This window comes from Castanea sativa, chromosome 2 (genome assembly GCF_040712315.1).
Source record: "Castanea sativa cultivar Marrone di Chiusa Pesio chromosome 2, ASM4071231v1".
Lineage (NCBI taxonomy): Eukaryota > Viridiplantae > Streptophyta > Magnoliopsida > Fagales > Fagaceae > Castanea > Castanea sativa.
This window is the reverse complement of record NC_134014.1, coordinates 26,727,084-26,828,821: the sequence shown is the minus strand read 5'-3', so window position 1 is coordinate 26,828,821 and position 101,738 is coordinate 26,727,084. Positions and strand designations below refer to the sequence as shown.

The 101,738-nt window shown below is 37.1% G+C and overlaps 2 protein-coding genes and 1 long non-coding RNA gene across 6 annotated transcripts; all 3 read right to left on the bottom strand.

Annotated features, from left to right (window-relative positions):
* Positions 1 to 5,286: 5,286 nt before the first annotated feature.
* Positions 5,287 to 67,905, bottom strand: LOC142624461 (beta-galactosidase 9). The gene is made up of 19 exons (XM_075798030.1): positions 67,470 to 67,905; positions 66,892 to 66,987; positions 66,641 to 66,753; positions 59,392 to 59,458; positions 43,136 to 43,228; positions 41,857 to 42,000; positions 41,595 to 41,683; positions 38,082 to 38,187; positions 37,472 to 37,559; positions 37,203 to 37,324; positions 35,884 to 36,087; positions 32,888 to 33,120; positions 24,394 to 24,509; positions 23,538 to 23,635; positions 19,706 to 19,816; positions 18,735 to 18,845; positions 17,885 to 18,093; positions 7,696 to 8,041; positions 5,287 to 5,687 (listed from the first exon to the last, which is right to left on the bottom strand). The coding sequence occupies exons 1-19, from the start codon at positions 67,668 to 67,670 to the stop codon at positions 5,544 to 5,546; spliced, it is 2,691 nt and encodes an 896-aa protein (XP_075654145.1). The 5' UTR covers positions 67,671 to 67,905; the 3' UTR covers positions 5,287 to 5,543.
* Positions 12,608 to 16,420, bottom strand: LOC142624462 (uncharacterized). Its single transcript, XR_012842336.1, has 3 exons — positions 13,134 to 16,420; positions 12,832 to 13,023; positions 12,608 to 12,668 (listed from the first exon to the last, which is right to left on the bottom strand). It is a non-coding gene; the product is annotated as an uncharacterized LOC142624462 (long non-coding RNA).
* A 14,329-nt stretch (positions 67,906 to 82,234) lies between the features above and the next one.
* LOC142625639 (uncharacterized) lies at positions 82,235 to 85,914 on the bottom strand. Of its 4 annotated transcripts, none has more exons than XM_075799304.1 (3): positions 84,039 to 85,911; positions 83,858 to 83,903; positions 82,570 to 83,544 (listed from the first exon to the last, which is right to left on the bottom strand). In XM_075799304.1, the coding sequence occupies exons 1-3, from the start codon at positions 85,442 to 85,444 to the stop codon at positions 83,530 to 83,532; spliced, it is 1,467 nt and encodes a 488-aa protein (XP_075655419.1). In that variant the 5' UTR covers positions 85,445 to 85,911; the 3' UTR covers positions 82,570 to 83,529. The 4 variants fall into 4 exon arrangements, with proteins under 4 accessions (XP_075655418.1, XP_075655419.1, XP_075655420.1 ...); XM_075799305.1 differs by lacking the exon at positions 83,858 to 83,903 and adding an exon at positions 83,763 to 83,823 and having other exon boundaries at positions 84,039 to 85,909; XM_075799303.1 differs by lacking the exons at positions 82,570 to 83,544; positions 83,858 to 83,903 and adding an exon at positions 82,235 to 82,550 and having other exon boundaries at positions 84,039 to 85,914.
* Between the last annotated feature and the right edge of the window lie 15,824 nt (positions 85,915 to 101,738).

The window sequence follows — 101,738 nt, the reverse complement described above, 5'->3', positions numbered from 1 at the left end:
GGGTGGGTTGAGGTTTCAGTAACGAATAAGAAGCGATAGTTCCATGCTTTGCAGAACACAGAAAATGAGTCTTAGACTTGATTAGCAACAGTGAACTCAAGTCTAACATACTCGAGATGTTAGTTTCCTAAAAAGTTTAGAAACAATGCTTATTAACGAATATGTTTGAAAAATGGTGTTATATGGCAATTTTGGCCTTACTTTGAGGTACACTTCCACCCAAATCAATAACTCTTGAACTCTTTCAAAACACAATATTTATTTTCATAGGTCACATGTTCCCTTAAAATATTGTTTCAAAATATAATATCAAAGTAGAACACTTCTTTGGAAGTTTTTCAACTAGAATAGTGATTTTTTAAAACACATTTTTAATGTAAATTTTGGAATATGTGTAATATTTATTAAATTGCGCCTACCCCCACCAAAATCAATGACTCCTGCTAAAGTCCTTCAAAACATAGTTTTTATCTTCAATGTAAAATATGATAGTTTAAAATATGTGAGAATTTGTTAAACTGCACATATCTCCCACCCAATTCAGTATCTCTTGCTAACCATTTCAAAACACAATTTCCTCCTCTATTTTTCTCTGTGCTCTTTCAACAATTACCGTTTTACTCATTTCCTCCTGTCAAGTGAGCTTAAAAAATCAACTCTCTCAACAATTACCGTTTTACTTATTTCTTCCTATCAAGTGAGCTTAAAAATCAAAGGTAAAGTCCGTTTAACACTATTTATTGATATTTAATTGGTATCATTTATTTGTTGCTTGATTGAGTATTTATACTCCTGTCAAGTTGAAAAATTATTAGAACCTACGGGAAGTCAGCTGACTTGGTGACACTGTTAGATAGGAGACCTGTTAAAAAAAAAAAAGTGAGTCAGCTTTCTACTAAGGCACTAACCCTGCGAAATGCTAGGGACACACATTTTTGCACAACTCTGTGTCATAACTCGCCACATGGCGAGTTATGATTGGTTAGAGTGTATTAGTGGGCCATGTGAGAATACATTCTAACCAATCACAAGTCACCATGTGGTGAGTTGTGGCTAAAGTTGTGTAAAAGTATGTGTCCCTAGCATTTTTCCACTAACCACATTTGCAAAGAAACCTAACTCTACACTAGAGCACCCACATCAGTGTGTGGAAACTCTTCTAAAATGCAAAATTCTCTCATTTTACACATTTTGGGAAAAAAACACCCACATCAATGGGTGTAAAGCTGTGCAAAATTGTGGAAATTCATTCACGAGCTACAGTAACCGTGTAAATATACATGGCTACTGTAGCTCGTTCATTCATTATTTTATCAATTTCCGGTTCGCTCGTTTTTTTTTCTCTCTTCTCCGTGCTCAACAAACTCAATAAATGTCTCTCCTCATCTTTTTTTTTTTTCCTCAGATGCACACAAACACACCCACACACAAACACATCTACATAGACAAATCAACACAGAGAATCAGAGATACACTTGCTCAAAAAAAAAAAAAACAGAGATACACAAACACAGATCGGTGCTTGATCGGAACGATCAGTGCTTGACTGGATCGGAGCTCGGGAGATTTCGGATCTGATCGATGCTTGTGGATCGGAGCTAGGGAGATTGGTGCTCGTCGGTTGGGGGTGGGAGATCGATGCTCGTCGGTTGGAGGTGGGAGGCAAAGGGTCGGTGATGGAGGAGAGAGGGAGGGGCGAAGGAAAGAGGGAGGCCGAATCGGTGGAGGGCTAAGGTGGCGAGCTAGATCGCCAACGATGGCGGGCTGGGTGAGGCGGCTGTGAGGGAGAGAGTGAGGGAAGGAGAGGAATGGGTGAGACGTTTTTTTTGGGTACAGAATGGGTGAGACTTGAGAGAAAATGTAGAGGAACCGGTGAGAGGTATTAATAATAAATAATATTATTTAATTAGAATAAAGGTGTAAAATAGATAAACTGATGTGGGTGTTTTGAAAATGTAATAGTGTAAAATAGAAAAATGAGGTTTTTAATGTAAAATAGACGAAAATTTTAAACGGACTGATGTGGTTGCTCTAACCGGCTAAATCAACACTTGCTTCCTAAATTTGAAATTCAATAAAACCCATTATCTGCCTCTTTCTTTCAATCCCTCTAACTCAATTTCCACAAAACCAAACGGGTGTGATGTAATTCAAATACATTTTAATTCTAAATTTCTAATTCCAAATTCATTCTCCTGCTTCTCACCCAATTTTCAAAAACCTTTTTTTTTTTTTTTTTTAACCAGCTTAGTTTCTCTTATCTTCCGTTCACGCAATACACACCAATGACACCATTCTCATCACTCTTGCTTGCCAAACTTGCTGGAAATGTTAGTCTGTATACTATTGCTACAGTGGTTGTTGAAATACAAACACCACCATTGCAACTAATCATGACTGATCAAGGTATGTTAGAAAGACTTATTTCACTCTTTAATGTATCTTTTTCTGCTCTGTTTTGTAGATATGATGCCTTCTACCTATTTGATAAAAGTCCAAGATAAGAAAGTAGGAAAAGAATGAAATTTTTATGGACTTTTTCTCTATATCTAGTTTATAAATATGGAAGCAATGAGCCCTCTAGCTATTTGATAAAAGTCCCAAATCTGGTTCTTTCTAGGCTCTCTTGCTCTTCAGTTATGACTTGTTTAGCACTAATGGCTTGCAGCCATTGTCACTCATTGCAAGTAAGTAAATTTTTGGTATTTATTAAAATTATGTGTTTTCATCAAGCCCATCTTCGTTCAAATTTATGATCTTGTGAAGCTTAAGTTTTATTTGCTGGTGATCTTATTTGTTTTGAGATGGGGTTTTAAACTTTCAATGTGTGAGATTTGAGCAATTACTTTCGATGACAAGCACAAAACTTGTAAGCGTTTTTATGGAATGGGGTTTTCATTTTAGGTTGATTAAACTGATTCTTTTGTTGTGGTTGTTAGATTAATATTGGGTCTCAGTTTGAAGGAGGTATGAAAATCAAGATTTTGTTTTTATGTTCTTGTTGTTACTGTGAAAATAGTTCTGATACTCGGAAGTTGACATAGGACAAGGGGGAACAACAAAATCTGATTTAGAACACTAGGGGCAGATCTGGTATTACTTCTGTTTTGAGGGATTAGGGTTTGGTTTTGGTGGGGAATAGGCTAGGAAATAAGAGGGATAATAGGATTTCCAAAGGGACAAGGATTAGTAGGGTCTGGGGATGAAACAAAGGAAAACAATCAAGATTTGGGTGGTTGTTCTTGTGTTGTGAACAATGATTCGTGAACAGTAAAATTAAAGATAGAAAATAAATAAATTCTAGGAATCACACCTAGACTTCCTAAGCATCATACCTAGGGTTCCTTGACATCACACCTCAGAGAAAGTTGCATCACACAAACCATAAAAGAAAGCTTCATAGCTCTTAAATTCTAAAAACATCCACTAATAATCAACTCAATAGAAAATACTACAACTCTTTAAATAGAAGACTAATACCTAATCTTAGTTGAAGTAGGATTTCTTAAAACCCTAATAAGACTTGGACTTGGACTCTTTGGGCTTTACTACTAAACCCAAACTAAATAACTAAACTTAAAATAAAACTAAAGTAAGACCCAATAGACTATAAGCACGGCCCATTATAAAATATTAGGAAATTACATAATTGCCCTTCATACATAAAATCAAATAAAATATAGGAAATCTGTCTTCTCATTGCCTCTTACATTAGAAGTGCTTCAACTTTTTAGTTTGTTTTGTTCTTCTTGTTTTGATGTGAATGGGGATGCTATTTATCTTGCATAGTGGTTGGCATATCCTTGTAGTTATAGTTATGCAAATATTCCTATTTGGTGAAAACAAAATGGCAATTGATTGGCCAATATGCAACCAAGGAAGAACTCACCTACCTAGTATCTTCTTGTGGCCTTGAATGAAGTCCAATGTTAGCTTTACAAGCATGTGATTACTTGAAACATTCAAGTCAAATATACTTGTTAATTAATTTTTTTTTTTCAATTTATTCCTTATTATTGGTATCAATGATTATACACTTGTCAATTAATTGAAAATGTCAATTTCTAATTGTGCAGAATTCTTTCTCAAATGGATTTAGATAGTTAAATCTTCAACAGAAGTTATTCGACTAGGAAGATTTTTGATAAGTATTCAACTTGGAAGATTAATCAAGTTTGGATTGATAATCAGAGGAGTGAAAGTTGTCACACCCCGATTTGGGATGGACCAGCATGCTAATATCAAGTCGTGCCTGATATTAACACAAACCAACTGGAAGGAGTATAAATTTTTTAATTCTTCTCTTTGTCATCGAACTTGTGTCATTGTGTTAACCTACTTTTATCAATCTTAACTAAAATAACAGATTAACAAATTATACTTCATTACTTTTCTAATTCCTTCTTGAAAATTTATATAATATACAAGAATACAAAATATGAGTAACTTGTCCACCTACTGGAAGTGATCAAAGCATCTACAAGCTGTTTTTATACAAGGCATAACATCGTGTGGACATAATAACATCAGATACAGCGGAAGATTATCTATATATTTACAATCCTTCAATCTTACATACATCAAACTATTTACTACTAGCTCCATATAAAAATTACTACTTCTCCATGCTGACACTCTTGGCTACATTAAAGAACATCCTACAAAACTGAGTACTTAAATTGCTTAAATGAGGGAGGCATGACATGAACATTTAATAGTATGCATGTTTGCATGATAAACAAAATATTTTCACGTGGATATGACTTGCATATAAACAGTTCACGCTAAAAGGATTTCATGAGCTTCTGGAACATATAATACTGTATTTATGAACATATTCTAGTAAACTGTAAGGTGTATTATTTACTACTAATGGTTGCCAATCTTTAGAAACCCGTCAATCCCCTCGTGCAACTTTACTTTAAGACGATGAATCATTGTTTAATAACTCTATTTTGAGTTAATACATTTTGGTGTTTTGTATTTAAGTTCCCCATCAGATTCGTCTCTATCTCTCTTATAGCTTTGGTTTGATTTTTGTTTGAGTTAATACTTAGTTATTTTGAAAGTGAGAATTTGAACATTTATCAAAACACATTCTTGATTATGCATTTGAATGTGCCTATCAATTATTTGATTAATATTAAATGTAATTTGGTAATGAATTTTAATTATCCTGATAATCTCTTTTAAGAGAATGAGGAATTTGAATAACTTATTTTAAACTAAATTTTTAGTTGTATGAAAAAAAAGAAAAAAGAAAAACATAAGGGCACTATATCATAATTTCAAAGAATATGGACCATCTCAAAAAGGAATAATATCAAATAAATACACCCAAATAATAGAATTATGTATTGGTAAAGATAGAAAGATGAAAAGTAATGCTTCTTATTTTCTGTACGCACACAGGTCATTGGATAAGGCTTGTTCTCAACATATACAGGAGCCCCAAAACAAGAGAATCAGATTAATGGACATGCATATGGTTATGCCTTATGAGATTCTTAATAACTCATTCATTGTTGCCGCTTCTAGTTACTTCAAAGCTTCAAGGCACCAACATTGTTTGATGATGACACGCATCTTGCCTCAACAGCCAAAGTCTTAACAATGCCCCGGCATGGATCACTCCCAAATACTGTGTTTGAAATTCCAATGTAACAGCTATTTCTTCCCAAGCAAGCCTATAAATAGAAGAAACTGTTAAACGGGAGCTTTTGAATGATAACAGTAACAATAATAATAGCAGCAATAACAACCGAAAGGATCAAAAGGCGCAAGAACATTACATAGTTAACAAGTACAATAGTGCAACCCACAGCTAGGCTAGATACGTAGATCAATATGTTGGAGGACCAAGGCAGCAATTATTAAAGACATACAAAAGGTGCTCCAAAACTAATTCTAATACTTATTTTGTAATAATTCAATACTTACAGCAATAGGGGAGGAGAGAGGAGGAATTTGAACCATGGTTCTTCTAATAAAGGATGCTATACCACTAAGGTCCAAAGCTCTTGACCTATGCATTCATTTGGTACATGTATAATACTTGGGAGCTTGATACGCTTGCTAGTAGATTATAAGCTTTATTTTATTATGTTATAGGGAATTAAATAGTTATGGTAGGATTTCTTATCATTATATTTATTTTAAAGTGTAAGTTGCAGTTTTATAATTTTCCAATTTCTACACAGGCTGTACTAATGGTTCATTTGGTCTTATTTTAGTTCTATTGAGTTTATTTATTTAGTTTGGACTTAGTAGTAAAAGCATAAGGAGCCCAAAAGTATCTTCTAAAAAGACAGGGATATCCACTTTCAAATTGCAACGTGGATCACAAAAGAATCTTCTAAAATGGAAGTGACATCCACTTTCAAATGAATAATTCTAGGACCATAAAATATCTTACACACTTTGCGACAACTATCTTATGTGGTAGACTATGGCTAGCTGCCTGTCACTTTCACATGGACTTACTATTTTTTCTCCACCACTCAATAAGTCACATAGAAGAGTTGTGGCAAAGTGTGTGGAACAAGTTGTGGTCCTAAAATTTTTAATTTCAAATTGCACGTGGATCACAGATGAGAACACAAAAAAACTTGATCATGATTTTTATGAAAGACTCCATGCTTTTTAACTCATAGGTCATGTCCCTCTCAAACTGAGGAGAGATGGCAGGGGCAGCAACAACCATTAAAGGCATAAAAGACATCCCTAAGCTTCTTTTAATACCCAAGCATTAATTTGGCACATACTAAATATGCCAAGGGTCCTTACCAACAACTTGATCCAGCTAGTCAAAGGCCAGGGATTACTTATTGAGCCCACGCTTTTCATTTCTTTTACCGATCTTAAAGAATAGCAAACTTGTAGGACTATTATTGGCTGTGGTGTGTGATAGAACAACTATAGGTTTGATTTTTTCCCATCTGGGCAGCTGTTGTCACATTATTAACACATGCATTTGGGGTTTAAGTTGTTCCAAATCCAACAAAGCTGCTACTAGGTAAATCCCAGCAATCTAAATCTGTCAATTCACCCTTTGTGCTGTCCAACAGGCAGACCACCTCTTCACCTAAGCTACAGTCCATTGCAATCACTGCAATAGCCACTCATCACCAATCACAAGCCATATCAGAGCAAGGGGAACAGCCATTACTTTACCCAGCACATGGTGAAATGCCATTTAGGCAGCACAGTGATGTGGGCCATGATTAATCTTGGCAATCACAATGATTTTAGAAGATAAATGGCAATAATCTCCAAGCCCAAAGATTCTTTCACAAGGGTCAATCAATCTTTTCTTGACCAATCAATTCTAGGAACTAACAATATCAAAAAGGCTCTAAGAAAAAATTATATGAACAATGGGTTAAGATCTATTACCAGCTTTTTGGTGCGCTTGTGAGCATGTTTGTTGATCACCAAATGAATATAATAGACACATTGAATAGAACTCTTTAAGCAAGCATGTATTTTACCCTAGTCAATCACTTATTGAAAGTAAGAACAATTGTTCCCAAACTCCCATGCTTAAACATGAAACTAAAGGATTTTAGAGACTGATTTTAGTGAACTATCCCTCATAAGTGAGAACAGAGCAGGATAAATTCAAACTATAAGACATGCATTTCAACCGTAATAACCAAAGAACTACTTGTCAAGCATAAAATTAAAAAAAAATACCTCAGAGACTACAGAGAATGAACTGGGAGCATGGCAATTTCCTTTAGAAAACTTTTGGCAGCTACCTAGAGGAGTTCCATAGCTAGCAAATTTTATTGAGGCAATTACATGCTCATCATCACACCGCAAATGAAGTTCTGGTGTTGTATCATTAATTAGTATACTTGCATTAAAATCTGATTGGGACCACTTCCAGAGAGGTGGATAGTGAGACTCTGATACTTGACCACAGATGATTTGGGCAGATCGTAACTTGATTGATACATCAAATGGATTCCCTCCAGTTTCTTCAAAGATGACAAGCAAATTATCTGATGCTTGTAGCCATGACCGTGGTATATGGTACCTGGAGATTGGAAAAAAAAAAGATGTCAGGCTGTTATTTTAATCTTAGATTATAACATTTATGCAAAGTAGAGTCTTGTAGGGCTGAGGAGGGACCCACCCACCTGACCGACCCAACCCGACCTGGTGGGGTTTTGGGCAGGTCTGAGAATATTTGGGTCAGGTTTCAGGTCTGAAGATTGGATTGTTTTCGGTTTGGGGTCTGTGTTAGGTTGGGTTCGGTTTCATATAAATATACCTCTTTTGGACCCAAATTTTTTTTAGAAAAAAACCCTAAGCTCTCTCTTGGTCTCTCCGCCTCTCTCAGCTCTCCAGCCTCAAATCACCATCACAATTTGGCGGTGCTCCTCCACCTCTCTCACCGAGTTCTCTCTCTACGTGTGTAAGTCATCCTTCTCTTTGTTGGGTTTTTTTTTTTTTTTTTCTTCTTAATTTCCTTCTCTTAGTCTTTGATTTTGGGTTTTTTTTTTCAACACAAACTTATCTCATTGGTTTATATGTCTCAGAGAGGAAAGCAATTTGGTTTCAGCAAGATCTTTAACAGATTGGATTCTAAGGTATAATTGTTTTTTACTCAAATGGGGTTGTTTCTGATTCTGTCCTGGGTTTGATTTTTGATTTTATTTTTTTGATGTGAATATCCTGTTTGGGTTTTATTTTCTTGCGTTTTGTGATCTGGCTTTGGCGTGAATCTTACTCAAATGGGGTTGCTTCTGATTCTGTCCTGGGTTTGATTTTTTATATTATTTTATTTTTATGTAAATATCCTGTTTGGGTTTAATTTTCTTGCATTTTGTGATCTGGTTTTGCGTGAATCCTACTCAAATGGGGTTACTTATGTAATACTGGTTAAATGATCTACAAGGAAAATAGGAAATACCCAGATGAATTTTTTGGGTATTTGTTGATCTACGTTCGTGTTTAAGTCCTTATAGATATCATGTGTAAAGTATTTCAAATAAAAAGGTTACAAAGAAATCTGTAAAGTCTTTCACATAAAAAGGTTTTTCATTTGATAAGTCAATGAATAGGCTTAAGGGGCCAAACCAGAAAGGAGAGAATCTAGTTAAGTTCTCTAATGAAGTAAAAGCGACTAGATTTGCAAACATCGTGATTATGATTCTTTGAGTAGGTTAATTATTTATGCATATACATCAATAAATGTTATTTGTTACTCTTATTTTTGGTGAATTATGTGATTTGTTAATATATCATGATTAATGCTATCTCTTGAATGTGAGATGGCTATGAAAGAGGATGAAGTAGTTTTGTTTATTTTTAGTTGGGCTTACAGTGAATGAGTCCTTATTGTAACTAGTGGCTGTTAGGTAACTAGTAGTACTTTTTGAATTGTCAATGATGGACTAGTGGCTGTCAGGTAACTAGTAGTACTTTTTAATGTCACTTATGTAATTTTCTTTATTTGATTGGATTTTCATTAGTTCCTTGCCGGTGGTGTAGCACTTGCAATGTTGCTGAACTGAATGTTGGTTTACAAATATTGCATTAATATCCTACGTAGGAAGAAACAAATCTTCATCTTCCTTTTGGGGTATTGTTGTTCTCTTGCCAGATACTATTCTACCTATAATGAATTGGGCAGGGTTTGAGCAGATTAATTCATTTTTGTTATAGTTATTAGTAATAAGCTTTTAGTGAGTCAGTTAAATGCACAAATTTGACTGCCTTTGCTTGTGGAATGCATGTCTAACAAACTGCCCTGGTCCAAATGAAAATTTGGAATTCAGACCTTGTTTTTATGCTTCTGTAAAATTTAGAATGTGTTATAGGTCTCTTGTAACACCCACCTCACTTTAATTTAATTTAATTTCTTTTAGAGTGAATTGATGAATTATTTAATTTATTTTTAAGGTATTATTTTATATTATGATATCTACAAAGAAAATAAATAAAAGAAGATGTAAAGTGGAGAGTTATTTTGTGGATTATTCATATTTAACTTTTAGTCTCCTTATCACTTAAGGAAAATAATAAGAGATTAAAACCTATTTGGATTAGGAGTTCAAGTGTTATTAGAATCCTTAGAGTTCTAGCCTATCTAAACAGCCTTAATTTGAGTTTTAAGTCAGCCATGTGAAAGGTAGAGAGAGACAACAAGATTCCGAAAAAAGAAGAGAAGATGTCAATGTTTAGCATGTAAAGGTTTAGGAGCAGAGAATTAGGGTTTCTCTACATTGAAAAGAATAGAATAACGTGGTACTACTAGAGTGGCCAGCAAGTTCATATTGTACTGAGGTAAACATCCAACTATACATGCTTTATTGGAATCATTAAACACATCTTTGACTTAGGATTCATCATCTCATAGTCACATGAAAGTGTCAGAAATTATATTGATATATTCAAGGGAAAATAGGCTATCATGGAAGTATCTATATAAACGTACATTAGCTTATTGATTTTGAAAGAGATCCTAATATATATATGTGGAGTAGGATCACCATTCTTTATAAGTTAAGCCTATATAGACATCCATAGGTGGTGTTCAATGATATATATATATATATATATGTATGTATGTATAGCAGATTGTAGTATTAGAAATTACACTACAATTATATAAAATATAGTATAGACATGATGTATATTAGAAAGCTACATTAGATTTAATAGAAATCTTCATAGTGGCTAAGGAAAAGTTTTATAAGAGGACTTTTTGGTTATTTGAAACTTGTCCTCATTGAGTTATTTGATCCTTAATTAGGTTCTAGTTAACATTGTTCTGGACAATTGATGTGAAGCTTGATTTAGCAACTAGAGGTAAGTGGACTTCAGAATATGACGTTTCTCAAGACGTGTGTGTGTGTGTGTGTGTGTATATGTATATATTTGCAAAAGTGAAGTTTCAAAAACTTATACCATTATCACTGCTTTATACATACCCAAATTTATTTATTTCTTGTGGGTTATTTTGAAACTGTATATGTTAAGAATGACTCAAAATTATATTTTGAGAAAGTATTATTTATATGATACATGATTGGTATTGACAATATTGTAATAAAGTAAGAATGTTTTAAACGGTCAGCTAGACAGTCTGCAACCTTTAAGGGTGTGTTTGGTTGGGGTGAAAACAGGGAGGATGGAAAGTAGGGTGGAAAATGCTATTTTCCACTTTTTGGTTGGGGAAGGAAAAAATGAGAGACAGAAAATAGGAGAGAAAGTTTTCCCTCCTGAGCCCACTTTTTTTATCCTCCCAAATTGGGAGGAAAATTAGGAGGGAAAAGTGCTGAGAAATCTATTTTACACAAATACCTTCTCACCTACCCTTCACTTTATTTCATGAGTACAAATAAATCTATTTCTTACATATTATGTAACAAGGGTATAATAGTCAATTTATATAAATCACATTTTCCATCCATCCATTTTTCTCTCCAACCAAACGAAAGAGTTTTCCACCCCTCCAACCAAACACACAAGAGGAAAAACCAAATATTTTCTATCATTCCATAATTTTCCATCTTCCCACTTTTCCACTCCTCCAACCAAACGGACCCTAAGTGTTGGTCTTTGACCGATGTAGTGTTAATATGGTGTGGTGTAGTGTTATCATTTGCTCTTTGGAGCCAGTGTTGCCTCTTTGAGGTTAGTGTTATTGTTTCCCATGGGAATCACCCACCGAGTGTTTATTAGTTTACGTCTTTGTCTGACTAATGTTTAATGTTTTCCATATCAAACTATTGTTTTATTGTTATTGACTTTTATAAGTGAAAAAGTTGTTTATTACTATAATATATTGTTTCTACCTATTTAGTGTATTTTCGCTAACTAAAGCGATTACTATTTTATTTACTAATTATAGTGTTATAGTTAAATGTTTTCTTTCTGAAAGTTTTATATTATATTACTGTTAAAACTATTTGTAAATGTTTTGCAAAGATTATATTTTGTCAATGATGCTATTGTTTTGTTTTGAAAGACATCCTCATGTTATGTTGTTTCTTAATGAGCTTCGAGCTCACCCCCCATTTCACTACCCTTTCAGATTAAAAGTGAAATATTTTTTAGTGGCAGATCATTGGAGTCATAGATTGAAGACTTCTTTTATATTATAAAAAATATTTTTATTTATATATTTTATATATTGCTAAGCATGCTTTTTCATATAATAATAATAGAAAACTCATATAATAATAATAGATAGTAAAAAATACACAAGTTTTTGACACTTGAATTATTGACAAAGGTATTAAAATATCACTCAATAATAATAAATAATTAATAATTATTTTTTAGATTACAACAAGAGTAATGATAAAATTAAAAGAAGAAAAAAAAATTGAAAATGGTGAAACATAAGTTAGCCACGTGGAGTGGGGTAGCTTAGAAGTTAACACAAATGACTAAAGGCTGAAACTTTCAGCTTTCCAATACGTGACTCATGTGTGAAGGGCTCACAAAACTAAAAGAAATTAAAGTATTAACTGTTAAACAATAAATCAATACAGGCAGTGAAAGCATACTACACGCAAAAGTCTGAAAAAAGAAGAAGAGAAGAGGCAGAGAACAGAAAAACGCAGAAGAAGCAAAATAACGAAGAAGCTACCAGCTGTGAGGAGGTGGGTTCCTTCAAGAAACCAACGACAGAGACGAGTGAGAGAGAGCTGAAGATGAGAAGAATGAATTAGGTTAGATTAGTTAGGACCTTTTTTTTTTTTTTTTTTTTAAATTTCGGCGTGTATCAGCAGTTTCGGCCGATATGGACTGATTCAGCCCGAATCAGCGCGAGTCGGCCCGAGTTGGAAAATGAAAAAAAAAAAAAAAAACCTGGACGCTTCACGGACGCGCAGGCAGCGGCGTCCCTCGCGCGTCACCGCATCGGACGCGGGTGTGGCGGCCATTTTGCCGCGTCTGTGCATCCCAAATATTTACCAACCCTTCTCCTCTTGATATTAAAAATATGAAGAAACAACGAGATTAGATGCATGTTGCTCGCTTCCTCTCTAGCTTATCTCCAACCTTTAAATCAGTGAAATCAAAACCTTTGGTTAGTAAAGACATTCCTTTATTGAGTGAAGTTTTTGGTAGGCTTAGACAAGCTGATTCTATTACTACTACTCCTACAGTACCTTCTGGTGCACATTTGCTTTTGCCACCTCTATGGGGAGTGGTAGAGGTGGCCATGGAGGCTGAGGCCGTTGGAGTAGAGGTCGTGGAGGACGTGAGCAAGGGGGAGGGGGTCGTGGTAGAGGGCGTGCCCCTTGTCAATGCACTTATTGTCATGGAGAGAATCATACAATGGACTTCTATTGGAAATTATATGGTAAACCCTCAGCTCATCCAGCTAGTCTTCAAGTTAAAGAACTGACTTCACACTCACTTCCACCAACATCAAGAGTAGGCTCCATCCCTGAGGAAGAGTATAATCGTCTCATGTCTATGCATTCTAATTCTGTTAGTTCCAACTCCACTGCTACTTTGGCTCAACAAGGTACTTCTGTAGCCTATCTTGCCACTCAAGAGCCTTGGGTCATTGACTCGAGTGCTACTGATCATATGACAAGTACCTCAAGTTTACTTTCGGACCTTGTGCATTCTAGTAGTCTCCCCAATGTTACTTTGGAAGATGGCTCGGCCACTACAATTTTTGGTTTGGGCATTGCCAATCTCAGTTCTAATATTTCCCTATCTTCAGTCTTATATATTCCTGACTTTCTATTTAATCTTTTGTTGATTAATAAAGTTACTAAACTTCTAAATCGTGCTACAATTTTTTAACCACTCATTGTATCTTTCAAGATCTTAAGACGGGAAAGATTATTGGTGAAGGGCATGATGCTAGTGGAGTTTACTACCTGGATCGGTGTGGTTCTTCAAGTTTAGTGGCGTTTGAATCGTCTACCTCACCTCTTTAGCATCATTGTCATTTTGGTCATCCCTCTCTCAAGAATTTGAAGATGTTAGTCCCATCATTTCGTCAAGTTGACTCCTTACAATCTAAAGTTGTCAATTGAGTAAGCACCATAGGGTGCCTTTTGTCTATAGGCGCGAGAGTCGTGTCAGTACAGTAGTCCTTTTCATTTAGTTCATTATGATATTTGGGGACCAAGAAACTCTCCGGCATTGTTGGGATTTAAGTATTCTGTAATTTTTGTGGATGATTATTCTAAGGTCACCTATCTTTATCTAATGAAAGAACTGTTTGAATTATTCACCTATTTGGGCCCCTAGTTAATTGGTGTTGCTTATGTTGTGATGGGAAAAATTGTGGATCATGTTTTGCTCCAATACGAGTTTGCCCATTCTTTTGTGGAGTGAAGTTTTTCTGGCGTTTGGGATCCAATGGGTGATGCTGAAGACGGTTGCTTCTCTTCTTTTTGCATGGAGAAATTGATTGGGGAAACATTTTTCTAATATTTGGAAATAGGTACCAACTTTTATTCAATACAACTTCTATTACCTATCACAAAATAATAATAATAATAATAATAATGACGTGGTACAAAAGGTTAAGTTGTTGATCGCATAAAATTACACTATTATCTTAGTCTTGGTAGACAATATCACATTAATTTCATGTTTAATTACACGTAAATATGTGAGTTTGAAGTATTTATCAAAAATATATTCATTACGTGTATTTTTCTCTTGTAGGTGATGAAAACAATTCAGCTAATCATACAGACATGTTGTCAAGAGAATCCAAGGGTCAAGATCAATTGGAGCATGGTTTTTGAAGCATTAAATAAGTAAAAAATGTGTGAGAATAAAAAAGGGAAGAAAGAAATTGGCATTTTTTTTCAAATAGCAAAATTTTAGGAATAATTTAGAAGAAAAGCACCAGCCCAAATTTATTTTGTTAATGTAGCATCTTTTTGGAACTCAAGATTGTCAAACTCGAGTTCTAAGTAAAACTCAAGTTCACCAAACTCAAGTTCCAAAAAGATGCTACATAATAACTTTGGTTAGATGCTCTTTAGCAATTTTTTTCCTATAATTATGCTATTTAGCCAATTTTTCCATAGGAATTCGTTCAATCCAAAATTGGAAAAATCTTGATATGGAAACATCTTGCACTGTTTCAGTATTTTTGCCATAACTTCTTGCACAGATGTCCGATTTACCTGATTATTGAGGCCATGGAAAGAAGAGTTGAAGATCTACAACTTTGTAGTTTACCACAAATTCCAGAAAAGTTGTTTTGAAGGTTAAAAGTGAGCTGAAAGCTGATAGTAGATAAAATTACGAAAATCAAGTAATTTCCATCCTAAATTTGAGGAATTTTCTCCTTTTCCTTTGGAGGAGGCTGAGGTTATAGGAGAGGAAAAACCCTAGAACTTTTTCATCTTTTGTTTGATTTTTTTAGACGTTTAGCATTGTTTTTATGGATTTATTTTGCATAACTATGTGTGGTTAAATTTCTAGCTAGGGATAGAGGTGAAACCTAATATTTTTATCATATGTTCTGGGGATTATTTATGTGCTTTCTATGAATTGATGGTTGAATTTTAAGATTGATTTATTATTTTGAATCATTGCATGTTGACAAGTTTTTAAGATTTAATATGATTTTTATTTATATCAAATGCTTGAACTCCTTGATTTGTTATGATTTGAGAATACATTGAATGCTTAATCTCCCTTGTAACATGCCAATTGAATGATTTGTTCAATCACTCATATTCAATCTACTTTATACCTTGTTTGAGTACTTTATTGTTTTATCTTCCGATTAGAAGAGTTGGCTCTCTACCCTAATTAAGTTAAAAATAATCCAAATTCATATGATAAAATATTAGGTGAATCCTTAAATCTCTATTGTTTTCTCTCCTATGAAGCACGGGTGCGTTTCCAGATTCGGGTGCAGGTACAGGTGTGAGTTCAGGACTCGGCAATTTTTAATAAAATAGGGTGCGGCGGGGTGCGGCGATTAAAAAATTATTAAAAATATTTTTATTTATATATTTTATATATTGCTAAGCATGCTTTTTTATATAATAATAATAGAAAACTCATATAATAAGTACACAAAAGTTTTTAACACTTGAATTATTGACAAATGTATTAAGGCTTCCCATAAATAAATTAATAATAACAATACAAAATGTGGCTTAGTGGCTCACCTATTTGGTCAATCCAAAAACAAAATAAAGGATATATGTGGCAGGTATTAAAATAGGTGTAGCTTCCCATTAAAAAAAGAAAAGAAAAAAAAAAGGAGATGACTCAAGGCTCACATGTTTGGTCAGAGGCACAACAAACGAAATAAAGCCTCTCTGACCAAAGGCATTTAACCATCCATTTCAAAACAAAAAACAAAAAAACAAAACAAAACAAAACAAAACTTAAAAAAAAAAAAAAAAAAGGAACAGAACAAACGCTAGACGAAAAAGAAGGGAGAAGAAGATGAAGAAGCAAAGAAGAAGAAGAGAAGAAGAAAGGGGTTAAGGCCGGTGAAGACAGCAACAACGGCGTATCAAGTATTTAAGGTTTTTTTTTTTTTTTAATTTTTTAAATTGGCCGATTTCCTTTTTCCGGCCAAAACACACCGATATTCGGCTGATACGATCTGATTCAGCTTGAATCAGCGCGCGTCAGAGCCGAATCGGCGGGAATCCGGAAACAAACAAACAAAAAAAAAAAAAATTCTGATGCGGCACCAACGCGTAGGCAGCGGGGTCGCCCGCCGCACCCCGTGTCGGACGCGGGTTCAGCGGCCATTTTGCCACGTCGGTGCATCATAGTTTCTCTCCATTAATTTCTCTTAGATTTATATTTCTATTTTCAATTGTATTTCCAATATTATCTTGCTCCATCTTTGGGTGGAAAAACAAACAAACAACTGTTTTTAATTACTACTTAATAATAGAGGTTTTTATATTAGTGTCAATCATTCCCTGTGGATAGACCTCGGACTCGCCGAGATATTATTACTTGTGAAAAATCTGCACTTGGATTTGCATTATTTTTATCACAAGTTTTCTTTATGTGGGATGATATTGAAAATCTTGACAATCTCTTCTTTATTTTCACTTTCTTCAGAGAATTTGGAAGGCTCCTTGTGATAAACACAATCTTCTGTGGTTGGTAACAGATGGCAAGAAACCGTTCGTTGAAGATTTCAAGCCATCCCAAGAAAATAGATGGCTTTAGAGATTAATCTCAGGATAAAATAATATAGAAAAGCGGAAGCAAGGAAAAGAGAAGAACACAAGGGATTACGTGGTTCAACAAACGGCCTACATTTACGGGATAAAGCCCTAGAGGCTACATTTTTAGTTTATTCTCAAGTGTTGATTACAATGAACCCTAGTAGAGTAAATATAAGAGCTAGGGTAAGCCCTACATGGGCTTTTGGCCTCTCGGGCCCTTTTACACTAAAATAAATAACATAAACCCAATATATTCAACACTTGCCTAGAATTTTTTCTTCTTCTTCCTGTAGCTGGTGCTAAGACTCTTTGAGAGCTTTTGCTTGTGTTATTTTTTGTTCCATGGGACATTGCCTTTGTGCCTAAGTATATTTTTCTTTCTTAACACACAATTACATGTCCCAAAAAAATGCTACCGTTTTGTAGGTTTTTATTATTTTTTATTTTCTTTTGGGGGTACAAATATGCTACTTACTTTTCACATGTAGGTCTCCAAGTGCACTTCACTTTAGGTTTCATTACATTTAGTTAATGGAGCCTTGTTGAGGGACCACATTATATGTTTTTGAAACTACGGATGGATATTAATGGAACTAGAAATTAAGGGTTTAATGTGAAAGAGCCTTAAAATTTGAGAGAAATTTACGATGTGCTCAAGTTTTGCAATATGGAAAGACTAACTTTAGCCATGTCTTTATAATTTCATATATTGCGAGAGAGAAGTATACCAGCTTTGGGTAGGCTTCCCACAGTTTGTTGTACACTTATCCGAGTTGTATGGCCCACGATAATCACATATTCTTTGACATCCATCTTTTGGGGCAACCAGAGTCCAATATCTTCCTATATGGTGACCATTTACCCACGCTTGCCCCTTTCCCATGCTTCCCAAATCAAGAGCAACAGGCTCCGTGCCATCAGGGGAATTAAAGTAAGTCTGATTGAATTATGGAAAAGGTATTTGTGAGTATAGAATCAAAGATCAATCTAAGCAATGAACAATAGATGATACAATTAGCTAAGTGCAATAAGAGAGCAGGCATTGGCTTCACTACAAAATTCAAAGATCATGTAGAACGTAGAACTGAGTTTCTAATCCTGTCCTAAGTAGCACTTGCACTGGGGGTATTAACATCCTGAACTTCAACTTTAACCACCCCACCCAAAATTATTGACATTTTTAGTTATAATGATCAACAATTATTCGGAATTTCTTCAGTTTTAGGACCATATGCACAGGGTAATTTTATCAAGGGAAACTTGGTCTGCGTATTATCTCCCATAAAATCCAATATATTTCTATTCGGAAAAAATAAATAAAAATAAAAAGTAAATAAAAACCTAGAAGTAAGAAAACAAGACAAATTAAAAACAATAAAAAATAATAATAATCATTAAGTGTTAAGAGAGGCATCTGGATTTTAAAAATATATTGGGTCAACTAATAATGACATAATACTTGTGCTCAAAGATATATCTAATTAGCAATGCAAAACCCACAAAATGATCTTTACAGATTTTTATCTTCAAAGAAAAATTGATCTTTCTATTTTTTGATAAGTCAAATAATAAATTTACCTTGTACCAGGAAAATGTGGTCGGAATTGCATCAAGTGTCAGATCACTCCATCCAGCCTTTTCATTTTCCTCCATGGTGTATATATTCAAGAATTCACCCTTAAGCCCAACCTAGAATCAAAATAAAAGCAATTCATTATCCACCTTGCGATTTTCTACCTTCAGGACAGGTCAGTACAAGGGTTAAATCTGATGAAATCAATACTTTAAAAGGAAAGAATCAATCTAACAAGTAAGAGCCCATGTGATACATTGTATTACATGGATTGGATTCGATAAATGTGTATTGTGTGGGTGTGAGTTAAGTCTCACATCAAGTGTTTACTAAGTTGGAATGGGTAATAAAAGTGATTATAAGTAGTCCCCATTGCTACTTAACTAGTCCTTTTGAGTTTAATCATAGATGTGGCTACTAGCACTTTCCTAGGGTCATAAAAAATGGTATCAAAACCAACCTGGTAACCGTCATGTGGCTTGGGGGCACTGCAGCACGTTCCTTAATGAGGATGTCAGTAATTTTAGTGGGGGAGATTGCCCCATATCATGTGGTTAGATTGGATAAGTGTGTGTTGTATGGGTGTGAGTTGAGTCCCATATCGGGTCTTTATTATGTCGAATGGGCAAACTATGAGAAGCCCTAATTGTAAGTTGACTAAACCTTTTGCGGTATAAGCACATATGTGACTAGACCTTTACTCAGGTCATGACAACTGGGGAGATAAATTCAGAATGATGGTTTCATTACCACATAATATTAGTTAAGTGTACCATGTAATATATACAAGTCTCAATTCATTCTGATATGAAAAGCCACGACAAAGAATTGATTGTAGTGTCAAATTCTAGCCAGCAGATGCATTTTCTGAAAATCAGATAATTTGGTACCCATATTTTGCTGAAGCTGCATTTCAAATCTAAGTTACTGCCAAATTTCAGCTGAGAATGCAGAGCTGAAATTTTTTAATAGATACCTGGTAGGTCCATGATGACTTTGAGAGGTCTATATCCCCATTCCTGAATCCAGTAAGCTTTATTTGGCCTCTAAACCCTGCCCCATCTTTCTCAAAGAAGGCACCATAGTTCTGTACCATTATTTCAAATTTATATGATCTATGTACAATCAGCAATCAGCAAGAAAAAGAATTTAACAGCATCAAGCTAGACAAACAAAACAGGCCCAATGAGAGGATTTTTTTTTTAGGGGGGGGGGGGAATAGAATAACAATATTGTACAATTCCTGCCACATATACTAAGTATAAAAATATTAAGATTTCAGAATCTTACATATAAATTTTAGAAGTGTTGAGAGATGTAATTGATGCAGGGAATGTGATGGGTTGTTTGTGTATGGTTTAGAAACAATGAAAGAGTTGAGTTACTTAGAACAAATTGATAGATGGATAAGTACCTCTGCAAGAACACTTAGTTCCAAACAGCACACAAAGGCTAACAATTCATTCAATTACCAAAACTGATTTACAAAGAGCTTACATTCTCCTACTTATGCTAGTTGTTTGGCATTGGCAGCATCTAGATGGTTGACAAGTGTCTAAATCCATAGGCTAAGGCTTAAAAAATCTTCTAACTAACTAACTAACTAACTAACTAATTAGTTACAAGTGAATTAGGATATAGGCATATAGTTGCTTGAAATGCCCTGCATCAGGACTCTCCCTCTTAAGAAGTACTTGACCTCAAGTGCTCTTGGTTGCCACAAGATTTGTATGGATTTCTAGCTTTCTAGGATGATGCAGTTGCCTTGTATAATGAGTTTGCTGCAGCACACCAAATGTTGCTGCTTCTGCACAGCGAAGTCCCACACAACTGAAACTCCAATGTAGATGCATTTGCATTAAGAGGACTCCCTTTCTTGAAAGCAAACTTGTCCTCAAGTTTGGTTGACACTCCAATTTTAAAGCTTTCTTCATCTTGACCATTGGTTTGGGACTTGCTTTCCCCTTCTTTGGTTGCAATGAGTAGTGAAGCACTATCTTGTGCAAACTACGTGTGCTGCACCTTCCTCCCAAGATGGCTTGCCTATGGTAGTTACATGATTGTATGTCTACTTCATCACAAAGAATGGAATTACAACCTCTTGAAACTCTAATTTCATCTCTTTTATTTAAGCAAGACAATTTATGTTGATGCTTCAATTCTTGCTTGTTCAAAATATCTTGCGACTCCACATTCTCATAACTACCTTTCTCAATCAACAAGTCACAAATTCTTCCTTCAATGCAGAAATTAATTGAAAAAATTTTACCTTTACGATGTTTGTCTTCCTCCATTTCTTGCTTTGGAGCTTGCAAAGCCTTTGTTCCTAATGATAAATCCTTTTCTTCCTCAACAATAACAGCTACTTCATCCATATACTGATCATAAACAGGTTCAGCCACATACTTCATGCTATCACTCATTTCTTTCCCTTCTTCACCAACCTGTTCTTCAATGTAATTATCAAAAATAGGCTGCCCCACATCATGATATTCTAAATCTTCAACCAGCAAATCTTGATCTTCTAACTCTTCTACCAGCAAGTCTTAATCTTCTAACTCTTCAACCAGAAAGTCTAGATCTTCTATCTCTTCAACCACCAAGGTTTCACCCTTTGACAAAACAGGCTGATTCTTGGCTAGTATCTTGGAAACTTCATTAGATCCAGCGGTATTTGACCCAATCTCAACATTCTTGGTTGGCTGCCTCCAATGCTTAGTGAAGTTTGATGTAGTACCACCACTTGGGCTGGTTCTTGAATTGAAAAGGGCTGATTGTGATCTCTTTGTTTGCTGAGTCTCAATCAACACTGCTCTATTTGCTGCATTTGAATTTGTCCAGCACTTGTGCAAGTTGCTATAGTGGGTTTGGATGTGGCTGTACAGAAAAAATTGCTTCCTGAGTTTCTGTTTCAGCTTCTCCCAAGTTTGAATCTTGGTTTTCCCTTCCCACAATCTTTGAATCCTCAACTGCTCCCACCAAGATCTTGCCTTGCCTCTCAAATTAGTTGCTGCCAATTTAACTTTTTTGGATTCTGGAATATCATAACAAGCAAAAAACTCTTCAACTTGGCTAAGCCAATCCACAAACTCCTCATGATCCAAGCTGCCATCAAATTCAAGGAATTCAATCTCAAATCTTGATTCCCAATTCTGGTTTGGCATCTTTGGTTGAACCCTCACAGGATTGTGGCCATACCTCTCGTCTCCTCCTAGGAATATGAACAAAAGGTTGCTCATGATCCTCCTCATATAAAGCTACACTTCCAGCAGTATCATGCTGGTAGTATTGCTGTTGTATCTTCCTATCTCTTCTCAATTGTTCAGTCAAGGCTTGTAGTTGCCTCCTCAATAATTCCACTTCAGCTTCTAAGCCATTTTGAACCCTTCTACACCTTGGTCCATTGGCTGCAATATCATCTTCCTCTATTGCAAGAGCAGCTTGCTTCTTGCCCTTATCCTTCCTTGTCTTCTCAAAAACCATGGCTTCTTGCTACTCAAACTAATTGCTAGCACATATGAAGGCTTTGGTTTGGGAAGAGAGGTATTTTAGGCTAGGAAAAGCAATCAAGACTGAATCTTGATAGGTTCTTGGACAGAAAATGAAGAAACAAATTGCAAACGAACTTAAATCCTAAGGATCTCAAGCTCTGATACCAGTTTGATGCAGGGAACGTGATGGGTTGTTTGCGTATGGTTTAGAAACAATGAAAGGGTTGAGTTACTTAGATCAAATTGATAGGTGGATAAGTACCTCTGCAAGAACACTTAGCTCCAAATAGCACACAAAGGCTAACAATTCATTCAATTACCAAAACTGATTTACAAAGAGCTTACATTCTCCTACTTATGCTAGTTGTTTGGCATTGGCAACCTCTAGATGGTTGACAAGTGTCTAAATCCTATAGGCTAAGGCTTAAGAAATCTTCTAACTAACTAACTAACTAATTAGTTACAAGTGAATTAGGATATAGGCATATAGTTGCTTGAAATGCCCTGCATCAGATGTGTTCTATCAAATTTGGAAGAAAGATTAGAGAATGCAGGAAGAATTTATATCATCTATGTACAATCAGTAATCATAAAGGAAGGGAAGTCAACAAGACAACAATATCAAGCTAGACAAACAAAACAGGCCCAATGAGAGGCCTTTTCTTTTAAAAAAAAGGCTAGAATAACAATATGGTAGACTTCCTGTCACAATACTAAGTATAAGATTATTAAGATTTCTGAATCTTAATGATTGGAAGGGTTGAGAAATGTATGCAATTTGAAAGAAAGAATGCAAGAAGAGAAATAGATGACTCAAAGTACGTTCTGCTTGAACTGAATATTACAGTCATACAGTGTATTAAAAAACTCTTAATTATCACAACAGTCATGCACTTATGCTTTAGAAACTCTACACAACTGTATTAACAGATTCAAGTTTCTTCTTAAGTTCTTAAACTAAGATATATGAAAGGGGTTCAAGGAAGGCCAAAAACTAATCAGTCCTTAAAAACTATTTTATAAAAATGGAATGTGTACTCCAAAAAATAAAAATGGTAGGAGAATCCAAAGGGACAGAGAGAGAATCAAACTGACCCAAGAAATAATAAAATTTAAAGAAAATAGAATCTTAGATTTTTTTTTCCTTTTAATTTCAATAAGAAGCCCACATGGTGAATATTTCTCACCTGTTTGGCCCCTCCCTTTTCCTCTGTTAACCATTATATCTAGAAGGCAGGGCAGACAAGTATAACTCTAGAAATGAAAAGCTATAAGAAGTCTATCCAATCATTGGCTTGAAATAAACTAAAATTTTACCTGCAAACCCACTGTCTGAGATAACAACAACAAATCATTGTATCCTTTGATAAACTGAACAGGCTGGACCACCTTGACCCAATGACCAATCACACTGCCTTCACTTTCAAAAGACCAAATACTGTATAAGTTAGCAAAGCCTATTGAAGTGACACATACAAAACATATAAAGTCCAGAATCAGTTAATAGTAATTGACAAGATTTCTATTCTATATTGATTTTAGTAGATCAGACTGGAAATGAATTAAACCAATGCTAGGACCACAAAAAATTACACAACTTTTGTCACAACTTGCCATGTGGCAATTTGTGAGTGATGGAGGTGTGGACTCACATGGACCCACCACTTTTTCCTCACCACTCACAACTCGCCACATAGTGAGTTGTGGCAAAAGTTGTGTAAGTTTTTATGGTGCTAGCATTTTTCAATAACTTAAGCCCAACCCTATTTTCTAGTCTATCTCCCTCCTACTACACACCTTGACTCAAATGACTGCCAGGTTGCTTTAATGGCTTCTAGGGTTGGATTGGAAGTCTTTGATACCAAGTTGGAGTTGAGTTTAGAAATAGGTGACAAGTAAGAGAGAGAGAGAGAGTAGTTTTGATATATAACCTAAGCAGTTTGAGTCTTTTTTTCTTCTTGGGTACTAATTCTGCATTTGGCTAATTATGACATTGTCAACATTCAACATACATATTAATTTCATCATTTCTCAATACTCAATTAAGTCAGAGATATCTAAAAAAAAGTTGCACAAAAATATAATCCAATGCGCAAATGAATGGTGAGGAAGAATTCAACGGAGAAAAGTCTGAGATAAGAGGAAGTAATATTGTGAGACAATGCCTAATTACCTATAAGCTTGCCATTAATGAATACACGCAACACATCACGCATGCTATCAATTGTCAGTGTTGGTCTAACTTCCTTTTCCTCCCAGAATGCAATGTCATCATCAGAAACGTATATTCTACATTTAAGAATGAATGAATAAAAATTAGAAAATGACTAATCAAAATATCTAATTTTCTCAGCAAAGAGTAAGTAATTTGATTGGTAAAAGTACGTTCAATAATTAAACAAAGAAATCTTCATTGGTATGCTTGAAATTGAGGAAAAATATATAAAATAATGAAAGTCCACAATTTGATACTAATATATCCTCTTCTTCACTTTCAAACAATGACTGGATCACAGGTAGACGCATATTATAACATGAACTCTCATTTTACAATTCTTTTATTATATAAAAGATGAAAGACATGAGGCATTTGATCATTCATCATAAATTTGGTTTTTTAATGTTGACCAGATTGAATTGAAGGAGGTTGGATCAATACTTTTTCTTTTTTCTTTTTTTTTGGTGGTATCTCGTACCTTTTTTTTTTGGATAGGTAGTGGTATCTCGTACCTATAACTCTAATAACTAACTATGGCATGCATCATTTTATCTATGCTCTTCATTCTTATTTTGGTCACACTAATGGTATTCTTGTCCCAAATGTTAATCTATGTACTAAGTTTTCTTTTTCTGGTATCAGTAAAGAGAAATGTTAAGGTCCTCTTTGACCTTAACTGTAATAGAAGAATAATGGTGTTGGAGAGAAATTTGGAAATGAAACGTAAGCTGGTTTCTTCGAGGGAACCTATCCTCCAGGTAGAAGGAGAGAGAAAGAGATAGGAGCTGAGAAGGAATTAGAAGCTTAAGAAAATTCTTATAACTTGTATTCTTGCAAAACAAGAGTTAGCCTCGTTTAACTAGGCTGCTCAAATGTAACTTCCTAACTAACAATCAGTTAGCTCAACAATTCACCAAGTAAGAGACAAATTTATCAGGGAAATTTATAAGATTTACCTTTTTGTGTTCTTTTAAAAAATCAGCAAAACTTCCAGGTATACAGGGAGTATACAAAGAAAAACCAACATCAACATCTCAACAAACATAGCCCTAACAAATCTGAGAAAGAATTACAAGAGAGAGCTTGAAGAGCTTTAACCCAATCCAGCATAGATAAAAAGAGAAAAGATTTAAGCTCAATGATAGACTGCTCACAACCCTCAAAACTTCTAGCATTCCTCTCCTACCTAATGCACCATATTAGACAACGTGGCACAATCTTCCAAATTGCAGCATTATGGTGCAACCAAAAGTTCCTTGCCACGAGGATAGCAGATCCATAACCCTCAATGTCATAACCCAATGGATCCCAAACAAACAAACAACCAAGGACCTCATCTTAGAAGCTATAGGACAATGTAAAAGCAAAATGATCCACATTTTCCCCATTCCGTTTACACATAATGCACTAATCAATCACGCTGATACCTCTCTTCCATAAATTATCCGTAGTCAAAACCCTCACCAACGCAGCACTCCAAGAGAAGAATGCAAGCCTAGGAGGGATCTTCGATCTCCAAATAAAGTGCCATGGAAAATGGACTGAATTAGAGGGACATAGAAGCCAGTAATATCCTCCTACCTCAAAACACCTACTCTTATTAGGCTTCCAACACATCTTGTCATCTTCCCTTCCAGACACAGAAGATGAAACCTATCCAAGGAATCCAGCTACCAGTCTTGTACCGACCTAAAAAAATAAAGATCCCAACGCTTCACCCCATTGTTGAATTGTAGTATATCTGCAATGGAAGAATCTCTATCCAGACTGATCAAAAATAAATTTGGGAAATCCTTTAGTGGGGAATCCCCAACACCACAAGTCAACCAAATTACTTTATATCTGTCACCCACCTCAAAATGAGTGAATCAGGCATAAAGCATAGGGGCAGGAGACAGATTTTGAGCACCAGACCCCCAATTGCTTCCATACTTAATCTCATTGATCCTCCTCCATAACATCTCTCTCTCATTCCCATATCTCCACAACCATTTTCCTAGTAAAGCTTGATTGAAGGTTCTCAAATTTCTAACAATCCCCCATGCTGCAAAGGGAGACATACCTAGTACCATTTCACTAGATGAAGCTTGTGTTCCTCACCAATACCGCTCCTTTAAAAAATATCTTTGTAACTTTTCAATGCATTTAGCCACCTTCACTGGGATAGGGAAGAGGGATAGAAAATATGTGGTAATATGTTGTCAAATTTGAGAGAGTACTCTTAATTAAGAGACAAATTTATATTTAAGAGACAAATTTATCAGATACATCCTCTTCTAGCATGCCAATCTCCTCTCCATCTTCTCAAGAATAGGATTCCAAATCAATCTCCCCTTGAACTTTATATTTAAGAGACAAATTTATCAGATTTATGTTTTTGTGACCATAAGAGAAATGGCTAGTTTAAAATATGGATTCATACTTTGAATGGAACAATTAAATTCTCATGAAAGAAATTTAGAATGAAATGTTTTGTTGTTCTTTCATGAAAAGAAAATGATTTATTTTACTTCTGAAAACTGCACGAGCTATATTTAAGAGTAGCATAAAGGATTTCAAGGGTTAGATCTCTGAAAACTGCACGAGCTTACCAGGTCCGACGAATCTAGGAGGTAGAGTTGGGGGTGCTCGGTGCAGTACTGAGGAGTTTAACGTTGGAAAGACAAATCTGGTAGGAAATAATAGAAGATCTTCGTTGCTTTTCAAATCAAATGGGTTTGAACATGGTTATAGAAAATATCGTGAACTGGGGAATTCTGATGGGACAGTAAAAAGTTTGACTGTAGCTGTAAATAAGGAGGGAAAAAGGAGTGTAGCGTGGAATAAAGGGGGACGTAAGAGTTCTATTTGGGTCTCAACAGGTTAGAGGGAGCAGAGGGAGCACGTGTCTAGTGGGTCACGGGTTTACAATTTTTCTGTGGTGGGCTCAGACCAGAAGGGTACTCATGTGGGCCATCCGGTGATCCATTATCCTGAGCCCACTAGCCCAATTACAATGGAAGGGGGTCAAAGCCCACCCTGGGTGATCCAAGTCTTTTAAACCCGGTAGATCATGCATCGGGGAGGTCCAAAGCACCTCACGTTGCTTTGGGTGCTCAGGACATCACAAGTGCCAACGTAGATATCGCTGGGGAGTCACCAGCACCACCGGAAAAGGCCGAAACAGCGCGACCTCAAGCCTCGATGACGGTGATGAGCTCGGCAGGTCAAACCGAGAAGAACTGTTGTCCAGCGAAGGCATCGGAGGTGCACCGTGATCCTTTTTCCGATGGGCTTCTCGCCGGGGACTCACCGGCGACTCTGGTTGGGGCCGATATAGCTCTATTCCACACCACAAGGACAGATATGGAGTCCTTTCCTCCAACTGAGCATTTGGGTTACCTTGTGGAGACTTCGGCAGTGGCTGAGTGTCTTATTTCTGTTGGGCATCGCGCCGATAAGCCTCCGTTCTCTCTGGGTAAGGCAGAAACAGAGGTTGACAGGGCATCAAATGGCCTTGTGTTATCCAATTACGCTCTGAGTCCACCGAGAGTTGGGATTGAGGTAAGGGGTGTTTCGGGTGGTGATGAAGGTGGTCGGGTTGAGGATGCAAGTGTTATTCAGGGGACAGTCACATCCCATCAGGCTAACCAGTCGGTGTTGGCATTGATTGAGGTCGAAACAGCTTATGCTATTGAGGTCTTGGGTGATGTGGACAGTTCTTCCCCCGTAATGTCTATCAATCCCCTGGAGGTGGCTGTGACAGCTGAATTGAACAGTATTGCTGAGGTGAGGAGGTTTGATAACTCATTGAATGCTTCTAATTGGGTGAAACATAGACTTCCAGGTTTCAGTAAGATGATGGGGCTTTCTTTGGGTCGACATGAGAAGAGGTGTATTATGCTATTACAAAGACTTGAGATGGAGATTGAGGCAGCCAAGCTGGTACACAGGAAAGATGCTGCTCACCAAAAAGCTGTCTCCAAGGTTAAAGGGAAGAGGGAGTTGAGGAATTTGATTTCCTCGGTTAATTATGATGGGAGATAGTTTTCTTGTCTTTGACTTTTTGACTGAGGTTGCAATAGGGAGTCTAAAGTTTCAATGAAGTTAAGAATGGTGTCATGGAATGTTCGAGGTTTGAATGATTCGCGGAAACGTTTGGTAGTTAGAAATTTATTACGGGAGTGGAACTGTGATGTAGTTTGTCTACAAGAAACTAAGCTTGCAGGCATGGATAGACAGTTGATTTGCAGCTTGTGGAGTTGCCCCTATGTAGATTGGGTAGCTTTGGATGCAGTTCAGACAGCTGGTGGGGTTTTGATGATGTGGGATAGGAGGGCTTTAGAAAAGTTGGAGGTTATGGTGGGTCAATTTTCCGTTTCAGTTCGGTGGCAGGGTTTATTTGGGCATGCTCTGGGGTTTATGGCCCGAATGATAATAACTTGAGGGGGCAGATGTGGGATGAGCTGATTGGAATTCAGCATCTTTTGGAAGTTCCATGGTGCTACATAGGGGATTTTAACATTGTTCGATTCCCAAGTGAACGGTTGGGGGGATTACGACTTACCTCGGCGATGGAGAATTTTCCTGAGTTCATTAAGGAGCTTAGCTTGATAGATTTGCCATTGGAAGGAGGGAGTTACACATGGTCGAGTGGTTCGGATCAGCCTTCAATGTCAAGGATAGACAAGGTTCTGGTTTCTCATGATTGGGAGGATCACTTTTCGGATGTGACCCAACGGGTTTTACCTCGTCCCATTTCAAACCACTTCCCCATTTTAGTGGAGGCAGGAGGGATATTAAGGGGGAAGAGTCCTTTTAGGTTCGAGAACATGTGGCTAAAGACGGATGGGTTCAAAGAAAGGGTTCATTCTTGGTGGAATCGATATTCTTTCTCAGGTACTCCTAGTTTTGTACTTGCCAAGAAGTTGAAGGCATTGAAGGAAGATATTATTCAGTGGAACCGGAGTGAGTTTGGAAATGTAGAGCGTCAGAAAAAAGAATTGTTGGAGGCTTTGAAATTTAAGGAAGGGGAGAATGGCCTTTCTGATGTGGAGATAGGTGAGAGGGTTGTGTTAAGATCTCAAATTCAGAACCTTCTCTCATTGGAAGAAGTCTCGTGGAGACAGAAATCGAGAATGCTTTGCATCAAGGAAGGAGATAACAATACCAAATTTTTCCACAAGGTGGCCAATTCTCGGAGAAGGTATAATCATATTAGTATGTTGGAGGTGAATGGGGTTATCTATGAGGACGAATCCGAGATGGCAGACCAAGTTGTACAGTTTTATAAAAACTTGTACAAGGAGACAGAGGAGTGGATGCCTTTTGTGGAAGGTTTGGAGTTTGATCAGATTGAGGGGTTGGAGAGGGACTGGCTTGAACGAAGGTTTGAACAGGAGGAGGTTCTTCGAGCTGTCAAAGAATTGGAAGGAGATAAAGCTCCAGGTCCTGATGGTTTCTCTTTGGCTTTCTTTCACCATTGTTGGGAGTTGTGGAAAGAGATGTCTTAGCTGTGTTTGAAGAGTTTTATCAACACTGTAACTTTGAAAAATCTCTTAATGCAACTTTCATAGCCTTAATCCCTAAGAAGAATGATGCCTCCAATATTCGAGATTTTAGACCTATTAGTTTGGTGGGGAGTGTTTACAAGATTTTGGCTAAGGTGTTGGCAAACCGCTTGAAAGAGGTTTTGGATTCGCTAATTTCTGAGTTGCAGAATAGTTTTGTGGGTGGTAGCCAGATTCTTGATTCAGTTCTCATTGCTAATGAGTGTGTCAATAGTAGGGTGAAGAGTAAGATTCCGGGGGTTATTTGTAAATTAGATATTGAGAAAGCCTATGATCATGTGAACTGGGAGGCTCTTTTCGATTTGTCGAGGAGAATGGGATTTGGGGTGAGGTGGTGTAGGTGGATCCGCTCATGCATATCTACTGTCCAATTCTCTGTCTTGTTTAATGGGTCTCCAGTTGATTTTTTTGGGAGTTCGAGGGGACTGAGACAAGGGGACCCGCTTTCTCCCATGTTGTTTCTAGTTATGATGGAGGTCTTTAGCAAGATGATGAAAAGAGCCGAAGGGGCTGGTTTGCTTCGAGGCTTTAGGGCTGATGGTAGACGGGGCGGAGGGGTATGTGTCTCGCATCTTTTGTTTGCGGATGACACGATCCTATTTTGCGATGCAGATGAGCAGATTCTACATGTTCGGATGCTTCTTCTTTGTTTTCAGGCAGTGACAAGTTTAAAGGTTAATGTGCTCAAGAGTGAGATGGTTCCCATTGGGGAGGTTCCTAATATCAATGTCCTGCCTGAGATTTTGGGATGCCGGATTGGGTCTTTGCCTATGACCTATCTTGGTATGCCATTGGGGGCGTCTTTTAAGTCCCCTACTGTTTGGAATCCTATTTTGGAGAAAATTGGGCGTAAGTTGGCCGATTGGAAGAAGTAGTTTTTGTCAAAAGGTGGAAGACTAACGTTGCTGAAAAGCACGTTATCTAGTCTTCCCACTTATTATTTATCCCTTTTTACCATTCCTACGCATGTGGCCAATAAAATTGAGAGGATACAAAGAGACTTCTTGTGGGGGGACTCCAAGACTCATTTGGTGGGATGGGATAAGGTGTGTGAACCTTTGAAAAACGGTGGGTTAGGAGTAAGAAAAGTAACTACTTTTAATAAAGCCTTACTAGGGAAGTGGTTATGGCGGTTTGGGATTGAGGAGGCAAGGCTTTGGAGAAGGGTTGTAGCTCTCAAGTTTGGGGAAGAATGGGGGGGATGGACTTCCAAGCTAGGTAGAGGGGTTCATGGGAGTGGCTTGTGGAGAAGTATCCGCATGGGATGGGAGGATTTTAGCAAGAATATTCACTTTGAGGTTGGGGTGGGAGATAGAGTGAAGCTTTGGACAGATCAATGGTGTGGGAATTCTCCACTTAAATTGACTTTTCCAAGTGCGTATAGGATTGCATCCAATAAAGAGGCATCAGTGGCCTCTTCTCTTGAACGGTTGGGGATAGAGGAACGGAGAATCTGGGATGTTCATTTTACTCGAAGACCAAATGATTGGGAAATGGATGGTGTGGATGATTTTCTCCGTACCTTGGGCTCAAATCTACCTCCCACTGAGAACGAAGATCGTATGCGATGGAAGTTGACAAAGAATGGAAATCTTGATGTTCGATAGAGTATTCACACCATCCACTTTGAGGTTAGGGTGGGAGATAGAGTGAAGCTTTGGACAGATCAATGGTGTGGGGATTCTCCACTTAAATTGACTTTTCCGAGTGCATATGGGATTGCATTCAATAAAGAGGCATCAATGGCCTCTTCTCTTGAACGGTTGGGGATAGAGGAACGGAGAATCTGGGATGTTCATTTTACTCGAAGACCAAATGATTGGGAAATGGATGGTGTGGATGATTTTCTCCGTACCTTGGGCTCAAATCTACCTCCCACTGAGAACAAAAATCGTATGCGATGGAAGTTGACAAAGAATGGAAATCTTGATGTTCGATTGTTTTACAATAAGTTGAGAAACCCTTTGCCCATTATTTTTCCTTGAAAAGGTGTTTGGAAAGTTAAGGCTCCGCAGCGTGTTTCCTTCTTTGTGTGGACTGCTATATGGGATAGGATCCTTACAGGTGATAATTTGAGGGGTAGAGGGATGGATTTTGTAGACTGGTGTATCATGTGCCGTAGTAATGGAGAGACGGTGGATCATTTGTTACTACATTGTGGTAAGGTTTTTTGGTTGTGGAGTTTAGTGTTTAGGTCTTTTGGGTTTTCTTGGGTCTTGCCAAGATCGGTTGCGGATACTCTATTTGGTTGGTGGAATTGGCCTGGAAAACATTTGTCTAGCATTGGAATTTAGCTCCTTTATGCTTGATGTGGTGTTTTTGGAGGGAACGAAATAAGAGGACTTTTGAGGACATGGAAAGCTTAGATGACCAGCTTTTGGCTTCTTTTAGTGGTTCTCTGTTTGACTGGTCTAGGGCTTGGGGACTCACCTCTAGTGATTCTCTCTCTATGTTGTTTAGCTCTCTTCTGTGTATCTAGTATCTTTTCCTTTCTTTTTTCTCTTTCTTTTCCCTTTGTATTTTTCTCTCTGCCCTATGTTTTTGTGCATAAGGTAGTGTTCTTCAATATATATCTTTATTATTCATCAAAAAAAATAGAATTAGTTGATTCGTGCTAATATCAGATTTAGGCTTGGTATTAACATGTAGATCATGGTTGAAATACAAATTTTGGGCTTGGATCATGTCAATATTTTTAATAAGTCAATTATTAAAAAAGTGGGTAGAGTATTCAAACATTGGTTCTCTTCATAAAGGTCATGCAATGGCATTAAAGCTACAAGGATCTTGCCAAAATAATAGCATACTAGGTACAAGTTAAAACATAGTCATGCCACATAAATAGCTCTCCTACTCACTTTCTGATCCTACCATTGCCATCTTCAAGACTAGGTAATTACCTGGTTATATACCATAGATAATCAGAATGGTCCTTTGTCACATTCAAATGCTCCAATATACCTTGGACAGTAAAAATGTTCTCACTCCAAACACCAATTGGCTCTTTTACAGTCATCCAGGATTTTGAGATATAGGAGACTCCATTATGAATCGTGGATTGTTTTTGTGCAGAAAAATGTGCTAAAAGAGGCAAATCAAAATCTACCATTTTAACTGAAGTTTGTGCCCCTACCTGCATGAACATGTAATTGACCTCAGACATCCACTGTAATACTAAATCTCATACAATTTCATGATATCCAACAAGCAGAAGAAAAAGCATCAGAAAGCAAAGGCAATGGTAAAAAAAGCAGACTAATATATTTATTACTACCTAATTATCAAAAATCGAAAGCAAAGGTAATGGTAAAAAAAATGACTCATATATACCACTAAGTGTATCACAATTCCATTATAATAAAATAAAAACTGATGCAAGGAGCACAACCAAAAGTATTTCCAACTTTTTTGAGATATCAGATTTTATTTTTGAATTTTGAATTTGAATTTGAACTTTTTTTATGATTGAGGATTCCTTCAGATGTAATTGTGTGTTTTAATGTATCCCTAAAGCCTATTAAAAAGAGGCTCCAGGAATTGTTTAAGTATTGCAATCATCTTTTATGTGTTTTATGCAAAGTTGTCAATAATCTACCATAGACTGTTTCATTTTAGCTAGGGGAATGAAATATTTTGTATCAGTTTTTTTTTTTTTTTGGGTAGGTAATCAGAAAAATAATATTAATGATAAAACAATAAGAGAAAAGTACAAGATATTCATGATGATGAACAACAAGAAAAAACGAGCACAAAGCACAACAAAAAGAGGGTAATCAGGAAACTAAGCTAAGGGAAGACATAAACTCAGAGAGAGAAGAACAATCAGTAAAACCCTAACAACGAGACCACTTAAAAAGACAACGATGACTTAAAACCTTTAACTCATCCAACGTCTTCTCCTTGTCCTCAAAAGATCTACGATTTCATTCCAACCACACAATCCACATTAAGCATCCTAGAACCAAATTCCAAATGTCCAAATTATGCTTCCCAAGCCATTGATGCCAACAAGATAACAAACCTGCCACCGAACCTGGCATAACCCAATGAATACCAAAAGCCAAAAGCATAAAAGACCATAGGGAATGAGTAATAGAACAATGAAGAAGAAGGTGGTCTACGGACTCCACATCACGGCAACACATACAACACCAATTAGCCAAGGGGCGACCCTTAAGCATTAGATTATCTAAAGTAAGGATCCGACCATGAGCAGCTATCCACAAAAAGACCGCCACGTGCTTAGGAATCTTTGGTTTCCAAATCCCCTTCCAAGGAAACAGAGAATTCGAAGCCCCCCAAATCGCATGATAGTAAGACCGGGTGTTAAACTTACCATCACCTTTTAGCAGCCAGCAAAGAGCATCTCTCCTCTCACCCCGAGGAATACGAGTTTGGATAAGCTAAAACAGAGAATAAGATGCAACCAACTCTCAATCTTCAAAAGCTCTATAAAACCTTAAATTCCACACTCTAACAGTACCCCCTTCTGAACTCCACAAGACCTCAGAGATGCAAGCATCCTTGACTGCTGAACACACATAGAGCTCAGGATAGAGATCTTTAGAGTATTATCACAAATCCACCTATCATGCCAAAAACGGATACGAGTGCCTTTGCCCACTACAAAAGACAGACGCTTAGAAAAGCTCTCCCACCCTTCATTAATGCTTCTCCATAGGCCACACCCATGAGTCCTCCTACAGACTTCAGTACTCCACCCCCCTTGACTCTCGCCATATTTAGTGAAGATAACTCTCCACTAGAGATGAGTAACTTCATGACCATATCCTCACAGTCATTTCCCTAATAGAGCTTGATTAAAAGACACCACACTTCTTATCCCCAATACACCCATCTCAACGGGTAAACACACCTTTCCCAAGCCACCAAAGGATACTTGAAACTCCCCTCAGAAGAAGACCCCCACAAAAAATTCCTCTAAATACTTTCCAATCTAGCAGCCACAGCTTTAGGAATAGTAAAAAGAGAAAAAAGTCCGTTGGGAGACTAGAGAGGGTACTCTTTATTAGCATGAGCCTACCACCCTCATATAAATAGAGACACTTCCACCCAGATAGTTTCTTCTCCATTTTCTCCAAAATAAGATTCCAAATCAAAGCTGTCTTAAAAGAAGTTCCCAATGGCATCCCCAAATATTTCATAGGCAAACTAGTGTATCATTCCAGAGTTACCGCCATATATGTAACATAAAATCAACATATTTTATAAGCCCAAATAACATGTTTTACTACCCCTTTTAATTGTTTCCCTTTTCCTTTCTTTTATCTTCTTGTAGCAGCCAAAATATCAATATTAGCTTAAACACCTGGAAAAAACCCCAATATTTCCAGCATTTCAAAGGATATTTGTACCGTAGAGCCAATACAATAGTACCAGCTGTATGGTGCGTTATTGACAACTTTGCTTTTGTTTCATAATGAGTGCATTATGCAAGAGCATATGGAAGAACCTTGAAGGGTTATATCCTCGTCTGAAGTCAAAAGACACTGAACATATAATTTTAAACAATTAATTATCTGTAGATGGATCATAAAAAATCAGACAGCAAATAAAGGATTACTTCCATAGCATACTCCATGATCAAAGAGGAAAAAAGAAAGAGAGAAAAAATGTATAGTTTATGCGAGTCTAAAGGGTTGGGTCACAAGCTAGGAAGCATGGACACAAGTACAGGTATGGGTACAAAATGGTGACATGAGCAATTTTTGAAAAATTATAACATGACACGATTTTTATGACACCAGTACAACACGGGTACAACACCCCAAATGAAGCATCCGTGCTTCTTAGGTCACAAGAAGATGAGTGTAAGGCCAACAAGTATTAATGCCTCAGTCACTGCTTGATACAATGTCCTACAATAAATCCAAACCTTGGCAGTATTGAACACCGTGTTCCTGCAGTCTGGTAATATACTGACTGACCACGGAGGTAAATAATATGTTTGACCAAGGAATGTTACAGCAGCTGCTTTACGTTCATCAATGTTTGCAAGAAATGCAGAGCACCTACTTTCACTTCTATACTGAGTTAAGTTCAGGCCTTCAATGTCAATACCTACATGGTACACATGTGCCTGAAAAAAGTTATACAAGCTATGTTAACTTCATAAGAGAACTAAAACAAAACGCTAGAATGTTCAGGAGAAAAACACTAATTTAGAGTTGAAGATAGTGTTACCGACAATAATCACATGCAAAAAAATTGTGTTACCTCTCCAAGTCTAGAGCAATAAACAATTGAGATGACTTTCAAATATCACACTGATTTATATCTATCATACTTCAAGCATTAACAGTGTTAATAAACTAAAGGACTATAAGACATCTCATAAAATAAAATAAAATGACTGAATGGATTATATCTAACATGATATTCGATATAGCTTCTTACATTTCAGTAATTTTAAAAAGTCAAATGATTTCCATGTTATTTGGTGAATGTGATAATATCCCCAGATTACATAACAAACCCTTCTCTTTTTCTTTTCTTTTCTTTTTTTTTACACATTTTGACAAACCTTTTGTTTTATTGCTAGCTTGAAAATTATTAAATCGTTTAAATTCCATCACATCCATATTGGAGACTTAGATTATTGTACTTTTCTTAAAATTCAGTTATATGAGTCTAAATAAGAAATTTTGCTCCTACTCCTCCCCCCCAAAAGAAAAGAAAGAAAATTAACAAAGTGATTATAAATGATAAACAATTGGAGTCCACCTCATATCTTATTAAGCAGGATGAGAAAGTGCTTTAACAAAGTTTAGCTTTTTTTTTTTTTTTGGTCTCAAAAACAAGATTTTGCTATGTTACAGATATAACTTTTGGGGACTGAAGAATCAAAGTAAAAGGTCAAAAATATATTTAAAAGAGAATTACATCTTGAATGGTTGCTATATGTTGTATAAATTTAGGAAAATTTGCTTTCCAAATTTTGGTAGGTGGAGATATAGTGAGCCCCCCAAATTTAGTCCCTTTCTAGAACTTCCTATGCTCAGGTCATGTCAAAATGAGCTCAACCTTAAGCTACAACAGACACCATAGGTTGCATACCAAAGTGGTCCATCCATTCACATGAATAAATCTCTTTAAATAAATTGGATCCAGGAAAACTACCCTTTGAAGGAACTATTTAACCAATATTTGAGCAATAATCTCAGGATAACATTACAGTTGCGACTTATAACAAACCTCCTGCTTTGGTCCCAACTTCAAATACTGAGGTAAATCAGCAGCAACTAGAGCAGGTTCGCAAAGCTTTATAGCAGCATGCAGATCCTTCAGATGCCCCCATTTAGGCTCGCTTAGCAGACCTAATGAAGATAAAAAAAATGATGATATGGCTTCAGAGATTTTTATTTACAATATTCCTGGATCTTCCCCTAGGGCTACATGTGCCTCAATCAAAAATAATTTTTAACAGAGTAACAAATTCCTTCATTTAGATTCATCTCACCTACCATATTCATCAATTGGAGCATCATAATCATAGCTAGTAATATCGAATGGGCCCCCAGAAGTCCGGTTGAAGTTTGTTCCACCAAAATACTGCAACAAGCAGCAACCTTGTCAAGATATATTTGATCATCTGGAATCTAAATATGACTGAATCAGATATAACCTAAATGGAAAAATAATATGCATCATAAATATTATCCATATCAAAGAGAACATGAGAGATCATCAGTTTTGATTTTACTTTAATGGCCAATTGTAGTATTCTCTATCCCATCCCTATAGATCTTTCATAATCACTCACACATGGCACTAGCCCCTTCCCTATATAGTTGCCCATTGAAGCTAAAAATTTAGACTTCTTTCACCAAAGCTCTAGGAAATATGAGAAGGTTTACTGAAACTTGATTAAAACATGAACAAAAAAGGAAGTGAAACATTTCAATTGGAACAAAGGAAGCCAGCAGGAATTTGGAACCATTTTGTTTGACACCAGAAAAGAAGCATACAAAACCAATTTAGATTTCAATATTCTGAAACACTTTTCAATAGAAGTAAATTTTGTCACACGTATTTTTTAATTAAAGCCAGCATCATTTAAATTATGCATCATACCATATAATAATTTTGAAAGCTTCCTCCACGTTGGAAAAAGCGTGCAACAGCAAAAGCAAGGTCTTCAGCAGGTCTATGAGGCAATCTTCCACCCCATGTTGTATACCTTCAAAATATCAACTTCAGAAAACTAAAGCCGCTCCTCTGAAATTTGTAGCCATTTACATTCAAATACTTACTAGAAAATAAAAAATTATAAACAAACCTTTAAAGTGAAGACACCTAATACTACTAATCATTAAACCACAAACATTCATTAATTGAACACACGTTCCTGATAAGTGAAAAGTGTTCTAGTAGTAAGCCTAACAATAAAAAGAAAAGAAAAAGGAAAGAACATTATTCTAGTAATCAGAATTTAAGGCATAAGCCTACCCATGCTGCAAGACACAAAATAAAACTTCTTTGGTGAAATTATGATAAATAAAAAAATACAATTGGAACTTGTCAAACATCATGATTCACACAAACTTGAAACTACAAAATATTCGCAAGTGGAAACAAATTTTAATATATGAGATTCAACAACATTGATACATAGCTTTCCTAAGGAATTATATGTAGAAACTCTCTAAGAAAGCAAGGAAACTGTCAATGATGTGACACTGGATAACCATTGTTATCATTTCATTTTTCATATTGTCAAATATTTGATAGTCATATATGATTAATTCATTTCTAAGGTACTTAAAGCATATCGATTGTGAAAAATCAGATTGTTGTTGATTTCACATCTTTCAGATGAGAATTAGTTGACTGATTCTTCCTCTTTTCTTTTTCTTTCTTTTATGTATGCAACAATTTCTATATTCTGATTTAACAGGGTCTTTCTCAATTGCTTTCTCTTTCCTTTGTCCTTCAGTGGTTTTCAATGGTCAGTGAGATAGACATCAGAACAGCCCCAATAACCTTAGTCAATCATTTCCTACCACCTCAGACACTCTAGAATCACCCCCCCCCCCCCAAAAAAAACCTAAAAGAAGGCAGAAAAATTGACACACAAGGCAGTCCTTGTGAAATATCAAGGCTGTTTTGCATTACAGAGACTAAACAGGGACACTTATTATTAGAAATCTCCAACTTTAGGGCAATTCAGCAAGCTTTGTAGTCTGACTACTTGCGGCTAGCTCAACAAATCCATTTTTAACCATTCATTAAACACATGACATAGCACAAAATGGGGGATTTTTTCTACATCTGGTCGTGGTGGGTTTAGAATTTTTAAAGAACATGTTATGGGGTTGTGTGAGGAATTAAAAAGTGCTTTGATTGAGTTATTTGATGAACATTTAATTGATAGAAGAAAATATGTGGAGTTTTAGGATTTTGAGAGGTAAAAGAACACTGATTCGGGGTTGTAAGGAAGAAGAAAAAGAGAGGTTTTTATAATGTTCAGGGGCTGTATGAACAGTTACCAAAAGAGAGAAGAAAAGAAAAAGATAGAAGAGAAAGGGGAAAAAGAACATACAAAGGTCAACATGCCTGTATGCTCAAAACACTCAATAATTCTATATATATATATATATATATATATATATATATATATATATCAAAGGACTCTTTCTTATCCTAATAGTGTTGGGACTCCTAGTTTGACCAGGAAACTAAAAACATAATAAAAGACTAACTTGGACTCCAAGGAAATAAAACCAAAGATAATTAGGATCTCCTAAAAGATTCTAAACTCAACTAAATTAACAACATACCCTTAATTCACAGGAATTGCAAAAATTACAAATTTTCTCTTGAATAAAAAATTGACCATAACTAATAAAATAAAATCTCATATAAAAAACTGTTTTAATACCTAGACCTTTAAAAACACACTACTTTTACTTCAATTGGACTTCACATGTGAACCCCATAAAATAATTCTTGAATGGGTGAATTTGCAAAGTATTAGCAAATCAATCTTCCATGTCTATTATTATATTTATGACTAAATAATTAAATTCACCATTTCCCAACAGCTTAAAACTTTAGGGACAACTGGTAATGTATTATGGTATCACAGCAGGTTGATTGGACCTTGTGATGCAGGGCATTCAAGTTGTTGCATCCTAATCCTCTTGTGAATAGTTAGTTAGTTAGTTAGATGATTGCTTAAGCATTAGCCAATAGGATTTAGACACTTGTCAAGCATCTAGAAGGCTCCAATGCCAAACAAATAGTATAAGTACCACATTGTAGTTACTTTGTTATTAGTTTTTGAATGCTATTACATAGATTAGCCTAGTGCTATTTTCAAGAGATGGATTTCTCTTTAGAAGGTTTTGTCACACCTTGTTCACTATTCTAAGCAACTCTCATTTCCCTTAATCAATTCTAAGCCTCAACAGCTGCCCCTTTAGAATCCCTCCGTTAAATTGGTATCAAAGCTTGAGATCCTTAGGATTTAAGTTCTTGTATTGTTTCTCATTTTCTGTCATCAAGAACCTGTCAAGATCCTATCTTGATTTCATTCCCAGCCTTAATACCTTACCTTTATCAAAATAGAAGCCTTCAATTGTGCTGGCAAGATTCTGCAGTAGTGAAAGATGGGGTTTGAGAAGGAAAGGAAGGACAAAGGGATGAAACTAGTGGTTCAAGTGGCAGCCTTGGAGACTCATTCAGCCAATGCTCCAGAAGTTTTGGAGCAGTGTTGAGGAGGCAAATCCATGCCTTGACTGAGCAGGTTCGAAGGGATGAAATACAGCAGCCAAACAACCACGATTATCATGGAAGTGAGGCATCAATGAAGAAAGCTATGAGGATCCTTTTGCCTACAACCCAAGGATAAGACATGGAAGGAAAATTCCTGTTCTGCAACCAAGGGATCATGAGCAAAAGTGGGAATCCAACTTCAAGATTGAGATATCTGAGTTCTATGGTAGCTTTAATCGTGAAGAATTCGTGGACTGGCAGAACAGGAATTTTCCTTCCATGATATTCTCAGCTTTCTACTGCCCAAACTGCCGAATGGTTAGGGACACAAATGTTCTTTCTTCTCACCCAATTTATCTTTTGAGGCTACTTAAGATTCAACATCTCGGCTGAGATATCAAAAACAAAGATCAATCTCTACATGCTAATGATAATTTCCCAGGCTTGACATGGGAAATTAGTTTCCAGTACTCTATACCAGCCTCTCAATTGTATTTATATTGTCCCAGAAAATGATGATTTTTTAAGAAAACGATTGTTGAGAAATGATTCTTAGTATTCCGAACTGTTTATTTATTTTGATTTATTTTAGTAAACCTAGAGAATAGAGGAATATTCATTATTTCTAAGGTAAGTCTCAAATTGATTTCAGAAACAGATGTCTTAGGAGACAGCCATTGGAGAAATAGTTTCCACTAACTATGAATCAGGCTTTCTCAATTTTTATCTGAATTATATGGTTTTGAATGTATATGACTTTTTGTAACAAATTCTCACTTATTGAAATTTTAGATAGTTTAAATTTCTAATAAGATCTAGAAAATTCTCTAGGCCCTAAAATCCCCAAGAAACAAAAAGGCATCACCATACCATCCATCCCAGTTCTCTGTCCAAAGTACCGGTTTGTTATAGGAATTTGGCTTGAAACCATCGCAATAGAATCCATTGCAGGCATTTATCTGTGAAGCAGAACAAAAGAACCTATAAATATCAACCATTCTAAATTCCAGAGCACCATAACATTTTATATGAAATGCAAGTCATTCTAAAAATGAAACCCAATCACCAATCTAATTTACAAAAACACTAGTTCCAAGAATGCTAAGCAAATAACACAGGCTAAAAGCTTTACAATATTATCTGGAGCATCTGGTTGCTTGCACATGACCCACGGAACCCCAGCGCCAAGATCAAGAGCCATCTGAGAAGCCCATTTAACATATTCCTTCCCTCTCTGGCCATATGGGCTTTCTACATCTCCATATTCATTCTCAATCTGATAAAAATTCATTCCAGTTTTGGCATATTCAGTGAGAAATACAAAGGGAAGAAAGCCTCATTAAAGAAAAGATAAAAGTATGGTAAGCACATAATAACAAAATTAAAGGTGACCGCTGTAAAGCTCTTTTAATATAGATATACTCGCTGCATGTACACCTCCAAGCAGATGAAACCATAAAACACATTTGAATGTCAGTAGAGGGAATAGGGAACATAATTTGGAATCAAAATAGATAACCAGATTGGGTGGTTTGGATGCATGGACCTCCATGGGGTTGCAACAATGATTGCCACAAAATCACCAGAATCTGATATTTATTGGATACTGGTACAGTCCAACAGGTTGGAGGGCCTGGCCAAATCTCTTACTCATATGTAATTCAAACAGAAAAGGGAATGAGAAGTACACACAGGAGAAATGAAATACCAACAATATGGAGAAATCCCAGACATCCTAAAATGAGATTACTTTTCTGAATAGCAAGTCCAAATTGCAGAATATCAACAAAAAAGAGAGAAAAAAAAAAAAGAAAGTAACCCCCATTGCAGGAGTTGCACAGATTGTTAATGTGATACCTGAAATCAACTCCCATTTTTCACAATCCAAATAAAATAAAATAATTAAGCTAATTATCTGAGACCTGAAATCATCTTACATTTGAGGATGTGTATAGCACAGGGACTTAAATGTTAGCTAGGTTTACTAGTTCTTTATTTGATTGGTATCGCATTTGGGGCTTTACTACTAGTACACTTCCATTCCAGAGTTTATAGAGTCGTTGTCTCTCTATACATCATATTATTTTTCAGTAATTCTTTAAAATTCTTTGTCAATTGTACATAGAGTACTCTTTTTGAAATTTTTAAAAAAAAAAATTTAATTATGAAAACAAGCTAATTGTGTTATCATTCCTCCTAAAATGAGATTACTTTTCTCAATAGAAAGTCCCAATTGTAACCCACCAAAAATTAAAAAATAATAATAAATAAAAGGAAAAGAGTCCCTGTTGCAGGAATTGTGTAGATTGGTTATGTGATACCTGATATCAACTCTCAGTTCTCACAATCCAAATAACTTAAGTCAATTAACCACTAATTATCTTACAATTAAATTAAACTTCAAAAACAACCTGCAACATAATGATTGGACCACCTTGCCAAGAAAATAGCATTTCCTCTCGCATCAATTCCACAATTTTTTTAACAAATCGATGCATCTCCTCCTGGAAAAGATGAAATGTCACTATGATGTTAATAAATAAATATTGCAATAAAATTAAACCACAAATCTATAGCTAGTGATTAAGTCAATAATGAGAAGTTCCCTTGCTGAGATGAATAAATTTTTATTTTGTTTATGACAAGGAATGCCCTCAAGGAATGGGCCAGTGGGACCACCCCTGAGGGGCAAACTCCGGATGCCTACACACTACTGAGCAGGCATCAGGTAATCACAAAATACCTCATCTAGAAGGAGAGACTTCTGAATTTACAGTTAGTCTCGACACACTCCCTTTCCGCTGAGACACCCCAGGTGGGGCACTTGTTAAGATGAATAAATTCTAGTACTAAACAAACCCCACCCAACATCTAAGGAAGAAGCATGCAGCAATCACATTGATATAAAGCACTTCCAGAGGAACTAATGAAACAATCAAACAAGAATAACTACTTGGGAGAGAAAGCAAAGAGAAAAAGTGCAAAACTAATGATGAAAAATTACTTTCAAGCTTAGGCAGGATGGGAATGGAAATATTTTTACAGGTGAACCAAGAAACTTTTTTGATAAGTAATAAAGATTTATTGATATCAAAAAGAGAGACACCCAAGTACACAGAGAGTATATAGGGGTATACATATCAAATACAAAAATTACATAAATCAAGTAAATCCAAAATTGAAGAAAAATGTTGGTTTCCCACACTGAGAACCAATCCAATAAGGTTCTGAAAAATAGAAACTTGAGATCAAGTATAGAACGCTCATTGTCTTCAAAACACCTACTATTTCTTTCCTTCCAAATACACCACATCAAACAATGAGGAACAACCATTCATATATCTAAATTGCGATGGCAACCAAATCAACCTTGCCAGCAAGCAAGAAGCTCAACAACAGACATTGGCATAACCCAACAAACTCCAAATAAACCAAAAACCATATCCCACAACTCTAGAGTAACCGAACAATGAAGGAATAGATGGTCAACAGTTTCACTATTACACTTGCACATATAACACCAATCCAAAATGCATACCTTTCTTTTCCTTAAATTGTCAATTGTCAGACATTTCCCCAAGGCAGCGATCCATACGAAGAAAGCCACTCTAGAAGGAATCTTTTGCTTCCAAATGTTTTTCCAAGGGTAAAATTGCTCACTATGGCCAACTAGAAGATGGTAGTACGCACTAACCATAAAACCCTTACTCTTACAAGGTAGCCAACATCTCTTATCCTCCCGAATCCCCCTCACAGGAGGGCTATAAATGGTATTTATGAAGCTCCAGAAAGTTTCCAATTCCCGATTGTGTACATCCCTACAAAAATATATCTCCCAATGAAGGACTCCATTGGCGTACCTCATTAGATCAGCCACACTCGCCTCTTTGTTTTGACAAATCCTATATAATTCAGGATAGCAATCTGCAAGAGGAGATGTTCCACACCATCGATCTAGCCAAAACTGCACTTTTGATCCATCTCCAATTTCATACCGAATAAACCGAGATAAAGAGGGCCACCCCCTTCTAATATTTTTCCACAAACTAACTCCATATAGACCAGAGAATTAGCTAGAACACCAAACACTCCAATCACAACCATACTTCACCTCTATCACTTGACGCCATAGTGCATCCCTTTCTTACTCAAATCTCCATAACCACTTTCCTAATAAAGCTACATTGAAGGTTCTCAGGTTTCTAATCCCCAAACCACCTAAAGCGAGTGGAGTACAAACCGTAGACCAATTAACAAGATGAAATTTGGGCTCATCCCCTAGGCCACCCCATAGAAAGTCCCTCTGAAGTCTTGCAATTCGGTTGGCCACTGAAGCAGGAATAGGGAATAAAGAACGAATATAAGTAGGAAGCTTTAAGAGAGTGCTTTTAATTAAAGTGACTTTACCTCCCTTGGATAAATATAACTTTTTCCAACTTGCTAATTTTCTTTCCATCTTCTCTAGAATTGGATTCCAAATTGTCTTGTCCTTGAATTTTGCCCCCAAAGGAAGACCCAAATATTTTATTGGAAGAGACCCTTGCTTACAGCCTAAGAAAGCCACCAAAAGTTCAATGTTATGAACTGCCGCCACAGCCACCAGTTTAAACTTACCCAAATTTACCTTCAAACCTGACACAGCCTCAAACCAAATGAGCACCATACGGAGAATCAACATTTGATTAATATTAGCATCACAAAAAATTAGAGTATCATCAGCAAAAAGGAGATGGGAAACCACCAAAGATCTTCCTGCAGAATCACCTACACGTGACAAACAACCTTCATGGACAACCTTATCTAATATTCACCAATGGCTTCCATAACCAACACAATAACAAAGGGGACAAAGGATCACCTTGCCGCAACCCCCTTGAACTCCCAAAAAACCCATGGGGAGAACCATTAATAAGGATAGAAAAATGAACCGTTTATAAACAAAATGAAATCCATTGCCTCCAATTGTTAGAAAAGCCACAACGCTCAAGAAAGTGTGTAAGAAATCCCCAATTCACATAATCAAATGCTTTCTCTATGTCCAATTTACATAACAACCTAGGCTGACCAGACTTCAATCTACTATCAAGACATTCATTAGCAATAAGAACAAAATCAAGAATCTTCCAATTTAGTACAAAGGCATTCTGAGGTGCTGAAATGATATCTCCTAAAACCATGCAAAATCAAATAGCCAAAACTTTAGCAAGTATTTTATAACCCCCCCCCCCCCCCCCCCAACAAGGCTGATAGACCGAAATTCCTTTACTTCCACTGTTGTAGCTTTTATAGGAATGAGAGCAATGAAAGTTGCATTCAAGCTTTTTTTCAAACAGACCTGTAACATGGAAATAGTGGAACACAGCCATGATATCTAATTTGAGAATCCCCCAGCAAGCTTGAAAGAATGCCATCGGAAAACTGTCTGGCCCAGGTGATTTATCCCCATTAAACTCCTTGATGACTTCAAAAATCTTAGTTTCCTCAAAAGGTCTCTCTAACCAATCCACATTATCCCCTGAAATCCTTGGAAAATCCAACACATCCGGGAAAGGTCGCTGCTCTTGCTGCTCAGAGTATAAATTCATGTAGAATAATTCAATATGGTCAGTAATCCTATCTTGGTTGGAAGACAAAGCCCCATCAATCATAAGATTTTCAATACAATTATTTCTTCTTTTAGAATTGGCCATCCTATGAAAAAACCTCGTATTGGAGTCGCCCTCCTTTAAGTACAACACTCTGGACTTTTGTCTCCAGCTAATCTCCTCTAACAAGGCTGTCTTCTCAAGTTCAGCGCGAAAGGTTGCTTTTTCCATTTTTTCTTCCTTTGTTAGGGGTTGATTGTCCTCTTTTACATCTAAAGCATTCAACTTACTCCATAATTGCTGTTTCTTGGCTTTGATATTGCCAAAATCTGTTTCGTTCCACTTCTTTAGATCCGTTTTTAGAGCAATCGACTTCTTGTTAAGAATGTAACTAGGAGTCCCTTGAAAATGGTAATTCTCCCACCAGGACTTCACCTTGTCTAAAATCCCTCCGCCTTCAACCACATATTCTCAAAACGAAAAGGGATTCGCCCTCTTCGATGACTCCCACTCTCCAAAAGAATTGGGAAGTGTTCAGATAACACTCTAGGAAGCCTTTTTTGGGAGAAATGTGTGAAATATTCTACCAATACCGGAGAGAAGTGAAACCGATCTATTTTAGAAGCTGAGGTAGAGTTAGACCATGTGTAAAGACCTCCCTCCAAAGGATTATCCATTAGCCCATGAAGAGATATAAAATCTGAAAAATCATACATACAGCGAGTAAATCTTCCCGCCCCTAACCTCTCCGATGGAAAGCGGATAACATTAAAATCATCTCCCAAACACCATGGCAAATTTCAACAACTGTTCAAGCCTGCTAATTCCTCCAACATAAATTGACGCAAACTGTTCAAATTTGGACCAAAGATACCAGTGAAAGCCCACTCAAATTGGTGACTGACGTTTTTGAACCTACAAGAAATCGAAAAATGCCCCATTGCTTCCTCTATCTTTTCAACCACCCTTCTATCCCAAATGAGCATAATTCCACCAGAAACACCCTTTGAACCCAAATATAACCAATCTATATAAGGACAACTCCATATACTTCTAACAAGTCCTCTTGTAACCCATTCCAATTTTGTCTCTTGCAAACAAACGATATCAGCCCTCCAAGTACGTAATAAATTACAAATCTTGAGCCGTTTTTCCTTCTAATTCAAACCTCTAACATTCCAAGATAAAATCTTCAAATTCATTGGGAAATAATTAAAGCCCTTTGCTTACCATTACCAATGCGCCTTGTTGAAGTTGAACCATAATTGACAGAGCTAAATAAACCCCTCAATTCCCTAATTCCTTTCCTCCCTGAGCTCTTCACGGTTTTTTCCAGTTTTTTCCTTAATAGCCCTCTGCTGTAACTCAGCTTCAACAGCCAACAGAAATTTGGTTGCTGGCTCTTCCAAACCTTTGAAGGATGTCCCAAGAAAATCATCAAACCCACTGAATTTTTCCTGAAACCATTCTAAGTAATTGTCCTTACCCAACAATTTCTCCACATCCAGAGTTGCTGACCCATCACAATTATCCATAACACCCATAGGCAAAGAGTAAGCCAGTGGTTATTATTTGTATGCTCATGGATAATCCGTTGGATGTCACGTTGCAAGACCACATCACCATCAGAACACAGGGACTCATTCACGGAAGCATCAGAACACAGAGACTCAGCCACGAAAGCATCAAAATTGTTGATCATTAAGAGAAGGTTCTCGGTGCATGTCGGTTCCATGTGGGTCAGAGTTGGCTTAACCTCGGTCTTATCGCTACCCACCAGAGAAGCTCTTGTTGATGCCAAAGTGATTGGGTGAGAGGGAGGAACTTGCGAGGAATGTGGGTGGGTCAGATTTTGTGCCAAGGTGAGAGGAATAGTGGGCTGGGATGGTTTGGGCTGCCACTTAAAAACAAGTTTTTGTTTGGGCTTATTATTGTTAATGGGCTTTGGGTTTGGAACTTGGCCAACTGAAGGGTCCACCTCAATAACCTTGGACCAGCTAATCCCCCACTTACTATTAGGCCCACATTCCATCCTAATATAAAGGTCCATAATCAACCCACCTTCCGTACCATTTGAAACAATTCCATTAATGACGGACGAGATCTTCACCCCAATTTGTGCTTTCTCCTTCCCAAAGTTGCTCTCGCATGAATCATGGGTTTGATTACCAGGATTTGCAAAATTTTAATTTTGAGAATTCAGCATTAATTGTTTTCCTTTATTTCCTCCACTACCATCATTTTGGCTACTCTCCACCGCTGCTTGCCTGTGAGTTTTGGATTCAACTCGTCAGCCTTTCACCACCGCTGTCACAAATGATTTGGAGGCTTTATGTTCAATCCCAAGTAAATTCTTTGGGGGCAGAAGAGTCCCCAGAGCAATAACCTTCCTCAAGTGTAAACCAAAGCCTCTCCAACCACTACCCAATTTTCCTTCCGGTACCACTATGAAACCTTTCCGACGGCCATGTAAAAGTTCTAAAATCATAAGAAAAGAGCCATGTGCATTGGAACCCAATTGTAGAATAAAAACCGTCTCTCCATCTCTAATAGTTCGCGCGAAGTGTCCAGGGGACTCAATGGAAATAAAGTCTTCCATCATAGATAACAATCTCTTTGCACTTTCTTTGCCCATGAACATTGATCGTAATGAATCTCTGCCTCTCTAAAAAATACGTAATAAGAAAAAGTACCCCCTTCTTCAACAGAAAATTCAAAAGATTTTGACTCAACGAAGAAAAAGATAAAACCACCCATGACAAAGTATCAAAAGAAACAGGAAAAAAAAAAAACTTTTTTTTTTTTGATAAGATGAGAATATTATTAATAAGAGAAAAGCAAGAACAATACAAAGAGTTCACGATAGTGAACAAAGGAAAAAGAAACAAAAAGACTTAAGCAACCCCTAATCTATTCTAATAGAAGAAAGAAAATCCGTAAGGGTAGAACAATCTGATATACCCCAACATCGAGACCAATCAAAGAGGGTCCGCTGGCAAGACTCTAATAACTGAACCACCGTTTTCCTCTCATCCTCAAAAGACCGCCGATTTCGTTCAATCCACATTAAACAACCTAGGACCAAATTCCAAATATCAGAACTATGCTTCCCAAGCCAATGATACCAACTAAAAAAAGAGTCCACAATTGAACCAAGCATGACCCAATCAATGCCAAACAACCGAATCATATACATCCACAAAGAATGAGCTATCGGACAAAAAAGTAACAGGTGGTTCACAGATTCCGCATTACAGCAGCACATACAACAACGATTCGCCAAATGACAACCACGAAGCATAAGGTTATTCAAGGCTAGAATCTAACCATGAGCTGTTGTCCACATGAAAAAAGCCACCATTTTAGGAACTTTAACTTTCCAAATGCCCTTCCAAGGAAAAGTGGAAGGAGCTACATTTCGAATCTTATGATAAAAAGACCGAGTATCAAACTTCCCACTTCCATTAAAATCCCAACTAAGCCTATCACACCCTCCACCCCTAGGAGTTCAGGTTTGGATGAAACGAAGAAGGGAGTAGGAAGCCGCTAACTCCCAATCATTGAATTCCCTATAAAATCTTAAACTCCACACTCTGTCATTATCATCCACAAGAGGGCTTAACACCTCCGAAATATAGGCCTCCTTATTGGCTAAGCACAGAAATAGCTGAGGATAAAGAAATTTAAGAGGAACATCTCTAGTCCACTTATCATGCCACAAAAGGATACGAGAACCATCCCCTATCACAAAAGAGACATGCTTTGAGAAAGTTTCCCACCCTTCACTAATACTTCCCATAACCCACAGCCATTAGCCCTACGACAAGCCCTAGTGCACCAACCCCCACTTTTCCCTCCCCATATTTCATGGCAATAACCCTTCGCCACAGATGAGTGGTTTCATGGCCATACCTCCAAAGCCATTTCCCTAATAGGGCCAGATTAAAAGACACCAAATTCTGAATTCCCAAACCACCAAACTCACGCGGTAAACAAACCTTTTCCCAAGCCACCAAAGGATATTTGAAACTTTCAGCTGATGAACCCCCCAAGAAGTTCCTCTGAATTCGATCCAATCTAGTCGCCACAGCTTTAGGGATAGTAAAAAGGGATAGGTAATAAGTTGAAAGGCTTGAAAGGGTACTTTTCAGCAAGGTGAGTCTACCACCCTTTAACAAATAAAGCCGCTTCCAACCTGAAAGCTTCTTTTCCATCTTCTCAAGGATCGGATTCCAAATAAATGTTGTTTTATACGAAGTTCCCAATGGCATACCCAAGTAAGTCATAGGCAAACTGCCCACCCTACATTGAAGAATATTAGCAAAGATTGAATGTTACGCACCTCCCCAATAGGGACAATTTCACTTTTCCCCACATTCACCTTCAAACCAGTAAAAGCTTGAAAACAAGTTAAAACCAGCCTAATAGTAAGAATCTGCTTTCTAGAGGCCTCACAGAAAAGAATGGTATCATCAGCAAATAAAAGGTGTGAAACACGGATACCGGTAGAATTAATAGGACCCGCTTGAAAGCCCTGAATGAAACCACCTTCCTCAGTTCTCTTCAGGATACGACTTAGAACCTTCATAATCAAAAGAAAGAGAAGGGGTGACAAAGGATCACCTTGTTTGAAACCTCTAGAGCTACCAAAGAAACCAACAGGAGATCCATTAACCAGAACTGAGAAGCAGGCGGTAGAGACACAAGTCTTTAACCATCTCCTCCATCTATCCCCAAAACCCATCCTCTCCAACAAATAAAACAAGGTGTCCCAATTTACATGATCATGCGCTTTCTCAATGTCTAACTTACACACCACCCCTAGAGTACAACACTTCAATCTACTGTCTAAACATTCATTAGCAAAAAGTACTGAATCCAAAATCTGTCTGCCACCCACAAAAGCATTCTGTGACTCCGAGATAAGATTATCCAGCACCCGCCTCAATCTGTTTGCCAAAACCTTAGACAAAAGCTTATACACACTGCTCACTAAGCTGATAGGCCTAAAATCTTTGATATTCAAAGCGTTATTTTTCTTGGGAACCAGGGATAAAAAAGTAACATTCAGAGACCATTCAAACTCTGTACTCCTATGGAAATGATCAAAAAAGGCCATGACATCAATTTCCACTACACTCCAGCATTTTTGAAAAAATGCCATAGTGAAACCATCAAGACCTGGGGCTTTATCCCCCTCCATCTCTTAAAGAACCCTCATCACTTCCTCCTTAGAAAAATCCCTCTCTAAATCAAGCCGCTCATCCTCCTCAATACTAGCAAACTCTAATCCCTCCATAGAAGGGCGTCAAGTATCTGACTCAGTGTACAAATTCTGATAAAAATGGACCACCTTCGACCGTACCTCTTCCTCATCCTCATAGAGGACACCATCCACCTCTACACCCCTAATATGATTAGTTCTTCTATGGGAGTTTGCAACCCGATGAAAAAAGCGAGTATTATTGTCCCCCTCCTTCACAAATAACATCCGGGACTTTTGTCTCCAAGAAATCTCCTCCAAAGAGGCAAGATGTGCAATCTCACCTTTAATCTGAATACAACGAGTTTGGTCCTCCTGAGAAAGACCTGACAAGTCCTCCCTAGCCTCCAAACCCAACAAATCAGATAAAAGACATTTCTTCCTAAAGGCCAAATCCCCAAATTCCTCCTTATTCCACTTTTTCAGGTCTTCTTTAAGAGCTTTTAATTTACGAGCCAGAATAAAGCTAGGAGAACCCGAAAAGCAATACCCATTCCACCATTGACGAACCCTCTCTACAAAACCCTCTTCTTTCAACCACATATTCTCAAACTTAAAGGCACTCCGACCTTTACAAACACTACCAGCCACCACCAAAAGTGGGCAATGATCTGAAACTACACGAGGGAGTACCCTTGGAGACACGTTTCCAAAATGATCTACCCAATCCACCGATTCCAAGGTTCTATCAATTCTTGACATACAATTTGTCCCCGAATCTCTAAACCAAGTAAAAGAAGGCCATTCAAGAGGTAAGTCCACAAGGTAATTAGCCTCAATGAAGTCTGAAAAAGCAAACATAGCCGAACTAAAAGTCTCACAACCCAGTCTCTCACTCGGAAATCGAATGATATTGAAGTCCCCAAAAACACACCAAGCCGTATTCCACCTGGAATGCATCCTTGTAAGCTCCTCCCATAAAGCACCCCTCTGATTATCATCATTGGGCCCATACACTCCCGAACCAGCCCACACAAAATCATCCACAACCCCCTTCAGTAAAACGTTAACAGAATACCGACCAACAACACTATCAACTTTTTCAAGAACTCTCTTATCCCAAACCAATAACACCCCCCCTGCAGTATTGACTGCGTCTAGAGCAACCCAATCAAGGAACGGACTACCCCAAAGACTTCGAACAACAGCAGAGTTCAAGGAAGACAGCTTCGTTTCTTGAAAGCAAACTATATCACACTTCCACTCCTTGAGAAGATTTTTGCATACCTCTCGCTTCTGAGGATTATTTAATCCCCTAACATTCCAAGAAAACAGTCGTAAACTCATTTAAAACTGGTAATCGCCCCCGTACCTTCTGAGAAGTCTCTGTTCCTCTCCTTAGATGCTACCCCGTCATAATTAATAGAAGAAATTAAACCTTTTGAGTTCTCTAAGCCCTTTCTGCTTTGAGTTCACAATTCCTCTAGCAGACCCAACACTAACAACATCAACACAGTCTTGTTCAAGAAGACGAAACAGAGCCAAACATTGATCTTCGTGCTTAACAATAGGAAATCCCACAATCTTACAGAAGTCTTTCATCAGATTACATACCCATTTCGAATTTTTCACCTCTGACCCCCGAACCTCTCCCTCAACTTCCTGGATCACCTCCAACTCCTGTTCATAGGGACCCCATTTAGATAGAGGTGAGCACTCCACAAATCCACTCTCTTCCTCTCCGTGAATTAACCCACTGGGATTAACTTCACCGTTCTTCCACTGAAGAAGAAGATGCTCAGACCCTACCTGGGTCAGTTCAACCCCTTCCAAGTGGTACGGCGACCTTGGCTCAGCAATAGAATTACTCCATTTTTCTTCCTTCTCACCTGAAACCACCATGGAGTTGTCTCTTCCTTCAAAACAAGGACCCTTCTTGCTACCCAGGCCCGACAGAGGAGCAAAGGAGTTATGAGCAGCACCCTGATGTCGAAGATCAGAAGAAACCACAAACCCACTTCCCATCGGCCTCGCCGGGGACCCTATCCTCAAAACACCAGCTATCGGGGAATGGGTCACGTCCCTCTTCCTCCGATAGGTCACCACCTCGCCGGAAAACCCAAGTTTGGGACCTTCCGTCGCCCTCGCCACTTCGTCGGGGTGGTCTTCCTCTAATTCCGGCACCGCTACAGTCACCGACGACCCAGAGTTATCCCTCGATCTCCCTCTCGAGCTCTCACCTTCAACCCACGAAGACTAGGCATCAGATATTACATTTAACGAAATGGGCTTGACCAAAGTACCCTCATTTAGTGAAGGTGATGCGGCCACGGGCTGGGCTTTAACAAGCCCACCAGCATGTTTTGTAACTTCTGGCCCATCACTTGAAACCTTGGGCCATCTGAGCTCCTTAGCACCCATACAGGTCACCTTACGTCTCCCGCCCTCAGACTTGAACACTCTCAAAGCCAAAGTAGATGGGGTCAATCTAAAAGAAAAAGCCCGCGTGGGTCTGCCATTAATGACTGAAACCTTGCCATATTTAACTGAACCATTTTCTTTAGGACCTCCAGGCATCCCGTTCTGCCCCAAATTTGTTCCAAAATTTTCAAAATTCCTTAACTTTTGCTGACTACCTAAAGCAGAGAAAAATTTCCCACTCTGGTCACCACCAGCTGACTGACCACCTCCACCACCACCATTATTGGAGGAATCTTCAGCCATAGAAGCTGGTTTAGCACCAGTGAAAAAAATCCTTAACTCTCTCTTAAACAAAGACCAACCTGCACGTTTGTAACTTGCTGGTATCATAATACAGCCTCTCCTAGACCCTCCATAATACAGCCTCTCATAATACAGAAACTTTATGGCTAATTCAAGGTAGCCAGGCCATCTCTATGCCTTAATCCTGATCAGAAGGGACACGTATAATGTTGCAGGCCATCAAGAATCAATGTGAGCACTCTATAGTAAGTATCGAGTATTTTGCAGAAGAGCCTACAGGAGAACCAAGAAACTGAATTTGTTGCTTAACAAAATATGCCAGCTAGCATTTTATACAAATGCATATTGCTTTTGCACTTCTAGTCCACATAGATACCTGTTAGCTAAAAGAACCAAGAACAAATGATAAATGTTCCAAGGGAGAACCCCTAAAGATGAAACTTTACAAAGATGTAAAAACACTTCAAACACAGCCTGCACATTTTCTTTTTCTTTGCATACTCAAAAAAAGATCTGACGGTAAATATAAAATCTATGGCTTCCGCCATGCAATTAGCTCCGTCAAAACAAACATGCACAAAAGTGTTTTAGCATATTTCAAGACTACCATGCTTTCATATAAATTATAAATAAATAATAAATAAATTGAGGTATTAAGGAAGTACTGTCACTTTCAATTTAGGAAAGAAGTCACACAGTAAGTGAGTCAAAATTAATTATAACGAATAAGCTAATATGAGTGCACATGACATGCCTCCTAAACATAAACAATTATCATTTAGTAGCTTATTATATTGCACAGATAAGAAGTATATATTTTTGATAAATAAAATAACTTTATTAATGGAAAATAGTAACCCAAATATACAGGGAGTATACTATGGGTACACAATCAAGCTCCTAAGGTACAGTGGTCAATCATATCTGAGAGAGAGGTAAAGGAAAAGGACCCCAAAGTTAGCAACCAATCAAACAAAGATTTAAGGAAAAATAACTTAAGATCTAGAATATTTTGTCCACAACCCTCAAACCTTCTTGTGTTCCACTCCCCCCAAATACACCACATTAAAAAATGAGGCACAAGTTTCCAAACTGATAAGACCCTGCCAAGAAGCTAGCATATCCGAAACTCTTTGCGACCTAACCCAATGAACTCCAAATAAATACTTTCATCATTGCATTTCCAAACCTTTTGTCCCAGAAGATCTCCCTTTTTCGTAAAATATACCAACTAAACATAAAGAAATTTCATTTCTTTGCCTTGGAATCATTTTCATACCCCTTAAGCCAAGGCTTGAGAGATAGAGAGGAAGATAGATTGAGAACGGTGTCAGCCATTTAAATGGTGTGCAGGGGGAACCAACATCTGTGTTACAAAATGACAAAATTTGGCTATAAACTTGTACAACAATAGGAAGATGACATGTGCAATAGTTGAAGTGATTGTATACAATCATTTGTACTAAACCAGACTTAAGTGATTGTATACAATCATTTGAAGTGAGTCATGTTCAATGTGCATGTGCCGACATTACACCGTTACTCCTATTTTATTGGTACAATTTGATCTTTGATTCTAGTCTTTGAACATTGTCTATCTAATGAAAATCCAATTAAGATATGGCAAAATGAAAATAAATATATTCTAGAATTTTGAGAAAAAACTGACATAGGACAAGGAGGAACAAAGCAAAATCTGATTTAAAACTCCTGGAGCAGATCTGGTAGCACTTGGGCAGCTTAGGTTTTTAGGAATTAGGGTTAGGTTTCTGGGAAATAATAGGGATCATAGGGTTCCAATGGAGGGAAGGAATAGTGGGATTTGTGGAAGAAACAAAGGGAAAACGCCAAAATTTGGGTCGCTGTTCTAGGGCTGTGAGCAGTAACCCATGAACAGTGATGGGGTTTAAGAACAGAAAATAAAAAGAGATAAATTTCCAGGCATCACACCTAGGGTTCCTTAGTATCACACAGACCTTTCAAAAACTTCAAAGCTTCTCTAAGAATTTAAAAACTTTATTATTCTTAAAATGGAAGAATAATACCTAGTCCTAGTTGAAATAGCACTTTATTTAAACTCCTAATAAGATTTGGGCTTGGACACTCAAATCTATATATAATATATAATAGCTAAACACATTTGATTGTTAGTTGACCTTCTAATATTTTGTCACATAAGCTTTGGAAGTCTCACAATTTTACACATCACTTATTTATTTATTATGTCAAGAGGAGAGTTTTAATCTGACTATTACTCAACAAACTGAAGATTTTTAGACCAACTACTACTCAACAACATAAAGTTTTAAACCAAACCAAAGACTATTGGCTATTAATTGATCTCCTAATGTTTTGTAAGTTTTGGTAGTTCCACAATTTTACTCATCATTTTTTTTTTTTTTGCTTATTTATTATGCTAAAAGGAGAGTTTTAAACCGACTACTACTTAGCAAACTGAAGAGTTTTAAACAAACTACTACTCAGCAACATGAAGAGTTTTAAACGGGATTTTTTTTAAAAATAATTATAAAACCAAACTATATCATTAGTTAGCCAAGGTTTGAAACAAATTTGGTATCTAACAAATCGATTCCTTTGAACTCGATTTTGGAATACTAAATCGAGTGGGCTGAACTCGATTTCAACTTCATTCGTAGTTGATGTGGACATGAGATCCACGTCGGCATAGAACTCGAGTCCAGTGGACTCGAGTTTTGTCAAATAGAAATTGAGTCCTATGGACTCGATTTAGTACCTAAACCTAGAAATCAAAACGTTCAACAATCAGAGAATGAAGAAGAAAAAAACAAATGCCGAAGCAGAAATCAAAACGATCAACAACCAGAGAACGAAGAAGAAAGAAGCAAACGCCGAAGCAAAACCCAGAGATCAAAACCCAGCAACCCAGGCACCGATTCAGGCGATGAAAATTGGATCGGACGTGTGGTTTCTCGCCGCCACTCCAGTGGAGGAGAAGAACACGTACCCAGCAACCCAGGCGCCGATTCCAACCAAACCCAGGTGGCGAAAACTTCAGGCTATGGAATCAGATCATGGTCTCTCGCCGCCGCTCCAGTGGAGAACACCGAGTGGAGAGTGGGTTTGATTTGTTCTGGATTTGATTAGTTCATGGGTTTTTGGGGCTTGGAAGTGGAGAGTGGGACGGCATAAATTATAACTTATGCCGGTTGGAAGAGTGGGACGGCTTGGAAGAGAAGAACACCGGTTGCTGAAACAAAACGAAATCGAGTCTGTAGGACTCGCTTTCTATTTGACAGGAATCGAGTCCTACGGACTCGAGTTCTATGCTGACTTGGCCAACCTGTCCACATCAACTACAAAACACGTTGAAATCGAGTTCAGTGCACTCAATTTAGCATTCCGAAATCGAGTCCTTTGGACTCGATTTGTTAGATATCAAATTTGTTTCAAACTTTGGCTAATTAATGATATAGTTTGGTTTTTATAGTTATTTTTTTTTAAAAATCCCGTTTTAAACCAAAACGACATACTACTATATATATATATATATATATATACACACACGCGCGCGCGCATCACCGCATTGGGAGCTATACTCTTCGGGAGACTTTTTTAGAACTCTATAACATTAGTTGTAATAAGGAGTCTTCTATTGCAGCTTTTATGCACTTTCCTAACCAGAGGCTTCACTAGGATCTTCTTTTTTTTTAGAGCTCCCCACAATTGGGTAACGGAAGATTTTTACACTTTTCTGGATCTTATCCATTCTATTCCCCTTAATGGTGAAGGTCAAAACAAACTATGATGAAAACCGGCAGGGAATAAGAATTTTAAAGTGAGTGAGTACTATCTCTCCCTTTCCTCTACTCCTGACATTTATTTCCCGTGGAAACCTGTGTGGCGTTCAAAGGTCCCTCCTAAGGTTGCTTCCTTCTCTTGGACTGCCGCATTAGGTTTTTTGACAATTGAGAATTTATGGTATATGGGTATTGCAGTAAAAGATTGGTGCTATATGTGTAAAAAGAGTGAGGAATCGGTGAATCATCTTCTTCTTCATTGTCCTATTGCTTATGAATTATGGTTGTGGTGTGGACTCTATTTGGTCTTCTATGGGTTATACCGCATGGTGTCTCTGATTTATTTTCGAGTTGGCCAGGTTCCTTTGGTGAGCATCGAAGCATTGATTTATGGAGGGCTGTCCCACATTGTTTCCTATAGTGTATTTGGTGAGAAAGGAACTCAAGATTTTTCGAAAGGAAGGAACGGTCTATTTCAGAATTTAAATCTCTTCTTCACACCTTGCTAGAGTGGAGTTCTTCCTATAATCTTTTTCCTTGTTCTAATTTTTTAGAAATGCTTTATCTTTGTAATTTATGTGTTTGATGTACTGTTATCCATGTACACCCCAGTGTAGCTGGACTTTTGATAAATATAATTCCGTTATTTATCAAAAATATATATATATACATCACCACACCAAAACCCTCCATGTTGTTTACCCTCTCTTTGCCGTTTTTGCTCTTTTGTTTCTACAAACCCTTTGTTTTCAAGCCTCAAGGTATCTTTTATATAAATTTCTCTTTTGTAACTACTTTTGCTTTTCATATTTTTTCCTTTAATATTCTGTGTTTGTATATCTTTTTTTGCATTTTTACTTCCATTGCCCTTGTGTGTGAGTAATATTTTATTTGCAACCAAACTTCTAGACACCATGGTTGATTCTAGAGTTTTTATAGATGGAGCAAATGCTAAAAGAAAACTAGAGGTAATGGATGCCACCAAAATGTATTGATTTTTTTATTTTCATATTTGACATCTTTAGTTTTGTTGGATGAATATTTTGTGCTATAGAATGTTGTATTTTGTTATTCCATATTTCATAAAAGTTTAAACATAGTAGAAACATTAATAGTGTATCTTTGTTTCATCTTATAAAAAATACACAATATGGTTAATTTTCATTCATTTTTAATTAATTGTGGCATTGAACATAGTGAAGATATTTAACTATCCGGTGCATCACACAGGTTAATGACTAGTAAAACTAAAATAGGACCCAATAGACAATTAGCACAGCCTATCCCAGAAATTATGAAATTACAAAATTGCCCTTGCCACTTAAAAATAAATAAAACAAAATGTGCAAGTATAGAGCTTCAAAGGTGCATTGTACCTTGAAAGGCACATTTTCTGTACGAAATTCTATGCCGGGGACATCACGCAGCCACACTGGAAAGCCCCTATAAGATTATCAACAAAAATCAAATGAAAATTGACAAACAAAATATTTCACAAGAATGTCTATAATAGTCTCATCAATGGATCAAACTATAAGTTAGACTAAGAAAAAAAAAAAAATTTTGATAGGTAAAAAATATATATATTCAAGAACACTACCTTATACAGAAAAACATAAGGCAGAGAGATAAATACAAAGGGAAGTTAGACTGAGAAAATTAAAGAATACATACTAATATTTCTTCTTAATATTCCATGACTAGCCTAAAAGTTTCTTCTAGGAAGAACAAACTATTACACATGAAAACATTGCTTCTTTTTCTCACTGCAATGTGCAGTCATGATGGAAATTCAAGCATTTACAAGCTACTTTCAAAATACCTGGCTACTAATGTATAATTGCATTTAGAATAGACTTTTGTATAGTTTTCTTTCTTTAATATACTTACCAAAAAAAACTTTTTGAAGATGCTGATGACAGAACAAGAAATCAATATATAATTTTTCCCAGTGCATCTAGAAACCAACTCATTGAAAGAGCTTCTTCTACCTCATCCTCAATCCCACTATCTATTTAACTCAGTTTTAATTTAGAATAGCTTTGGCATGAGAATTCCACTTATATGCTAACCTTATGCTACTAATTTTACAAAGGACAGAATTGAAGGCACATCAATGTAACTGGAGTAAGTTTTGGGTTTTAACTTTCAATAGTTCCAATAAGATTTTTTTTTTTTTTTTTCAAAAAATCTAACTTCATTGAGTAGTCTAAAGTTTTCTTTCTTTTCTTTTTTATTTATTTCCTACTTGAAGGTTTTCAATTCTAGTATATTTGACATGCCATTTGTGACTAGTTCAATTAGATAATGCTCCTTGATGACAATCCATTTTAGTTTCTTTTTTTTATAGGTAAGAAAGTAATACTATTACTAGAAGAGAAAAAAATATACAAAGAGTTCACGGTAGTGAACAAAAAACCACAATAACAAAAAGAAATAAAGGAATCAACATCCTATTCTAAGAGACAAAAGAAAATCAATAATAGTAGAACAATCTGAAAAACCCCAACACCGAGACCAATCGAAGAGAGACCGTTGACACAAAGCTAACAACTGAGCCATTGATTTCTCAAAATCCTCAAAAGAACGCCAATGACGTTCAGTCCAAATAGTCCACATCAAACAGCCTGGTACCAAATTCCAAATATCGGAATTAAATTTCCCAAGCCAATGGTGCCAACAACAAAATAAGTCTACAACCGAACCTGGCATAACCCAATCAATCCCAAACAGCTGAATCCTATGCATCCACAAAGAATGAGCTAATGAACAAGAAATAAGAAGATGATCCACAGATTCCTCGTTATAACAGCACATACTACAACGATTTGCCAAGAGGCGACCACGAAGCATCAGATTATCCAAAGTGAGAATCTGGCCATAGGCTACTGTCCACATAAAAAAATGCCACCCTTTTAAGAACCTTTACTTTCCAAATACCCTTCCAAGGGAATCTAAAAGGAGTAACATTTCGAATCTTATGATAAAAAGACCGAGCGTCAAATTTCCCACTTCTATCTCCAACGAAGACTGTCACCTCTAACACCCCTAGAAACTCAAGATTTGATCAAGTGAAGAAAGGAGTAAAAAGCTGCTAACTCCCAGTCGTTGAATTCCCTAAAAAATCTTAAGTTTCACATTCGGTCATTTCCACCCACTTGAGGACTCAAAACATCAGAAATAGAAGCTTCCTTATTGGCTGAACACAAAAATAATTGAGGATAGAGAGTTTTTAAAGAGTTATTCCCAATCCACTTATCATGCCAAAAAAGAATACGAGAACCATCTCTCACAACAAAAGTGAAATGCTTAGAAAAACTCTCCTACCCTTCACTAATACTTCGCCATAACCCACACCCATGAGCCCTCCTACAAACACTAGTGCTCCACCCCCCTTTCCCCTCCCCATATTTCATTGCAATAACCCTCCGCCAAAGATGAGTAGGTTCATGGCCAAATCTCCAAAACCATTTCCCTAACAAAGCCTGATAAAAGGGCACAAGTTTTTGAATTCCCAAATCACCCTACTCAAGTGGGAAACACACCTTCTCCTAAGCCACTAAGGGGTATTTGAAACACTCCTCTGAGAAACCCCACAAAAAATTCCTCTAAATACGTTCGAATCTAATAGTCACGGCTTTAGGAACAGTAAATAGAGAAAGATAATAAGTTGGAAGACTTGAGATGGTACTTTTCAACAAGGTGAGCCTATCACCCTTTGATAAATAAAGATGCTTCCAGCCCGACAACTTCTTCTCCATCCTTTCCAAAATTGGGTTCCAAATAAAGATGGTTCTTAAAAGATTGAATGTCATAGGTAAACCCAAATATGTCATAGGTAAACTGCCCACCCCGCATTGAAGAATGTTATTCAAAGATTGAATGTTACTCACCTCCCCAATAGGGACAATCTCACTTTTCCCCACATTCACCTTCAAACCAGTAAAGGATTGAAAACAAGTCAAAGCTAACCTAATTGAAAGCAATTGCTCCCTAGAAGCATCACAGAATAGAATGGTATCATCAGCAAAAATCAAATGTGAAATACAAATACCAGTAGAATTAACAGGTCCCATATGAAAACCCCGAAGAAGACCACTTTCCTCAATTTTCTTCAAAATCCTACTAAGAATCTCCATGATCAAAAGAAAAAAAAGAGGAGGCAACGGATCACCTTGTCTTAAACCTCGAGAACTTCCAAAGAAATCAGCAAGAGATCCATTAACCAAAACTGAAAAACGAACAGTAGAGACACAGGCCTTTATCCATTTCCTCCATTGAACCCCAAAACCCATCCTCTCCAACAGATAGAAGAGAGCATCTCAATTCACATGATCATAAGCTTTTTCAATATCTAACTTACAAACCCCTCCTGGAGTATGAAACTTCAATCTACTATCAAGGCATTCGTTAGCAATAAGCAGTGAATCCAAAATCTATCTTCCACCAACAAAAGAATTTTGCGATTTAGAGATGAGTTTATCCAAAACCCTCCTCAATTGGTTTGCTAACACCTTAGATAAAAGCTTATAAACACTGCCCACTAAACTGATAGGACAAAAATCTTTAATACTTAGTGCATTATTTTCTTAGGAATTAAAGATAGGAAAGAACCATTCAAAGACCATTCAAACTCTGAACTCCTATGAAAGTGATCAAAGAATGCCATAACATCATTTTCCACAACACTCTAGCATTTTTGAAAAAAAAATCCATAGTGAAACCGTCAAGACCAGGAGCTTTGTCACCCTCCATCTCTTGGAGGACCTATATCACCTCCTCCTTAGAAAAATCCCTTTCAAGAGAAATTTGTTCATCTTTGTCAATGCTGGCAAACTCCAAACCATCCATAGTAGGGCGCCATGTATCAGACTCCGTCTACAAACTTTGATAAAATTGAACCACTTGAGAATGCACATCCGCCTCATCCTCATAAAGGACACCATCCACCTCTATGCCTCTAATGTGATTAGTTCTTCTATGGGAGTTCACTATCCGGTCAAAAAAACGAGCATTATTGTCACCCTCCTTCACAAACAAAACCCAAGACTTTTGTCTCTAAGAAATCTCCTCCAAAGACGCTAATGAGCAGTATCACCTTTAATTTGAGTAAGACGAGTTTGTTCCTCATGTGAAAGGCCCAACAAGTCTCCTCTAGCATCCAGACTCAAAAGCTCAAACAAAAGGCTTTTCTTCCTAAATGCCAAATCACCAAACTCCTCATTATTCCACTTCTTCAAATCATCCTTTAGAGCTTTCAATTTTCTAGCTACAATAAAGCTAGGAGAACCCAAAAAACAATACTCATTCCACCATTGCCGAACTCTCTCCACGAAACCCTCATCTTTCAACCACATATTCTCAAACTTAAAGGCACTACAACCTTTACTGACTCCACTAGCTTCCACCAGGACTGGACAATGATCTAAAACTACCCGAGGAAGTACCCTTTGAGACACATTCCCAAAATGATCCACCCAATCCACCAAAGCCAATGTCCTATCAATTCTTGACATACAATCTATCCCAGAATCTCTAAACCAGGTAAAAGAAGCCCCTTCAAGGGGTATATCAACAAGATTGTTAGCCTCAATGAAATCCGAGAAAGCAAATATAGCAAGGCTAAAAGACTCGCAACCAAATCTCTCACTCAGGTATCAAATAATATTAAAATCCCCAATTAAACACCATGCCATATTCCACCTAGAGTGCACCCTTGCAAGCTCCTCCCACAAAGCACCTCGTTGGTTATCATCATTTGGACCATAGACTCCTATACATGCCCATACAAAATCATCCACAACCCCCTTTAGTAAAACATTGACAAAAACTGACCTATAGAAACATCAATTTTTTCATAAACCCTCTTGTCCCATACTAGTAGGACCCCCCCCCCCCTCTGCAGTGTTGACTGCATCCAAAACAACCCAGTCAAGGAACTGCCTACCCCAAAGACCCGAACTACAGAAGAGTTTAAAGAAAACAGTTTGGTTTCTTGGAAGCAAACAATATTACACTTCCACTCCTTTAGAAGATTCTTACATACCTCTTGCTTTTGAGGATTATTTAATCCCCTAACATTCCAGGATAAAAGTCGTAAACTCATTTAAACCTAGTGATCGCCCCTAAACCAGCTAAAGAACCTCAGTTCCTCCCTCTAGAAGAGATCCCATCATAGTTAACTGTACAAATCAAACCTCTAAGTTCTCTAAGCCCTTTCATCCTTGAGTTTACTAGTCCCTTGGAAGACCCAAAATTAACCACATCAACACAGTCTTGTTCCAAAAGATGAAACAAAGCCAAACATTAAACATCATGTTTTACAATTAGAAAACCCACGATTTTACAAAAACTTATCATCAGGCTCACCACCCATTTGGAATTTTTCTCCTCTGACCCCAAAAGCTCACCCTCTTCGACAACCTGGGTCGCCACCAACTCCCTCCGCTCATTAGGATCCCACCTAGATAATGGTGGACAATCCAAAGTACAACTCTCTTCCTCCCCGTGAAAAAAAGCACTAGAATTGACGCCATTATGTTTCCACCACAGAAGTAGAGGCTCTGAACCATCCTGTAGCAACTCAGCCCCATCCAAGGACCTCAACGACACAAAATCAGCTTGGGGATTGCACCGTTGACCTCTACCTTCACTTGATACTTCCGTGAAAGCATCCCTTTCTCTAGAACAAAAACCCATCTCATTACCCAAATCCGAAAGAGGAAAAAACCGATTTTGATCAACCCATTTACTCAAACGGAGAGAATCGACAGACTTAGACTCAACCGGCATCTCCTTCGCCACTGCTGGACCCAAGCCCATAGTCATAGGAGCTGATATATCAGCCCCCATACCCATACAACCCACCGCCTCGTCGATGAGCCCAGAATTGCTAGCTTCTGACACTTTCACCGCTCCGTCAGGTAGACCTGCCTCCATCTTGAAAGATAGTGCATCGGTAAAGGCAGAGGAGATTTTACCTCGATCTAACGCTACCTTGCTCATCAGTGATTCAGAATCACCACTTGCTGGTAGTGCACTACCTCTCGAACACTTGCATAACACCTTCGTATACGCAAAAAGTGTATTCTCAACACTCAGAAGAATTGGGTTGGGCTGGTCTAATTGGCCCTTGCCTTTTGGGCTAGCTGAAGCCATGAGTTAGGCTTCTGCATGCCCACCTATTGGTTTAAAGAATACAGGCCCACCACTTAAAACATTGGGCCAACTATGAGCCTTATTATCCAAAGAGGACACCACACGTCTCCCAGCCTCAGGCTTGCAAATTCTTAAAGCCAAATTTGCAGGGGTCAACTTAAAATTAAATACTCGTGTGGGTCTACCATTTATAACTGAAACATTTACTGTAGTATCTCCATGAATCACGTTACTTCCAAACACGGCTCCCATATTTTGAAAAATCCTTGACTTCTGCTGGTTACCATAAACAAGTAAATTTTTCCCACTCTAGCGACCACCAGCTACCTGACCATCACCACCAAAATTCTTGGAAAGTGCCCTAGCCATAGTTGCAGGTTTTGCACCAAATAAAAAATTCCTTAGTTCTTTATGGATCAGAGACTACCAGCGCGATTGAGACTTGCTGGTATCATAACACAACTTCTCTGCGCCAACCATAAAAAACCGATATGGCAACAAAGAGACCAGCCTTATTTAATCTACCACAAAAGTCTATCAACTTCCCATCCTCCCTGAGTCTCTTACAATGGACGTCAAGTCCTGGCACCCAATCACGTATATCGGCAAAACAATTAAGAATCCATTCCATGCCTCTACGACCAACCCAAATAGAGCTTTTAACATTCCGGCATGTCTCATGCAAGGCATATGAATCAGACCGCCCCCCATCAAAAGAAAAAGAAAATAATTTTGCATCAATGCAAAAAGACCTATTACTGCCCCCTTGACCTAAAGATCAAGATGTAGGAGAGATCTTTTGTGAGGTTTCTACGGTGGGTATATTTGGTGCGGTGTGTGGGGCAGGTACATGGTTAGGCAGTTTAGACAAAGAAAGGCTAGACACCTGAAGTGGTGGAGGTGGTGGGGATGGGGTAGGCAAAATTGGAGGAGGGGGATAAAAGTGAGGATATGAGAAAAAACCAAACTGTGGTGGAAAACAAAAAGGAAGAGGAGGAGAAGGATTTGACGATGGTAAGAAGGGAAAAAGAGATGGTGGTGGGTGAGGGTGGGAATGAGGATGCGGTAGAGGAGGTGGGTGGGGAAAAGGAGGCGTCACAGGAAGTAATCCCTTTTCATAAACTTAATAAACACATGGGTGTCTCATTCTCTAAAATAATAAACAAATTATATCATGTTCATATATTAGGGGGTGAGAATTGACAAAATGGTGTTCTATGCCCAAATGCAACCATGCCTTTTAATTACATACATCAATAACACCACATAGGCACCTAGAAGATGCTGGAAAGAATTATTATGCATTTATTAAGAGCATATAGATAGTCGGCCCACTTATAAAAACTTTTTGGATCATGCAACATTGAAGGAAATTTCATTTTATTAAATTGAATTGTAAGTGGAAAGGAAACTTTTTCTTTAAGTAGAAAAAGGAACTAGTAAATATAAGGGGAGAGAAGATTAGACCCAAAATTCCACTCAGCGCACACATAAGGTCCTATGCGAAGATGGAGATAGAGTCCACTGGATCCCACCAGGTTCACGAACTTGACAATATCATATCTCCCTGCGAAGTTATACTGAACAAACAAACTAGAAGAAAATTAAAATTTTGACAAACAAATATGTGGGCGTGTGTGTGTCATGTTTAGGACAACTACACATCAAATCACAAAGCTACCCAACCCAGAGTAGCTGTGAACAAAAATTTATTGCACCTGTCCTCTCACTGGCTCATGCCCATTCCAAAACACATAAGTTTGGATCACATCTGCACCACCTTCCTTGCTCTTTGCAATCAGATCAGGCCACATCTGGCATCACATAAAAATAGATATCATAAAACACTTAGAAAGAAAAAGCAAGCAAGCAACGATACCCATGATAAGGGAAGGCTTAAGAAGCTGCCCATTTTTTTTTTTTTTTTAAAAAAATATAGGTTTATACACGTTAAAAGATGGAATTTCAACCTATGTTGCCCTCTCCATGATGATTTCTCTTTAAGTTTGAACCTCAAATTTCTTATTCTATGACAAGAGACTTTGTAGTTGAGCTAATTGGAACTCACTAGGTTTATATACATTATCGAAGCATTATAATCAGAATAAAACATTCCTGGATTATAAATGAATAAATAAATAAAATTGGAGCAGATGAATTTAGAATTGAAAAGAAGGCAATTTTAGGGAATAATGATTGAAGATGAAATTAAGAGTAGAAGTATAAATTAGGGGTGTAAATGTAAATGTAATGATTCATTGATTCTCAAAATTCATGCAAAATCGGATATATGTACCTGAGGCGTGGCGCGGGGGTAGTGGATTCCGGCGGAGATGAGCATGCGGCGCTTGCCGTCGACGATGATAGCCCTGTGGTCGTAGCTGACGTTGAATGGCTTGAACATGTTAGCCGAGCTTGTCTGTGCTACCTCAATCGCCATCACCAACACAGATATTAATGCACACTCAACCAAACCTCTGCTCCTGCTCCCACCCATTTTCGCAACACACACAACACCGTCGACTAAAAGAAAAAAACTGCCAACACGAATGAGATTGGTTCAATGGATGTCATAATTAAATTTTAGTGCACCTCCCGTAAGGTTTGACCCCAAACTAGGGCTGGAAAATGGCGAGTTGGCCATTACCAATTTAAATCATTTTTGCTTTTCTTGGTAACCCAATTTAAATCAATATTAAATAACTATTCTACCGAACCCATCTAATCACCAACCCCAACCTGTTCGTTATACCCCTTTTTTTATGGAATTAAACCCATTATTTGATTTATATAAATAATTACAAATACAATACCAAGAACTTATCATAAAACTAGCATCTCAGCATAAGTATATCCTTAAAAACTCCTCTATTTTTTAGGTAAATGTTAATAATTTGTATCTATTATAATTTAAATTTTTTTTTTAATAATAAATTTTAGAAATAAGTAGTAATTATAATTTACTTTTAAAACAGATAAAAAATCAAAAATTTTAAGAATTCTCTTTTTGAATTTAAAATGAAATTTGTTATTTGATATTTATGACTCTATTTCTAAATGAAGTTACCTTTCATTAACAAAAGTATTTTTAAACCACATAAAAGTTGAGTTGAAAAAGGAGAATTCTCTTATTTATAATATAGATTACCACACTCATTCAACCAAAAACAAATTTACCACACGCAAAAGAAATTTACTTAAATACCCACTCTATGGATCAAAGACATCAATTTAAAATATAGCCTCAAAGAATTAATAAAAGGACTGAAAAGGAAATTAAAAAATATCCAATAAAATTCACATATTTTGTGTTTTGGTTGCCAAGAAAATTTGAAAATCAAATTTCAAAATACCCACTGTACTGATCAAAGACAGAATGAAAATCTAGCCTTAAAGGTGGCGTTTGGATCCAGCATTCACGTCTGCGTTGCAGTGCTTTGCGCGTTTTCAGCTTTTTTTTTTTTTTCAGCTGCAGTTGTTAACCAATTCAGCAGTAAACAGTGCATCCGTGCACTATTTATGGGTCCCACTCTCCACTTTTCAGCTACTTCTCATTAAAAATGGGTTCCACGTCACTATTCACACATTTAAAAATTATTTTGCTACAGTGTTTTCAGTTTCAGCAAAATAAGTTCTATTCAAACGAACCCAAAGAATTAGTAAAATGATTGAAAAAGGAAATATTTTTTTTTAAGAATCAAATACATTTATAAGAGTAATTCTTAGGTACTCCCGGAGTACGGAAAATAGTACTCACTCCTCTCACATTCATGGTGAGGGCCGCTCATTAAATTCATGGTGGGGTCCATCATAAATGTGAAAGGGGGGAGTACCATTTCACTATATTCTGGGACTACCTAAGAATTTTTCCCATTTACAAATATCGTGCATTTGGTTGCCAAGAAAAATTTGTAAATCAAATCTAGCTAAATCATTATTAGATTTCTCAGTCGAGAGAGAGAAAGTTTACTAGATTTCTCAACAATGCCATTTACTTTCTAAATATCTGAGGAAACATAATTTTCTAAGCAACCAAACAGACCAAAAAGAGAATCTAGCCTCAACGAATTAACCAAACAAAGCGATACAAAATCAAATCTCTTCAATCTCTCAGTTTCAATTCGAACTCAAAATTCTTACTTCACTAAATTTTAGATTGTCAATGCGATTTAATCAAGGAGGATTGATCTCAAAATAGAAGTCACTATTTGGACTGATGGTTTCATGGTGAGTTTGGGTTTGATCTCCAGAGACAAGCCGCTTAAGTGCGGTAGCAAAGAAGGACCCTGGCAATTTCTTCGGTCAAATCAAGCGTTGAGCTCTAGAATTTTAGAGCATAACAAAGACACTTGTTCTAAGAGAAAGAGATTATTAGAGGAACTAGATAATCTTTGTAGATGTTTGGTAACTTTGAGAATGAGAAGAAAACTCAAGAAAATCTATAAGAAATTTTCTAGTTAGGGTTTAAATTTTTTCTTTAGAGGGGAAAGGTGGCAGCTGTGTTGGGTTAATCTATTGGGTAACTAATGGGTTTATCCATTAAGATTCATTAACTAAACTACCCAAATGAGTCTTTACCCATTTAACCCAAATGTTTAATTGGGTTGTGTGAGAGACCGCAGGGCTGCTTTCAAAAAGAGACACCTCTCTTTTAAATAATTGTGTGGAGTAGCCACTTATTTTTTATACAAAAAATAAATAAATAAATACAATTACATGTTCAAAATACATCAAATGTCATTGATTGATAAAAAAAAAAAGGTACAATTTGGTAGAATAACCGTAAAAGGCTTTGGTCCTAAATACATCTATGCAAAAAAAAAAAAATACAAAGCTTTGATCATAGTTACAATCTACCAAAATTAAAGACAAAACACAAATCTACTAACCAAATACCTAAGTTTGGGGGTTAGGTTACGGAATGGGAAGGTGTTAGGCACCCATTCTGCCCAGATAAAATCTGGTCTTCTAGACTCTAATGACCATTATATACCATTTTGTATGATGTTGAATGATATGATGTATTACATGTAACAAACACTTAACAAAATTAATTTAAAAAAAAAAATTATCTTATGAATATGCCCTCTTCTCAAAGAAAAATCAGATCTGTTTTGAAAAAAAAAAAAAATGAGATTCAATTTGTAAAAATTATATCTGTTTTTGCAAAGGGTAAAAAAATGGGATTTGATTGGGTTAATAAAAATCAGTCTGTTTTGGTGAAGGACGAATAAAATATGACTTGGCTTGTAAAAATAAAATTAGATATGTTTTTGTAAAGAGCAAAAAAAAGAGGGGCGGGGGTTTGATTGGTAAAAATCAGATTTGTTTTGGTGAAGGCTAAAAATAAGGATTTTGATTGGTAAAAATTAGATATGTTTTTGTAAAGTTAAAAAAAATGAGATTTAAAAATATATATATATATATATATTTATATAAAAGGATTCATATTCATAATTCAAATCTATTATGCATGCATCACATATTAAAAAAAAATAACCTAACTCTGAATTCCTTCTTTAAAATTTCAAAATCAACAATTTTATAAAAAAGAAGATTCTTTGAGAAAAAACTCAAATCTGTATTTAATTATGATCTGAAAAAAATTTCAAATCTGTATTTAATAAAAATACAGATCAGTTTTGTGACTAGAAAAAATTCAGATTTGTATTTAATGAAAATACATGTTAGTTTTGTAACCAAAAAAATCGGATCTGTATTTAATGAAAATACAGATCAGTTTTGTAACCAGAAAAATTTTCAAATATGTATTTAATGAAAATACATATCAGTTTTATGACCAGAAAAAATTCAGATCTGTATTTAATGAAAATACAAATTAGTTTTATGACCAGAAAAAATTCAGATTTGTATTTAATGAAAATACAGATCAATTTTGTAACTAGAAAATTTTTCAAATTTGTATTTAGTGAAAATATAGATCTGTTTTTATTTTTTAAAAATGTTTTAGTGATTATTAGCAGATTTTGAAATTAGAGAAAAAAATTAAAACAGACAATCAACTAAATAACATGTCAAAGAAAATTCCAACAAAGTATATAGGCATGGTAAATATGAATTAAAAACAAGGTATAATAAATTCAAACATATTAACCAAATTCATGCAATGAACAATCATAACATATTAATTAATAGAAAAGAAAAATAGCTAGAAGAATGAAACTAAATACCTCTTGCATGAGCGTGCTCCTCAACAAAAGAATATTTTAGAAAGCAAAGAAATTTTATATTCTTTGAGGTCTAAAATACTCTACTTACAAAAAAGAAGTTTCTAAAGCCAAAGTTTCTAAAGCCAAAGTTTCTAAAGCCAAAACTTCTAGAACATCTTTAACATAAAGGGAATAGAGAAGTCAGAAAAGAACAGCCCTAAATTCTGATCTTTTTCCTCTATTTATGGAGGTTAGGATGCTTAAAAAATAAGCTAAATGAGGTTAGGTACGAATTGGAACACGTCGTTATCTCTAAAAATCCAAAAAAGATAATTTTTATATCAATCAAGAGGTTCCCGGGCCAAGCCACACATTTAGGCCAATCGACACTTGGGAAGTGCCGATTGGCACTCCAAAAGTGCCGACAGGCCCTTTTGCCTGCTTTTGAGTTTTGGTTCGATTTTGACTCCTTTTTTAAGGATTTTTTAGCCGAAAATTGCATCTAGACCCATTTTTTATTCGTATTCTAAAAATTAATCCATTTCTCCTTGATATTCAGGTCTTTAAAATGATAATAATTTGATAGATAAATATTCCAAAAAGACTTAGAGGGCGTTTGGATCCAAGTCTGGCATCCACGTCCACGTTTTTGGTTTTTTTTTTTTTTTTTTTTAACCTAGCCGCATAGATGGACTTTTCAGTGATGAACAGTGCACAAATGCACTGTTCACGAGTCTCACAAATTTTACTTTTCAGCAACTTTTTCATTAAAAATGGGTCCCACAACACTATTCACACATTTAAAAATTATTTTGCTACAGTGTTTTCAGTTTTCAGTTTTCAGTTTCAGCAAAATAAGTTCTATCCAAACAGACCCTTAATTATCCACAACTTCTTTGTTATCTAATTATCCGTTTTATTCCCATGCAAACAGGATTATTTTTTACACTAACCAACACCCAATCACAAAATCATTTAAATAATTTTAATTTTTTAACCAATCAAAATTAATTTAAATTAATCATGCGTGATCGGTTCCACCCAAACAATATGAATACAGACCGTGAAAACTTAATCATGTGATATTTTTCAATCCGACGATCCGATTTAGGAATCGGACATACCCTCGCAATCGTTAGAATCTCAAGATCATTTTTATGATATGCAATGAATGAATTAATGCATGTAATGCAACTCTAAATTTTGGGTATAGTAATGGTTACTCTAGCCATCTTCCAAGATTAAATTATGAGTACAAAATCGAGTGTCTACAAAATTCCCCTCATTGACAGAGCTTGTAAAGCGAATGTCAATGTAAAACAAAGACACTAATTTTGGAAGCCATGACTTAATTGAGGTTGATCTTTCAAAGATTATCTAGCCCTAGAACCTAAAACCTTGGGACATAGAACTAGTGTTTTGCTGTTTTGAAAAATAAGAACTGCAAATACTTAATCTACTTGATAATTGATAAACTTGAATTAAATCTTGAAATCGGAGGTGACTGAGAGGCTTCTCTATCTCAGTCTGAATTTGGGGTGATTGAGAGGTTTCTCTATTTCAATCTGAAACTTTGGCGATCAAAAGGCTTCTCTATTTTGATCTGAATATAAGGTAACCAAAAGGCTTCTCTATCTTGGAACTTGAGGCGATTGAGAGGCTTCTCTATCCCAATTTGAAACTATGGCAACCAAGAGGCTTTTTTATCTTGATCTAAATGGGAGGTAACCAAAATGCTTCTCTATTTTGGAACCTAAGGCAATTGAGAGGCTTCTCTATTTCAATCTGAAACTGTGGCGACCAAGAGGCTTCTTTATCTTGATTTGAATGGAAGGTAACCAAAAGGTTTCTCTATCTTGGAACTTGAGACGATTAAGAGGCTTCTCTATCTTAATTTGAATTTGGGGGTGTGAGGGTCCTTTTTTTGAACAGTATCCAGGCCCAAGCTTTAAACAAGGACCCCGGATCCTCTAGTTGTAGTTTGAAGAGACTGGGCTAGGTCTACTGCGGCTAAATGGGCCGTTTACAGACCAAGTGACGCACAGGGCAAGACTTCTGCAATACACATACACTAGCAAACGAGAATATATGTATCGATCAACAAGAAAAACAGCAAATGCAAATAAACGTAATAAAGAAAACACAAAATAATTGCTCGGGATCCTTAAATCAGTAGGAAATATTTCATTAGTTTTCTTAATTGTTGATTACAATGAGCTCACTAAAACTTAATACAAGGTTCAAATAAGCTCAAAAATTACAGACTTAGATGGCCCATTAGGCCTCTAAGACTTGTGAAATTTGGATCCTTTTGAATCCAAGCATGTGCTATAGTGGCTGTTTCTAGGATACCGAGAGATATTTCCCTGTTTTCTTTGAGTTTTACAGAGCTTTTCCTTAATTATTCTATACGATTTCTTTCTTGTTGAATCCCCTTCAACGTTGGCTACTTCTTCCTTTAATAATGTCACATTAGGGTTCCGGGATACCATTAATTCTTCCCCCTTGGCTCCCTAAGTACTAGAGCCCCCTGTTTGTCTCAGCCTTTCTGTCAACTGATCATTTCCTTATTTTCTATAGTTCTCTTCTTTTGGTGTTTTTTTTCTTCAAAAGTGTCTTGCTGACCTTCTATTCTGAGGTGCCTTTGGGGGAGCCGAACCTTTAACTTTGCTCTTTCTCCAATCCTTTCTTTCTCTGTCTTCTCTTTTCGGGCTTACCTCCTTTTAGTTGCCCCCCCCCCTTTTGCCATTATTCCCAGTAAGTAGAGTCTTCTTCTGCCAATCCGAAGGTTTCCCCAGCCATTTCCTTTCGTGGATCTCTTTTTCTGGGTTCCCCGAGGCACCGGCTTCTTGCTCTTGAGTCGTTGCTTTCCAAATCCTTAGGCTTTGTGCTGCATTGCTAGGTGCTTCGAGAAGGGCCCATCTGTTTCTTGTTCTTGGTGCCTTTTGATCACTCTTTGAGCTGTCTTAATCTCCCTTTACCCATGCTGCACATCTAGAGATCCCATGTAGCTTCCGGCGTCCTAGCCTAGCTCCTTTTTTTTTTTTGTCTTTCTTTGGTTTCTTCTTCTTTTCTGATCGAGCTGACTTCTTTTTCCCTTTGTTTTATGGGCTCTAAGCCTTGCCTCTTCACGGATCCAAGGCCCTAAGCCCATCATCCTTCTTTCATTTGTAAGCCCGATTTTCTTTCCTCAATTCTTTTACTCCCCATGGGTTGGCCCGATGTGCCATTTGTTTGGGCCTTTTATCATGATTTTTTAGACCTCAACAGGGGGCAACCAAGAGGCTTCTCTATCTTGGCCTGAATAAAAGGTAACCAAGAAGCTTCTCTATCTTGGAACCTGAGGCAATTGAAAGGCTTCTCTATCTCAATCTGACTCTGGAGGAGACCAAGAATCTTCTCTATCTTGATCTGAATGAAAGGTAACCAAAAGGCTTCTCTACCTTGGAACCTGAGGCGATTGGAAGGCTTCTCTATCTCAATCTAAATCTGGAGGCAACCAAGAAGCTTCTCTATCTTGATATGAATGGAAGGTAACCAAGAAGCTTCTCTATCTTGGAACTTGAGGCAAATGAGAGGCTTCTTTATCTCAATCTGAATCTAAAGAGTACCATAAAAGATTCCTACGCCGTGGAAGTGTGGAGCAGTTCCTACACCGTGGAAGTGAGGAGGATTGTACTGAGCATGTTGGGGTGCCTTGAGTACCATAAAATATTCCTATGCATGTGTATGTTTGCTTGCTTCTATTTTACTAGTCATGATATGCATGAAAATTTCAGTATCCTAACTAAATAAGAACATAATAGAGTTTATAAAAATATTACAAACTTGAAAATTAAATAATGTTTGTAAGAGTACTGATGTTATCAAGAGAAAAATCTAGATGGCTCAAATCACCTAGCTCACCTTCCAATTTCTCAATTTCTTTGTCCAAAGAACTCTGTTCTGCTGAAACACCTTCTAGCCGAGTCTGAAGGGCAGAATTAGCTTCCTGCTTGGATACAATTCCTTTTGAAGCTTGACAATGGACTCTTGGAGCTGAGTGATTGAGGTGTTGTGCGCCTTTATGGCTGACCTTGTCTCCTTTGCTTTGTTGATACAAGAAATTTTGTTAACTGTCAACTAGTGAAGTGAGGATAGGAGGCATAAATAGAGGGCCCTACCTTCTTTAGGTCTCTCAATGATGACATGGCTCTTCTGCTGACATTGAAACCTATGCCCTCAGCATCATCTAGTGTGGAAAGGAGTTCATCAAAGGAAAGAGTCAGATTGTCCTCTTTACCTTTAGATTATAGTTAGGATACGACAAGCCAATTCGCCCAAACATAAAGCTCCTAGTAGACAATGTCCACTTATCAGTATCCCTTACTATCTCAGGATACTTTGAAAGTAGCTTTGAACACACTGCTTTCAAAGGGGGAGAAAGAAATGAGATTAGTGGATTGGATTCTGCCTCGGTGCTTTCACTTTCTTGATCTTTGGAAGTGACTTCTGTAAAATCTTCTTTCTCTTGAGATTGTCGGTATACACCCGATTCGATCCTCCCCTTTTAGCATCATATTTTGTTTCCTCCTTAGAAACCACTTCTTGTACAAAAGCATCTTGTGCCATTAGAGTGTCTTTCACTTTGGTTTGAGTCTGAGGAATAGCTTCTTTAACCTGTCAAAGGTCAAAAGAGATAAAGAAGAAAGGAAAGTCACATACACCATTAATCAAGGAAAACATTACAAAAAAAACAAAGTAAAAGAAGAAGGTATATACTCTTGGTTTCTTCACTGTAGAAACCTTAACGTTCTTCCCTTTTCTCTTGATGGCTGAAGGTTTGGCTTTGGAAAAGAGTTTCAAAGTCAAATCACCTTGGAAAATGGGTTGGATATCCATGCATTGAGACCCACTCTCCCCAAAGTTCCTAACACGTTCCTTAATGCCAGACCGCCATGCTTTAAACTTGGGTGAAGGTAATCAAATTCTGGAGGGAGAGGCAAAAGGAATTTCGGAACCAAGCACCAACACCTTAATGAGATTGCCTCTCTTAAAAGCCAATCATGGTACTATAGCAAAAAGGGCTGGGTTAGAGAGATGTCCCAGTATACCCTAGCCAAAACCAAATTGGCAATCAAATCTCTGAGGATTATAAGCCTGGGTTTCAAAATCATCTTCAAAGTGGGCCTGAAGATGGGAAGTAAAGGTGCAAGCAACAAAAGAAAGTTCCTTCTCAAATCAAGGAACATCTTTATAGCGAGAAGTAATTTCCTTTGTCAAAGATTGGAATAAAGGAGAGAGTCCACCCTCCAAAGAGGAATAAGGTCTGGTTGTCCAGTTAGTAGGGTCATCCAGCACCTTACAAAAGAAGTTGTCAGAAGATACCATAGCCTTATTCCAATGCCATGATCGTGGTAATCCTTGGGGTGATGGCAGACTAGTTTTAAAGGAACTTAAAGCTTTGGGGACAGGAGCATAATTCCTAAAGTGCTTCAACAGGCAGATTTGTAAAAATGCCACTGGTACAAATGTCTACTTGTAATCTACCCCATGAACGTTGCAGGTCCAAGGTGAAACGATCTAAATTAGAATATAAAGTTCCTAAGAAATAAGGGGCAAAGGGGAAGAATTCTTTGGCTAACTTGACAGCTAAAGAGAAATGTCTACCTAGGATTTTCTTGTTGGGATATCCTTTAAATAAATGGCAAGATAGCAAGAGAGCAATAAAGGCTTCAAGTTCAAGGGCTAAAGTTACCTTCTCTTACAGCGAAGTCTGTGCCTTCCTTTAAAGAATCTGAATTTGCTTCTTAATCCATGTCATCAGCATACTCTCTCTAGAAATATCTAATCCATCCCTAAAAGTTGGCCCTAGAACCTTTGTCACTGCCAACACTAGTGTCTTCTAGCACTTCCTCACTAGGGGTTTTTCCTTTCCTTGTTGCCTTCAAGACTGACTTCTTCAAGGTTTTCTTTACTGAATCTTCAAAGAAATTCATAGTTTTGGCTTCATTAGGAGATAAGGAAATGTTAGCCACCTCACCATCTCCAAATAAGGAAAGTCTCAATATCTCATAAACATCCTCAAGGGAGGGAGAGACTTCTTGACACCTTGTAAAGAAGGTGTAAGTAGTGGAAGTCCACCGATATAAGAGAAAAATGAGGCTTTCATTATCCTTGTTGATATCTAGGTCAAAAAACACTAGCACAGTGTGCACAAGATGTACTTTTTGTAGGATATCCATGAAGAGAGGATATGTCAATACCCTTCAACACCAACTTCTCTAGACTTTGGAAATAGAGGTATTAAATTTGAAGACCACATCAATGGTGGAAGCAAAATCTCCTCTGCAAGTTTCAAGCTGAGGAATGTGCTTCAAATCCAGATCTACAGTTAGGAGATCATCAGGCTCTCCACATGCTATGTAGGGGGAATCTGAAAAGCAGGGAACAAAGTCTTAATAGAAACTTTTATCGAAGAGGTGATTTTTGGAAAAAAGGGGGATGATCCAATGCTCCTTTGTCGAAGGATTCTCTTCTCCCCCTAGCAGTGACCTATTGATCTTAAGGGTTGAAGGCTCTGTAATCTTCAAAGAGCTGGATTTCAGGCTGCGTTTGACACGTATGGTTTTCGTGCTTGTAGAGAATTCTAATGTTTGGGTTCAAAGAGAAAAAGATAAGGAAAAATGAGAAAAACGGGGGAAGGAGATAGTTCCTTTTCCTTTTATACTCTGGGAAATTACTTTTTTCCCTCTGTAAAGGGTAGTTCAAAAGTGAGACATCTTTTCAAAATGATTGATATGTGTCAATAGAGGGGAGAGCCAGAATCTCTAACAAAAGCAATTGGCAAAACGAAGAAAATCAAGGGAAACCGCATTTGCAGAAGGGGTGAAAAGGCGTAACCCTCCATCAACAGGTTAAATCCTACTTTGTCTCACATTTTGTTTAACTGACATGTTTGCATGTTATGCATTTGTACAGGGATACAATAGGAACATAAAAATAAACATATAATACACAACAATGTTTAGAGCAAACTATATTTTTTATATTAAATATAAGCATGTTCCAAAAAGAAAGGCAGATTTACATTGTATAGCCCTTTTGGCCTATCATCCATTTTCTATATATTAAAAAAAACATTACAACTACAAAACAAATAACCTACAACCTAAGGCCAATAATATGGCCTACCTATAAATAAATAAATAAAAAAGAAGAAGATTGTAGGTTGAAGGCTTAAAGGGAGCGAAGCTTGTAGGCATCCGAGTCTCTCCCCGAATCAGAATCTTCTTGGGGGTAGCCCAAAGCCATGTCCTCCTCCTCATCCTCCTCCTCACCTTCATCATCTCTAAAGTCAGGAGTCATCAGAGGAATTCGACTCCTCTGAGTCAAAATCAGAATTGCTGGAGGCTGTTGCACTTGAGTTAGAGCCTGCTTGAAAAGCTCTGCGCCTTCTCCTGCGCCTTGAAGTAGCCCCCATAAAGGCGTTGTAGGCTTCCTCCTCAGCATCTTCTTCAACCTTTAACTGAAGCTCTTCTAAGTCGTCCTCCTCTTCTTTTTCACTCCCTTCCCCTGGTTGAACTTCTTGAGAAAGGAAGACTTGAGGGGTAAATGGAAAGATTGGAAAAGGGAGGGGAGGAGGAAGGGGAATGGATTCAGGGCTGGATGGTGGTGCACTGTTAACACTTGAAGAACCTGAGTCCTCACTAGAGGAACTTGAACTACCCCTAGGAGAGTTGGAACCTGCAGAAGAAAGGCTGGCCATTTTGTTAACAATGAGGGATTTCCTCTCTAAGAAGAAGAAGATGTGAAGATGCAAAAGGAATGAAGAATAAAGGAAGATCTTTCCCTTTTTATTACCAATAAGAGTCAAGTGAAGAGACATGATATTTATGAAGAGTAATGTCTGTCTACCGAGCGCTGGAGATGAAGCGACGCCAAAACAATTAGAAACACCTATGTAAGCCATGTGATCAATTTCAAACATCACGAGGTATAATTGCTTGAGCATTAAATTATGACACAATGTGACTGTCGAAGACTTTAGCCACCAAACACCATTGACAGTCAAGGAGCTAATGTACAGTATACCGGCCAAGGCATGTGAGTGCTAACATGGTTGGATCCGGACCCTACACGTGGAACGGTTGTGAGCAAAGTAGAGGAAATGTTGGCTGAAGTAAAGGATTTGGTCCATGCCAACAGTGTGACCATCTTGAGGAAGAGTGAGATTTGCACTTGACATGGATACCCAACACTCACAAAAAGGAGATAGTGACCCCTATAGTCAGAGGCTATGAAATATACCCCTTTATTGGCTGGGCTTGTGCTGGACCACTGTGAAGGATACGTGCATCACTCTTAATGCCCCTAATGTCCCTTTCCTTGTCCAAGGATTGCTCCCATGTAGTGGCAAGGGCACCCTTCGTGCCATTACCCTGACTTTGGCATGCTCACTCTCTCTTCTTTAGCCATTACATAATACATTAGCTGTATTAGGATTCAAATGGAGGAATCGTGGTTTGACACCTGTCTTTTGTACCTGGCAATATTCCTCAAACTATAAAAGGAACATGTTGTTGGACCAATAGGGCAAGAACCAGGAGAGAACAATAGAGAAAAGAGTAGAGAGTTTGTAAGGAAGTGAGGTAGAGAAAATGCCTCTCTTTTAGGAAGAACACAATCATTGTACAAGGAAAACTTCCATTTTTCACATAATAGAGAGCTTGAAAGAGTAAGGGACATTTCCCCTTGCTCACCCGTGGTTTTTCATCCCTTCCTAAGGGTTTTCCACGTACATTCTTTGCTTTCTTTACTTTCCTTGCAATACTTTCTTTTTCTCTCGACTTTATGATGTTAAAGCTATGTTAAAGCTTTCATTTTTATCACTTTCGAGCTTTTTCATTTATATGTAGCTCATCCACTTTTCATATAAGTTCACAAATCTAACTTGCATGTACATGCTTCAAGAGTGATTTTCTAGTCTTTTTCTACTACCCCTTTTCCTTTGGTTTTCATACTCTATGGTTGGAATGAAAATGTTGTGAGTTTAAATTTCCATGGTATAGCTATTCTTTGTATGTCATTTTCAACAAAGCTAATTTGATGATCTAGGTTTAGGTTTTGTTTTTATTTTTTTTATTAGCTAATTTGAGTTTGGACTGATTAATGGTTGTGTTTTTTCTTAGAATTTGCTCAGAAGTTTGAGTGTGGGTGATTAGTGGAAGGTCGGATTTGTGCTGACTTGGTGGTGACTGTGGTGGCTGGGTTTGTGGTGGTTGGTGGTGGCGTGTTTATGGTGCATTTTCAAGTGTTGAGACTTGAGATCACACCAAACACTCGAAAATTTTTATTTGAAAATATTTTACATTGAAACAAACAAAGCAACAATTTAATTTATTTTCATTGAGAACCAAAAGTAGGGTAACTAATCTTGGGACCACCTCCAAGGGATTCCTCCCTATAATAACATAGTGTGCGCGCATCCGTTTCCGTCTTTGTTGAATATGTAGCCGGTAAAGATTGAATGTGCTTCCTTTTTTATTTTATTTTATTTTATTTTTTAAATAGACTGAAAGTGCTTCTACATCTACTTCTATGCCCCCATATTTGAATATGGAAATGTAACCAGCATAAATTTGTCTTTCGTCTTTGTTGAACAGGGTTGCTGGCCATGAGTGATTCTTCTACAGCTACTACTATACTTTGTACCAGAAGTTAATAAACATCAGTATTCGTGTGTGGAATCTCGTCAAGCTGAATTATATGTCTTAATTATATGTGTAGCTTACAAAATGTAAAATTCATCTCGATCTGCTACAAGACCCGAACTTCAAGATCAGAATGAGTTAAAAATCGATAGTTTTAATTGCAGCTGTGTCCGACTCCCCGGGACAACAAAATAATAAAAACTGAAAGAACAAAAACAAAAAAGAAAAAAAGAAGAGTAAGGGTGCATGGAAGCAAGAAATATGTTCACAAACATAGGCTAGAATTCAAATTTAATCGGGTGATTGAAGTAGCTTACCAAACAAACCACATTCAAAATGCATCCGTGAAAATGAAGTACTAAGGATCAGCTGATACAAATTTACACGCAAATGCACACGCTGAAAAAGCAGGCCGAAATCGACAACCACAACTACATAAAATTGTTTCACTCAAATAGAGAAAGATTTGCAAAAGGCATTTACATATAGTAGTAGATTTAAATATAAAATCAGAAATTATTACTTGTTCAAATATGTGCATCCAGAGCCTTAAAATGTATTTAACTCCTTTTATATGTGCACACAAGTGTATGTTTCTCATTCCATTTAGGTTTTCCTGTTGGAATTAATGATGTTGAATGCTTACAAACGATGAAATTCTTCCACAGCTACTTTTATCACTCTAGGTCCACACTGTAATAACTGGCTTTTCTATTTGTCTGTAACAGTTTGCAAACATTATGGACCACACATTATGGGCTCAGACCTTCAAATTTTAATCATTTGACAAACAAGAAAAAAAAAAGTTTCACATGGCAATGAGTTTAACATCAAAATTCAAATTATTCCAACAACTTCCTCCCTCTTCCTTCCCAAAAAAAAAAAAAAAAAAGGAAGAAGAAAAGAAAAGAGGAATTCTTAATGGATGTACCAAGGCTTGATGCCTAATCATGAAAGAAAAACAAAGACAACCCGGTAGAGAAATTTGAAGTTCACGAGGTTAGTCCATACCTTTCATCTCATTCATCAAATAAGTTAGGGATGTCGCGTCATCCAATATCACACGCAAACATACACGATGCAAAACATATACCATAATTTTTTTTTTTTAAGAATAGAGATTTATTAATAAAATAAGTTAGGCAAGCTCATGATGATGAGCACTCAGCAAACTCAAAGAATTACAGTACTTATGCACAAAATTGGATTGAATCTATGAAAGCTTCTAACTGATTCCTTGATTTGTCTGTATCCTTAAAAGTAAAATTATTTCTCTCCCTTTGATCAAAAAAGAAGATTATTTCTCTCCCTCCACAATACATAATGGTGCAAAATTCCAAATCTCCAAAGATTGCTTCCCAAACCAATTCCATCACCCAGATAAAAGGTCAATCACCCTCCTTGGTAGCACCCAATAGATTTGGTGCAGGGAAATGAGATGAGCTCCTGTTTAGGTTTGACGAGAAGGCTTGGGATTTGAGTTGATTAGAGTATCCTATAGGTGGATTAGCACTTCTGCAAGAACACACAGTTCCAAGAAAGCTCTCAGAGCGTATCTCATTCACTAACTCAAAAATAGATTACAAATGAGAACCTGATATGCTATTTATACAATCTACACTATGCTAAAAGCCATTGGATTGGTTCTAATCAAGACTAAATCTGATTGGTTAAAGCTTATAAAATCAGCTAACACATTTATTAACCAAGTACAAGTGGATCTAACTGGCTGCTGATACAATAACTGCTAGCTGTTTGGTTACAAGTCTAACTGCCCAGACTTCTCCAACTGTCACAGCAGAGAACTCCAGCCTACCATGCTCCCTCCAATTACAACTGACTTGGAATTGCCTTAGGAACTTAGTTAACCATCAAATCTTAAACCTGCTTTGCTGCTGGAAGTTAGATCACACTAAGGTAGGTTACTGCACGGCTGAACTCAGCTACTGAACTGATGTAACTTGCACTGACTGCTAAATCAAGGATTGGCTGCCTGTTGCTGCCTTGTTTCAAGGCTGCTAATGGAAACAACTACTTTGATGCTCCTGTATCAGGATTCCAAACATTCTAAAAACCAAGATCCATAAGCCATAAGCAACATCACAATCGATCAACAAATGGTCTATTGTCTCCCCACTAAATCGACACATACAACACCATCCAACTAGGGTAAATCCACACTTGATAAATCAAAAGTTAGAATCTTTCCCCAGGCTGCTGTCCAAACAAAGAACGAAACCCCCTTAGTGGCCTTAGTACCCCAAATACTCCTCAAGGGGAAAGAGTTAGTCGATGCACTATGGAGAACAGCCTCATAACAAGAGATGACAGTAAATACGCCACTACCTTTCAATTTCTGCTAATTCAGTCCCACAGTGTATCAACATATTAAATTGACAGTGTTCTCTGTTGAAGTAACCCCGCAACACATCTTAGGATAGCTTTACTTGTATGTAGACAAACTGGAATAATGGTCATAGCTCAGCCCTTCTTTTCAGTAGTTTTTCATCTTCTCAGGTCAAATACACCCAGCAAAAGAGAAAAAATATAAATAAATGATTAGGTCAATTATGAGCCTTATCTAATTTAATTGAGATTAAAGTTTAGTTGAGTTGAGAGTTGAAGCTTTAAGGCTTAGTTGAAAAAAGAGTTATAGCTTTGGCTCATTGACTGTAAAAGAAACACTGAAATCAGTTAAAAACATAGTTTATTTAACAATCATCATACCTGTATCCTTTTTTAGCCAGAGAATATATCAAAAGGATTTCTTTATTTATAGAAGAGATGACTGCATAAAAAAATTTAAACAGATAAATTTATACCTTATTGACTAGAGTCCATAGTACACAGATCAGTATATAACAATACCTATTTGAAGAAAGTACACATTAAAATGTATTAAAAAATGCTCTGACCTTTACACTTTTTTCCATTTCCATGATCATTCTTAAACTCTAACTTCAGCAAAGCAAGCAGAAAATATTCTTTCAAACAACAACTTACCCGTCAACAATGAATTGGTCATCCTGATTGTCTCCCTCAACCCTAGCATCTCCATGAACCATACCATTCACATGGTGCAAATTCTGCATCATTTGTGAAAGATAGTGGTTGCTAGCACTAGTATGATCAGAAAGCCCAGTTGGATGAGTAGTCCATTGAGAGACAATCCCAAGAACCTGGCTAGTAAGGTTTTGTTGCTCATGGAGAATTCGGGTCTGAATCTGATCCATTTCTGCCCGATGCTGACTCAGCATCTCATCAATCCTCGTCTTCCACTCTGATCTTCTCCTATTTATCCTCTCTTGCTGTTCCCTCACGTGAAATAACTCTTCTTCTCTTCTTCTTCTTTCCCTCTCCTCAATATCATTCCCCATAACTTCCCAGTCTCGAACTATCTGCTTTCTCAACTTCTCTCTAGCCTTCTCATGCTCTTCCCTCTCTGTCTCCCTCTCTTCCCATTTCTGTTCCCATTCTTTTTCGATCTCCACACAAGCACTCTCCCTCCTCTGTCTCTCACACTGTCTCTCCACCTCACGCTGCTCAAAGTGAGCCTCCAATTCCCTCAACTTCCCCAATTGGTTCCCAAGAAATCCCCATGCATTATTCTCCAACCCCATCAACACTTTCCTCTTCTTCTTCTTCTGCTGCTGCTTCTTCTTCTTGTTTGTTTTCTTCTTCCTCTTAGAATTAGACCCATTCATTTCCACTTCTTCATACACAAAACCATCATCCCTCCCCTTCCTCATCCGATCACTTCCATTGTAATTCTCCTCGGCTTCCTCCCCATCATAGTCAAAGCCCAAATTCATCACCCCATTCTCATCAATGCCATTAATCCCAGCCACAGCCACAGCCACTGCAAAATCCCCATTCCCCTCGTTACCCATTTGGCCAAACTCCATCATATTCATCCGCCTCCCAATGAAACCAGGCTCAGGCTCAGGCTCAGGCTCAGGCTCAGGCTCAGGCTCAGTCACCAAATCATTACTAGTACTAGTAGTACCATTACCATTGGCATTGGCAATGGGAACATCCCCAAAAACCTCCTTATACCTCAAGAAATTGGACCAATGGGTAAGGCCCTCAAGCCAATCAAAATCATCGTCAGAGTCGGGCTTCTTGATCTTTTGCTTAACAAGCAAGTACTGGTGCCTCATGTTCTGGACCTTGGTGGACACATCCTTCCAAGTCCAAAACCAAGGGAAGGCAATAGGGTCGCGGGCATGGTGGACCGAATTGACATAACAAGCAATGGGTCTGAATTTCTTCTCACGGGTTTTCATCTTGCCCAGGCTCCCATCGCACACCATCTCTCCATATTTTACCATTAGGGTTTTCTCTTCTGGCTCACTCCATTTCTTTCTTCTCGGAGGATTAGGATTTGGATTAGGATTTGGACACATCATTTCATTATTTACTACTATTTTTCAATTTATTAGCATATAATACCCAATTGAAATTCAATACTGAATCCCATTTTTTAACAACTACAATTGTAGAAGAAGACTATATAGTTTGGGAACGAAAAAAAAAAGAAAAAAGAAAAAAGAAAAAAGTGGTCTTAGCAAATTGAAGAAAAGTGCTTACCTTGAAAGCCCTATAGCTTTAGTGATTTGGATTTGGATTTGGATTTGGAAGCTGTTGGCAAAATAGGGACTTGGGAGAGAAAGAAATTGGAAAACTTTGATTACATGATGTACGTATGTGAATTGTGAACTATGTATGATTGTTTTTTTGGATGAATAAGGTGGGTGCTTAGTTCAATCAAGACATATAGAGTAGAGTAGTAATATTAGTTGGAATAGTAAAGTCAACCAAGTAAACTCGAAGGCAGCAAGTTTAACCGAGAGTCTCCGTCCGTCGGACGGTAAAAAGATTTTATTTGGGATTGTCCTAAACTAACTCCTCCGGGAGTGCACCGCACTCGCTGTCCCAGTGTTTGGGATTTCCTTGATTACTTTATACAAGGGGTTTTACTAGTGGGGACTTTTTATGAAAAATTATAAAAGTTGTCAAAAAAAAAAATTTTTTGATAGTTTTTTTAAATTTTTCATAAGAGGTTTCTTAAAATTAATAATTAATATATGCTCTAAAGGTATATTTTATATTGGTATACTATACAAGAATTACAATCTTTATTATTGGGAATAAAATATGTTATAATGAAATAAATAAATCTATTCATAACTTATAAGTTTGGTTTTGAGTTATAACATTAAATAATAAAACTTTAAGATTTATTTATAGAAATATCTTACTAATATAATTATTTTTCCTTAAATTTTTTTTAAAATTCGAAAGAGATGAGTTATTTTTATACTTTTTTATTTTTATAACCGTTACATGTATATGAAAAGTTTATTTATTTAAAAATATATTAATTTTAGAAATTATTGCACCTACAAAGGCATAACTATTACACATTTTTTAGAGAGTAATAGTAATTCCTCATTTTGAAGAATAGCTATTTATCAGGAATGACTATTCTATATAATAAAAATATAACCAAACTAAAGAATAGTTAAACGATAGAAATAACTATTACATTTAAAATTCTCATAAAAAAAACTATTATATTACAATTCCTACTACAGTCTACCAAACATACCCTAATTTCTTTTGATTTTTTTCATGTTCAAATTTTATATTTATATTTTTCATGTTCCAATTTTTATTATAAAAAAATTCAATAGTTACAACAGAGAATTGAGGATTTAAATCCAAGATGTCTCGATTGGAATTGCCATATATGAAATGGAATAAAAAGTAAAATTTTAAAATGAAACAATCTCAAATTTCAAGGATCAAAAGTGTTCTTTAATTTAGTTTTTTAAGTATTAACACTGTCCATTTTCAAATTTAGCCCACTGTAGCAGAGCATGAGGAGTTGGTTTGGCTTGCTGGGAACCTTAAGCTGGAGGTGACTGAGTATTCCAGGCAAATCTACAGGCTTGGTGGGTATGCCCAAGTCGATGATGATGATCTGGAGGTGACCCCGAGTTCTCGACCAAGGAAGAGGCATTACCAACGGCGATCCCTGCAGTAGACACACAGACAGACAAATAGACATAGACATATAGCCAGTTTCTTTTCTTTTTCCTTTTCCTTTTCCTTTTCCTTTTTAGCATATCTTCTGCACTTTCATTTTATTTGAGACATTGGGTTGTATTTAAAAACATCTTTACATTTCTACTTTTAATTTAGGATATGTACTTATTTACAATTCATGGGATGTGTATGCATTTTATATTATCTTGCTTTTTTTTTTTCTTTGCTTTGAACGAAAATTTGAGTTTAAATTTTATCTTGAGCAATCCCTTAAGCCATAGGAATCATGAGAGAAGCCTTGGTGTGGAAATCACATTCCAAATAGGAAAGGGAATCCAAAACCCTAGTGAACATGTGTACACCTACAAGCATATGTGCACGTGGGCTTTGACAATGTGTATGCATCCAGGACCATGCGCACACATGCCGCCAAGTAGAAAACCCTACCCGACATTTTCCATTATAAAACAGCCATGAGAGGCTTCCAAACCTTCATAAAACGTGTTTTAAGCTTAGGAGCCATTCTACAAGGTTCCCAATCGCAGAATTCACTTCTTTGGACATATCTACATGGATTAACGAGCTTAATCTCAATTTCAAGGATGCTCTCATCCCTCTTGGTCTCTCTTTTATTTTTTTCTTTCAACAAATCAAAGCGGATGAGCCTCTTTTGCTTGCAGCTACTTAGTTTTGGATTCCTACTCAACATGTTTTCCAATTCAATGGTGTGGAATTATGCCCCACGCTTAAGGATTTGGTGCAATCATGGGTGAGCACGACTTCAGTGCTATCATTTTTCCTACTCTCAAGGAAGATCTTTCTGACCTAACTCATCAATTTTTAAGGATTCCTCTAGTTATGGCAAAGAGATTGTGTAAGTCCAATAAGCTGAATTTTTTATGGTTTTCAAGTATTTCTCTAGAAAGAGGTCCCATTGGCTAGAATGAAATGTTCCCATCATCTCAATTCTTTTTGCCTTTTCATTGTTGCAAGGTTCTTCTTAGTGCATGAAACACCTCATGTAGATCCTGAAATTCTTCATGTAGTTAAATATCTAGGGAGTGGGAGCCCACTAGCCATTATCTTTGTTGAAACCCTTAATGGTTTGGATGTTGTTCATAGGGATGAAGCAACACTCTTTGTGGGGAGTCCTCTTCTTCTGCAAGTATGATCCCTAATTCTTGCTTAGGTTTCCACTAATTTTTGCATGGATCACCTTTAGGTTTCCAACCCATTGAGGTTCCTTATATCGTCTTTGAATTTTTCTCACTTTTTTTCCTTTTCTTTCATCTCTCTTTTTTCCATTCACACTCATGCTCTCTTTTTCTCTCCCTCAGATATGGTTGTATGAGAAGCTCAAATTAACTCATCCTCCCTTTGTTCATCTAATCGGTATCAATCGAAGCATTATTGTGATCGCAAGCTTAAAGACAAAGAGATGGATCTTGTCAAGCTTAGTGAACTATTGAAGCATTTTACTTTTGTGGACATTCAATGGGTGGTGGAATGGTGGCGCATCGAGGCCATGAATAGCTGTGGTTTCAAGGAAAATTGTGTACCTTTGGTTGGGCTTCACCATTGCTCTTATTATTCTACATGTTGTATTGCATGACAATTTGGCGACTGTGAAGGGGTGCCTTGTGGTGATAGTTCTTATCACACCATAGCATTCACTGAGAGAGACTTAAGTAGAATTCAAGAGACTTGGCCTAGTAGGGTGATGAATAGGGACATCTGTAGATACCGCATTTTGTATTCCTTACAACTTGGGCCCCTGTTCCTTAATGATGTTGGAATTCTAAAGCCCAAGGTTAGTTTAGGGCCCGATCAGATTGAAATTGACTTGAGGAAAGTATTTTATGAATGAAATTGACTTAAGCATGTATGCATACGCATGCTAGAAACTATGAAAGGCAAGTTTTTTTGTATTAAAGTTTGGTTTTAAAACAAATCCCACATCGTCTGGGAGCCATTCCAACCCCCCCCCCCCTTTTTTACTATAAAAACCCATACATGGTACCTTTTCAACACACACAAAAAATCCGAAGGAAAAACACAAGATTCACTAGAAATAGTGAATCAAAGAGGGAGTTTTTCACAAAACATCCTCAAGTCAATATTTTTCTGATTGAGGTCTTTTTTAGCCTCAATATTTGAGTTTCGAGTTTACTAATCACTTCTTTGTTTGATTGTGAATAGATTGACTGAGATAATGGTCAAAATCAAGCTAAGGAGCTTTGTGTTTTGCATGCAAAGTTCAATATCCTAACTGATAAGAACATAACACATGCATATAGGGAAATGATCCAAACTCTTTAATATAGGCCTAGGTGTGTATATGTAGGCCTAGACCATGGGATCTAGATCTACAACCCACCAATAATGGCCAAAACACAAGAAAGAGAGACATTGAGGAGCAAAAAGACTATAGAAGCACATGGCATAGCAACCAACATATAGATCTAAGCACACAAGCATGACATGGAGCACATAAATACATAGATCTAAGCATAGGCAAGACACAGGGCCCAAAGAGACATAGATCTAAACATAAACATGGCATAGAAAGCAAAAGCCATGGCAAGGAGCCTAAAAGCATGTGGATCTAAGCACAAATATTAAATTTAGACATATCCTAGCTTAAGAAGGTTAGGCTAACAACATTAAAGCTATAAATCATGGCAAAAAGTAAAGAAACATGCTAGAAAAACCATAAAACATGCTACGAAGCAAGATACAGCTAAAAACATGCAAGATAAAGCAAGAACATGCTTGGAAAAGAAATAGGCGTGGATTGTAGCTAAAAAGCTACATCCACACCCCTAAGCCTTAAGTCCAAGGTATAGAACCAAGGAGAGAAAGATTGAGAGTAAGAACACTACCTTGTGTTTATGGAGAAAAGAGAAGAATCAAAGGTGTTTGGATGTGTTTGAGAGAGAAATTAGAGAGAGAGAGAGAGAGAGAGAGAGAGAGAGAGAGAATCTGCCCAGAAAACTGCCTAAAATCTTATTATTATTATTTTTTGGCAAAATAAGGGGCTTGGAAGCACTTATAGTGGAATTTTGACTAGCGGCCACACAAGGCCACCGACCAACCCTGCTAACATCAGCAATTCTGGCATTTTCTAGTTCAGTTTCGAACGCGTATTCAAAGGTCTTCCCGGACTTGGATTGACCTGAGCTTGGTGTCCTAGGAAAGCTTTGGATGTCTAGTTTCCATAAAACTAAAGAAATTGGAAATCTGATGGTCAGATCAAAAGTTATGGCCTTGGAAAGCGTGCTGACGCACTTTGCACGGTTTTCCAGATATTTCAACCATTTTAACTTCGATTTTGAGCCATGAATAGTTGTTGAAAAGGGAATTAAATAATATTCACAATGATGCTAGTCCCAACCCGTTCTGACTGTTGGATCAAAATTAAGGTTTCCGGTGCCCTTAGGAGTTAACGTTAGGTCAAACTTGGTCAAAGTTGACAAAAATCTTAGAGTGACTCTAGTTTGATGTAAAAGCATGAAAAATGTTATTTTGGATGGACTTTGACCTTGTTTGACTTTTGGTCAACCAGGGTTGACTAGGGGCATTTTGGTCAATTTGACCAAATAATGCACTTTAAGTGCTCCGATGCTCGAATAGGTTGCGCCACATCAATCTAAATGTTTTCGTGGTCCCATGGAGAAAAGATAATATTTTTGGAATTTTTTGGGGTCTAGCACGCAAATTGAGGGCAGACAAAATACGTTATCTACACACACATATACACATCCTAAACTGACATATGGAAGGGAAGGAGGAGCATACCTGAGCCTTCCGAGCTTGAGCCTAACAATGTGTCTTGAAGTCTTGTTGTAGATGAGTGTCGTCAATGCCCTCATTAATCTCTCCAATGTAGGCCTCTTATCAAGCCTGACACAGTGAAAACCTCGGTCTACGAGTATTGTGCTTAGGAGTGCTAGGGCTTGGCCTAATCGCGTCATCGGACTCTAAGTCTATGTCTACATCGAACACGAGCTCATTCTTAAGCTTGTCACCCTCCGAGCCTCCTCCCTCCTTGGTATGGGGAAATAGTGAAGAACCTCTGCCAGAGCGATACTGGGATGAAGCATTGGTTGTCTCTACTGAACATTGGCTCCTAATGCGATGTGCTAACGTGCATGACCCCAGAGGACACAATATCATTACCTCCTCAATCGAAATGTCGCTAGAGAGACTGAGCCACTTGCTCACTAGTTGAAATAGTATCCTTGTTGTGGACACAATGGAGGAGTCGCCACCTAGTTTTTCAATGGACTAGAAACCATGAATATAACGTTCTTTTGAGGAAGGACCATTGATCTTACTACCAGAGATATATGTTCGGATTTTAGGTACATTCTTGGGAAGGTGTTAGGCACCCAAGACTGCCAAACCCTAAAGTTGGCCTCCCATCATTATATCTTACGTCTTAAACTCGATAAAATCAAGTTCAACACTTATGTCCTAAACTCACACACACATTAGCATACATCTAAGCATACAACATGACACATCACCCCAAAACACATACATATACAACCCTAGCGTTTATCTAACATGTGAAAACCCTATCATGTTATATATAAGGCAGCGACTTAAACATGGTAGCAAGTACATCATTTATCAATTAAACACAAAACGCAACACAACAACGCATGTACATGTTCATAAAAAAAAAACATAACAACACATGCATGTTCATGTGAATATATGACTTACCTTTACTCACCTTGCAGCAACTCAGCACCTATGGCATCATGCATGGGCATGCGAATGCATGTTCATGGTATCAAACTAAGAAACAAGAGAAGAAACCCTAATCTAGCATATCAAAGGTAAATAATAATAAAACATATGAAACAGAGGCATCAGATACACATATACATATAAACAGAAACATGTGTGTGAGAGGCCATGCTTCTTTTTGAAAAGGAAAGGGTACTCTCAAAAAGAGATTTGGGTGCTTGTAAGGGCACCTCTCTTTTGGGGTAGTAGTGTGAAGTCACCACTTATTTTTTATACAAAAAATAAGAAAAAACTAAATACAAAATACATATTCACAATACTTTGGATGTCATTGGTTGTATAAAAAAAGGGTATAATTTTGGTAAATTAAACCTTACAAGACTTTAGGTTCTAGTTACAATCTATCCAAAAATCCTAAGCTTGGGGGCTAGGTTATGGAATGGGAAAGTGTTAGACACCCATTCTGCCCAGACAGAGTCTGGTCATCTAGACTCTAATGACCAATATACCTTTTTCGTATGATGTTAAATGATATGTTGAACACACATGACAAACACTTGATAAAAATTAATCTAAATAAATTTGCCTCATGAATATGTTCTCTTTTTTAAAGAAAATTCAAATTTGTTTTGAGAATTAAAAAAAAAAAAAAACTAAGACTTGGTTTGTAAAAAAATTAGATCTGTTTTTAGATAATAAAAAAAATGAGATTTTTGTTAAAAAAATCAAATCTGTTTTTGTGTAAAGTTAAAAAAGTTATTTTATCTAGAAAAATTACATCTGTTATTGGAAACAAAAAAAAAAAAAAAAAAAATTTGAAAGAGGATTCTCATTCATGAGATAAATTCATTATGCATGCATCACATATTAAAAAAATTCAACCTAACTTTCAATCTTTTTTTTTTAAATTTCAAAATTTGCAATTTTGTAACAAAAATCAGATCTATATTTAATGAAAATACAGATCAGTTTTGAGTCTTGAAAAAAATCAGATTTGTATTTAATGGAAATACAGATTAGTTTTGTGAGTTTTTAAAAAAATCAGATCTGAAAATACATATCAATTTTGAGTCTTTAAAAAAAATCAGACCTAAAAATATAGATCAATTTTGAGAGAAAGAAATCTTTATTAGTCATTAGCAGATTTTGAAACTTAAGAAAAAGAATTACAATAAACAATCATCTAAGAACATGTTAAAGAAAATTCTAGCAAAGCATAATAATTATATTAGGAACAAAACATAATAAATCATGTCAAACACAATCATGCATCAAACAATAAAAACTAAAGGAGAAAGGAAAGAAAGAAGAAAAATAATAGAATACCTCTTGCATGAGCGTGCTCTTCTAATGAAATAATATTTTAGAATTCAAAAAAGTTTGTTCACCTTTTTGAAGCCTAAAATATTTTACTTACAAAATAGAAGTTCCTAAAGCAAAAGCCTCCAGAACGTCTTTAACGTAAAGGGGATTGAAAATTCAGAAGAGAAGAGCCAAAAAGAGAGGGGTCAGAAAGTGTCTTGAATTTTGAGAGGCATCCCCTATTTATAGAGGTTGGAATGCTTCGAAAAATTAGCCGAATGATTAGATATGAATTGAGACGCGTCCTTATCTCTAAAAAATCGAACAGGGTAAGGCTTATCTTAATCTAGGAGTTCTCGGGCCGAGCTACAAATTTGTGCCAATCGGCACTTGGGGAGTTCCGATCGGCACTCCAAGAGTGCCAAATGGCTCTCTTGGGAGCCGAGCTCGCGTTTGAATTTTGGTCCAATTTTGACTCCTTTTTTGAGGATTTTTTAGCCGAGAATTGCACTTAGACGCGTATTTAATCCATATTCTAAAAATTAATCTCCTTTTTTGGATATTCAAGTCTTTAAAGTGATAATTATCTTGTAGATAAATATTTCAATGAGTCTTGATTATCCACAATTCCATTGTTATTTGATTATCCACTTTATTCCCATAAAACAAGTCTATTTTTAACACTGACTAACAACCAATCACAAAATTATTTAATTAATTTTAATTGTCTAGCCAATCAGAATTAATTTAAATTAATCATGCGTGGTCAGTTCCACCCAAATACAATGCATGTAGACTGTGCAAACTTGATCATGTGATATCTTCCAATTCGACGATCCGATTTGGAAATTGGACATATTGTCGTAATCGTTAGAATTTCAAGATCATTTTTATGATATGCAATGAATGGATTAATGCATGTAATGCAGCTCTAAATTTTGGGTATATGAATGGTCATTCTAGCCATCTTCCGAGATTAAATTATAGGTGCAAAATCGAGTGTGTACAATGTAATATAAGAAAATAAAATGAGACAGAAGCAGAAGACTAAACTAGGGTTTCTGGGCAGTAGTCTGCGTTTGCATATCGAAGGTTGCATACGCAGGCCAAGCACTCGCATACGCAGGAGGAGGCCCACATACACAAGCATAAGGCATGCGTTCGTAGCTCTGCTCAAAACCTTATCATAGAAACAGCAAAGCAGAAAAACAAAGCACAAATAAAAACCCTAATTTTAACAACCAAATATGCTCAAGATATAAAGAAAACTATAAAACTAATCTAAACAAACATATATAAGGATAAATAAAGCAAACAAACAAGATTAAAACTGAAAAGAAAGACTGGAAAGAAAAAGGAATGAAAAGAAAGAGTTAGACTCAATACCTTAAATGAGAAGCTTTATAAGTTGATTTTGACCGTTCCCTTCAGTCAAATCTATAACAATTCAATAAAAATGTGATTAGCAACGTTAAGCTAAAAGGATTGGGGCCAGAAAAGGTCACAATCAAAGACTTCAAGGTGTTTTGTGAAAAACTTCTTTTTGATTCACTATTTTCTAGTGAATCTTGTATTTTTCCCGTGGGATCTCTGTGTGTTTTGAAAATATACAATGTAAGGCTTTACATGGTGGAAAAAAAATGAGGTTTGGAATGGCTCCCAAACAATGAGGGATTCATTCCAAACCTTAGTCATTATTGTAGAGAACTTGTATTTTTTATGTCTCTAAAACCCTAGCTACGTATGCAGGAATGTGCCTGCGTACGCATGCTTTGGCCCACGTACACAGGCTGTTGCCCACGTACGTGGCCCGAGGGCCACTTTGGTCATTTTTTTCCCAAAAATAGATTTTTGCTCATTTCAAATGTTATATTTTCCATTTTAACACTCCTCAAGTTAATTTGATATCTGATTGGGCTTTAAACTGGTCTTAGGCCTTAGATTTTGGGTTTCATTGGGGAACAGGGGCCCGAGTTGTAAGGGGTACAAAATGCGGTGTCTATAAATGCCCCTCTTTTGATTCGTGAGCTTTGTTGATGGAATCAAAAGAATAAAAGACAAAACATTTTGTTTCAACGTACAGCTCATGTCGAACCCACATACACAACACACATCATGCATACATGGGGCGGGGTGCAACTCAAGAGAGCTGCGTGGGATTCATATGTCCAAAGTCCCACCTTTGTTGCTTGGGAAACGAGCAATGACAAGTTCATTATCCCAAAACCTGTTTTGCCACTTGTGAGCAAATGGCGAGTGACTCACTATCCTAGAGTCACACAAAAAGAAAAAGAAAAACAAACAAGGGTGCTCTTCGAGCTAACCCAACAAACAACAAAATCTCTTTGGTGTCTCTCCGGGGCTCTTGCCTCAAACTTCTTCAGGCGACTCACTCCTCTTGTCTTCTTCACTTCTTTCTCTACCTTTTCTGGTGAGGCTCTTGCCTCAGGTTGACCTTGGTCTCTTTCTCTATCTCTATCTCTATCTCTACCTTTTTCTACCATGCCTGCATGTTCAATTCTCGGAGGATATGTGCATGAGTAGTCTTTGTTAATAGCTTAATTTTGCAGATTTATATCATTGTTAGAAAGTATTATCATACTTATTTTGAGTTAATTCATGCATTTTGTAGTTGGTTTTGGAATAATGCTGAATAATAAATTTTATGCTTAATTGAATTTTAATGCTTGAATTTGTCTTTTGTAGGATAATGAAATTAAATAAGTGGATTTGTGCAAAGAAAAAAGCTAATGGACTTTACTTCTACAAGGGCCATGATGAAGTCAAAGAAGGCCAACTCAATTAAATTCGAGTCCAATTGGAGCAAGGAATCAAAGGAAATTACCACCAAATCCAAGTCCAATTCAAATTAGGATTCCAGCCTGCACACTAGTTCGTATTTGGAGCATAACTTTTGGCTCAGATGTCCAATCGAGATGATTCAAGTTGGCTCAAATAAATGAAGCCTAAAAACATGGAATTTTCTCCAAATGAGAATTCAACTTGTAATAGGATTCCTTGACCTATTTAAAGGCTCTTTGGGGAAAAATTCAGGAGGGCTGCCGTAGAACGTAATTTAGGTTTTCTTAAAGTTTCTTTACAATTTTTAGATTTTTATTTGTGTTATGGCTTGCTAGAAGCCTTACTAAGGCAAGGGGTGAAACCCAACCGTTTATTGGTATATTCTTAATAATTATTTTATGGTTTTAATGCTTATGTTATTATGTTTTTGATTGATTTACTCATCTAGAAAAGTGTTTAGTTCTGTATAATTCTTTGATTTATCGTAGACTTCGGGCACGTTAAATGCTTAGTATTCCCTGTGAACTAATTCACTAGTTTTGTTTTGCCTAAAATCAATCAATTTCATAAAACTACCTTAGACAATTAATTCTTGAGTTTTTTAATTATTTTTAAATCATCCAACTAAAATCATCCTTCATATGAATTTTAGTTGAGTTATAAAATAAATATTATTAAGACTACCAATAGATGTCTTGTGTGTGGATCCCTAAACCTTAGCGCCCTAATATATTGTTATTTTCTCTCAATTTAAATTACCTTTACTACCTTACCAATCATGCATATACATGGTATTCCACTCTCCAGCCAGGTTCCATTTCCACATGGGATGACATGGTTGAAAGTTTATGCTCAAAGTATTTTCACGGAGAAGAAAAAGTTTCTATCCTTACTTTCCACAACACCAAGCAAAAGTCCTCCGAAGGACCCTTGAGTACATCTGATGATTTAGAGATGCTGCTCTTGATTGTTAAGGGCAGTACAAGGAATAAGAACTTGTGGAAATTTGCATTGACAATATGTCTCATGAGTATCGGCCATATTTGAAGAATCTTGATATCATTCAATTTGCCCAGCTACTCTAGAAAGCTCGTAAGACAGCAATATCAGTCAAGCCCTCCACCCCTGAGAAGCCGAAATTTGAAAAGAAGAGCATTCATCAAGCCCTTACAGTCTCCAACAGTGAACTAGTGGCTAGAGTGAAGCGAAAAAGAGAAGAGGAGGAACAAGAAGAGTACTCTCCCATACCATACACCGATGAAGAAATGAATGTTGTTATCGATGAATGGATGGCTGACTGAATGCTTAAGCCCTTCAAGCAAAAACCCTTTTATTGTCAATATCATCGATATGTGAGTCATGGAACTCAAGGTTGCAAAGAAATTTGGAGAACATTTTAAAAGAAGTTACAGATGGCACCTTAAACCTCACTCGTGAGCAGGAGGTCTAGCGGAACCCACTGCCACAGCACCACAGAGGGAAAGCCACAGTAGCTGTACTCTTTCATACCGAGAGTGATAAGGATGAAATGCCAGCAGTACAAGCATGCCTCCAGTAGCTATCTCCGCTCTTCAAATGAGTCCTACCTTTCAAACTTTGTTCAACCAATTAGGGCTCAAAGAGGAGTCAAAGATAACAGTAACTAAAGCTCTTGTATCCATTACTGCTAACTCCGGAACACATTGCCTCATAGTTGAAGCTCATGCCAGCTGAGCTTTACTAAAGACTACTAATGCCATTACCTTCATCGACGAAGATATGGAGGTACAACATCTTGATCATAGTAGACCACTACATGTTGCTGCTCAAATCAATGATGTTCATATACGAAGGGCACTAGTTGACACCAGTGCATCACTCAATCTTTTCCTAACTAGCATACTCAAAGCAACTAGAATCCCACTTAGCAGAATCGCTAGGGCTCCTATTGAAGTTTTTGGTTTTGCTGGAATTCATGAGTACACTATTGGAAGCATGCAACTGGTCCTCAAAGCGGGGCCCATTATTGCTCTCACCAGATTTCATGTGATTGACTCATTCATGTCTTATCATGCTTTACATGAAAGGTCATGGCTCCACAAACATAAGCTTGAGCCATCCACTTACCATCAATTTGTCAAGGGGAGACTTAATGGTAAACCTATATGCATCCCTGCTAATCCTACTCTATTTGATTTATCCGAGGCTCACTACTTTAATGTTAATTTCTATGACAAGCTCACCCCAAGTGTGGAAGATTCTACCTCATGGCCTATTGGGACCCCATTACCCAGCTGGCAAGACATTGATAATAACCTAGAAATAGACATGAGGACTCTCCTTGATCAAAAGAGAAAGAAAAGAAAACGTAGCGAAACCTCCAATAGTGCCTCACAGCCACGATGTGTGCAAGTCCAACTGCCAAATGGTTGTTTGGGGTATCGTTTATTACGGTACGCGGGGCCTAGATGTCTTAAACAGAAAAGTCCCAGACTGAATGAAGCAAGCACTACACCAATGTGTTGCTATACTCAAGAAACAGAAGGCCCAGCGGTAGAAAAGAATCTGCCCAGTAGTTTGACAAAACCATCCGAAGAGCCTCCAGTAGTGATCAATTTTTCACTTGATGTGGAGCTGGAAACCATTAATCTCAGTAATGATCCTAATGTCCAGTCCAACTTCATTTAATGCAACTTTGCCACTGCTAGAGAAAGCTCAACTCATCTCACTATTAAAGGAGTACATTGATGTCTTTGCTTGGGAGTACCACGAGATTCCCAATTTGGATCCTAACCTAGTAGCACATGCTCTTAAAGTGGAACCAGGGGAAAAACTAGTAGTACAGCCCATGCAAACTTTCCCTAATGTTGAAGCTCAAATTATTCAAGAAGTCTAGAAACTCCTAACAGTTGGGTTCATTAAGCCCATTATGCATCCAAAGTGGCTTTCCAACATTGTACCGGTCAAGAAAAATAACATAAAAATACAATGTTGTGTCGACTTTCGGAATCTTAATAAAGCATGCCCCAAAGATGAATTCGATGATTACAATCAGAACAAAATGTCACTTAAAGATGCAGCTAAAACAACCTTTCAAACTCCCGTTGGTAACTTTTATTACACTGTTATGCCCTTCTATCTCAAAAATGCCAGAGCTACCTATCAAAGGGCTATGACCACAATCTTTCATGCCATGATGCATAAAGAAATCGAAGACTATGTAGACGACATTGTTGAAAAGTCAAAGACAAGAAAGGATCATCTTTATATCTTGCGAAAAGTCTTTGAAAGGTGTCAACTCTACAAGCTTCGCATGAATCCACTCAAATGTCCCTTTGGGTTTACGACTGGAAAATCTCTAGGATTTTTTATTCACCAACAAGGCATAGATGTTGATCCAAGCAAAGTGCAAGCCATTGCTACTATGAAGCTACCTATTACACTCACACAACTCAAAAGTTTTCTTGGTAGACTCTCATACATCCGGTGGTTCATTCCAGGACTAGCTGCCCTTACAACTGTCTTTACACCACTGCCGAAAAAAGGTAGATCCTTTCGCTGGACTTCTAAATGCCAGTATACATTCCTCTAGTTGTAGCAACTTATGACAAAACTGCCAACCGTATGTGCACCCATACCAGGAAAACCACTCATGTTGTCTTGGCTACCAACAACAAAGCAATTTGGGCACTCATAGCCTAAGATGATCAAGAAGGGATTGAGCGACCAATTTACTATATTAGCAGAAAGCTAAAAGATGCTGAAGCCCGCTACCCAAAGGCTAAAACGGCTTGTCTTGGTCTAAAATATGCTGCCCAGCAGTAGTGTCACTATCTACTAACTCATACGGTACAACTTTTAACAAAAATCCCATGCAATCGACTCACTCATAAGGCGTCCAATTCTTTCCAGAAGGCTAGCACAATGGCTCTTGTTATTATTTGAATTTGAGATCATCACAATCACCCCAACAGCTATAAAGGGTCAAGCCGTTGTTGATTTGCTGTCAAATTTTACTAGAAAAGATAGCTAAAGCATTACTAATGATGTACTTGGCGAGTAGCCAGAAATTGCACTAATGGAAATAGCTGGAGTTGTTTGGACTCTATGCTTTGATGGATCTTCTGCCATAGTCGAAGGAGGAGCTGGAATGGTTCTGCCAAAAACAAAAGAGAAACAATGGCTATGTCATTCAAGCTTGATTTTCCATGCTCCAACAATATGGTTAAATATGAAGCATACCTTACGTGCCTAGCAGAGCCTCGTGAAATGGGTATCAAACATCTTTAAATAACTCTAAATGAGGAACATCCCCTGTTGGAACTAACTCTAAACCTACTCAAATTCAAATTCAAACTAGAAATAATCTCAAACAATAATAATATTAATGTGCCATCCGCAAAAAGAGGATGCAACACCATCAACAAGTTGTTGTAGAAGTTCCCACTTAAAAAACCCAAGATATAACCATCTTTTACCGATTTTCATTGGTGATAACGAATCCCCTTGTGAAGATGCAACAATATATATAAGGAAATCTCAATTGACAAAAACATAAGTTTTTTCCACATCTAACTTACAAAATAGACATGGCTTACTTCAATCTGTTAGCAAAACAATCATTAACAATAAGCGAAGAGTCTAAAATATGTCTTCCCTTTACAAAAGTATTCTTTGACAATGATTTTAAAGACCCCACCCACTAAGCTAGTTGGCCTAAAATCCATTACATCCACAACATTTGACTTTTTTGGAATAAGAGCAATGAATGGCTTTTTTGGAATAAGAGTAATAAATGTTGCATTAAGGCTTTTCTCAAATTTACCTTGTGCATACAAATATTGAAACAAACTTATTATTTATTGGAAATACTCCAACAAGTTTGGAAGGCAACCATAGGAAAACCATTCAACCTTAGCGCCTTATCTCCATTAAAATATTGTATCACACCAAGAACTTCTTAATCAAACGATCTATCCAACCAATTTGCATTTTCCTCAAAATTACATGAAAACACTAAGCCTACCAACCAGGGTCTTTGACTACCATCCTTAAAATATAGATGCTTTTAAAATTGAAAAATATAATTAGACATGGTTTTAGAATCCCTGGTCAACTCCTTATCCACCAAAAGACTGATAATGTCGGTAAACCTTTTATGAGAGTTAGCTACCCTATGAAAGAACATCGTGTATTTGTGCCCCTCTCAATCACAGAGCCCTAAACTTTTGTCTCCAACTAATTTCCTCCAAAAGGGTAGTCCTTTCAAGCTCTAATCGAATCTAATCCTTCTCTTATCATCTTGCGGAAGTTGATAACTTTTTCTAAAGGATCTAGCTTAGTAAGATCATCTCATAGCCATAACTTCTCTTTCTTTGTCTCCACTTTCCTACATTCTTCCTTACTCCATTTCTTTGGATCCAACTTCATATCTTTGAGTTTACTAGCCAATTTTACCTTGAGGTCCCTTGAAATTAGTACGACTCCCACCAACATTTCACCTTATCGATAAATCCCTTGGCCTTAAGCCATATATTCTCGAATCTAAAATGTCTATAACCTATTTAGAGATTATCACATTCTAACATAAGCGAGAAATAATCTGAAAGTAATTTACGTAATATTATTTAGAAAAATATTAGGGAAATAGTCCTCCTAATCTTTAGATGCTAGTAACCTATCAATTCTTGACATTGAGGCCAAATTATACCAAGTAAACTAACCCCTTTTCCATGGGAAAATCCATCAATCGAAGAACTAAAATGAAATCCGAAACTCATGCATTGCGTTGGTGAAATTCTTCGTGCCTAG

Excerpts from the sequence above, each read along its gene's own strand:
- LOC142625639 (XM_075799303.1), bottom strand. The coding sequence starts at position 85,444 with ATGATGTGTCCAAATCCTAATCCAAATCCTAATCCTCCGAGAAGAAAG. Across the intron at positions 82,551-84,038 it reads GACCAATTCATTGTTGACGG|AAGTGCTAATCCACCTATAG; the intron begins GTAAGTTGTTGT and ends GTGTTCTTGCAG.
- LOC142624461 (XM_075798030.1), bottom strand. The coding sequence starts at position 67,670 with ATGGGTGGGAGCAGGAGCAGAGGTTTGGTTGAGTGTGCATTAATATCT. Across the intron at positions 66,754-66,891 it reads ATGAGCCAGTGAGAGGACAG|TATAACTTCGCAGGGAGATA; the intron begins GTGCAATAAATT and ends TTGTTTGTTCAG. Across the intron at positions 38,188-41,594 it reads ACAGAGAACTGGGATGGATG|GTATACAACATGGGGTGGAA; the intron begins GTATGGTGATGC and ends GATATTTTGAAG.